Raw genomic sequence first — 144179 nt, forward strand, 5'->3', positions numbered from 1 at the left:
TTTTTTCAGCTCTTGGCTCACTTCAGTCCAGATCTCAACCTTGAGTGAAGACATTATGTGAATCATCCATCTGCTGCACATTGGAACCAACAATATTGCACCAAAAAAGCAATTCTCAAACTTTCACTTTACTTTAAATGACCTCATGGCCCTTACACAGATATGAGTTTTTATTTTGATTGACAGCAATTTGACCAATCAGAGAACACAGAGTAGATATAAAACACAGATTTGGATGAGATGAAAGGATCACGCTGCAGCCATGAAGTCTCTGGTGTTTATTCTGCTCATTGGAGCTGCTTGTGAGTTCATCGGCTTTGCGCACATTTACCAGGTACTTGCAGGTTTATTCAATATTTCTGGTAAACTTGTTTTCAGTTGCTACAGAGGATGATAAGATCGTCGGTGGGTATGAGTGCACTCCCCACTCTCAGCCCCATCAGGTGTCTCTGAACGCTGGGTACCACTTCTGCGGTGGCTCCCTGGTCAGTGAGAACTGGGTTGTGTCTGCTGCTCACTGCTACATGTCGTAAGCAAATAATACATGCAGTACTTTTATGACCACATCAATTCATCTGTGTGCAAAGACTTTTTTCTGACTGATTTGACTCTTTCAGCTACATTGAAGTGCGCTTGGGCGAACACAACATTGGAATCTCAGAGGGCAGTGAGCAATTTATTAGTGCTTCTCGGATCCTGCAGCACCCTAACTATGATAGCTACACCCTCCAGAATGACATCATGCTGCTCAAGCTGAGCAGACCCGCCACCCTGAACCAGTATGTGCAGCCCCTGGCTCTGCCCACCAGCTGTGCCCCCGCTGGCACCATGTGCCTGGTCTCTGGATGGGGCAACACCATGAGCTCCAGTGAGAAACATCTAATTAAAAACACTTATTTACAACAAAACCCAAATGACTGTGCTCCTTGACCTGTCACTGAACATCTCAATCTGTTTTCTTGTTGCAGCCGCCGACAGCAACAAGCTGCAGTGTGTGGAAGTCCCCATCCTGTCTGATGAGGACTGTGATAACTCCTACCCTGGTATGGTGGATGACACCATGTTCTGTGCTGGATACTTAGAGGGAGGCAAGGACTCCTGCCAGGTATCTACAACAAAACTGATGTACCATGTGTGTATTTAGCCCATAAAGACTCAACCAGCCACTGGTGACCAACACCATCTACTGATGTAAATGGTTTAATACCTGATGATCCATTAATCCTATCAATACATGTAAATAACTGGTGTAAAATACAGTTTTGTTATCTTTTCACGGTCATCAGATATGACCCATTTGGACGTTCAGAGGCTCTGTGGTTACTGTAGAAACACCGTCGTCTTCTACACTAATTCACCAGTAAAACCCACAGAGTTTGATCAGTGACAGTGGATGGATACACTTGGATTATTTTCAATTAATGATCGATTTGACTGAAAAAGTTTTTTTTTTTTCCAGTTCTCTCTGTTTTGATATAACTTTTGAATATACTGTGAATTTTCATGAATATCTAAATTAAATATAGGAAATGAAATATATGGAAATTCATGATTTACAGTTAAATATGCAAAATACAGAGAAAAATATAATAATAAATGGTGATAAATCACTTAAGAAAGGTTAAATAGAGAGAAAAATTCATTTGGGAACTGCCACAAAAGTAGCACTGGGTCTTTAGGGGTTAATAGAGAAGGCTCAGTCTCTATCTGCTGCATTTGTCCTAATCCGCTCAAGTTTATTAATCCATGTCTGTTTCAGGGTGATTCTGGTGGTCCTGTTTTGTGTAACGGAGAGCTGCATGGCGTCGTGTCCTGGGGCTATGGATGTGCAGAGAAGGACCACCCTGGTGTCTACTCTAAGGTAACATCTGAGTGCTATGACTACAAACAAAGCCATCACACACACACCTGTACTGACCTGTTCTGTATCATGTCCTTTTCAGGTCTGTGTGCAGACGGACTGGCTGCACAGCACCATGGCCACATATTAACTTCACTCATCATCAGTCCTCAGACAAACACAGCTTCAACCAATACTTCCCTTTGTTCAGGAGGTGAAGATGTGAAATAAATAAAATGTTTGAAGTTAACAAACTGCTGTGATTTTTTTTTTCCTTAATAAATGTTCCAGTATTAAAACAGTTTGTCCATTAGAGTGGAAATAAAATGATAAATAATAATAAACAGCTGGTCATGGATCAGAAAATAATTCCTCTATAAAATCACTCACCATTTGAACCATATCTTCACCCAGAGATGTCATTTATTTATACTTCAGTTTAAGTCAGCAAGAGTTTTACATAAATAAAATATCAGCTTGGGTGGACTTTCTATACCAAATATGGAAGGAAAGAAAAAAAGTTATTTAAAACTACATTTGTGAAATGACTTTCTATGGAACTTAGAGTAACAAGAATCTGTGTAATCTTTGAAGTTCTTTTTCTTTCTTTTTATAATATTTGCTTCTACATATTTAATAAAGGAAAGATATAGGTGTTTACTCATCTTATTTCCTGTGCTTTGCTTCTCATCGTTCAGTTGGTATATGTTCTATAATTATTCTACATTTTAGCCGATTAGCTTTACAGAACAAGCTTCATATTGTTGGTTACAAAGTTCTTTCCACATATTTTTTAAAGGAAATAAAAAATTATATATTTTTTTTCTCAAAGTAGTCTTGGTTGTCATATGTGAAGATGCTGAGAACCAGACAGATGGTCCACTTCACAGATATCTAAATATAGAGGCACTTGTGTAATTTAACCAAAAACAAGCAAACAAACAAACAAACATCAAACAAAAAACATTTAGCTACTTATTGATCTAAACTATTTTCAAAAGGAAAGTGCCAAAATTAAGTCGTAGTAGGAATAATAGTTGCATCCAGCTATTAATGTTTTAAAAACACTTGAATGGGACTGCACCCTGATCTTCAAGGGCTTCTTTACTATTATTGTCATTTATAACCTCAAATAAGGAGCAAATGCTTTTTTTGGAATTGTAAATAAAAAAAAAAACTGATAACACTGATAATAAGATTTCTGCGTATTTTATTGTGGACTGTACAAACACAATGTTGTTCAACTTAATTTCATTTGTCTCACATTCAAGAAGAAGTCTTAAAAGGAGCAATTTAGGACACATAATTCAATAAGATAGTGAAGTAAATAGGGATGATTTAGTGATATATATATATATATATATATATATATATATATATATATATATATATATATATATATATATATATATATATATATATATATTTATTTATTTATTTATTTATTTTTTACTAAATCATCACTATTTACTGTTGCAAAGTGGCAAAGATAGGCTGAAAATGATTTAATTTTTAAAGAACTAAACAGTAAAGACAGGAAGGTATTTGGGTATTTCACACTCTACCATGCACAGCAGGAATGTGAATGTATCTGAATATGTAAAGAGCGATGGCACAAGCTTCACTGTGGCTGTGGTTGTGTGAGTGGGTTGCTTATACTTCAGTAGCAGAATTCAAGAACCACATTCTGCTCACATTACCAAGGTCTGGTTGAGGAAGAGGATGGTGTAAGTGTTGGCCTGCCCTCCCTCTTGTCCTGACTCGGACCCAATACAGAATCTGTGGTGTATCTTCAAACACAAAACATGACATTGAACACACCGTACTGCTGCACACTTAAAGACCCGTTTGCAGAAAGTTTTGAATAAAATTCACCTGAAACAATTAATCACTTGGTGTCTGGAATACCTGAATACAGAGTCATGAAAAGTGAACAGTGAATAGAAATGGCAGAATTTCAAAGCAATGTTTTAATTTCTTGAGACCTGAAGGTTACTTACAAATGGAATGAAGCCGACCAGACAAAACATGACATATGTTGTGTTCACTGTCCATTGACATACAAGTCAAATAAAATTTGAATATTTCTGCGTCCTTTTTCCATTTCCATTTGTACCAGCAGTTTGCCTGGTGGATTGTATGTTGACTTAAATCTAATATCTTACATAGATTAAATCTTTCATCTAACTGATTTTTCATTAAGTACAAATACTTCAGTTTTGCCTGTGTTTAAAACTGTACCAGGGATGTTTCCATTTAAAGTGCAGAGCGATATGTTCGGTTATCAAAGTTTTTAGATATAATTTTGCAATTTATATGAATATGAACTACTTTAACTGATATCACATCTGTGCAATGAATGACCCACAGAATGTCCATATCATCTTTAAAGTCAGCGTTCTAAACACATTTTGTCATTATGGTTTTCTATAGTATTTTTTTTTTTTAAATTTTAATATGTTTGGTCATTTATTTCCACTGGTGTTTATCATTTATTTTAATTTTGTTTTGCCCCAGTGGCATGGTAGTCTGTGCATTTAACTTCTCATGACACACACACACACACACACCTACACACACACACACCTACACACACACACACACACACACACACACACACACACACACACACACACACACACACACACACACACACACACACACACACATCCTAAAAAATAATGAAGCATTGAAAATAGGAATTAAACTACAAAAATTCTTTGCACTTTAAAATCTGTTCAGGTTTCAATGTATTTATTGAAAGAACACCTTAACTTGTTTCTCAGGCACCTTCATCTACCAAATATGAAGTTATTTTTCAGGTGCTGAGAACACGACAGGTGTGTGTGTTCACACAAATCTAAATATAGAAGGAAGTTTGTGTACCGGTGCAACATGACCAGAGACATGAGCTAAATTTTAACAAATGTGTTAGAAGGCAAAGTAACAGAACTGATTATTCTATGAAAAGACTTGAGTTCAGTTGAATCTGTGGTGGAAATAGACTTTGTGAACAATGTTGGCTTATGTTCAGTTATTTATTTCCATATAAGAAAGTCCAGATGTTTGTGTAATGCATCATGTTTTAGATCTTTGTGTCTACTTTGCATCTGAGCTATAATGTATTTTTTCAGATTAAATAAATAACACATGCACATTCCATATTAATTTATAATCTCTCTAAGTTGCAGGCAAGAATGTTTACTTCTCCTTGAATCTTGGTGAATTATACAATTCTGGAAATGAACTACCTGACTCAACGGTCTGCCTCCCCTGATTGGCTCCTCTCTGACCAATGAGCGTGAGCGTAGAGCAGGGCAGCTCACCTCACTGGACATATAAACCAGGTCCAGGTCTAGTCCCCTCATCACAGGATCACTCAGCAACCATGAGGTCTCTGGTCTTCGTTCTGCTCATTGGAGCTGCTTGTGAGTGTGAACTTCAATTCAAGCAACTTGTCTGTATCTGTACAATGAAACTGATCTGATACTTTTAAGGATACTGTCTGATGTTTAATAACCATCAAACTAAAGTAAACATAACTGGATTCATGATTCTATGACAGGAAGTCAGAAAAAAAACATCAAAAGAAACAACCATCTTTCATTAAAATGTATTCAGTTGCAACAATGAAGGAATGAAGGACTAACCCATCTCCTAAATGTGTGATTTTCAGTTGCCACAGAGGACGACAAGATCGTCGGAGGGTATGAGTGCAAGCCCTACTCCCAGCCCCATCAGGTGTCTCTGAACTCTGGGTACCACTTCTGCGGTGGCTCCCTGGTCAACGAGAACTGGGTTGTGTCTGCTGCTCACTGCTACAAGTCGTATGTATTCACTGATATTCCACAGACCACTAGCTTTTAAATGCAGGAGTCAGCTTGTGTTTTCATGGGACACTGAAGCTGAGCTGCTGTTGACCCTGTTGCTCTGTTCCAGCCGTGTTGAGGTGCGTCTCGGAGAGCACAACATCAGGGTCACCGAGGGAAAGGAGCAGTTCATCTCTTCCTCCCGCGTCATCCGTCACCCCAACTACACCTCCTACAACATCAACAATGACATCATGCTGATCAAGCTGAGCAAGCCCGCCACCCTGAACCAGTATGTGCAGCCTGTGGCTCTGCCCACCAGCTGTGCCCCCGCTGGCACCATGTGCCTGGTCTCTGGATGGGGCAACACCATGAGCTCCAGTGAGTACCATCTGCATCTGTTCACCACATGTTCCCACCCAGGGCTGAGATTTCAATGGTTTGATTTCTGTTCAAGGAAATATCACAGTCTGCACTTTGACACCATTATTAGCATTAGTATCAGTTATTATGAACCTGAAGGAATGAAAACAGAGGGTTTCTAGAGTGAACACTTCATGTGTTCTAATGGAAATATGTGCATCAAATAAGTAAATAAGAAATGCCTTTTGAGCAAAAGACATTAGGAATAAAAAAGGAGCAGGACCCATAGAAACAGTCATCTGTCCTTGAAAATAAACTGTGCTTCCTTTTTGACCACATATACGAAAAAGAAAAATGTGAGCATACTGGTGTGTTATTTTAATCTCTTTCCACCCATATTTTATTTGCAGCTGCTGACAGGAACAAGCTGCAGTGCCTGAACATCCCCATCCTGTCTTTTGAGGACTGTGATAACTCCTACCCTGGAATGATCACCAACGCCATGTTCTGCGCTGGATACCTGGAGGGAGGCAAGGACTCCTGCCAGGTGGGTGGACCAGAAGGAATCTACAGGGATCTGTGTCATGAACCAGTGCAATTATGAAGCATTTCTCCTTGTTTGTGTTGAGTTGAAATAAGCTGTTGTTTGTTCTCTCAGGGTGACTCTGGCGGCCCCGTCGTGTGCAACGGTGAGCTGCAGGGTGTTGTGTCCTGGGGCTACGGATGTGCTGAGAAGGACCACCCCGGTGTCTACGCCAAGGTAACCTTTTAAGAACCAGCCCATCTAATGAAGACACCGTGTCCAGTTGAACCTCCTCTAACTGTGTCATCTTCATTTTTAGGTCTGCATCTTCAACGACTGGCTGGAGCGCACCATGGCCAGCTATTAAGTGATCCCACCAAACATCTAGTTCAGTCAAGCAACTCGGCAACGTCTGCTATTGTTCCATCTTTTGCACTGGACAATGTGATAAATAAACTTCTTAAACGCAATTTGAGTCCACTGTTATGTGAAGTGTCTTAAGGATGCAGGATATAAAGCTGTTTGTATAATGTCATACACACAGGAAGTCCCCATCAGGATTTAACTATATAATTACTATTAAAATGCAGTTCAAATTTTTGATAAATGGGTTAATAACATTACTTCCGGTTATCAAAAAATTTAAATTCATCTACAAAGTATGCCAACTTCACCCAAACTTCACACAAACACATGTAAATATTATGTGATGGGTTACATAATGAATCTTCCATATAAAAAAACACACACTTTGATTCATTATAGTTGCTTCTAAGGTTATTAGATTTGCAGTTTGGCTTTAGGATAATTGCTCTTTAAGAGGTAGTGCACATTTTGCATTATTAATAGTAATAATAATGAATTGGATTTTATATAGCACTTTTCTAGACACCCAAAGCGCTTTACATTATTGTATAAACAGCAACATATTAATCATTATTCATTGATAAAATCACTTAGAGTCAGTGTCAAATATTTTTCATACATGCATCTTGATAAATGAGTAAAATAAAACTAAGGTGTTGTGACTTCATCCAAAATATTACGCCACATTTAATGGATTTTAAGGTGTTACAGGTTTTGCACATTTTGCTCTTATACTAGACAGAAAAAGTGAAAATCCTTTAGGGGCTCAAATGTGATATTTATTCTGCATCCAACAAGAACATCAGGGTCTCCAAAAGCCAAAATAACAAACCAAATCCCCTACTTACAGAAAATAAAACCCCTCAAACTACTGACTGAAATAAAAATACAATTACTGACCTCCCTGACTGGCTACAAAACAGAAGAAAGGGTTACAAAATAAATGGTTCTGTTTCTTCCCTTAAAACACTTTGTACCAACACAGAAAGACTTTAAACAGCAGTGACAAGCAGTGGCAATGATAAGGAGCTAACTAAAGCTGTACGGACACAGAAATGTAGTTTTCTCTGAAAAGCAAACACAGTGTAACAGCAGCACCAGGTCAAAAGGCAGCTCTGTGGTTAAAAAGGCCGGACAGGCTGGCTGTGAGAGGTTTCTATAGTCTCACACAGCCAGGACTATCTACACTTTGCTAGAACTGAGCCAGTGCTGGAGATATGTTTGGCACACTCCACTATCGCTGTGGAGTGTGGGTACATCTTCTCCGGGCTGTCTGGCTGTTCCTTAAATAGATCACACACAAACATGACAAAGTGTGCCGCAGTATTAAAATGACTAAATCCCTACAAAAGAAAAGGCCACATAAAAAGATGAGTGTCATTTTCAGTGTGTAGTCGCAGCTCGGAGTTTGTCGTAACAAGAAGGTCATTAAAACTGGTAACACAGATAGCAGAAAGGAGAAGAATTGTTTCCCTTTTTCCAGTGGGGTGTGTAAATGAGCCAGACTTGGGTTTGTAAGTGGTGTCTCTTCCTTGGTGTTCACTTCAGATAAGAGTCTTTCCTTCAGTACGCAAATGAACAGTCGAACAAGAGCAGAAAAGGTCCTCATAGGAGTGGTTCAGTACCGCTTTGATATGATGACTGTTAGTATTTAGTAGGAAACTAATTAATACCATAACAAGAGCAGGAGGAAGCCATGTGGTGTAACAATGGATTTCTATGATACTGTGTGACTTATTGTTACGAACACAGCCTGACCCCCCCGCCCCCCCCCCCCCCAAAAAAAAAGTCTCCATCTGGATTTGACTGAGCAAATAGTTCATTTGGATAATTACTGCACTGATTAATATATTGTTTTTTACCTCTGCCAGGAGGTATTGTGATCACTTTGCTTTGTGTGTTTGTTTGTTTGCGTGTTTGTTTGTTAGCAACTATTCCAACTATCTTTACCAAATTTTACCCACAGATAGGCCTAGGCACCGGGACGAACCCAAGTACCAAGTACTTTGGGCCAAGTAGGCCAAAGTTCAAGGTCACAGCAAGGTCACAAAATCTCAGATTTTCCTATCTCTCATCATTGAGCAATTTTCGAAAATTCATTAAAAAATTCAGAACAACTCCGATTAGCCTCCAATTTGATGCACCCATAGCTTATAACAATATCTTGTATCTGGCACAAAATTGTCCACATCCACAGTGGAATGTGGACTCTGTGGACATTTCACTCACCATTGAAAATCCCATTTACGACACATTTTTCATTATAACTCAACAAATACTGATTGGAGTTTAATATAATTTGACATACACATGACTGGTACCAAGTTTCAACTTTTTCTGCTGTATGGAACAACCTGGAAACTGTTTAATTTAAAAAGAAATAGTTGATCCACACATGCACACTGTTCAGGGGGCTTGACAGAGGTTTGCGTTCTCTGAACACTTTTTTTTTTTTTTTAATTGAACAATGAACAATTGAACAACATACATACATAACAATATTACTCCAAAGTAGGATAAAAAAAAATAGTCACACTTCACAAAATATTTTACTTTTCCAATATATAGATACAAATGTAGGTAAAATAAAAAATAAATCAAAATAAAACTAGAAAAGCACCTGGAGAGCGCAGACACCACCCTCCCAACACCACCAAAATTTAATCATTTGTTCCTCGTGTCATTATCAACATTTCCTGAAAATTTCATCAAAATCCGTCCATAACTTTTTGAGTTATCTTGCTAACAGACAGACAAACAAACAGACAGATAAACCCAGATGAAAACATAACCTCCGCCATTACACTTGGTGGAGGTAATAAAAGAGCTCAAGGTATAAAAATAGAAACTATATAAATTAAATAAGGTTATATACTTGACATGGTCTCCTTTTTTTTTCTCGCTTTAGAACTTATAATGCTCTTCACATTACCTAAATAATTGGAAAAAAATGCTTTAAAAACAATAATGTTTGGACGCTGGTGTGCAAATTTAGTGCAATGAATGTGAAATTTGGCAGCATTGATTAATATGTTCAACAAGTTGTTTGAGCGTAACTGATGCAGTGAGTATCTTCTCGTATTTTCTATAACCACGTCAGAAGTTTCAGAAGGGTTGTAATATTAGCCTGCATCAAGCACAGGAAACGATGGTGAAACTACTAAAATTTGTTAAAAACTACCCAATGTTAATGAAAATAAGACTGTTTCTGCACACAGCATGATGAAAAACCTCAAAAGATAAGGACTAAACCACCCATCAGCGAGGTTAATCAGACTGGACTACAATAGAAAAAGGTCATGTGGTCTGATGAGTCCAGACTGACCCTGTTCAAGACTGATGGGCGTGTCAGGGTAAGAAAAGAGTTGGATGAAGTGATTACCCATCATGCCTGGTGCCTATAGTCCACGCCTTTGGGGGCAGTGTTACGATCTGGGGTTGTTTATGTTGGTCACATCTTTCTTTAGTGATGTTGTGTTAACCCCACAAACATAATAAACCACAAATGTAATAAAAATTTGCAGCTTTTAACGTAATAATCCCACAAATGTGATAACAGTTGCCTACCAGAAACGTAATGATTATTACTTTAGTGGAGATTTATTACGTTTGTGGGACGGTAAAAATCTTCAGTTTCCAAAATTGTAATAACTTCCCATAAATGTAATAAATTAGTACATCACATACATTTAAGTCATGCATGCATGAATATTCATTAATCTTTCTTTTTCTTCCCATGTATCCTTGTCCTTTGGATACTTGCCATTTTAGAATGATCAAATGTTGCAGTTACACCATACGCTACTAATTCCATATTAATAGGTGTTTAATTACAAATACAAGTGGAGGAAAAAAACAGAATGGGAAAATGTCGTCAACGTTTTATTATAAAAGCTTCAGTATGAACTGGATATTATTTATTCTCATTAAGTATAATAGAAGCCTATGTTTGAACCATGTAAATAAAATGTCTGGATATGATTATGATAATAATGGAGAGGGTTGGAGCACACTGTGGGAAAATTAAGAATTACGTTTGTGGAAGGCGGCTGTTATTATATTTGAATCAGAATCAGCTTTATTGGCCAAGTATGTGAACACATACAAGGAATTTGGGTGCGGTTTTTCTTTGCTCACGACATACAATTTCACATGACCCAAACACAACATGAATGCAATCACACTTAAACATAGACCTAATATAAACAAACATTCAACTAGAGACAAGGACAACAATTTGTTGAGCTTTACAGTGGATTTATATTGTAATATGTACATATATGTAATGTGTATTGTGGGAAAATTATTACATTTGTGGAATTATTACGTTAAAAGCAGCAAATTTTTTTTAAAATCACATTTGTGGTTCATTACATTTGTGGGCGTTATTACGTTTTTGGGGTTAACATACGGAATGACTAGGTTTGAGCAGCAGTAGATATTTTCTTCACTGATGACACAGTCATATTCCAAGATGATAACAGCAGGATTCATTGGACTCAGATTGTGAAGAAGTGGTTCAGGGAACATGACACATCATTGTGGTTGCTGACTCTCCTATCATCAACTAAGATGTTGGCCAAAAATGAACACAACTATGGATACAATGGTGTATGTGTGCTGGTAAGGTGCCACATGGCCAGGCTGTGTGTGTGTGTGTGTGTGTGTGTGTGTGTGTTTGTGTGTGTGTACATGCATAAATAGTTTTTTTTACGTACACATGCATGTTGCACTCGTGTTGCAACAGACCCTCTATTCTTTTTTGTTAGGGTTTTGTTTGTGGTTGTGCAGCTTGTTTCTGTTTTGCAGCATTAATTAAAAGACTTGCCCAGAGGATTTTGGGAGCTTAAACAGTGGAAAGGATAATTGAGGGGCTACAGAAGCATCTTTGACAATGCTCTAAAGGCAGGAGCAGACCAGGGGTATTCAGCTAAAAATGTACAAATCAGGCCTTGTCTTGAGTAAAAATCCACACAGTTACATACATGTGCACGAATGCAGGTGTGTACTTTATACCAGATTAAGACATCAAGAACATTACTGGAGAGAACATAAATCAGTTCTCAGTTTTATAGGAACATGTTTTGGTTTGACATAACAAAACCTTAAGAAAAGATCTGGAATACTCCTGTCTTGTCCTGCAGGTTGTTTTGGAAAATACATCATTCATAAAATCAATATGAAAAAAGAAAGTAGAATTTGACACCTTCTATTCATATTTTCAGTCAGTTTATATTACATTAATGGGTAACACACTGATGTTTTCAGAAGTACACAAGTGTACATGGGTAACATTATAACGGGGTACTATCATGTCTGATGCCCCTGTGAGAAGCTGCTCCATGGGCAGTGACAGGTGTGAAGTCTGGTGGGAGTTACCTGTCAAACTGTAAAACAGGTTCCCAGAGACAAGCTGAAGGAGAATGCAAACAAAATTACACATAATGATACCAGGGCATACGTGGAGATGAGTTAACACTTAATTGTCTGTGAACTGTGGCTTTGGGACTGCAGTATGGATGTAGAAGTATATGAGTGGGCAGCAACATGCACTATATGTGTTAGGACCCACATAGATTTACTGAGTTGGCCTCAGTGTGCCTGTTAAAAAGTCTGTAGTGACAAATAGTTTTTCCCAAATCTCATATGTATGCATGTATGTATATGTGTGTGTGTGTGTGTATGTGTGTATGTGTGTATACCTATTGTAGGTAATTAATTTATCTGACAAGGGTAGTTGTTTGTTTACCTGCTTTACTAGTTTCAGCTACTTCCTGTAGCCTTCAGATGTGTCACATGATGTGACATGTGACAATTTAGAAGACTGTACGAACCTTTACCAGACTATGTGTGCGTATGTATGTATGTGTGTATGTTTGTATGTATGTATGTATGTATGTATGTATGTATGTATGTATACTTACTTACTTATTTACTGTACTTACTTATTCACCCAAAGCAGTTTGACAAACCTGTGAAAAAAACTGTTTTTGGAAGCAGGTTGGACTCAGTGTAGAGTGTGATGGATACATGGACACTGAGTAGAGTGGAGACAGTCCAGATCATCCTCTTCATCAAAGTCTGACAAATCAGAGAAGCAGCTGCAGCACAGCAGGAGATGCAGGACTGAGAGGGTTCTTTCTTTCTTTCTTTCTTTCTTTCTTTCTTTCTTTCTTTCTGATGAAAAAAGTACATTTCCCCTTGGGGATCAATACAGTTCATCCGTATCCATTTCTGTATATCTGTATCTGTATGTGTCTGTGTCTGTATCTGTATCTGTGTCTGTATCGTCCTCCAGTGAAACATCCTTTCTTAACGCTGACACAGAGACTCCACTGAAAACTGGAGGCACTCAAAGGAGGGGATGGGAGACCTGAAACACACAGACAGACAGACAGACAGACAGACAGACAGACAGTGTGTTCTTCCATGTCCAGGTGATAAGGGTCAACAGTCTGTCACATAATGAGTTCTGCTTGGACATAAATGCACAGACAGTGATGACTGAATACATGATCTTCTGTGGATCCTAGATGGAATGTAACCATATTTCCATGATAAACCTGCTCTGTGCTGACATCCAAGGCCAAAACTACCACCAGCAACATTTCCACTGCACTGTTGACACCTCTCTCATAGCAGAATTTCAGCTCTTATTTTGTGAAGTTTTCCTCATTTATTTCTTCTTTTTGTCAGAATCTGACGAGGCTTGTCATGCAGCCTGGAGGATCTGTAGAGGTAGGATGCTGTGCAGGTACATGTATGAAAAAATTATCCACAGCTCATTAGAGCAGGTATGTCTTCTGCAGTTGATAAGAATCAATAATTCATTTTCAGCCCCTTGATTTAGAAATCTGTGTTTTGCAAAGATTATTTTTAAAAGGAGGTTTCAGTGTTACTTTTTTGCATTCACTCACTGATGTGGCTTCCTGTCGAATCCCATCTCATCACGTATCTGCTTTCATCCTGATGATGATGAAGAGGGCGTCTCCACATTCAAAACAGAGCAGCTGATATAAACTACACAACCACTGCTGCCTTATCTATCTGTGAAGAACAGATTTCAAAGCATCACACCCCTGACACTGATTAATCTCAAATAGTTAGTTGACAACTTGCTGCAAAAGCCACACAAAAACAACAAAAACTCAGCTTTCTCTGCTTCACAAAAATCCTTTTTTCAGTTTATTCCTTGGGTTTCTCTGCCTCCATATTAAGAACACCTCATAATTAAGCTCTTACTGAGAAAAGTTCAGCTTTAGTCCGACTTCTGTCAAAATCTGTGTGTTTTACTGCAATTATTAAAGTGTATTCTGTGACATCTGTTCTTTTTCTTTCCAAGTATCTTAATTATACATCCAAGAAACACATTAGAGAAATGCCAGTATTTATTTGTGCCAATAGACTGACAAAACATCATTAACACTACTCTGGCAGAGTTTGGCTTCGGATGCAACAAACAACACACTTTGATGAAAACTGTCAAAGATAAACCTGTGCGTATTCACATGTAATACACTGAATTTACTCATAAGCTAACATAATTGGAGTGTAATTTGCAGTCCTTATCAGTGTTGTATAGTAACTAAGTAATAGTACTTCACTACTGTACTCAAGTATGTTTTGGGAGAATTTGGATATTTTTGATTCTGTTTAAGTTCACTTTTACTTCACTACATTTCCTAAATCAGCTGCATACTTCTACTCTAATACATTTTTAATGCACAGTATTGTTACTTGTTAAAAAAATAAATCAAAGGAAATTTGATGTTTTCACTGCTGAGATTACTGGTGATTGCAACAAAGTCAGGAAGATGATTTGTCATTGGGCCTAATACCTAAAAAAGTTGTTAAATTAATCCTTTTGTTCTTTTGTCTTAGAGTTACTGAGCATGGTGGGGGTCCTTCCTGGTATGGGGAAAAAAGTATGCCCAAGGGTGGAGCAATGCTAAATACTCCTGCTAGCTCATCAAGACTGCACCACAAGCTGTGACATTGGGAGGGGGGTGGGGTTTAGTATAGCTATTCACCTGTATTTGGGTGTCCATTTTGTTTTCCCCTTTTGTGTTATATGGATTGACCAAGCCTGTATATATTTGTTCCCCTTTAGTCTCATCGTATTAGGTTAGGTTGTTCTGTTTACATTTCCTGTTTCAGTTATTGTTTTATATGAGTTCAGTTCAGTTATGCTGACCTCTTTTATAGGCCTAATCTTTGGAAATTTGATTTGTAATATTGTTGGACTTTTGTTGGGTGAATAAAAACCCCATTTTTGAAGCCTTTAATCCTGTCTCCTGGCTGCATTACTGCTTGGTCCCTAACACACATAAATTTCACAGTCCCCCCCCCCCAAAAAAAAAAAAAAAAAAAAAAAAATTCTGGTATTTCTAATGCCATGTTTAGGTTTTTGAACCCTTGTTTTTGAAGTGTGTGATGTCGGCATCATTTTCAGTATTTTGACTGCTTGTCTTTTACTTTGCCATGTTTTAAAATCCTGGATAAACTTTATAATATTCCAAATTCTGACCATCTTTGGTTGTTATTAACATTTACTTGTACTTTTGCTTTCCTTGGTTGAGTACATTTTTATTATAGACTACTTGATACTTAAGTACAGTAAATACTAGACACTTAAAGACTTTAACTTGAGTAGCTTTTTGGGTGACTTGAACTTCTACCAAAGTAATTTTTTGGTAGAGTACCTATACTTCTACTCAAGTGTAACTTTCCAGTACTTTATACAACAGTAATCCTTATATTGCACTAAAACTAAGTACACTTATGTGTATGTATCTTACTATTAATTTGACTTGACAGTATGAACACTATTAAAAACACACTGATGCATCACAACGTTGTAGATTTTATTGATTTCACACCTTCTTCTCTCTCTTTCCAACTTGTCTCTTTCTCTTAGCTGCTGTGATGCTGCTTGTCTTTGTGATGCCACACATTTCCACTGCTGTCTCCTTTCTCTGTCTTCTTCATCTTCTTCAGTTTCTTCCCCGTTCGCCCTCTCTCTAGTTGTTCAGTGATCGGAGATTGCAGCTTAGCTGTACCTGGCGAGGATGTCGTTGATCCAGGGTAACAGAGCGCAGACTTTGGTGTAAACACCTGGATAGTTAGGCTGAGCGCAGCCATAACCCCAAGAGACAATACCCTGCAGCACACCATTACACACCAGAGGACCACCGGAGTCACCCTGAACAGGACACAGGAAAAGGATGAGAGAGTAAGTGTTTAATGCAATCACAAGAATCCTTCACAGTGATCTGTTACTAATCTGCATGTGTTGTACAGTGGTATTGAAACAACCTGACAAGCATCTTTGCCTCCCTCCGGATATCCGGCGCACAGCATACGCTCAGTGATCTGGCCAGGGTAGGAGACGTCACAGTCCTTATGAGACACAATGGGGACTTCCACACACCGGAGTTGAAATGGGTTGAACACTGTAGATAAGAGCGGAAAAGAGACATAAAGTAAATCAGAAAAATTGGATTTGGACTTTTAATGTAAGTGTGATGTGACCATTCTGGGTCTGTCATGGGTTTTAAAGGAAAGTCTTTGTTCGGTTCAGGTTAGTTTATTTTGAATATGCAACAAAACAGACAAAATACTTTAGTGCAGAGTTCAAGGAAATATTAGTAATTTATACATACACTTAAAATTAGCATATTTTAGAAGGAGTGGGAGGAGGTGTAATTTATTTAATCCCACCCCTTCTCCTTTTGTAAAGTATGTTTGACCCTTTAAAGCACAGGTGTCAAACATGCGGCCCGGGGGCCAAATCTGGCCCGCCAAAGGGTCCAATCCGGCCCATGGGATGAATTTGTGAAATGCAAAAATTACACTGAAGAAATTAACAATCAGTGGTGTCAAAATCATTTTATTTCAGGTTCTACATACAGATGTGTACGGACCAATTAGTTCTCAAGTGGATCAGAGCAGTAAAATATTATCATAATATCCTATAGATTATGACATTTTTTTAAATTGCACTTATTTTTCTTAAGACATTTCAAGTTGTTCCTATTACTCAGATTTTTAAGGAAACTTTATCATAATTTAATTTAACTTTTTTCACTGTTATTATTTTACTGGTTCGGCCCACTTCAGATCATATTGGACTGAATGCGGCCCCTGAACTAACATGAGTTTGACACCCCTGCTTTAAAGTCTCTGGAGGTATTATTCAGAGGCATCCAGGCTTTTGCATTACCTTTACGTCACAGTTACCCCAGAAGAGAAGTTACAGATTACAACCAATGTTTGTTTTTTGTTAAGGGTATATGAACTAAGGTCCATACTCAAAGACGACAATAACTCACACCTACAATTCTCACTAAATCAGAAAAAGAATAAGAGGAATTGCACTGATATGATGCAATTAAATCATCTTAAATCTTAAACACATAAAAAATCTTGTGTTCTATTTTTTTTTTTTTTACTCTTGTTTGCTCTTGTGCTCTATTTTTACTGTCATGCTGCTGCTGCACTTTATCAATAGAGTACATTTATTGATTTATATCTATTGTTATGTTATGTGTTATATTATGATTTATTTTTTTTTGCATCTCACCTGAATCAGTATAGATGTTTCCCCATCCAGTCACCTTGCACATGTCTCCAGGGTTGGGGCAGGCTTTGGGCAGAGCAATAGGCTTGACATATTCGTTCACTGTGACAGGGTGAGCCAGCTTCATCAGCATGATGTCATAGTCCAGGGTCTTGTAGTCGTACAGTTCGTGCCAGTAGATGGCGTCCACTGACATGTACTGCTCTGTGCCTTCGTGTACCCAGATGTGGTGGTCACCCAAAACAGCAATCTGTGAATAGGGGCTGAAAGAGAGAAAATGATTATTATTGCCCCAATTACACTGATAATATAAAGCTGCTGAAATGCAATAATGCGACACAAACTTTTGCCAGCAGTGAGCTGCAGAGACGATCCACTGGTCGTTGATGAGGGAGCCGCCGCAGTAGTGGTAGCCGATATTAATGGATACCTGCCATTGGTTGGTGTAAGGGGTGCACTCGTAGCCACCTACGATTTTGTCATCCAGAGGGGCTGCAGCTACGGTGTAGAGGTTATACAAAAAGACTTTACATTTATCACATGTACATTTGTTTGAATCCTAGAGCCTTGGTAGACTCTGCAGACGTGCTTTACCTGCAGCTCCCAGGACTGTGAGCACAATCAGGCCAATCATCTTATGGCTGACTCAAGCCTTCCTACGACCAGACTGGATGGGAAACATCTTTCGTTCACTGCATTTATACCTCAACTCTGTGTCCTTTCATGCTACCCCACCCGCCCCAACCCCTCCGTGCCCACACCCAGGTTTACCCACCCACCTGTGATCTGTCCTCCCACTCCAATCCCTGAAAAACAACCTTATCTCCTTGTGTGCCACATTCCTCTGCTCCGTAAATAGCTGATACGTATCTGACATATTTTTTAGCATTGCAGATTGTTATGTTCACACAGCTTTTCAGGAGAGAATTTTAGATTTTTGGTTATTTTCTCCACCTGTCACTGAGATAAACATACAGTTCATACACATCAGCTAAATGCATTCAGACTGAGTTTTCCCCAGTCATGAACATTTGAGTCTGTATTTCATTTTGAGTTGACTGCATTTAGCACTAGTGTGTATTAACATTAGAGCACACATTTATCACTATCTTTTCCTGTTGTTGATACTGATACCATTTTTAGCAAACTTGAGAACATCAGTGGTGTGATTGTACAGATTGATCTGTCTGCACTTTTCATAGACGAAGGCTGTTGTTCGTTGCGTCCTGACAAAAAAGTACAGCGTAAAGGCAGCAGATGATTTTTTTCACAACTTTCTTGCCATTTATTCAAGGACAGTGATGCGTGGAGTGTTACAATGCAGTGCAGCTCCTTGTATTTCTCTTCAGTTAAAGCTACTATTGATATAGTTGAAGTTATGAATAAGCACCTCTGGTTAAATAAAGATAATTTTTACTCTTTATCTGTGAATTTTTCTCTCTCAAATGGAAAAAAAAGGCTGCTTGTATATTGTAGGTTGCCAACAATAAGTGACTAATGCAAGAAACTGAGACAGGTGTTAAATGTGTGGAGACCTTGATCTGTATTTTTGACACAGGTATACAGATGATATAACCACAGGGGCGGTGTCATCGGTAAACATGAAGATAGATAGATTTGGGCTGACACTCGGAGCGTAAGGACACAGATGGTGTCAGCAGAGTCAGAGGGGAGGGGGGAAGAGGTGAACTGCTTGGATATAAATATAAGCCGGGGCGTGTCAAGGTGTCTTCTGATCATTCACCAGACACCATGAGACTGCTGGCTCTGCTGCTGATGGTCGGAGCTGCTGGTAAAGATAATAAAACACACATGAAGATACAAAGATGCCTTCAGAACAGACACAGAGGAGACAAAAAGACAGTACTGTGAAACACCAGTCTTCCTCATTCTTTTTGTTTGTTTCGTTTGTTCTTCCTTTCTTAACAGCGGCAGTTCCCCGTGAGGATGGCAGGATCATTGGTGGGCAGGAGTGTGAGCCTCACTCTCGTCCCTACATGGCCTCCCTCAACTACGGCTATCACTTCTGTGGTGGGGTGCTCATCAACAGGCAGTGGGTGCTGTCTGTCGCCCACTGCTGGTACAAGTAAGCAAAAAAATTTATTAAAAAAATCTGATGCATCTATGGAGAGTGTTTAAAAATAAAGTTAGCACATTCATTCTTTGTACCATATCCATCTTGTCGCATATTTTCCCTCTTCTTTCAGTCCCTATGCCATGCAGATCATGCTGGGAGAACATGATCTGAGAGTGTTTGAGGGCACCGAGCAGCTCATGAAGACCGATAACATCATCTGGCACCCCAGGTGAATGATACAAATCTAAAAAGAATTAAAAATAACAAATTATAACAATATCCAGTTCCGATCCAATTCAACTTTATTTGTAAAGCACATCAACCCTTTCATGCAAACTGGTCACTACAGTGGACAGTTATTCTACAGCTGTTCTCTTGTATATTCAGGGATTTTGTTGTTTTAGTTTCATATCAGCCAACACATTGGACGCTTTTGCATCATCCCATACACTGCAATTGATAACATTACTGTAACTTTGCTGTTTTTGATAAACCTGATCTACCATGTTTGAGTGTAAATCAGTTCCTTGTTATTGTTATTAGACTGTAATTAACAACAAAAGTTTTTTTTTCCTTTTTGCATATTGCACTGGGTTACAAAAAAATGTTTTTTGCAAGTTGTCTAGGTTTTTTTTAAACTGAATTAGGACCATTTTGCACCGCTAAATCCAAAAATGACATCTGTTTTTCTCAATCAGGTCAGGTTTTTTGCTAATTTGATTTTGAAAAATTTGATCTTCTCACAAAATATAATAAATAATACCAAAATAAGATTGGTAAGCACACTTTATGAAACTTGTGACTTGATTCCTGTTAGGTACAATGGTGTATTCACCGCAGATGTAGCAGAATACGTCAGGCTTATTTTTGCAAGATCTTCTAGTCGAAGCCATTTCATTCATCTGTAATATTAAAAAAAACACATTAATCATAAATTGGCAAAAGTAAAATCTTCAGAACTCGTTTATTACAAGAAATATGAAAGAATTTTGTATCATATGATGTGAAAATGCCCATAAATGTAAGCAAAAATGTTAAAAAGCCAATATGTAGCATAGTTCAGAAAGTTGACCTGATTGAGCAAAATTAATATGATTTTTGGATTCAGCACACCAAAATTATCCTAAATCAGCTCAAAAAACTTAAACAATAAATTTGTTGTTGACCAGTGTTATCTCCATGAAGTGAGTAATGACTACTATTAGAGTATGTTAAAATGAGAGAAAACATCAAATTAGCAGTATTAAAATGTTTTTATTTCATAGTTTTCACACAGTATATCAGTAAATACATGTTTCTGTGCTTCAAAAATTCAACACATGGTGTCCAGCTGAGTGGACATTTTTACAACTCCATGAAAAATAGCTTCATAAAAAAAAACAAATAATTCATCACATAGTTTTTTTTTAATGCCTCAAGAGGAATAAAATCACTCAAGAAAAAAATCTCATATAAGGTTGTCATAATTCATGCATGAAAGGGTTAAAACAGCCACAGTGGACCAAAGTGCTGTACAGAAAAATAAATAAAAAACAAAATAACAGAGTAAAACACAAGAATAGATTAAAAAACATAGAACAACTGTAAAAAATAAAAATAAATTAATAAATGAATAAATAAATAAATAAAAATACGGAAGAATAGATAAAACCTAAATAAAAGAATAAAATACAAGAATAGATTAAAAACACAAAAAGCTGTACAATTAAAAACAACAAAAAATAAGAACAATAAACTAATACCAAATAAAACAATTGAATAAAAAAATAATACATTCAATCATCTCACATGGTTTCATTTGATCCATGTTAAGATTTCTTCGTGCTTCTTTGCAAACAGTTATGACTACCAGACTCTGGATTTCGACATCATGCTGATCAAGCTCTACCGCCCAGTGGAGGTGACCGACGCAGTTGCACCCATCCCGTTGCCTACTGGGTGTCCTTATGGGGGGCTCGTCTGCTCTGTGTCTGGATGGGGTAACACCGCCATTGAAGGAGATGGTGAGTTACTAATAGTGACTGAAATGACAAAAGAGGTAGTTTTAAAGTTTGCACAGAGGCAGACATGAAAACACTGCTGTGTATGAAATATGTTTTTGGAAGATTTTGCTAAACGTTCTTTAAGAGCCTGCATTTCTGTCTTCATTACTGTTAAATCCAGAGGTAGTTCTATAAGACTCTCGGAGCCCAAATTGGCACACATTCACAAGGGCCCCTTCTGGTTATAAACAATCTGAAACCAACCTGAAATGTTGAAAATTTTGAAGTGGGGAAGAATTTACACTAATATTAGCTAAAGTTGTGTCTGTTGGCCCCTGTCTCCCCTTTTAGTTAAGGCTAAATAACAGCATTCAGTTATTTTTACCTCCGCCAAGAAGGTTATGTTTTTGCCAGGGTTTGTTTGTTTGTTTGTTTGTCTGTCCGTTAGTGTGCAACATAACTCAAAAAGTTATGGACAGATTTGGATGAAATTTTCAGGGTTTGTTGGAAATGGGATAAGGAAGAAATGATTAAATTATGGTGGTGATCGGGGGTGGGGGGGCCCATGGGGGGGCCCACTGATCAGCCTTGGCGGAGGTCTGCGCTCTCCGAGTGCTTCTAGTATGAGAATGTTACAGAAATCAATAGGAATGACATGGGGCTGCTCCAAGGTTTTTTGTTTTTTTTTTGTCGCTACCATTTTTTGAGACACAGCTATGGAATGTAATTTGTCAGCCTTTGGAGTCCTCAAACAGGCAAACTCAGAATAAACTGGAGGCTTCAGAGTCCAACCTGTTTTTAATTCTACAAACAGCAGCTTTAAAATACACTGCCCCACCAAAAAAAAAAAAAAAAAAAAATGAACACACCAATATCTCTTTGAACCACTTTTAGCTGTGATTAAATTCACAGTGACATCTTTTCGATACACTTCTGCAGTATTACAACATTTATTACCATCCAGAGCTGGATTAATTTTTCTGCAAGATCTGGTATTAATGATAGGAGAGTTAGACCGCAGTGCAAATTCTTCTCCATCACATTTCAAAGATTCTCACTGAGGTTCAGGTCTGGACTCTGTGGTGGCCAATCCATGTGTGCAAATGCCCACTCATGCTCCCTGAACTACTCTTTCACAATTCGAACCTTATGAATCTTGGCATTGTCATCTGGGAATATGCCCGTGTCATCAGCTGACCTCATTCTTTGGCTACATAACTTTACTAAACCTACACCTGACCAACTGAAACAACCCCAGATCAAACCCCAGAACACTGCCCCCCCACAGGCATGTGATGAAGGCAAGAGGAATGATGGGTAATCACTTTACTGACCTCTCTTCTTACCTTGATGCCCCCATGAGTCTGGAACAGGGTCAGTCTGGACTCATCAGACCACATGATCTTCTTCCATTAAAACTCAGTCCAATCTTTTTGCTTACAAACAATTTGAAGCCTTTTTTTTATCCAATTAGCCTCACTGCAGTGGTGTTCTGAAGGCTACACAGCTGTTTAGTCCCAGTCCCTTGAGCTCCCTTCACACCGAGTGTAGAAATGGTCTTAATTTCAGCTTTGAAAAAAAATCTTTTTATTGAGGAAAAAAAACAAACATTGTACACAAGCAACTTAAATTCATAATTGTTCCCCATGTTTTTATTTTTTTTGTTGTTTTTACTTTCATTATTACACATAGCTGTTAGTTCTACTGTTGTTACCCAGCCCCCCAAAGGGAAGGCAAAGGGCATTGTTTTTGGTTCGGCTTGTTTGTTTGTTTTTCTTTGTTTCTTTGTTTGTTAACACTCCAGCAGCAAAACTATTGGTTGAATTCATACCAAATTGGGTTTATAGATTGCCAGTGACCCAGAATAGATCTCATTGCATTTTTGGAACAGTAACTCAAAGTTCAAATTTTTTTAAATAATTTTTTAAATATTTTTTTCCCCATTTACTTATAATGGGCAAAATTTCATGTCTGTAGCAGCAAAACTGTTGGTTGAATTCATACCAAACTGGGTTTATAGATTTCCAGTGACCCAGGATAGATATGGTTACATTTTGGGAAAAGTAGGTCAATGTTCCAATTTTTTATGAAGTTTTTCAATCTTTTTTCTTCTCCCATTTACTTATAATGGGCAACATTTCTATAAAGACATCAATTTTGTTTTAATTTACTTCAGACTTGGCACATATACAGAGCAATTGATATGCTGACATCCATCACTACACGCATAAACATGATGACATCAGCTGGATCGATGCCTAATAAGCTACAATATGTACAGGGGGCGGGGTTTGCTGTACCTGGTAGCACTTGTTTGTTTTATGATTTGATTTCACCAAATGTTTATATGATCTTGATCGCTCAAGGTCATCAGAATCATTCAAGATATTTTCCTGTCCACATCTATTCCTCGAAGATGTTGGTTCCCACTATCCTTCCAGTTTTTTAATAATGCATCGGTTCGTTCTCAGTTTTAGTAGTTTTCAACAATTTCCTTAGATGTATTATTTGCTTGATGCATGCCAATAATTTGACCCTTCTGAAACAGATTAACAACTTTTCCACGACCACAGGATGTGTCTTCTGACATGGTTGTTTGAGAAATCAGAAACTACTCACTGCATCACTTAGGGTTCAATAACATGCGGTAATTATCCAATGGGAGGCATTTACCTATTTGCTTTGTTAACCCTTTCATGCATACTGGTCACTACAGTGGACAGTTCTTCTACAGCTGTTCTCTGGTATATTCATGGGTTTTGTTGTTTTAGTTCCATATCAGCCAACACAGTGGACACTTACGCACCATCCCATACACTGACACACATACTATTAACTTTATGCTCTTGTAAACCTGATCTGCAGTAACATGACTGAGTGTAAATCAATTGCTAGTTGTTATTAGACCGAAATTAACAGTTTTCTTAAACAAAAACTTTTTTTTTTTAATATTATCTCCATGAAGTGAGTAAGAACTAGTATTAGAGTATGATAAAAGATGAGAAAACATCAGATAAGCTACATTAAAAATGCTTTTGTTTCATAGTTTTCACACAGTATATCACTTTGATATTGTGTTTTAAATACATGTTTCTTTGCTTCAAAAATTAACCCTTTCATGCATTAATTGTGAGAACCTTAGCCAAGGTTTTTTTCTTCGGTGTTTTTATTCCTTCTTAGGCATGAAAAAAACAATGCGATCGAGTTTTTTTTTCTAAGGAGTTCCAAAACTATCCATGCATTTAATTTTTGAAGTAAAGAAACATGTGTTTAAAACCCAATATCAGAAAGTGATTTGAAAACAATGAAATAAAAACATTTTTAAGGCTGCTAATCTGATGTCTTCTGACATTTTAACATATTCTAATGCTAGTAATTACTCACTTCATGGAGATAATATGCAAAAAAAAACAAAAACCTTCTTGTCTAACAAATAACAATTGATTTCCCCTAAAAAATGTTACTGCAGATCAGGCTTACAAGAACAGCAAAGTTACAGTAATGGTCTGAATGCCAAGGTATGAGATGGTGCATAAGTGTCCACTGTGTTGGCTGATATGGAACTAAAACAACAAAACCCATTAACATACAAGAGAACAGCTGGAGAATAACTGTCCACTGTAGTGACCTATGCATGAAAAGGTTAAACACATGGTGTCCAATTGAGTGGACATTTTTGTAACTCTGTGAAAAATAGGTTAATTAAGAAAAAAAAAATCATTCTCATTGTTTTTTTTCAGGCCTAAAGAGGAATAAAAAGAGTCAGGGAAATAATCTTGACTAAGGTTTTCATAATTCACGCATCACAGGGTTAAATCCAGGTGGTGACTTGTTTTGTGTAAATGTGTGTAATGAAGTAACAGCAGATATGTGTATGTTTTCCTGTGAACAGCGGTCATGCCCACACGTCTGCAGTGTTTGGATGTGCCCGTAATAAACGACGAGGACTGTGAGAACGCCTATCCTGGCATGATCACACGCAGGATGTTGTGTGCTGGATACATGGAAGGAGGCCGTGATGCTTGCAATGTGAGTTTAAAATGTGAACCAAACTCCAAAACCATTCCCAGCTCAGTATGAGAATAAAGGTTAACCGATGTGCAACTGTTGGTCTGCTTGCTCAGGGTGACTCCGGCAGCCCTATGGTGTGCTTCGGTGAAGTCCATGGGCTGGTATCATGGGGCCAGGGATGCGCTCTTCCTAATTATCCAGGAGTCTACGTCAAAGTGTGTGAATTCCTTCCCTGGATCGAAGACACAATCTCAGCCAACTCCTAAAGAAATCACCTGTTTTTCATCCAACGTTTCACCCCTTTTTCATGGGTCCTGAGTTACATCTCCTCCTTTACAGCTTGTCTCCTTCACATTTTAGAAACATCACACAGTCTTTGCGCCTCGCACATCCAGGCTCAACACAAATAAGATGGGATATAAACACCTAAATAAAATGAAATGGTACACTCACATCTCATGTCTTTTCATACTTTCGTGGCTGTAATGATCGTCGTCTCACAAAATGACTGATGTGTTAGTTACAAGTTTATTTGTTTTAGTATCACAAAAGCAGTTGATGAATCTTATAAAAACAGTATTCTACAATACTGATGTAAGGCAAATGTTAGTAATTAAGCATATTTTTCTTGTAAAGGTATCTGATTTATCCTTCTATTTGCCCACAATGAAGCCACTCACATAAATATCCATGTAAACATTAATAGAAATAACAGAAGCTGCAGTGATGGGTTCAGTAAATACCGTAATTATGAAGATGACTGTGCAACACTGTATTTAGGAACTGAGGAGATGATGGCAGTGCGATTATTCGACAGTAGGAGGCCTCAGTCAGCACTTCTTCTGTCCTTCCCACTCATTCAACTCAAGTTTAGAGAAAATTTCAGCTGAATGTGTCACTTTTGTCATTTACTCTAATGTAACTTTTTGATTAATGATATTCCATTACCCATTATGTTTCACTTAATTTAATCTTTAAGGTCCAGAAGTTTTTTTTTTTTTTTTTTTCAGTCAGGATGACATTGTTCTTGTCATTTCTCCAAGGCCACATTTGTCTTTTTTGTGTCCCACTCTTTTCTGCTCCCTCTCCATATGTTTTCTTCTCTGTTTGACTGGACTGGAGGGTCCGATCCACGCCACTGCACCTACAAAAAAAAAAAAAAAAAAATACACACACAATATTTGCTATATTTAATGTGTACAATTCATTCATGAGATCTAAAGCACATAAGTGTATTTGTGACATAATCGCAGTTCAGAAATGCACAAACACATGATCCCGGATGAGAAATAATCATAGGATTTTAAAAAACCCTCTCAAAATTAAACTATGTATATTTAACAAATTATATGTAGTTATACAGGGTGGGGAAGCAAAATTTACAATATTTTGAGGCAGGGATTGAAAGACAGTGTATGACCAATTAGTTTATAGAAAGTCATGAGAATTTATTTGCCACAAGAAAATGTACATAATAGAAAATATTTTTATTCTATGTGTCCTCCTTCTTTCTCAATAACTGCCTTCACACGCTTCCTGAAACTTGCGCAAGTGTTCCTCAAATATTCGGGTGACAACTTCTCCCATTCTTCTTTAATAGTATCTTCCAGACTTTCTCGTAATAGTTTTGCTCATAGTCATTCTCTTCTTTACATTAGTAACAGTCTTTATGGACACTCCAATTATTTTTGAAATCTCCTTTGGTGTGATGAGTGCATTCAGCAAATCACACATTCTTTGACGTTTGCTTTCCTGATTACTCATATGGGCAAAAGTTTCTGAAAAGGTATGGATAATAGTGTTAGGTATGATTATGACATCAATATATGTTTGGTTTCAAAACAATTGATGTAGTGCCTGCTGAGAAAAAACAACTAAATGTTCATTGTAAATTTTGCTTCCCCACCCCGTATGTATCCCAATATCTCAACAGCAGGGAGAAGACACATGCCAGATCACATTTATGACAACCAAAACCACAAAGGAATCAACAATATGCATCTGCACTCACTGAATAAAGTAAAAAGCTCATTTACACACGTTATTATAATGGTATTATTGGGTTTTCTTCTTCAAACTAAAACTCATAACTGCTTATTTTGACAATTGATCAAAATAACACTGTCTTACAATCTTCATGTGCTGCATCAGCCAATATTTTACATTATAGCCTTGTTAATTTAGCTCTGTTTTTAGACAAAACCACAAATTACCTCTGTTTTCTATACAGTTTGCCTTATCAATAGCTACACTAAAGATCTGTGTGGAAGTGTCCAAACAAGGTCAGAACTGTTAGAGTTTAATCTGAACCATGGATCAACAAACAGTGAACTTAGTAAAGATAATAATAACATTGGATTTTGACTTTATACCATGATACACTTCATAAACAAACTCACTCGTGTAGAAGAAACACTGCGATTTAAGCATCAAACTCCATTGTTTTCATTTACAACTGTGTCCAGTGATAAAAACAATGACAGTGCTTGTAGATTTGACCACTTTGTTGCTTTGTGTGACTCTAAAAGATGTTTCTTAGTGGTTCTCATCTCATCATTTTCTGATGTTTTGGTCAAAGGCCCTGTGGTGTTAGTTTTCCTTATTATGGGAGACCAGCAGAGTGACTCACTACTCCCTCTAGTGGTCACATAAATCTGCTACCACATACATACATATAGCCTCTTCAACTTACTGGGAAGATTCTGAAAGATTGAACTCTGCAGGACATTAATGGTTGTTTATAGGCTCAAGTTCTAAATAAAAGTGCATTGCATAATTTAACCCTTTCATGCATGAATTACGAGAACCTTAATTGATTTTTTTTTTCCTGAGCTTTTATTCCTCTTTAGGCATGAAAAAAATAATGAAATTTAAATTGTGTTTTTATGAACCTATTTTTCATGGAGTTGCAAAAGGGTCTACTCAGCTGGACACCATGTGTTTAATTTTTTAAGCAAAGAAACATGTATTTACTGATACACCATGTGAAAACTATGAAATATTTTTAAAAATGTTAATCTGATGTTTTGTCACATTTTAACAAACTCTAATACTAGTTATTCACTTTATGGAGATTATATGCAAAAAAAACAACAACAACAAAAACATAAAAACTTAATGTCAATGACAGTCTAACAACAATAAGAAGCACCTGATTTACACTCAAACGTGTTAGTGCAGATCAGGTTTATCAAGAACAGCAAAGTTACAGTAATGGTATGAATTGCAGTGTATGGGATGATGCATAAATGTCCACTGTGTTGGTTGATATGGAACTAAAACAATAAAACCCTTGAAAATACGATAAGAGAACAGCTGTAGAATAACTGTCCACTGTAGTGACCACTTTGCATGAAAGGGTTAATGATACATACAGTTGCAGAAAAAATTATTAGACCACCCTTGTTTTCTTTAATTTCTTGTTCATTTTAATGCCTGGTGCAACTAAAGGTACATTTGTTTGAAAAAATATAATGATAACAACAAAAATAGCTCATAAGAGTTTAATTTCAGAGCTGATATCTATCCATTTTCCGTGTTTTCTTGATAATAACCAAAATCACTTCAGTTCTTACATCAATAGCTATGGCATCGTACTGACAAAAACAGTGCTTGTAGGCATTCCATGTTTTCTTTTCTGTCTGTTTTAGTCACATGATACGCACAGGAGTTAGTACTTGACTGTATAACCATTGTTTTTGATGATTTTTGATGGTCTAATAATTTTTTCCGCGACTGTATTGCAATGTAACACAGAATACAGGGATAACATAATATGAATAGCGTGCCATAACTTACATTCATCCGTCTGAGATGAGGAAGGAAAGCTGGCTTCTGTCAGGAATTCAGCACTGTTTGAAAAAAAAAAATACACACATGGAAATAATGCTGGATTAGTGAGTTATTTACTATTTGTCATGGTGCACTTCTGCGCTGCCACAGACCCCTCCCTCAGACTCATGATCAGTTTCACCTGCAGGCACCGCACCTGGAGCAGAACTCAGTTAGGAGCCTTTATCTGCTCAGGAGCGGTGCCAGATCATTGCTGACTTAATAGGAAAACATGAGGCAAGAAAATGGGACCGCTGTAATGTTTCTGAGACAGTAGAACATGTTCTTGTGAATTGCGTAAAATACAAAAGGGAAAGAAGCAATATGAAGAGGAAAAAAGAGGACATGGGCGAATCATTCAGCATAAAAGATATTCTAAGCAAATCTTCAGAACATAGAGCAATTAACTATCTTTTGGAGTATTTAAAAGCTACTAAGATTAGTAACAGAATATAAGGAAATATTTCCACATATAAAACAATATAATTACCTCCGCCACATTGTGTGTTTGTTTGTTTGTTTGTTAGCAACTTTACGGGAAAACTATTCCAACCATCTTTACCAAATTTTACCCATTAAATTTTGGGCCAAGTAGGCCCAAAGTTCAAGGTCACAGCAAGGTCACAAAATCTCAAATTTTCCTATCTCTCATCATTGAGCAATTTTCGAAAATTCATAAAAATTAAAAATGACTCTGATTAGCCTCCAATTTAATACACCCGTAGCTTCAAACAATATCTTGTATCTGGCACAAAATTGTCCACATCCACTGTGGAATGTGGACTCTGTGGACATTTCAATTTAACATTGAAAATCCCATTTACAACACATTTTTCATTATAACTCAACAAATATTGAATTGGAATTTAATATAATTTGACATACACATGACTGGTACCAAGCTTCAACTTTGTACGAAGTATTGTTCCGCTCCATTTCTCTTCTTTTACACTCTGTTGACTTTTGTTATTTTTTATTACCATGTTTGACCGTAATTTTTCTGCTGTATGGAACAACCTTGAAACTGTTTAATTTAAAAGAAATAGTCGATCCACACATGCACACCGTTCGGGGTGCTTGGCGGAGGTTTGCGTTCTCTGAACACTTGTTTGTATTGTTATAGCCTGTAAGCCATAGAAGAGGAGAAGAAGAAGAAGAAGAAGAAGGAGAAGAAGAAGGAGAAGAAGAAGAAGAAGAAGAAGAAGAAGAAGAAGAAGGAGAAGAAGGAGAAGAAGAAGAAGAAGAAGAAGAGGAAGAAGAAGAGGAAGAACAAGAAGAAGAAGAAAAAGAAAGAAGAAGAAGAAGAAGAAGAAGAACAACAACAACAACAACAACAACAACAACAACAACAACACTACTGCTGCTACAACTTCTCCATAGCCTCACTTGGACTCTGACATATTTCACCTCACAGCCAGAACCTGGACTCTCACCATCCTGGTCCTGTCTACCTGTGGACTGTTTTGTTCTCATGGATTGTTTTATGATAATAAACCAGTTTTCTCCCTTCAGCACCATGCGTACGAGTTCAGACTTTTACACCGTCTTGACACACACATGCACAAGGTGTAGGTAAACACTGAAGGGAACACCTGTCAGTCACCTGTTGGAGAGTGGGCGGGGCAGAGACAGTCTAGACCGGTTCGAGTTTTCCTCCTTACTGCTGTTTAATTGCTCCACCTGACACCTAAATGGAAAAAAAAAAATCCACCAAAGACAAACAATTAAGTATGAAATGAGCTAAGAGACCAAGAGCAGTCTCCTACAACAGCAAGAAATAGGATGCAGTAAAGAATAATATGGGGCATATGGGGCAAGTAGATATTCATATTAAAGTCGTTCCACTTATAATAAGATCCAATTATTTTACACATCAATAATAATCTGGAGTCAGCACTGTAGTACACAGTTAAAATATAATTATAGCACTCAACCCACTGACACAGCTCATAAAATAATGCATTTCAGCAAGAGCATTCGGCATTGTTAGATATTAATGTATGTATTCTTATAGCAACAACAACAATTTGCAGAGCACCGTTTGATGTCGGTCTGTTTGCCAGCTCTGCCTGCTTCATTACTACTGCGAGCCTGCAAAAGAGAAAAAAAGAATGTCACAAAAAATGTCTCAAGAATTATTCCATCATCAGCTACTACACATAGTGGATTCACACTACAGATGGAGAGTCACTGCAGTACTGTGCATCAATTAACTCCTCAGATATGAGTGACTATGAAGAAACATCACATCATTTACTGACTGATATCGCAATATGTCAGTAGCTCCAGTGTGTGTTAGAACTTACTTGATGGGAGTGGGAGAGTTTTGCTGGAGCAGGACCACTTGGTGCTGTGGTGCTTTTAGGGGGCAGAGGTGGACCAGTGAGGTCGGATCTGGGGAGCTGGTACTCCAGACCTGACAACTGTTGGTGTGATGAAGAGAAAATGTGGGAGTTACTTTTTATTTGAGTAAATTTCTCCTCTGAAGGTGCTGATTACTATTAAGAGGGACTAAATGACTGAGTAAAAGGTTAACTGATGGTAATTACTTCGAAAAACACTGCACTATAAGCACACACTGCATAATGAAAGTGAAACCAGTGGCTGCTGGTGAAATTATTTTTTGGTAGGGCACAGTGGGCAAGTCACTTTTTGGATGCACTATAACCACATATCACCACTAGGATACACCAAAGCACATGCACCACCATTTTAAAATATTAATTTAAATGAAAATACACAGTAACTGTTTTCAGTCATGTATTTTAACCCCGCCCCCCCATAAGGGGAGGCAAGGAGTATTGTTTTGGGTTCGATTTGTTTGTTAACACTTTAGCAGCAAAAGTTTTGGTTGAATTCATACAATATTGGGTTTATAGATCGCCAGTGACCAAGAATAGATGTCACTACATTTTGGTAAAGGTCAAATTTTGTATGATTTTTAAAAATCCTCCTACTTACTTATAATAGCTGAAATACGTGCGAGGGGTGGGGTTTTGTTGTGCCTGGCACCATTTGTTTATATGTAAATTTCACCAATCTATCCTTCAAATATGTGACTATTGTTAAAGTCAGGCATGTCCCTAACAAGTGTCTTTTCCACTGATAATATGGCCAATGCATTTAGACCAGGGGTGAAGGTAGTGCAGGTGGATCACATGGCACTGAAAAAATAGAAGTGAGTTTATGGGTTAAATGCCAGTGTTGTTACTGCTCCTGCCAGAATTCAAACTCCGGTCTCCTACATTGAAGTCAGTAGTGATACCTGCTGAGCTATCCAGCCGGAGGTGCACTTACTCACTTACTACAGTAGTATTACCTGCTTAACTAATGGCTGATACGGCTATATAAATATATAGTGGACTTGCATCATTTTTTCCTGGTAAATTTTTTTTTTAAAATTAAAAGTAGCTCACAAGCCGAAAAAGTGTTGTTCACCCTTGGTTTAGATGATCTTATGTGACATTGCATTTCTGAGGGAGGACTTGATTCTTTTTGGGCTGTGACGTTTACTCCTGTGGTGGTGCTTGGGTGTAAATTTCTGCACCCCCGTGTTCTCCTGTCTCTTGTATTAGAGGGGGTCTAGTGCACATGCAATATTTATAATGAGAGGAAAACACATCACTTAACTGCTCACTAAATGACCGAAAACATTTTAAAACTAAACTTGAAAGCAGATTATACATGGTACTCACGGGCTGTATCATGTATCTTGTGTTTATTTAAATATTCATGTTTATGTAAAATTATTTTACGTGATTCCTATTGTCTTCTTCTTCATGTGAGATAAGTTCGGCCGTGCCTTAGTGCCCTCTATTGACGAGCCACTATTGTGTTAAACTAAAAACCAAAAGAAACATGAACAAAACAGACAGTGTTATATATCTATTTCCTACCCTTATTTTCTCTTTTTGTTGTTATTTTCTTTTTTTCCCTTTAATTGAGGGAGTTTAGAGAGTCGGTCCAAATCTGAAGTGGACCTTAACTGATAAAAGCCAGAGAACCTCTGATTAATGGGAATCTTTATTCACCTTCCTCAAAGCAGCCATTTCTTTTACCATCAGTTCAATGTCTTCGTGGTCAGGCTCGTCTTGGTCCTCGTCCTCGTCCAGATGACTGTGTGGAAGGTACGGCTCCACCAGGACGGACTCGGTTCCCCTGATGTCACAGCGACAGTATGGGCAAGTGTGGCCGGCCGACTTCTGCTAGAGAGTTATAAATAAGAGGTCATGGGCAGAGTCGTGGATGTATAAATGTTCCCTTTTAAGGTGCAGGTTCATCTTTTGCCTCGAGTGCAGCATTGTGTTGTTTGATGTTGTGGAATGTGTCAGGCTTGTCTTCAAACAAGACAGCCACTAGTTTTTTGAAAGATGAAGGAGGTGGAAAACACCACGCCTACATTGTGGCTTTTCACAACCTAGATGTAGGTGAGCGTAAACTGTTATTTCATTGTCCAACTTGGCTTTAAGTTTCTCAGACAAGTTTATGGAAGTTTTGCGTATTCAAGATCCTACTGACGGCTCATCTGTTGTTTCAATTCTGCTTTCAGTGTCTTTGCCAAAGTTCACCAGATTATTTATCTAGTCACGCTACTGCCTCATTTTCTACTTCTCTGACTGATATACTGTACCCACAAGATTGACTGATATTATTTCACACTCCTGTCACTGATTAGAAAATATTTTGTGAAATAAGTGGATTCCTTTTGGTAAATATATGAACATGCCTTTGGATTTATAACGTCACATGTTGCATATTTGTTCTTTACATTCTTGCAAGTCATTGTGGTGCAAACATCTGTTTAGGGAAGTTTACATAACCACATTTTAGACTCATTTACAACTTTTCCATTGTGGTTTGACATCCATGAAGCATATCAAACATTGTACTCATGCCTCTTACTGTCACTATTTTTTCTGTTTGTATTTCAAAGTAAAGAATGTGACCAGTAAAGTTTGAGCAGCATGTGAACCTGAGCTCACACAGGAAGTCCTGGCTTAAATGTCAGGGCTCTGCACCTTTGTCAACATTAAAAACCTTCTGAATAAATGGATGGCTGTCTGATATCCTGATTGGATGTCAGTTGTGTCACTCTGATAACAAAAGAGGAAGTAGGAACTTGGGGAAATCCCAGTGCAAAATGGGCACAAACTCCACAGAATACACACACACTAAGAGAATTTGTGTGATACTGTAGTGTCTTTTTAAATCTTCAAATGTAAGCGGTTTATTTAAGATACCATTTGCAGAATGTACCTGATAATTTGGATGTCTCTTTTCACATAAGTTAATTTACATTAAAACACAGATTAGATCATAGAAATGGATTTTCAATGTTATTTTTGACCCAGTGAATGAGGATGCAAGCTTGCTTTCTCAATAATCAAACTATCTACTCTTGTCAAGAATTAAAGAATTAAAGAGTCAAAGTGATCGCAAAGTACTGCAAAGTTTATGTGCTTTTGACAAAAACTGAAAAAACAGGTTAAAAGGAAGTGAAATGAAGCTGTCCTTTTTACAATCTAAATGTGATTTGCATTCTCTGTCATGTAGTTTTTTGAAGGTTACTTCACATCGCATGCAGCCAAATATATCAGTCACATGACACATGGTAAAACACAATGTTATTTTGGCCATTAAAACTAAACCACAGTCAAATAACACTTATAGTAACAATCTGGTGGGTTTTCACTACACAGCCAAACCATAGCAGCCCTGGCCTAAAAACGAAAAGTGGGTTTTGTCATATCAACCGGTGCTGCTCGACTGAGCTCAGATATCCTGTTACAGTAATACTGTGTTGTGGTTTAAAATACCAGTGATCAGCAGGATATGACCATAGGTTAAACTGAAATGAGTTACTGTGTGAAAGTCTTTGAAGGTGTCTGGGTCATTTTGTTTATTCTCAGTTTTAGACAAAGACAACTGGGGATATCATTTCAAGAATAGTGAAGACCACAGTGCATTTTGTTGGGACAAAACATGTGTTGATAGATTGTTAGTCCTAGGTTTAAGTCGGTTTAACTCAGAAAGACCCAGTGGTACTTCTTCGGCAGCTCCTAAATGAATTTCCCTCTCTAGCCTTTCTTAAGTGATTTTTTCACCATTTATTACAATATTATCCACTGTACGACAAAAAAAGAAAACAATTTAACAGGGAGCTACTGGTATTCAGCAAACCAAAGGTGTTCATGGAGAGGGCATGAACAATTGGAAAAAGACAAAAATCCTGGCACTTTAGAAAATTTAAAAAGCCTTTATTTCATGAGGGCCTGTAGATCAGTTCATTGGGACTGGAGTAAAAAACACACCAACGCATGTTCTTCAGGTTCTTCAGGGTGTCTTCTGTAATTTTGCATTTTTTTCAGGGAAAATCAGATATTTTCCTATATTTAATTCACTGATCATGTAGATGTTCATTAGAGCTCAGAGTAAATTCAAAGGTTGTTTTATCATAACAGAGAAAAATGGAGAAAAAGTGCCTTTTTCAGCAAAGATATCAATAACTGAACATAAACCAAGTGTCTTCATCCACTGTCATTGATCCAACTCCATGGGTTTTACTGGTGAATCAATGTTGTAGAAGATGACGGTGTTTCCATGTTCACTACGGAGCCTCTGAACGTCTAAATGGGTCATATCTGATGACCATGAAAAGATGACAAACTGCATTTTATGTGAAATATTTCAACATATTATTAGGTTTAGTGGTTCAGAAGTTATTAAACATTTTAGATTAGTAGATGATTTCAGTCACGGGTAGCTGTTTGGGTCTTTATGGATTAAGTTAAGTTGTCTATGATGGGAAAGACACTACACAAGGATCCATGTAGCTCCATGAATCATGTCTTGGTCTAAATATGCTCATCTTAGTGATGACCTAGTCCCTTCAGGTGGTCGTGACTATGAATATACTATTTATAATACTATAAATGAAAGGAGGGTCATACCTGCCAGCCTGTGAGGCAGGGTTGACACAGGAGGTGTCCACAGGGCCGAATCCGGGTGTCCTTATCCCTCTCTGCACAGATCTTACAGAGTTGAAAGGTGCTGCCAATCTCACAGTAAAGCTCATACTGCTCCTGTTGCAAGCATCAACAGAAAATGACACAGGAACATTTTAGAGTCTGAAGTGTGTTTTTTGTTGTGGTAGAACCTCAGAATGCTGCTGGCAGTCTAGTGTAAAATTGATAAAGAGGTATAAAGTGCATCCGCTTACTTCTGTAACTGTGACTTTGCCTCTCTGGGCTGGTTCGCACAAACCAGTCAGGTCCGGGTTTATGTCTCGGCCATCAGGGTACAAATAGCTGCAGGTACAGACACACTCAGCACTTAGAGAAAACATACAAACAAAAGTAATAATAAATGAGAGGCTGCTGTGTGTGTGTGTGTGTGTGTGTGTGTGTGTGTGTGTGTGTGTGTTTGTCCTGACCAGCCCTCCTTGAAGCCCTGAATCAGTGCCTGGTACAGAGGGGTGTTCTGGGGGATGGTCTGGACAACGTCACCCTCTGGGGTCACATGACCGATGGCCCACTGCCCCATTCTTGTGCAGCTCAGTCGGAAGATGTAGCTAAGAACGAAACAGATTGTTGTAAAATAAATGTTCATGAATGTTCTACGATTACTGTTGCTTTGGCCTCATGATTGAGCAAGATGTTCCTTTATGGCTGGTCCTGATTTTTAGGACATTATAGAAAAACTCCCATGCAGAGTGTTTTAAATCAACTATGGAATCAAATATAAATAAATATTTTTCAACAAATTTTACTGTCAGTTTCAGAAGCCTATTTCTTATAACTATTCAGATATTGCTGTGGATGGGACATAATCAAGACCATAGTGAAAAGTGGCTACATCCATGCCTAAATCCACTAATTTCATTGGAAACCAGGTAAAAATACCTATGATGGTAAATGTAAAAATGTGAACATTGATCTGATCATATCTGTATACTTTTGTCTTTAGTTTCAGGATAATCAGATAATGTCTTAACATCTGTATCAGCAAATATCGACCTTGTTGACTGACATCATCTACTGATAAATAAGATCAGATTTAACCATTGGCTAATTTTTTATTAAGTTATTTTCTGCTTATCTAAAATTAAAGCTTATTTTGAAACTCTCATAGAATAGATTACCCATTCAAAGAAATTGCGATGAAGGTCTGAAAGACATTTAACCCTGTAAAGCCTGAACCATTAAATCATTGACAGAAAATTCCAGTTCTTTGAAACTGGAGCCTTTATTGGTCTTTCTGAAGAACCAAAAAATGTTTTTTTTAAATATTAATTTCCATGTATGAGTTTCAAGTTTGTATCATATTTGATACATTGGGTCTCAATGCTCAAATATTATTATTTTTGAAAAAAATAAAAAATAAAAAAATAATACAAACATGTCGAACAAACTGGTAATTCCTTTTCAAATTTGGCAAAGTTCTGCCTCCTTCCTCATTAATTTAATCTTGAAATGTCACTGGAAAGGCCTCTGGTGAACAAATCCCTCCCCTCTGGTGGATTATCTGTGTATTGCATGTATCTGATTGTACACATCAGGTTTTATAAGAAAAAAAAATTTCACACAGATCATGCAGAGGGCTTCAAAACTCATGTATCACATATGATACATTTGGCGTTATAGGGTTACACATTATTCTTTATAGGTTGTGTTTATAATGATGATTTATTTGTTTCCTTGTCATAAAAGTGGTAATAATCAGCCATTGGCTAAATTATTATTAACACTGCCAGCAGAATTTCACAGTCAACACATCTTCAGAGCTGTAATATTTAGTGAAAATGTGAGAAAATTCCACGAATGCCTCAAGAGGAAGAAAGCAATGCAAGGTACTTCAAAATAAATTAAAAAGCACTAAATGAAGACTCTTCACTTTGACAATTTTACAACCCTCTTGTAATGGATGGAGCTGAATTTGGTGGAATGCAATGGATCTTTACCACTTAACAGATCTCATTTTCTATAGCTGAGATCAAATGCCAGCTCTGATGTATCTCAGGCACTTTGTAACCTCCAGAGAGTACTTGTGGAGAGTTTAGAGAGGTTTATGTCAGTGTGATTTATGAAAATATGTCTTGTTTTTTCCTCACCTCCCAGGTCTGTGTAGGTAGTGCTCCAGACGAGCTACAACCTGGTCGTAGGTAAGGAAAGCCATGTACCCAGGATGAGTTACCGCCAACTGGTTCCAGTTCCTTGTAAGTGACCTCCAGGGCTAAAAATAGGATGGGACAGGAGAGGATGTGAAACGTTCTTCACCGTATGATGTTAATGGATCAGTTCATTGGTTTTACTGTGAAATGTACCTGAAACAGTCGAGTAAAGATGTCGAACTCAAACACGGAGATGTGATCATTGCAGGTGAGGTCTATGGTTGATTTCAGAGCCATGGCCTCCATCCCTTCTTCAAACATGTGCACTCTCTGCAGCCGTTCTTTAAAACTATTCCACTGCACTATACACCTGTCAGAAGACATCATTAACGTATGGTGAATGTGGGAAACGCATAAACAAACTAATAAAATGAAATGTCTATGACTACTTTGATTCCACACACTCACTTGTTACCAAATGAATGCCTCCAAAAGTCCTCTGCCTCTGTCTTAGTCACCCTATAGGTGTCACCCTGAAAACACCCTCCAGGAAACATGGCCTTCAACTCCCACAGCATGTGACTGAACAGCAGCGACAGTTTGGTCAGGTTCCTCCTGAAATGGAACGACACACCAGACTGTCAGTTGTGTCTGCAGAAACAGACGTACTCTTGCAGTAAATGTACAAACTGTTGTATTGTACACAAATATGATGCAAAATCACATTGTGAGCCAAGATAAAAAGAAGGGCTCGGCCTGAAATTGTGAGTGGGTGATACAGTCAAAAAAACTATTGTGACAAAAATATCTATAGCATTCGATATCAGTAATTATCATAATAAATGTGATTATATCTTTTAAATCTAAAGGCTCATTTAGATCCTGATTGATAGGAGGTCTTCAAATACTTATAAAAGACAAACTTGCATGTAAATGATACGTAAGATTCAACAAAAGGAAAATGACGCAGCAAGTTGACCCTGTAAAAAGATGCAAAGACATGCAATAGTGTAGAAACACATAAAATATGGCTAATGTCTTTTTAGTCAGAACATACAAATCATTTCAGAAATCAAGAGGTAAAACAGTCAAAACGAAACAAACAAAGAAAAAACTAAAAAAGTTCAGGATCTAAATATGCATGAATGAAATTAAACGAAACAGTAAAACTTCAACAGTTTTACATGTTTTAGCTGACGATGCCAAAAAGAAAATGCTACAGATAAACCAACATCACATTACATTACATGTATGATATTTATTGCAATATATAATTATTTGGTCTGTTTGATCGCCCAGTCCTACCTTAAACTGATATGATTATATAATATCTGTCTTTGCTCTTGCATAGTACCACTGCAACTCCTGCACACATCTACCGAATATGAAGACTTGCATGTATTATTGGTGTATGGAATGATGGGCCTGGACGCTGAACATCTTCAACATTACAAACCACCTATTTCTACCCAACTTAACACCATCAAACATTTCCTACTGTTGCTGCAGTGCAACAGGCATAGCTGAGACTTTCCACAGAAACACACACACACAGCAGTCCAGCTGCAAACAGGATGCCGCGTACTTGTCTGTAAATACCACAAAATGTTCCAGTGGCCAGTGTGTCACCTCAGGTCAGTGTGTACTAGTCCTGTACTATTTCAGTACTCATTCTAACTTCTTCAAGTTGATGTTTTCTGAACTGATTTTTAATGGACTTGTGTTTTGCCATTACGGTTTTAACCCCAGAGTCAAAGTTGATGAGATTCTTTGGTCAAATGCAGTTTTGAGAAACAAATAACACCATTTTTACATTATATCAAGTGAAAAGGAAAGGCAAAAAATAAGTTTTTACTTCTAGCCTATTCCTATTTTGTTTTTTATGTTTATTATAATTATTGTATCAAGTGCAATGATTAATGTACAAAGCAAAAATAAACAATTCATTCTTTCAAATTTATTCATTACATCTAAAAATACCCACAAATAGCTGTGGATAATTTGTGGTTTTGTGTCACTATCATGTTTATTTCAGAAAAAATTGTACTTGTTTTCACTCAGGCAAAGTAGTATAAAAGTACAAATATTAATTATGCGGTTAGCTTGTTTTCCTGTGCATTTAACAATAAATGCTTTAAAAGTCTGAGGCATTTCTTTAAATTTATACAACATTTATTAGAATAACTATTAACAGTGTGAAGTGGTCATAGATTTTCACCTCAGTGAGGAAAAGAAAACCTCTATGGTGTCGAACAGATGAGAGTGAGGACAGAGGAAATGTGTAAGCCGCATTTCTATATCTAACTGCGCCTATGTACTTAAAAATATCACTTTAAAATGTGGTGATGTTTACAGTAAGCACAAATGTTATCTAAGAGTTCTTTGTAGTTACTTACAGCTTTAGTAGAAACGTTGCATTAATCAGTCTTGTTAATGTTGTTAAATCATATGTTTACATTACTGCACCTTAGTCACTTTCACACCTGCATGTATAAGCTATATTTACCTCCATTTTCCTGTTTGTACATGTGCAGATCATGTATTTTTTTCTGCTGTATTAGTGTATTCTATTTATATTATTTATTGCTTTTATTTCTTCATACTTACTTTGCTTTTTTGCTAGTGGTTTTTTAAGAGTGTTTTTATATGCAACTGAACTAATGTGACCAAGTAATTTCCCCCGAGGATCAATAAAGTTCGTCTAAGTGTAGGTCTAATGTGATGGGACTATGTGACTGTTAGAGATGCTAGTGCATGTGAGCGCATCCAAAAACTCTTGTCCTGATGAGAGAGTTTGAACTTGTAAAGATCAGTTAGATGTTTTTCATTCTACAAACGCTAAAGGAAAACGTGTTCTTGCATAAGATACGGAGACAGTTTACAATAGTCGTTTAAACCAACACGGCATCAACTTCATGAAGTCAACTGAACTGAATTCCCTCAATAGTCAAATTCCTCTTTTATCTCACATTTAACATGACGGTAATGTCTCTAATCCAGCCCAGGATGATCCCAAATTCAGCTGAGACACTGATGAAATACAATCACACTGTTTGCTTTAATTGAAATGCATGTTTAATGTAATAGAAACTGCATCAGCAGGTAGATGTAGGTGTAATTCTAGCTTTATTTCAGACAATTAATTGATATTTTGTCTAATTTGTTCTAGTGGTGCATATGTGCCTCCAGTGAAAGAGGGTCATAGTCAATAATTTTCCAACCGCAGACCTGTCTATATGTGTTACATCCACCATCTGTTAAATGTCAGGTTTTAGCTTCACTTTACAGCCAGATACTCCTTCACAAGGACAATTATTTACTGTCTTACTGAATTCACTGTTTGAATAAGCTATTTTTGTGGTGACTTCCACTTTTTTTTCTCTGTATTTGAAGTTTCTTAAGTGATTTATCACCATTTATTAAAATATTATACTCTGCATTTTGCATTTTCAGGTATTTTCTTATATTTAAGTGACAAACCATACAGATGTTCATAAAAATGCTGTGTAAATTCAGTGGTTCTTATATCAAAACAGAGAAAACTAAAGAAAAAATTTGACTTTTTCTGCAAAATATATCAAATGAACATAAAAACAAGTGTCTACAATCCCTGTCATTTGTCAAACAACATGGATTTTGTTAGCAAATCAATGGTGCAGAGGATGACGGTGTTTCCACGTTCCCTACGGAGCCTTTGAAGGTCCAAATGAGTCATACCTGATGACTATGAACAGATGACAAACTATATTTTCCTTAATTATTGATGGAATTAGTGGCTCATAAGACATTAAACATTATTTTAGATCAGTGGATTGTTTTTAACACCGGTGGCTGTTTAGACCTTTGAATTTATATTACCAATAAGTGGCTTTGATAAAGAACAAAACGACAAGATCAAAAAGAGGATGTAACCACTAATATTAACAATTTACTTTGACATCTAAGCCTTGTTAAACATAACACTACACGCTTCTCTTTCATGACTGCTCATGCAGACCCGACTGTGGTAAAAAGGCCATCTGCTCGTGATTCTTGAACATGATGTAAGAAGTCTTCAAATATAACTCATCTTATTTGCATATTTGTCAAAAAAAACAAGAGCTTGGCAGATTTACATACAATGTGTGTTCTTTACTGTAAAAGTAGGACACTTTTAAACGCATTGACCATTAACAACAATGAGATGCAGAAATATCACTTAGAGCAGAATGAGAATATTTGCATGAAGATACAGTAATACAACATATGACTGCACTTAAGAACGTCCAAATAGCAGAAATAGTTCTTTTAACCCATAAAGACCCAAACATCCACCATTGACAAAAACCATCTACTGAATGTTTAATACCTGTTGATCCATTAATCCTATCAGTACATGTCAATAATCGGTGTAAAATACAGTTTGTCATATTTTCATGGCCATCAGATATGACTCATTTGGACGTTCAGAGGCTCCGTCGTGAACGTGGAAACACCGTCATCTTCTACAACATTGATTCACCAGTAAAACCCATGTTGTTTGATAAAGGACAGTGGATGGAGACTTTTGATTTTATGTTTAGTTAATGATATTTTTGCTGAAAAAGTCACTTTTTCCTCATTTTTCCCTTATTTGGTCTAATAACCTTTGAATTTACTCTGAACTTTAATGAACATGTACATGATCAGCAGGGATGTGTATTGGCAAGAATCTGGCGATACGATACAAATCATAATTCTAGGATCACAATACGATAGATCATGATATATCATGATACTGTTAAAAATGCAATTTTTTGTTTGTTTCTTTTTTAAAATGACTATTTCCTGGAAAATGTAATTACACCAGATATATGCACAAATACTAAACACATTTTTATTTGATCACAACAGGATCTAACGCAATATCACAAAATGTTCCTGTGTTAAAAGTTAAATTATATTTCACAGACATTACAGATTAAGATCCTGCTCAAATGTTCATATTCTGTTAGTTCATAACTGACATCATAACATTATTTTTGTGCAATCCCAACAAAGGAACTAATATCTGCCTCTCTCAGACAGTAAAAAGTGCTTTTAGGATGCTTCAAATAACCATTATTTAATAAAACAGTGATAGTAATAAATACGATATAAACAATAAAGAAAAAAAAGAACCTCTGCCATATCTGCATTTGAATAAATACCTATAAATATTGATACAGTACTTTTTAATATTGATACGGTGTTGTGAAATGAAATATCGCGATATTTTGCATAATCAGTATTTTCTAACACCCCTAATGATCAGTGAATCAAACATAGGAAAACACATAATGTACACTGAGAAACCTTAAAGTAAAGAGTAAAGAGGACAAAATTTCAATAAATAGTGATAAATCACTTAAACAAAGGTTAAATATAGAAGAAGAATTCATTTGGGAACTGCCACAAAAGTACCATTGGGTCTTTATGGGTTAAAGTCAACATAAAACATCTTTGAAGTAAGTCATTTAAGTAATAGAATTGATATTATGCTAACTGTTAACATAGTAATATGACCACAATGCTCAAAGATAAAAAAAAGCAGAGTATGTCCATAGAAAACTGTTGAGCAAAGGGAGTTTGACTTGCGAAGGCTTGTGGATGCCATTGTATGAATGATTTGTTTACTCCCACATTCTCTCCCGACCTGCTCACAAACTGAGGCTGCTGTAGCTTTTGCCGAGTTTTCCCAACATTAACATCACAAAGAGGCTTTTTTGGCTATTTTTCCAACCGCCGTCATTAGTAGTCCTAACAGGAAAAGAGGACTGAGCTGAAAATCCAAATAGAAAAGTCACTCTCTTTAACTTATCCCAGAATTCACACTTTAGCTGAACAGTAATCATTTCGAAGCAGAAAATCTGTTCTCCGGCAGTAGAGGAAGAAAATATACAGAACTTGTGAAAAGCAGGAACCTTATTTTTTTTTCTAAAATTCAGCCTCCATAAATAGGAGTAATAGTTATTTTAGTTTTATTTAATTCAGCACTCTTAAAAGGTCAAAAGCTCTAACATAACTATTAACTATTTCTGTTTCAGTCATGCAAATATTTGGTTTCTTCCTCTTCTTGTTTCTCTTCAGAATCTTTGTCCCAGGGTTCTGAATATAGGATGTGCAGCCTCTGTCAGACCCTGGATTATTTATTTTATGAGAGGTCAAGCAACACAGAGACACAGAGGAATTCATCTGGAAGAAGATCATGTTTTGGTTTCACTGCATGAGTTACTTAAATAACTGTTGGAAAAAGAATACAATTTTAGAGCCACTTGAACCCACTCGGAAAACAGACTTTCAGAGTTCCTTTGGTGCTACATGACTGTTTTAAAGATTTTGTCAAATACAATATTACGATGAGTTTACAGCATTTTTTTTTTTTTTGTACATATATTGTGTTTAGTTGTCAAACGTAATAGATTACATGTTAACCTGTAAGTGCAGTATATAGACAAATATATTAGGACATGTCATGCGTACAGGTTTTAGGGCTTCCAATTCCTGCTGATTTAGTTTGTTTATTGCGATAAAAAGTCTGATGTCAGTTGTTGTCAGTAATTATCATGATAAATACAAAATCAATATTTGTTCTAAATGAAAGGCTAGTTTTTCTTCCTTAGTGAGAGTTGAAGATAACAGATGTCACTTATGGTTTACAATGGTTATCTGTGGTCAGAACTTGACAACTATTTCAGAAATTTAGAAGTAGGACATTTAAATGTTATAATAATAACAAGCTCATGTTGAGTAAAATTAAAAGTCAAACTCTATAAATAAAATTCACCCTTCAGATGAAATTAAAATGTTAACTTCAATGATAAGCAACTCGCAATGAAACGCCTGAATTCACTGAATTCCCAATACTTTTGTCCATATAATGTGACAAATAATATAAGTAAAACATTTAATTACTTAAATCACATAATAATAAAGTCACATACTATTTATTATTATTATCAAATTATTATCATTTATACTAGGAAGCAAATGAAAAGTAATAAAACCAGTAGAAACATTCATATACTATAATGTTCAGCACTGATAACTGTTAAACTTATACCCAATGTACTGTAATTTTCATGTTCTTTTACAATATCAGAAGGAAAACTCTGCTTTTCTTGTCTGACAACATGATATATTATATACTCTTATACTCTTTGTAATGACAAATATTTTATTAGTGACTGTATTTTAGTTAAAACATTATCTGAAATCTTCATACAATAATGGCATTCAGAGTAAACTGTTACTCCCCAACATTTGTTTGACTTAATTGTGTTTCAACTGTGATATATATTTGCTATCCTCTCTTATCTTACTGAAAAGACTTTCGCACATGTCCATAAAAATTCTCTCCATATTCCGAATAATCCGCAGACCTCACTGTTTTTATCGCACTTTTTATCTGAACTAAAAGATTTAAAGTTATATCAAAGACATAACATGTATAAATATGTATTAAAGTGTCAGCAGCAGGATCTGTTTCTAGACTGAGATGTTTTTTTTTGTATTAAAATGTGACATGTTTTGATTCCTTAATCTGCACAGATAAAAGTCTATTTCAAACAATTCGTTGTGGCAGGGGTGATAGCAGGAATATCAGAGGCAGGTACCTCAAAGTCTAAGTAGATAAAAGGACAAAACACATACCCTATCAGACTGAAAGGGAAACACTGGAGTGGAACAGTCCAAGAAAAGCATGTCAAGATGGACATGATTATCCGGAGTAAGATTAAAACCAGCATTTCCTGTGAACACGTGCCCGTTGAGTGTCTGTGGATGTACATATCATCTCAGGCCTTCTTACCTGCAACTGGAGGTGTCATCGAATATCTTGTCCCGGCCTTCTTTAAACAGCAGCACAGCCTTGTCGGTCTTATCCAGCAGGTTTCTGATGTGGACCCTCAGGTACTTGGCCTCGTCTCCCCTGGGAGTCTGTCCGCCTGCTGCTTTGGAGTCTCTGTAAGGCTCCCAGACCTGTATGAGAAGTGCTGTGGTCTCAGTTACCAGGTCCGGCAGGTACGGTGGACTGTTCCTTAGGCCGAGCCGGGGGTCGGTGCATAGCTCATGAAGTTTCTCCAGCTTTCTGAGAGCCTTTTCCACCAGTCGTCGCTCTGCTCCAGTTGGGGGCTGGGAGCTGGAGTTTAGGTTCTTGGTGGTTCCTGAACTTGCTGCCGCCATCATTTTTGCTGTTGTGTGTTGGACAGGTCCTTAAATGTCAGTCAGTCGTTTAATTTGAATACGAGGGGGAGGGAAGATAAACAGCCGAGGTCCAACTATATTTACTGATGAAGTCTGAAGTGTGAATATGTTGTTGTTGGCTCAGGTTATGCAGTATCTCAGCTGAGACTTAATGTTTTTCCAACAGTTTGTGCCAGTTCCCAGCATCATCAGGAGACTACTCATCTCAGCCTCCAGAAACAGTACCCATTTATCATCAATACAGTCATAATTAAACAGCACAATCTAGCAAGAGCCAACATTATATGAAGTGGAGCATCTTCATTTAGTCAAATCTGAGAACCTCCACTCAAAATGTACTGTATTTGTAGCTTTAGTTCATACGATCCACAGAAAATCAAAAGAGCAGCACAACAAAAAAAAGGCCAAAAAGTGAAGTGAAAACAGAGAAAATTATTCAGTCCAGTCCTCTGCTTACCAAAATTCAAATGTATGTATCAGCAGCGTAGCAGTCCCTCATTTTCAGGGTCAACAGAGCTGAGACATCTACTCACAGCACAGCGGAAACATGCTCTCTGTCATTCTCGTTGCTGTTTCTTCTTTGTCTCCATTTCTTGATGTCAGCCTCTGTTTCTCTCACCTCAGCCTTTGATTGGTTTCCTGGTTGCTGCCAGACAAACAGGTTTGTTTTCTTTGCTTTGCAGGGCCACGGAGTAAGTAAGAAAGAGAGAGAGAGAGTGTGTGTGAGAGCAAGAAAGGGAAATGGGAGGGAGGAAGGCTGAGAGGTGTGGACTAAACTAAAGTAGACATTGACTAAGAGTGAAAGCAAGACAAAAGACCTGAGTAACGAATCCAGACTATTATAGCCCTGCACATAGACAGGATGTGTCTTGTGATGTGTAAGATCAGAGTATTGTATGAGAAACATCAGTAACTCCTGAATATCATGGTGAAGAATGTTAGCTATGTAATTAAATAAATACAGTTAACATGTCACAAAAGACAGACTTTGACATTAACTAGTTGTTGCAATGCTCAAGACCCACTTGTTTACTCTGTGTTATATGTCTTGATTTGTTTTTACTGTGTTAATGTTTTTAGTTTTTATGTTCTATTATGATTGATTTTATATCTGTACAGCACTTTGATTGAAAGCGCTTTACAAATAAATTATTATTGTTATTATTATTATTATTATTATTATTATTATTATTATTATTATTATTATTATTATTATTATTATTATTATTATATTAGGAGAAACAAGTACGGTGGTAGTACAAATGTAGAATCTGAAATATCATATCATATATCGTACAATCTATCCACTAATCATTTTACAAAAGAAAGCAGTAAGGATCATTCACAAGGCAAGTTACACAGATCACACAAATGCATTATTTTTACAGTCAAAATTACTAAAACTCAAAACATCATAGAAACCTACAGAAATTATTCACTGAAAGGAAAGGAGTTATAATTTAAGGGGTAGATTTAATTTCAAAATTCAGAGGGCGCGCACTACTAGGAAACGTTTTAGCATATCTGTGTGTGGTGTTAAAGTATGGAATAGATTGAGGGAGGAGCACAAGGAATGTTCAAACATAAGACAGTTCAAAAACACTTATAAGAACATGTTTTTCACAAGATATAGAGATGAGGGTTATTAATTGTCAACATATGTTCACTGTTGTTTATGTATATATTTCCTTCCTTGAGTTAATTATTATTTGTTTATTTATTCGCCAGCACAACTAGGAAAGGCATTGGTAAAAGATTATATGTGTATTTGTATGTTGTGTATATGTATAAACATATATATGTGTATATGGATGAATGAATGTGTGTGTGTGTGTATGTGTTTGTGTGTGTGTGAATAGATATATAAATATAGAAGAGTAATGTAAATGGAAGAGGGACATATATTATTAATAATATTGTAAGGAGAGGGGGTGGGATTAAATATGTTGCACTTCTTCCCACCCCTTTTTGGGCATGTAAATGGAATTATTGTGCTTTTCTTCTGTCTAAGATTGTTAGGATTCTTGATATTTGTATTATTATGTATGTTTTGCTAGTGCATATATGTTAAATTTCATTGCATGTTCGGAATAAATCACTAAATCACAAATCATATCATATCATATCATATCATATCATATCATATCATATCATATTATATCATATCATATATGATGTCATAACATATTATACCAGTTTATCAATCATCATGTGCAATTATGTTGTAAATGTGTAAATAATATGTTTGCATGTACAGAACTAGAAAAGAACTTGGAGAGCGCAGACCCCTGCTAAGGCAGATTACCCCCCACCACCACCAAATCACCACCAAAATGTTATCATTTGTTCCTTGTACCAGTATCAACATTTCCTGAAAATTTCATCAAAATCCATCCAAAACCTTTTGAGTTATCTTGCAAACAAACAAACAAACAAACAAACAAACAAACAGATAGACAGACAGACCCCAATGAAAACATAACTTCCGCCGTTCCTTGGCGGAGGTAAAAAGTAAGAGAACAGAAATAGCAGCTACTTTTTTTTATATTTCCTGTTTTACTCTTAAATGTTTCTGTCTGCCTTCTGCACTTTGTTTCTGTATTTTTGCTGCTGTAAACACTGCAGTTTCCCCACAGTGAGATCAATAAAGTCATATCTTATCTTGAAAAGGTTAATTTTTAAGCTAGTACATTTTTATTCTACAAACGGCACCAATGAATATTAATGATGCAAGACTATTGCCTGTTGTAACCCACACTAATTTAAGCTGTAGAAAACAGTTAGATAAAACGAGCAAAATAAGCTCCTACAGCTGTTGTAAAATCTCTTGATTATCACGATGACAGTAAGCTAACCTTTTAAATAAGTACAGTTAGCATTTGACCAAAAACAGATTTAGACTGGTTATTGCAGTATATTAGAGAGAAACTAGGCATGATGGCGGCACATTTTTCAAATGTAAAAAGGTTAATTATTGAGCTGCAACTCTTAAACTTGTTGATAAAGTACATGAATTTCTACTCTACAAATGACAGAAATTAATAATAATAAAGCAAGAATATCACCTGTCGTAACCCACACTGAATTAAGTTGTAACCAACAGATTACAGTCAGATAAAATAAGCAAAATAAGTTGCTACAGCTGTTGTAAAATCTCTTGAATAGTATGTTAAATGTTAGACATATTATTAAATAAGTAGCATCTCATCAAAAACACTTTTAAATAAACGGGTCATTACATTATATTAGGAGACACCAGGTATGGTGGTAGCACTTTCTGCAAATATAAACCTTGTACAAAAGTATCCAACTTTTTGTTCTATAAACAGTCCCAATGAATAAAAATAATAATGCAAGAACATCACTTGTTTTAACTCTTACTGGGGATAAGTTTTAAGTTTTGATTCGGAAGATGTGTGTTTATGTGAAGTTTTCATTGAAACTTGTGTTAGCTAACTGCATTTCTAAGCTAACGGTTGGTAGAGTGGCATGATGTTGCTGCTGTAGAGGAGCAGAGAGGCACTGAAGCATGTAAGAGTGAGCTTAAGGGTTTGACCTGACACAGAAATATCAGAAATATACCTGTATAAACTATTATTGTGTATAGGCAACTACAGCATTTGTTTGCTTTGAAATGGAGTTAGCTAACGTCAACAGACTCTGAAACAGTGTCCAAAATTTCACACTAACATACTATTTAATACACTATAGCAGTATGCAAGAGTCTTTAACATGTATGAAACAAAAACTATGTGAACTGTATACGACTTCCAGACAGATTTTACCATATGCAAGCTCTGGACACTTTGCAGCATAAATATCCCATAATGCAATGCAGTTCCAATGATAACAGACATTGGTAGAAGGTGAACAGATCAGTAGCCAATAATATACACAGATGTGTGTAAAGGTGTGTTTTGCTGGGTAACTTTTGACCAATATTATGATTGTCATACCTGATTTCAACACTAAGGAGTAGAATAAATGTCAGAGGGGCAAAACATCCAGCGAGCATGGCTTTTATATGCTTTTATTTATTAATATTATGTTAACAGATAACCTTTTGTTAAATGTGTTATATGTTGTATAAACTGTTGTAATTACCACGCCCCCTGAGGGGGAGGAAAGGGGTATTGTTTTTAATTTGGTTTGGTTTGTTTCTTTGTTTGTTAACACTCTAGCAGCAAAACTATTGGTTGAATTCATGCCAATGTGGGTTCATACAGGGTGTATAAAAAAAAAACCCAACTGTACATTTTGAAAAATTACCCCCAGTTCCGCATTTGATAATTTTTGGAATTTTCTTATATGGATGTCTGTAGGTAGGGGATTGGTGGATATTTATCCAAATTTACAGACCCAGGTTTTCATGCATGGGTGAGCAGGGGCAAACTGCGCATACCAATGTACGCACAATTTCAAAATACCAGTGAGCTGAAAAATAAAGATGTGTACCATACTGTACGTTTTACATAACTACCATCTTGTTAAAATGTATTTAATTAAATTTGCATTGAAAAAGTGATGTCAGTGGATCACTGTTAAAGTAAACTGTTGGTACCAGAACTTGCATCATTTTTAAAAAACCCAGATCTAGTCCAAAAAAAAAAAAAAAAAAAAAAAAAGATCAGTGGAATTGGTGGTTTTACAACTCTCCATATGTTTCAGTTAAATTACAGTAAAAAGTAATGACATTTTGCTCTGTTAATCATGAACATATATACATTTTGACACGTTAATAGTTCTGTGGATGTGTTGAAGATTGTTTTTAAATTTTCTATAAACACAAGAGAAGCAGATACATTTCCACAAATCTATATTCAATAAAATAACTTGACTGAATGATTAATTGACTGTAGAAATGCATATCTCAGATGAATTAAAAGCTCACTGTGTGATATTTAATGACCTCCAGTGGTGAAGGGGCAGATTAAAAACTATCCTGCAGTGCTTTGACTGCCATCTGGTGCCCACTGTCACAGTCTGTGTTATGGAAAACACAGTGATTCAATGATTCAATGAAATGAATAAAAACATAATTATGAATATACCATTCCATTTCTTCATTTAAGCCCTGTGATGAACTGGTGACATGTCTAGAGTGTACCCCACCTTTACCCGTGGCTTGTTGGGACAGGATGAGCACGCCTGCGACCCTTGCAGGAAAAAAATAATGAATTCCTGCAGTTAGATCCTCCTGAATGTTCCCTGTTACTTGTTAATCTAATTGATTACAGTTTTATTCATATAGTACCTGTCATAAAATGTGATTATCTCAAGGCACAAATTCAGGTCAAGGTTTAAAATGACTCTGCAGAGAATAAACCCAACAGAACCTCCAAGAGAAAGATAGTAAAGATCTGCATAAACATGAGAAGTAAGACTGGATTATGTGTTCTTATTCAATTGAATGCAATTTTCTGCAACACTATGTAAATAATAAAAGTCTGGAATGGTTTGACTTGTGCTTCATTGTAGATAGTTTGAACTCAACATCTTTCATGTTTTTTCTGGCCAACTTCATTTGTAAATGCACTTCAATTGCTTACATTCAGGCTAGGACACATTCAACATAAAGTTATGGATTAGTATTAAATAACAATATAAGTTGAAATGTGAACCAGTGATTATGATCATGATGTGGTGCAAAGGCAGCATCGAAGAAAGATCTAGTTCTGTAGCAGAAAACCTGGGCTGAGGAGCCCAGTTTGTCAGCAAATACATGAGAGACTGGTTAAATCTTGACACCTCTAGAATCTACCTTTCTGCCTGTCATTGATTATGGTGATCTACTGTACAGACATGTGGCTATCTCCATTTTAAGGAACCTCGATTCAGTATATCATGCTTCTTTATGTGTTATTTCTAATGGAAAATCTCTCACACACCACTGCATTCTCTATGACTTAGTGGACAGGACATCATTAACCCTCTGTAGACAAAAACACTGGTTTATGTTCATCTATAAAGCTCTGCTGGGGAAACTCCCAAAATACCTGAGTAATCTTCTTTATGTTAGCTCTAGTAGTTTCCATTTACGTTCCTCCAAGTGGTTGCTTTCGACTGTTCCTCAAGTTCTGACAGACTTTGGAAAAACAGCATTTTCCTACCATGCACCGTGGTTGTGGAATAATCTTCAAAAAACTGTAATCATCAGGGTTTGTCTGTCTGTTCATCTGTTAGCAAGATAACTCAAAAACTTATGGAAGGATTTTCATGAAGTTTTCAGGAAATGTTGATACTGGCACAAGGAACAAATGATTAAATTTTGGTGGTGATCGGGCTAGGGGACTGATCTGTCTTGGCGGAGGTCTGTGCTCTCTGAATGCTTTTCTAGTTTCTATTAATGATTTTAAAAGTATTATGGAGAATGCAGTGAAGGAGGAATGTCACTGTTTTTCTTGACGCCATTATGGTTGAATAGTTAGGGACTGAGCCGAAAGGTAAGGCCCTCTCACACAGTGAGAGGCCTTGCCTGCAAGCAAGGCCCTATTGTTATTCATTCGTTTTTATATTATTATTATTCACACACCACTTTGACCTGGATTTTGACCCCCTGAACATGCACGAAAACTCACCAAATTTGGCACACATGTCAGGCCTGGCGAAAAATTTGATAAAATGAAAAAATTAACCCCATAGGTGCCAAAATGGCCTCTCTAGCGCCACCTATGTGAAAAAAATGGCAACTGCCCTAGTGGCCAGTAGGAATGTTGTACAGACATGAAACCAGTGCCAAAATTTTTGTTGGATAAAGCGCTACAAATCATGCACTGACACTTATGACCTAACTCCAACAGGAAGTTCGCAATATGCCTTTCAAAATAAAATTTCTAAAACTAACTCCGATGACAACATTTGTCGTATTGACTTCTAAATAGCCCCAAAAGATAGAGTGAACCCTCATCAAAAAATTGATCTCACACTTTTTCCAGACCTGTCTTAGTTTTTCTTTTACAGGGCCACAAAGTTGCGATGTTTGAAACTCATTTTTCACTTTGGAGTTTTTCCCCACATGTGACATATCTACGCATTCACGGTACTCACCACAATACTCACATGCAAAAATTTTTAAGATAGCATGTACGGTTATTGATTTATAACAATTTTTTTTTCTTTTCATTCTTTTTCCGCTTTAGACTGCCATTTGACCCCCTTAACATGCTCCAAAACTCACCAAATTTGCCATGTATGTCATGGCTGCTGAACACTTTCATACCATATCAAAATTAACCCCTTGGGTGCCAAAATGGACTCTGTAGTGCCACCTATGTACTAAAAAACACAAAATCTTCCCTAGCGGCCAGTAGGAATGTCACAGAAACATGAAACAAATGCCAAAATGTTGGTCTGATTGAGCCGACAAATCATACACTGACACTTATGAGCTAACTCCAACAGGAAGTTGGCAATCTGCCTTTGAAAGTTACTCTATGTTTCTGCAATTACTGCTTATTCATTTTAGACTTTTGACACAAAAGTTTTATCTCATTAAATTCCCACAAGTCTGCAGAATCCAAAAGTGAAAGAATTTTTCTGATACGACCTCCGGTTATGGAATAATGGCGATTTTTGGAAGAGTATGTGTAGTTTCACTTTTCACAATGACAATATCCCCATATAAAGGACACTGCTGCCATCTGGTGGGTGTCTGATAATAGATCAGTGGTTAGAGCAGTGTTCTGTTATGCAGGAGTCCTGGGTTCAAACCCCAAGAAGGGAAATAGCTTTTTTTTTTTTTTTTCTTCCCTCCATCACATTTTAAAACATGTTTTGCTGTATTTTGTTGTGGATATTGGACATTTTGCACACATTACAAAGTAAACACAGTACATTTTTTTCCAAAATAAAACCCTTATTAAAAATAATACATACTGTCTTTTACATAACTTCTTTTCATTTTTATGACCAAACGCTCAACTGTTTGTACAATGTTTCTTCATTCAAAAGTACTCTTTCTCACAGACACACATGCTCACACAATAGGGTTTTTCCAAAATAAAAGCCTTAACTGTGAGAAATCATCACTTTTATACTCACTTATTCATACAACTTCAATTCATTTTTCTAACTGATTCTTTCCCTCACATACTAAACAAATGCACATACACACAGTAGGGTTTCCAAAATAAAAGTCTCATTTAAAGGTGATGGTGGTTTCAGCAGAGGGTCGCTGGTGTTCTGTACAGATGTAAGGAGGACAGACAGTTTAGGGTGGGAACTGGTATGGGGACGGAGAGGTGTGAGTGGAGCTGAGGTGTCGACGGTCACGGGAGGCGGATCACGGGGGAGGCGGAACGCCCGGTGCGAGGTCCCGCCCAATGCTGCTTGCAGCTTTAATATTATTATTATTAGGGACCGAGCCGAAAGGTAAGGCCCTCTCACACAGTGAGAGGCCTTGCCTGCAAGCAAGGCCCTATTGTTATTCATTCGTTTTTATATTATTATTATTCACACACCACTTTGACCTGGATTTTGACCCCCTGAACATGCACGAAAACTCACCAAATTTGGCACACATGTCAGGCCTGGCGAAAAATTTCATAAAATGAAAAAATTAACCCCATAGGTGCCAAAATGGCTTCTCTAGCGCCACCTATGTGAAAAAAACGGAAACAGCCCTAGTGGCCAGTAGGAATGTCATACAGACATGAAACTAGTGCCAAAATTCTTGTTGGATAAAGCACTACAAATCATGCACTGACACTTATGACCTAACTCCAACAGGAAGTTCGCAATATGCCTTTCAAAATAAAATGTTGAAAACTAACTCCAATGATACCGTTTGTCGTATTGACTTCTAAATAGCGCCAAAAGATAGAGTGAAACCTCCTCAAAAAACTGATCTCTCACTTTTTCCGGAACTGTCTTAGTTGTTTTTTTACAAGCCCGCAAAATTGCTATGTTTGGAACTCATTTTTCACTTTGGAGTTTTTCCCCACATATGACATATCTACGCGTTCACGGGACTCAGCACAACACTTACATGCAAAAAATTTTGCGATAGGATGTACAGTTATTGATTTATAACAATTTGTTTATTTTCATACTTTTTCCATTTTAGACTGCCATTTGACCCCCTTAACATGCTCCAACACTCACCAAATTTGCCATGTATATCATGGCTGGTGAACACTTTGATTCAATATCAAAATTAACCCCTTGGGTGCCAAAATGGACTCTCTAGCACCACCTGTGTACTAAAAAACACACAAAATCTGCCCTAGCGGCCAGTAGGAATGTCACAGAAACATGAAACAAATTCCAAAATGTTGGTCTGATTGAGCCCGACAAATCATACACTGACACTCATGAGCTAACTCCAAAAGGAAGTTGGCAATCTGCCTTTGAAAGTTACTCTACGTTTCTGCAATTACTGCTTATTCATTTCAGACTTTTGACAAAAAAGTTATACCTCATTAAATTCCCACAAGTCTGCAGAATCCAAAACTGAAAGAATTTTTCAGATACAACCAACGGTTATGGAATTATGGTTATTTTTTTAAGACTATGTTTAGTTTCACTTTTCACAATGGCAAAGTCCCTATAAAACTCTTCCTTGTGCACTCCTGTATGTGTCTGTCCTTAGTGCAGTGGTTCATGTAGCTTCCTATGGAACAAGAGGACCTGGGTTCAAATCCCAGGCAGATCAAATTCTTTTTTTTTTTTTTTTTTTTTTTAAATTTTAAAACAGGTTTTACTGCATTGTATTGTGGATATTGGAAATTCTGCACATATTAAAAAGTACACAGAGTACATTTTTTCAAAATAAACCCCAGTTAGGAATAATACAAAATGTCTGTTACATAACTTCTTTTCATTTTTATGACCAAACGCTCAACTGTTTGTACAATGTTTCTTCATTCAAAAGTACTCTTTCTCACAGACACACATGCTCACACAATAGGGTTTTTCCAAAATAAAAGCCTTAAATGTGGTAAATCATCACTTTAATGCTCAATTATTCATACAATTTCAATTCATTTTTCAAACTGATTCTTTCTCTCACATCCGAAACAAATGCACATACACACAGTAGGGTTTCCAAAATAAAAGTCTCATTTAAAGGTGATGGTGGTTTCAGCAGAGGGTCGCTGGTGTTCTGTACAGATGTAAGGAGGACAGACAGTTTAGGGTGGGAACTGGTATCGGGACGGAGAGGTGTGAGTGGAGCTGAGGTTTCGACGGTCACGGGAGGCGGATCGTGGGGGAGGTGGATCACGCGGGGGGCGCATCGCGGGGGAGGCGGATCGCCCGGTGCGAGGTCCCGCCCAATGCTGCTTGCAGCTTTAATTGTTATTGTGTTTTATTGTTAATGTGTGTCATGTATGTGTTTTATGTTGTTTGGACTTTGTATGGCTGCTGCCTTGGCCAGGTCTCCCTTGCAAAAGAGATTCGTAACCTCAATGGGACTTCCTGGTTAAATAAAGATAAACTAAACTAAACTAAACTAAAATAAAATAAAATAAAATAAAATAATGTTACAAGGGTCATAGTGGCAAACCTTTGTCAAGCTCAACAATATGGAGTTAGAGACACAAATATGACCTCAAACTTCACTGTACTGGAAGATGTTGAGAGTCTGGGTGTGAAGGCATAGATCTGCAGTGGACCATCACTCAGGAGTAATGTGAACTGGATTGTGCTCAGACCAATCAGTATTCCAGGTCTTTTTGGACATGAAATGACTGCCATATCATTCACACTAAAGATGAACACATCCACATTACTAACAACAAGTCCAAAGGCAGAGTCAGTCGTAGTTTGGGATTGTGTCAGTGCATTTACCAAAGTCCACTTCTGTGATGCTCCATTAATGGTGAAATATAGGTTTGAGCAAGTCGTGGTGCGTTCAAAGTGACAACAAGACAATGCAGAGCCACATTCTGCACACATTAAGGCCTGGCTGAGGAAGAGGAGGGTGTAAGTGTTGGACTGTCCACACTGCAGTCCAACTTGGACCCAACAGAGAATGTGTGGAGCATTGTGAAAAACACAAAATGTGACAGAAAAGATCCTGTGTCTTCACTCCCTGAATGTGTTTTAAGACTTGTGAAGACAAATGACAAGTACAAAATGGTTAACATTTTATTTTGCCTATTGAATGTGAGGGATGGATTTATATTCATAATGAAATAAAGTTGTCCAGAAAAACAGGATACGTGTTATGTTCATACTATCTGAGATGAAATACAAATCAAAAATATTTTTAAATTCCTGTTTTCTTTTGCAGTTTGCATTTTCCATATTCCCCAAACCTCCCCAGATAGCAAAGATTTTGGCAGTATTATGGCATACATTTGGCATTTTTTGGCTTTCTTTTGGCATTCTGAAAACTTTTAGGCTTAACTATGGTATGATTAAGGTTATCCATAATAGAAATGGAGGCACCAGCAGTATATGGCTGAGTTATGGCATATGTCTGGTGAACCAAAAGACTGGGCAAAGAGCGGGACTAACTATAGGGATGGTATGGCATGTTTATGGCAAGTCAGAAGATTGACAAAAGAGCAGCAAATCTTATTCCATATATGGATGTGTTTTGGCATATTTCTGTAAAGCCAAAACACTGCACAAAGAGCGGGAATTTCTACCCAGAAGAAAACCCCACTTCATTTTAAAAGCATGATCAACACAAATTTTAGGTGAATTTTGGCCTCCTTTTGGCCTCTCTTTGGGTCAGTTTTGGCTACTTTTGGCTGGATTATGGGGATTTGGGGCTTTTCTGGGACAATTATGGCTGTATTTTTGAAGTCTGTAATTAGTTATGGGTGAATTTTGGCTTCCTTCTGGTTTGATTTTGGCTTGCCTATTTTGGAACATTTAGGGCCCATCCACCCGCCCAGAACTTTGCCAAAATGGCGTACCAGTTTTGGGCCAGATTTAAGCCATAATGATTTTGCTATCTGGGTCGTCTTAGTAGTAGGGTTGCATAGAATGTGAAAACAAGTTCTTCAACACCCACAAGAGGGAGACACAGAGTGGGACACCACTAATCCACTTCTAGTTCCTATTTCCAGTGATGAAAAGCATAGATTGATTTATTGATTGAATGTTTGATTGATTGTATGTGGTAGAGGAGCATTTCTTTACCTACCTGATATTACAGCTCAGCTGAGAACACAAACCTCCAGTATCTTAAACTGTACAGTTAGCTGTAGCTGAAATCCTGGAGGATCTATGACAAGCAGTCAGGACAGCAGCTTTAATCATGCTTTAAGATGTACCTTGGTTCTTCTGCCACAAGGGGGCCTCATTTTGCTGTTATATGTCACAGCCCTAGGCTCTGTGCTGCACAGTCCCATAAGAAGATAGATATTAAAGGGGTGGATTTACTGATCTATTTGCTTTCTTTAAGATGATTTAAGCTCAGTCAGTGTTTATTTGTCAGTGGTAGCTGCTGTTAGAGGACACCACAATGGTTGAGTGACCCGGCAGCTGCACAGCATGTGTGTGTAGTCAGGGTGTTTTAGGGACTTTAGACGCACAGGCTGGCTTTCCGTTGGCTGCTCCACACTTCAGTGGAAAAAGGAAAGTCCCAAATTGACCCTGGCAATCAGAACCTGGTCTGAGGGTGGAGCAGGATTAAAAGCAATGAGATGAGGTGTGATTTTTGTGTGCAGACTACGTGCACACTGCGGCTGTGCAGCAGTAACTGTCATCAACTAATCGGCAGATTGGAGAAGACAACTTGTCCTCACTGAAATCTGGCTGATCTTTATCAACCTCTCATAAATGTTCATGTACAATGGAAGTGAGTCACTGACATTAAAAAGGGACAGAAAACTCCAAACGGATATTTATTATAAAAAAAAAAAAAAAAATAAAAAAAAAAAATATATATATATATATCTTGTCATTGATTCTGACACAATTTCGGTCATATTGCAAACGCAATTTCATTATAAAAGTACAATTTTACACCTGTTTTAAAACTATTTTCATATATAATGTGAGTCCGATTGGCTTTTAATATAAGACGAATGGATCATTTTACCTCCATAAAGCACTCTTATTACTATAGACAGTACTGATATTTTAATTTGTATTGAAATTTAAAACTACTGTCTTAAACTCTTTACACCTCCTTACAGGCTGTAGTGAACTACATACATTTGAATCCTGTATATTCTCTGATTAAAATACTACACCACCACTACTACTACTACTACTACTATTACTACTACTACTATTTCTACTATTACTACTACTCCATTTTATATCTGTAATGAGAATACAGATTTAAAAATGTGCAATTTACAAGCCCATTTTGAACTTATATCATCAGTGAAATGTGCAGAATCAGCCCTTTTTTCATTTGACCTACTGTCCTATTTTGCATCCCCATGCGTCCAAACGCACTGAGCCCAGAGCATCAAGCCTCCTTTATCTCTTGGATCGATTTCTTGAGAAGTTTGGTAGATGTTTTCAACTTGCATGAAAAACAGACAGATGTCACAGAAGCCGTAGAGCCTCAGATTATCAAGAATTCACCCGTTTGTTTTCTCTTTTTCTTCCCTCACTGTGTATCATTTGCCATAAGTAGCAGAGCTTTCGGTTTAAAGGGAAAGCACCAGAGTTAGTGGCTGATCAGAGGAGCTGTGCGCAGCTGCTGTGTACCTGCAGTGGATGGCAAAGGTGAGCAGGGATACACATGATCTAACTGAACCTGGACTGACTGGGCTTCGAAAATGTATTTGCATTCCGTGTTTGTGGATCGGACCGGTTATCTAAAACCCACCACAGGCACAGAGGGGAACGGACTGATGTTGTGATCACTGCCCACTGAAGTTTGACTGAAATGGGATCAGTGCACTGGTAGATGGACTGACTACACACACACACACACACACACACACACACACACACACACACACACACACACACACACACACACACACACACACACACACACACACACACACACACATTAGGTAGTCGTGTACCCACGCTCACACCTGACAGTTCAACAGCCTCTCTCCCAGTTGATGCCGAGGATCATGACCATGAACGGTGACCACCAGTCGGTCGCCACTGCGCCGCTGGATTTGCGCACATCCAACCGAGAGCGTGGGAGCGCCGGGTCGAGGACTCCAGGTCCCACTAGGGACACCTGCGCCAACAGCGGCTCCCCTGCACCACCTGCGTGCACGGAAACGGACAGTTTGGAAAGACATTCACCCACGGTCAGGACCGCGCAGGGCTCGGATAGCGGTGCCGCGCGTAGACGTCCCGCGGACAAATGCGTCCACAGTTCTCTTCCTTTTAGGAAACGCAAGATCACCGTGGAACCGGAGCCCCAGACCCGGTCACCACCTCCGCCACAGAACCCAGACCGCTTCTCCAGCGGAGACACGGACTTGACCTCCCGGCACAGGCTGGTCAGTCACCCGCGACGGTCCCCGAGCCAAAGTGGGTTCGGTGTGGCACTGGTGACCCCCAGGCAGGGGGAGGAGGTCCGGCACCAGAGTCCAGGTGGATACGGACACACCATACGGTTCCTGCCCTCGGTTTACGGTAAGCTTTACTGGACTGACATGAACCATTGTTTGTAGTTCAATCATTCTGAACATGTGGTGCACAAAGTACAGACTTAGTGTGTTTAGAAAGGATTTTCCAAACACAGAATACACACTTTGGATGAGCTGAACATTCAAGAAGTCCCACTGATAACATCACATAGAACACAGAGGAGAGCGCATGACATCCACCGAGAAGAAACTCATTTATGCATGGATATTAGTGTGAATAAAGTCAACTGTGATCTTATTTAGACCATGGAAGTGAAGGCACACACCCTGTTGTATTTGGTCTCTGGTGTGTGTTCCATTTTTAAAACACAGCAGTCATAGTTGAAGTAGCATCTGCTGAATCAATGAGAAAATGCACATGTCAGCGAATCTGCAGACCTTCCTCTTCAGTCATTCCTCTGCACTGATAAAAGTGGCTTACTAGGTCAACTCACAGCTGAATCCTGCACATTCACACACACACACACATAGATCCATCATATTATAGGACTGAAATGTATGTTTTCTTATATATGTGTCTATTATGGCTCCTTTTTCCCACCCACATCTTCCCTCTTTTGATGGACCCTGTCACTATCACTTTGTTTCATTCTTGCTCAGGTCACTATCCGGTGTTCTTGCCCTCAGTCCCAGTCTCAGTCCCAGTCCCAGTTCCAGTCCCAGTCCCAGAGCCAACCCACCCTGTGGTACACCAAACTGACAACCTTATGAGCAGTATTGCTCTGGCTACACATCAAGATGAAGATGGAGACACGTATGTCAATGTTAAAGTTTTTTTCCCTTGTTGTTTATGCTGGAAGTAAAATAATTTTGTCCTTGGTATAGTATTAAGTAGGTACAGTGTAAATGATGAGTCTGATGGTAGGATTATTGAATTAATTTCATAGGTTTGGGTGGTCAGTTACAGACTGACCAGATTTATGTTTGCACCATGAGGAAGATATAAAATGAAAGATATACAGTGTTATGTAATAACCCTGGGGTGGTAAAATTCATTGGAATTATTTTGTTTTCAGACGTATTCCTCTTTTTATACACATCAGTAATGACCTTCGACCTGGTGCAATGATTACACACTGAGTCCCAGTTACACTTTTACACTTTTCAAGAAAAAAAATCACTATTATTTCATGAGAAGAGGTAAAATGTTTTATTCCAATTTTATGGGTAATGGTGTATCCTAAGATCATAAGATTCTAAGACATTAATACACCCCCCCCCCCAAAATAAATAAATAAAATAAATGCAGACTTTACTACTTTACTTTGGTGAAAACAGGTATAAAAACACACTTTACCTTCAGTAATTCACAAAACATATTAACAATACATATAACAATATGTAGTCATAACCCGCCCTTTAGAAAAATAATAACATTTATGGATAATCTCCATCAGAAAACAATGTCATGATGAGTGAAACTAAAGCGGTCACATGAATGACGGATGAATAAATTACTGACTAGGCTGGATCCAAACACTACTCTTAGCAAGCGAGAGCCTGACCTCATAAACAAAACTTCTTCGTGACACAACCTGGATGTGGTTTGTGAAGTAGAGCATCACTGACTGTAATATCCTCTGGTTTTATTTGTCCTTTGTCTGCATGACTCACCTGGCTCTGTACAGTCAGTAGGTACACTCAGTACCCCTGTGTATCAAACCCATTCTTTGCGGTTGCGTCACTTCCTATACAAACACTGGATTTGTGTGGATCAGAAATGTTTCTTTAATGGAGTTGTAACACAACGATCTAAACAGTGTGTGTTTTAGTCTGAGTCTCTATGCCAGCAGCATACGCTCCTGTGCCAAACAACTTTTTTTTTTCTGTCTTCTTTTCTCTAGTGGCATAGGGTGGGGGGTTGAGAATGAGAGTACTGTATTTAAGACACTGGGTTCTTGAGACCACATGAATGCAAATATTAAACTTTAACGCATGGTTACTTGACTTTGTCTAAATGTTCAACACCCACGCACACTCTTAACTGAAATGACAAAGTGAACACACACACACACACACACACACCTATACATGGACATATGTGTGCGTGAAAAAAAGTATCAGCACCCCTTGCATTTATTCAAAACAAACTCGTGATGACTATAATTTAGCAAAACCATAAATCCCATGACATGTTATTGCAGTTTGCAGAGTGAAAATCCATGTGACTTGTCATGTGTAATATGGTCAGACAATAAAATAAAAAATATGCAGTATTTCATGAATCACTAAAAAGCAGTTACACTTCAATTCTATCTTTTTTTTTTTTTTTACATAGACTCCAAAATAATGTGAGTTTTCCATTTCTATCCTTTGATCTCTGTGTAAAAAAAGTTAGCAAAAATGAAAATCTTAGCTCTTGTGTCTTTGAAATCAGTTTAACTTCAAATCTACTCCTTTTTGCAAAGAACCGTTGACACCTTGTGTCGTGTATCTCGTTTTTTTTTTTTTGTGGTTCTGTTAAACTTTGCGTGAATTCTGCAGAAACATTCATAGCCCCTTATCCTTTCACACTGTTTGTATGAACATGAGTGTGTGTGTGAACGCAGAAAGTGCACGATGACGAGCGTGCGCCTGCTCTTACGTCAATGGGGTGTTCGTCCTCGGTTCTCAGCGCTTCAGAGCCCCTCTAGTTTCGGGAAAATCATTGAGAGCTCAGTTTTAAATACGACTGTGGTTTTCTCTCAGGTGTCTTTGTGTCTCTCTTTTTTTTTCTCTGTGTTTTTAAATGAATGAGCTCAAAAAACCCAAACATCCGCTTCCTCATTTACCGCTTTCTATCAGCTTCATCTCTCTCACTTTCTCACTCTCTTGCTCTCTCTCCTTTTCTAGCTCTCTGTCAGTCTTTTCTGTAATTTACTTATTACATAAAGCAGAAATTAGACCACTTCCTTATTTCTGCCAATGCATGAAGCATTGTTGATGAATTGTGTGTTTTTACTTACACCTAAATCATTTTACAAATTTCAAAACATACTACTGTGTTCATTAGAAATACAGATCTGTTTTTGGACTATACTTATTATATTGCATTGTGTGACTGGGTGAGCTGTGTCTCTGTCATTTTTACTATTATGTAGCGTGACTGAGGAATAAAAGAGTTAAAACAAATTATAGGGAAAATTAATTTGATTTTGTGGAACATGTACATTAAGCAACATTTGCGGATCAAGATTTCTGTCACAAGGAAACTCAAAGAAGATTAATACTCAATAATACTTTATAGTTTTGTCTCTGTTTTCTTTAACTGTTGTGATGAAGACATACTGTGGAAACCCCATGGTAAAGCATTGAAGTGCTGGTTGTGCTTGTATCAATGCTTACTCAGACACATTCCATTCCAAATTAACTTCCACACATTTGGATGTAGTATTATTTGTGACTAGTAGAGCAGAGTATACAACTGGTTATTAGCTTCCATTTCTGCGTAACTGGACAGTGATCCATTACTGCTCCTCTTTTGTTTACATCATCTTACTGCTCAGCTGGTCCACAGACCACAGGATATGCTCCTCTTCTATCTCATTCAGTTTAACTGTGCCATTGCCCTCCATACCAAACAGGATACCACATTTGTGTTGTCTCCATGTCTGCTCTTTGTCTTGCAGTCTGTCTTATTTTCTCTCGCACACACAAACACTTAGACTGACTGCGTTAATGTGGGTAGTTTGGGACACATGTCTACATCAGCGTTGCAGTGCCTGAGGTTATCACAGGGCTGTGGTCTGCCGCACTTCCAGGAACCAGAAACAGTACAGTTTCATCTTTAGAGAAAGAGAGAGATGGATTGAGGAGAACAAAATAAGACCAATGAATAACGTTCAATGCTATATGAATATAACTACTGATAGCTATGCTCAAAAATTTGATTCCAAACGTGAAACTGCAGCACATATTTGGAGCTCATGAGCATCAGATTAACCTCAGACAAACACTAGCATGAGGCACTTTTGGGCTCACTGTTGGTATAATACATTCATTCTTGGACATATACAGCATAAACATTATCAGCAGCCTTTTAAAAAGACAACTGTTCTGAGTTCAGGAGCAGAGACTGGCAAATGAAAGAACAGGTCATACTCCAATTCCAGTATAGAGTTCTGCTTTTCACTCAGATGTCAGGATTGTTCATTGCAATTGCACATCCAATCTGCTCTTGCACACTAACCTTTATTTTTCACTCACTCTGGAGAGTTTATATCCATTATTGTGCATGCAGATGCAAAAAATAGGCATCTACCATGTGTACACAGTTTATAGAAGATACACATTTTTTGTTGGGGGGGCAATGTTCATTTTATTTCATTGCATACTATGCATAACAGTGTATGAATATTTTTTTTACAGAAGGTTAGCTAAACAGATTGCACATGCTTCAACAGAATGTCAAAGAATTGGAATGTTTGCATTAAAAGATAGATAGATAGATAGATAGATAGATAGATAGATAGATAGATAGATAGATAGATAGATAGATAGATAGATAGATAGATAGATAGATAGATAGATAGATAGATAGATAGATAGATAGATAGATAGATAGATAGATAGATAGATAGATAGGAAGTGTTGCAAGTGCTTGTGTCTCATTTGCTGATCTCATATTCTGTGTTAGGTACTTTTTAACTGTTCTCAAGAACCGTCCCTGTTTCCTGTTGTACAGTTTTACTGTATGCACTGTGTGCATTATGACTTATCCGCTGGATGAAGTGAGTGAACATGCAGAAAGCCCTTGTCTGAAGCATTTTAATGGCTGGATGTCACAGCACAGAGAAGAAGAGAGAGGAGAAAGAATGCTGCCATTGTTACTGACAACAGGAAGTGACATAAAACCAGTCTGACTTTTACTGGAAGATGTTCATCTGACAGTGAGAAAAAGAAAGATGTTAAAAAAAAGAAGTCTGCTATACCGTTCTCTATTATATGCCCCCCCAGTTTCCTGCTCTTCCCTTTAAGCTTTGACTTGTGTTTGCTCTTTCATTTACGTATAGAATACAGATAGCGGTTTCCACTTAAGTCTTGATAAGGGTGTGATAAGAGTTGTATGAGTCATGGTCGTACATCTTTGGAGCTTGTTAGTCTGTCAGCAGGATAATGAATTTCAAGTAAACAAGTTCCAACTTCTGATCACTATCCTTCAGGTGTGCCAGGTTGAAGAGGTCGAGAGGTGTTTGAATTATTTTCATTCTAACACGACAATTTTTTTTTGCCATTTTTTACAGACTTTAATTTTTACTTTCACATTCCTGTGAACTGATCTGAAGAAACGTTCTCTTTCACCTGATAGTTTAAAAGAAATGCCATTTTCCTGTGGAGGGTTAAAAAAACTGCATTCGTAACAATGTACAATGCCTGTCAGTAAAGTACACACAACACACCAGCCAGTTTTTGTGGGGCCAAGAAGTTATTTCCTGGATGTGGAGTATCAGTGGTTAACAATGTCAGGAAAAACCTGTGTCTTCTGAAGCATGTCTTTTGGTTGCATCTTATAAAATCCTCCATGTGCTTTTTTTTCTATGTGTTATAGAGCTCTACATATAGCTGTGGTGCAGGGGGAGTTGGCAGTCGTCCGCAAACTGATTGACCTCCTGCTGTGGGCCCAAAGAGGGCTTGATATCTACAACAACCTTCGCCAGGTGAAGCAAATGCATCCTTCAAACCCAAACATGCTACAGTCACCTCCATTAACCCATGATCACAGTCCTCACAAAGTGTTGCAAATTCTGCAAAAAACAGAGAAAGAAATATTTTCAGTGTTTGTGATCCAAAAATATGCGCCATATCTGCATTTCTACATAAAAATATCTTTCAGAAACTACATTCATATGTAAGTATTTAATGATGTTATGGTTAGGCTTGGATAGAATGTTTAATATGCAAATATAAGGATAAGGGTTTTTCATATGTAAATATTCAATGACTTTAATTGTTAGCTTTAAGCAGAAATTAATTCATAAGTAAATATCTGGAATAAGGAGTGTTCATCTGTATATATTTAATATTTTAATGGTGAGGTTAAGGCTGAAATGGCATTCAGATGTAAGTATGTATTGACTGTTTAGACTCAGGCTGGAGTTAGTTAAGTAGTAACATACAGTGACATCATGTCATGTCTGGTGACTGGGCTGAAATCATGCAAACACACAACTGCAGTCATTATTCTTAGACTTCATTGCTCTCATTTCACTGTGGAAGCTCTCCCATTCACAATGATTTTTTCATGATTCTGGTCTATTTTTGTTTCATCACAAATATCAAAGAGGTCACCGGTGTAATATGATGAAAGAAAGACCAAGTGTGATGGGGGACTTGTGCCCCGACAACAGCAGAATAAAATGCACTCTTGTGCTCCACCCTTCTGATAACAGCAACATGGAAAAGAATGAAAGAGGAAGTGCCTTGGTTTCCTCCTTGCCTCGCAAAGTGTTATCGCATGCTCTTACAGTCAGAGATGGTTAACGCAGTGGAATTCACCCTTCCCGATTTCTCCACCTGTATTGGCCACGAGCCAAACCTATACACATGCTGGGAAGGACCTTGTGTGTTTTCCAGTGTTCTCTCTTATTTTGTTTATGGTTTTCTAATGCTCAGTTTCCCTATAGGCTGGGAGTTTTGAGGGTGTGTATGAAAGGATTTACCATGTTGTGAAACTCTGAAAAATAGTCATGATGATTAAGTGAAGCAGTGGGTGACTCCGATGAGCTCCTGGAGTCAAGTCATGAGTCAGGTGACTGTCCCTTTCATCTACTAAAGTACTAACCTCAAAATATGGCATCAACCACAGCGCTGACTGGAATGTGTATAAGGAATTTAGTTTGAGAAGTGTTTCCCAATCTAGGTCTTTCCCTTTTATCTTTTCTTCCCCTCTACTCTAAACATTTCTCACCCTTCTGCCAGCTTTGTGTTTTTTTTCAGCCTTCTGACAGAGAAACACCTGAGGTGTGCAGAGGTTTAGTTCTCAAGGCTGGGGTTTCACACCACACAGGGCACCACAGGCTTGCTTACCAGAAATAATGCTGCCGCTATCCGTTGATGCCTTTCCTCATTGCTGAGGCTACATTGCATAGGTTTTGTTATATCCTGTGTCTGCCCGCTGTATAAAAAGGCACGCACACGACACATATCCACATACGTACACGCACACTTTTTCAAACAGAAGCGCATATTATTTATCATATTCAGTTAAAACCAAAAAGGGAGATTTTCAGGCACAGGTCCCGTCACAGTCATTTGCCTACCAGATTATGTGGTTTTGACTAAAAACCTTAAAGAACAGGCATATTAAAACGAGGCCAGGGAACTTTTTTTTTTTTTTTTACACTTTTCAACCTCTAAAATTTACTGGATGGTGATGAGTGCATTTTCTGGCAAGGGTTAACATCTCAAAGACAAAGAAAAATAAGATAGAGCTTTTCCAATATTGATGACAAATCCTGAGTTTCTGTGGTTTTGCTCATGGGACTATTTGACAGAGTGTTACTATCAGTACTGTATCTGAACAATAGTACAAGTGTCAGTGCTTGATTTGCCTTCCACTCACTGCACTACTATGACATAGAGACAGCTGTTTGATACTCCCACACTGGTCATGCCATAACTGCGTCTACACAAACACACACTGCAGTAGTCTACTTTTGGCTTCTTGCACTACAGCTGAGTGTGTAGCACTAGTGGGATTTGTCAACTGAATCCCATGGGATGAGCCGCATTAATAGTCATGTGTTTTCAGATCAAAGACTATCTAACTCACAGTGTGAAGCCTTTGCTTTAAATGCGAAGCTTTTTAGATTAATTGAACACATCTAAGATTTTTCCAGTTTGTTTACATGCATACTCGTGGCGTGACATTTTAGTTTTTGTGTGTGCATGTGTGTACACGAGTGATGCATGTGTGTGTGTTTGTGTGTGCATTAGTATCCTTCTTCCGAGAAGTCACATGACGCCACCCCCCCTCGCTTTGGGCTGTTTCTCAACATACCTTGCTCAGTTCAGAGGGTAGTTCAGAGGGACTTTCCCTATTGCGTCTCTCTCTCTCTCTCTCGTATTGTCTCTCTATCTCTCTTGCAAATGTCTTTTCTAATACTGTTTCTCAGTGCATAGAACAGTAGAATTTAAGGTTTTTAACCATAACTGATGCTATCACTGCAACTGTCAGCAAACCTTGGGATGTTTATTTGTGCAAAAGTGCTTACTTTACCCTGCAGTGTCTGCCACAACAGCCAAGTCACTATTGCCTTCCACCTTTCTTTGTGTTTTGGCCCAGCCTACAGCCTGGAGCTGTTTTTCATGCCCAGAAAACTCCTCTCATTTATTCATCCTCTTCATGTTGATCCACTTATTTTGCAGGAATGTAATGGTGCGAGGACAGACCCAAGGGAAAGAGAAGGGATTTTCCCTTGTTATCCTGTCTTTCCCCTGGACTCCCCGCTGTGCTTCCGCTTCTTCCTCATTCCTCTATTTCTTCACCCTGTGCCCTACACCTCCCTCCCCCAACCCATTTCCAGTCTTTCCCTTATCTCTTTTCTCTGAGGTTTTGTTTTAGTCACTTTAAAATCATGTAGAGGAAACCAGAATGAAACTTAGGTCTATTTGAATGACCTTAAAGGTCTGGACATATATGGGAAGTATTACCATTAATGCTGTGTTAGGTCCAAATATTAACATGCTGCTCAGCAGTGAATGTTGGAAGTTCAAAGAACATACAGTTTATAGAGGTATATAAATGTGTGTGTGTGCTTGTTTGTGTGTGTGCTTGTGCGTATGTGTTGTTATGTTTTTATAACTGCAAGTGTGTGTGTGAGTCACAGAATTCAGGGAAACAGGCGGGAGGAACACTGGCATTGACACACTGGAGGAATTCCACAAAGACGCTCTCCCACTGCTAGTCAACTTCTATTATCGTCTTTACTGGAACAAGCCCTCACACACACATACAGTAGAAATACAGTAAAAGTGAAACTTGGCACAACAATTTCACCCTGACTGCATCATTTATTGTGTAACTCTAGCAGCAGCTAAAAAGTCCATCTTAACAGACTTCCTTTTATGATCCAACTGTCTCGTTACTTAACTTAAACAGTAACAGTAGAGTGCTTGTGTCCTACTTGACCGGAGTTGACATAATTATCAACAGGATGACACATGCTGACTTCACCCAAAAGAACATCCTAGATTGCCCAAGTGATTCTGTTCAGCACCCAGTAGATTCATTCAGGCAATTGTATTTTTGCTTTTTTGTCTCTCCTGCCTTTGCAGAGTGTTTGCCAGAACAGGTTTCTCCTCATTTTAAATTATCCACTCATTCTCATGCAAGGGCTGCTGATGGTGATGATGTTTGTTCTGCGATTGGCAGTGCAATAGTCCCGTCTTAGACTATTAGTCATGTTTTTGGACTTCTGATAAGGCACGTAATGTGTGTTTGCATCTCATGATCTTCTGATGTATAATGATGATAATGAGATGCTTTCTTGTTTATATATGTTCCTCCATACTTTTAGGGCATTGTTTCATTGTGGTTCTGACCTTTAACCTGTAAAACAGGTTAGATATGAAAAGATGCATTTACTAGAAATAATATCAGCCTTCCTGCTACCTCATTTACTAGAATGTGGTTTTGTTACCTGTTTTCCTGTTTTGTATTGCTGATGTTTATTGGCTTGAACCTTTTAGTCTATGATTTGTGCTGTAATAGGATGCATAAGGTATTTGATATTTGAAGTTTGAACACAAATTACAACTTGTTTTACTCTCCATTTACCTCATATTTTAACAATGAGTAATGCCTTTTAGGATAGCTAATCTAAAGCATCATGCAACATCTGTGAGGGACTTCAGTTTTTAATACATTGCCTTTTGTGGTTATGGGCCTTAATATGCTGGTTTGCCTAATTTGTCCCACTTTTTTTTCTTTTTGGCTTCCCCCTCAGACACCTCTTCATCTGGCTGTGATAACCCAGCAGGTGAATATGGTGGAGGATTTGCTGAGAGCGGGAGCCGATCCGGCGGCTTTGGACCGTAATGGCCAGACCGCTCTCCACCTTTGCTGTGAATACAACCAGCAGGACTGTTTGTCCTTGGTCCTGTCTCAATCATCAGCCTCCACCTGCTTGGAGACAAGAAACTATGAGGGTAAGCTCTGATGTACTTGAAAAGTAGGGTTCACTGAGGCCTCATTCTCTCATTCACAGGCATTTAGACAATTTGATGATGCATTGTAGCTGTAACCATTTTCTTCACAGTGATGGTCCATGGGGAATACTTTAGTATCTAATAAATTTAGACCCCGACTATTGACTATGTCCCCATAGTACAGACTTTAAACTGAAAAGCTATAGTTCATTTGACTTGTAAATTTGAGAATATATGTATGAACTATTGCTTGTGCCTTTCCTTTATAGTTACTGACTCTGAATCCAAGTTTCCAATAATCAGTACAATAACTAAACCATTCACTATTTGCTACAGTGACAAAAACATAATGACATAGAAACAATGCCATAGACTGACTTTCTTTTTTTGCTTACGTGTTTGTTATGGGATAGGAGAAGTATGGAACCTTGTTTAGGTAACATATCAAGCAAATTTTTTGGGCTATGTGGGCGAGAGGACATTTCCTTCCTCTGTGGTTTGGTGTAAGTGTCCTTTCACATTGATGAATATATAGATTCACATCACTGCACAGAAACAGATACATTATGAACACGTAGATATACAAAGATACAATAGCCACTTTTACACAGAGATCCCGGAAAAAAGGCGAGATGGTGATCCCACCTTTTTTCCACCACTGACCGATTTCCACAGCCAAGCCAAAGGAGGAACAGAGGTGAGACAGGCTGGACTTTTACACAGCAGACTTGTGTTCCAGAATCAAAGAGATGAGATGGAGGTGGTTTTCACTCTGTGGTGGGACTAGACTGGGACAGTCTGGGGACAGTGGCTGTGAGAAGGGTAAAGGACAAAATCTGTGCAATCCTGGACGATCCTTCTCACCCTCTGCACGACGAGCAGTGGCTGAAGGGCAGCTCATTCAGACAGTGGATTATCCCACCCATGTGCAGGACTGGACGATACAGACGCTCCTTTGTGGAAACCGCCATCAGACTGCATAACAGAAGCTTGGCTTAAACTATATTTCTCACTACAGTTACTATATTATTATTTATGTCATTTTTTGTCACTTAAGCAATTTTTTTCTTTTTTTTAAAAATTGTATTTGATGAAACGTGTCTTGGGCTGCTGTGATATTTGAATTTCCCCTTTGGGGGATGAATAAAGTATATGTTATCTAATCTAATCTTATTTTATCTTAATTTTTGTGTCCTAGTGACAGTGACCACGTGTAATAACATGAAAGCTGTGAAAGTGTCATAGTGGCATACATTAAAACTTTGACCAGTATTTTAATTAGGCCTCTTCAAAAATACTAATAATCTCCTCAACTCTTCAACTTTACAGTGACAAACAAACTCTTTAAGGTCTCTTTGCACAAGCTCACAGTGACTCTCATTACTCAACAAAGACATTTTATCATATGATCAATTTGTTCCTATTTCTAACAAAATGTGAAATAGCAGCATTTAATTATGGAATTTTCCTCATACGGCTGAAAGAAAAATGCTTTCTCTGTAATATATAATGTGTGTGTGTGTGTGTATATATATATATATATATATATATATATATATATATATATATATATATATATATATATATATATACTTTGACTTAGTTTTGTGTAGAAAACCATGCAGTGGGTCTTTCAACCATGCATGGAGGCAGTGTAAACAAGTTCAGGTGTGTGTAGTGATATGTGTTTACACATTAGCATTTAGCCAGTGTGTATATGTCTGAATATCTTGTTTTTTTCTTCAGGTTTGAGCCCTCTCCATCTGGCTGTACTGCGTGGCCATAAGGATTTGGCAAGAATGCTGTTAAATGCAGGAGCTGACATCAATGCTATGGTCAGTTCTGATGCAGTACTGACTCAGCTCTGTTTCACAACAAGCAACATTTCAGATTTACCGTCACTGACTTTTCCCTTGGTGTTTTTTTTTTTTTTTTTTAATCAGGACATCAAAAGTGGCCAGAGTCCTCTCATGCACGCGGTGGAGAGCAATAACGTAGACATGGTCCACTTCCTCATTGAGGTAATATGTGTGTGTGGGCAGGGAGGAGGAACAGAACTGTGACTCAGCTCTATTTGATTAGTCCGTTACTCTGTCCAACTCGTATGTTGTATTAACTTTAAGTAATGCTTTGTCTCACTTCTTCCCCGTGTTTCCCATAGTTTTCTAATTTAAGAAAAATGTTAAGTCTCACTTACTTCATTGACATTTTTACTTCTTTTTTTGTTATCAGACTGGATGTGACGTCAATTGCCAGTCATACAGTGGGAATACAGCCCTGCACAGTGCCTGTGGACGGGGACAGGTGGACACTGTGCGTCTGCTGCTTAAAAGTGGAGCTGACAGCAGCCTTAAGAACTATCACAACGACACCCCTGTGATGGTCGCCAAAAACAAGAAAGTGAGTGAGGAAATGGCAGAAAATAAAAAGGTGTAGGGAATTATATTTAGATAGTTCTAGGGAATACATGAAGTCATTATCTACTTTTTACTCTTCAAACTCACTGTAAATTTATGCTAGAAAATCACACCATTTTTACTCTAGTAGTGTCACTGCCAAATCCACTTGACACAGTTCTGAGTAAGATTGGAAACATCTCACAGGGAAGTAAATCCTTCCACCTAGAGGCCAAACCCCCATGGTGCAGTGTCTTCCACATCGACAGTGTATTAGCCTTTTCCCAATTCCTTATTTTTTGCCTCTTCAACTCTTTGATGCTCAATGGTGACTCGGAAATTGATCTTGGTGCTGAGGATCAAGCACTAAGGAGGGTTACTGGAGGAGTTTCTAAGCTTTGTGGAGGTCTGTTTTAGCGATTGGACCCCTGATGCACTCATCTGTATTATACAAACCACAGCAGGAGCAGGACTTTAAAAATGAGAGTGCATGATGCATGATCAAATGTGTGCATGGCATCCTTAATGAAAAAAATAAAAATAAAAAAATAATAATAAAATACTACTACTAATAATAATAATAATAGATTGGATTTCTATAGTGCTTTTCAAGGCACCCAAAGTGCTTTACATTATTGATCCATTATTCATTCACTCTCACATTTACACACTTAAATCACCTACTAAACTATTTATCCATGTTGCGAATTGAATTAGAAGTTAATCATTATTTTGCATTAACACTCAGTTGACAGAGATCACAAAATAAAGTGGAGCATTACATCAAATAATGGACAGACATTCCACTTGTTATATTTAACTTTTCTTAAAGGAGTGATATTTAGCTTTTTTAAATTGAATTATACATTTTAAAACATTTCCCTGTGGTCTACATAGACTGTACAGGGTGGGGAAGCAAAATTTACAATATTTTGAGGCAGGGATTGAAAGACAGTGTATGACCAATTAGTTTATTGAAAGTCATGAGAATTTATTTGCCACAAGAAAATTTACATAATAGAAAATGTTTTTATTCTATGTGTCCTCCTTCTTTCTCAATAACTGCCTTCACATGCTTCCTGAAACTTGCGCAAGTGTTCCTCAAATATTCGGGTGACAACTTCTCCCATTCTTCTTTAATAGTATCTTCCAGACTTTCTCGTAATAGTTTTGCTCATAGTCATTCTCTTCTTTCCATTATAAACAGTCTTTATGGACACTCCAACTATTTTTGAAATCTCCTTTGGTGTGACGAGTGCATTCAGCAAATCACACACTCTTTGACGTTTGCTTTCCTGATTACTCATATGGGCAAAAGTTTCTGAAAAGGTATGGATAATAGTGTTAGGTATGATTATGACATCAATATATGTTTGGTTTCGAAACAATTGACGTAGTGCCTGCTGAGAAAAAACAACTAAATGTTCATTGTAAATTTTGCTTCCCCACCCTGTAAATGGTATGCTTGGGTCTGAATTCTTCATTAATTCAACTGCACAGGTCCATCTTCAACCCTATTTCTGAGTAATGACACCAGAAAGGTCATTTTGAACGCTTGGCCTTTAAATGCACATGAGCTACTTCACGCCCCACCCCCTCCAGGTTGTTGGCTATGCTGTTCTGTCCCATTCAACCAATAGCTGAACAATTTTGGTAATCGGCTCGAAGTTTGGACATATTTTCAGTATGGACTACAGCCGCTGCTGCTGACAAACAATTATGGTGTACTTGGAGAAATGCTCATTGGAAGTCTTGACCTTATATGTGCAAATGTTGTGACATAACTAGTTACAGACGTAACAAATTAAGCAGGAATTAAAACAGGTAGTAGAAACCCACTCGATTTTTGCCAATATAAAGATAGCTTTGCAGCACCTGGAGGGTTTAAATTCAAAGTATTTGAACTATTAGGGTCTCCAGATACACAAATAAATGAACCAAAAACTAATAAAAGTGGGTTTAGCAAAATATGACCCCTTTAAAATGACACTTCCAAGATGAGGATGTGTCATGTATCATGATAGAGGGGATTGTTTTTTTTGCTTGGGTGAGGATTCTCTTAAGTAGATCACAGTGACACTCATGCAAGGTCACACATTATGCAATGTTTTTATATTAGACTGTGAATCTCTTCCAGATAGCAGATGTGTTACGTGGAAGAAGTTCCAAACAGATAAGGGCTCAAGATCAGCACAGTGTGTCGGTGTCGCCCCATGGAAGCAGCTTAACAGAAAACAGTAAGAGCGAGCATACGAGTTCATACATTGGTAAATACAGCAAAGACATAGAATTAACTCCATACTCTCTGTCTCCGATTTAGGTTCCCCTTCTCCTTGCCACAGTCGAGGATGTTCACCTTCATCCCTTCCACACACTCCTCACCACAGCAGCACCTCCCAGTCACCAAAGACTCCATCTATGCTTGTATTTCCATATTACTAGTTGCAATCCAGTTCAATTTGCAACTACCTTTGCACAGCCAACCAACAATGAGACAAATAGATCTTTGAGGAAACCAGGAAAAGCTGTACCTAAAGGAACGATGGACTGCAGCAATATTGGTGTCCACTTTTAGGTTTTAATGCCTTGACAGATTCCCTGCAGCCTTTTTGCTTTATGGGCCCTCTTGTAAAGACCTTAGAATCATTACACCTACCTACACCTTTAGGGGGACTTACCAGCTGCTGTCTCAATCCGCCGGCTTTCCTTATCTGCATCTAGCAGTAACAGAAATGAGCCACTGCACGCAGGCTGAACATCATGGACTGGAAACTGTGAAACTGCCTGGGGATGTCTGTGAACTGTGAACAGTGTGAACCATAGGGTATGAACACAGACTACCTTGACAGTGGAGAAAGACTGAGGCAACACAGAGGATGAAGGTTTTACAGGTTTTGATGCCAGATTTAAAATGGGGATGTTGCAATCACATGTTCAGTGCCTTAACCACTAGGCCTTCATGACACCTCAAGTCTTAAGAAAAGTGAATATTGTCAGTGTAAGACCTGACATGCTATTTAGTGCACGGTCAAATCCAATATTTCCTGCCATTTTAATACTGGGTATGCAATGTACATTTCATATTTGCTTTTGTGTGCATATGTACCTATATGATAATGTATTGCTGTATCATTTTCAAAGGTGTCACATATTTTTTAATATAAAATCTATACAACATAGTGACTTCTTGTGTGTTACTTCACCTCACTGCATAGTAACGTTTGTGAATTTGAAATCTGAGCTGTGATTGGTCGGTGGGAGCTGTTCGTCGACGCAAACAACCAGCCCAAAAACGAGCGCGCTGCCATGTTGAATTGTCAATTTTCTAAAAGAAGAGACAAAAGACTTACAACTCAGTGGACTTATTTAAATAGCGAGTATTTACGTTACTTTATTAACCTGCCGAAATAAGGCTAAGCGTCGTCAAAAAGGAAAACTGTGAGTGGATGTGTGGTGGAAGTGAAGGTGGCATTTGTCTCCGACTTAGGTAAAGTTATTCCCAGAGCGAACTGGTTAACTATCACAACTGAACACCTATCATATCGGCTAAGCTAACGATAGCATGCTAAATAAGTTGTTTGGTTAGCTTTAAAGATTAATAAAGTACAAACTCAAAACTCAACAGGTGGAATCCGGTTAACTCTGGCAATATAGTTTTGTGTTTATTGTTGTTCCACATGATCTAAGACAAAGACGCTCAAACACCAATAACACAACATGTAGCTAAAAGCTAACGCTAGCTCGTTAGCTTAATAGTCAAAGCCACGTTGCTATGCAATAACTTTTAACGCTGCTGTGCTTGTTAGTTCTGTCAAGTTAACCTTGCTTATGATAGTGACAACAAAGAGTTCATGAATGTGGAGATCCGCTCGACACCAACCTGAATGTGGACTCGGTGTCTTATTGGTCCCGATTGAATAGGTTTTGCGAATAGTAAGGGGTTAGTTGTAACTGGCAGTGAGCGAAGTTTTGGTTTTGAGTTTTATTGTTAGCTCCTGTTAGCATTAGCCGATAGCCATGGCACAACAACACTGCAACTTAATTGACTTCACATTGTTTAACCTGTTGGTTTTCTGCGTGTTACTTTGCTGAAGTCAGTACGATCTTAACGATAAAGTCTATAAGACAATTTGCAATTGAAGTGGTGTTGAAATGTTTTTTTTTAATTGAAGTCGGTTGTTGTTGCAGGCATTTTTAAACGTACGTTTATTTATAGCGTACAATTTAAATCGCTAAAACTACGATGGATGACTATTTTCAGTCACTTGCCAATATGTTAACAATAACTATGGTTATTTATTTCCTCGCAGATAACCTGGATTTTGTTATTCAACGTTCTCCAAGCACTGTGCATTTTTTTCTTCTCAAGTTTTTGCTGCAGAAGTAAAGGAAACCCCTTCAGAGATTTACGTTGGACTGTTCAATATCAGCTGAAGTGACTTTTTGAGCCAGTATTAAACTCCACTCTACAGTATTAGTACAACAAAAACATCCTGATACTACTGTTCTGAATTTATACATGGTCAGACTTTGAAAACCAAGATTTCAGTGTCTTGGGCCGTACAAGGAAAACTAAGAATTGTTATTTCAGAAAGAATAAACTACTTAGAGAGGCAACTGAAGTTTCTTTAGTGACATATTTGCTTTATTTATTCATGTGAATGTTTATTTCTCCCTTTTTTGGAGAGTGTCTTGTAAATAGACAGGATTCATATGCAGACTTCTTCTTTTCAAGAGGTCTGAACATTGAATTGTGTACTTAATACATTCTTTACAACAAGAAGTATAGGAAAAATACATTTCTATTTTTACAGTGTATAAAGGTATTTTTCACTCAGAGGCATCAAGTAAAACAGAAAGAAGAAAGAGATACAAACATTGCGAACTGTGAGGAACGTTTGTCCTGAATTTTTGAGAAGCAACTGAACCCATGGCTACTGCAAGGACAGCAAGTCCAGCAACTATGATTGGAGTCAACAAACCAACAAATGGGCATTTCAAAGGACAGACCAAGCCAACTGGCCAGCAGTCAGGACTCCATGGAACTAGCCAACTGCCCAGTGCACCCATTATAAGGAGCAGCATCCCTCAGAGTAGTGGTGGCATCAAGTAAGACTCTATTTTTATGCATTTCCTCACTGGGGAAAAATAAAATTCTCCAGAAACTTACCTATCAGTTCTAGATATAGAAATCTACCAGTTTTGGCAGAAATGTAACAGCTAGATTGAAACATGGTTAAGACTTGTTCAAGACTAAAACTATGAACCCTCTTGTACTGTTATTTATTTATTTATTTTTTTGTAAATTTAAGGTTTGCACTTGATCAGAAATGTCTTAGTCATAAATTTTTCTTCCTCAAACATGTACATAGTCTGCTCTTTGTACGGACACTAGGATATTGCAGTCTTCTGAATTTAGGTGCAATTAATGCATAAACCTTTGTTTAAAAAAAAAAAAAAAAAATCCCTGCCATTTAAATGGGAGAAGTTCTGAATTTTGACAGACCTTTGGATATTTTGTCATTATTTTAGATTTTAAGTGCAAATCTGTCCAATCAGGTTTGGTGATGATTGGAAGAAGTGCCTGGAACTTCCACAGAAGGACAACAGAGTGAAAACTTCGGTAATCTGTCTTTAAACAGTAATTGTATTAATGACACACATTTCAATCTTTTCTGTAGCATTGTTAAGAAATAGTGTTTGTTTGACCCACTGTTAATGTTTCAGTGTATTAATTCATCCGTAAAAGCATAAAATGACAACAGTAACTTGTATTTTGTATCTTCAGGATGTCACATCAACTAAAGGGAATGAATTTGAAGACTACTGCCTTAAGCGGGAACTTTTAATGGGAATCTTTGAAATGGGGTGGGAAAAACCCTCCCCTATACAGGCAAGTAAAGCACTGTAAAATGATCTTAATTTGGATTTATGTTACAACACCACAGGGTTGCCTTTGAATTTCCAGCAGAACTTTCTCTCAAGTCTTTCATCAAGAAATTCCTCCAGATTCCATTGGATTACAAGTTATGTGAATTAAATCTAATTTTATCCTTATTAAAAACATTTGGAGTTGCATTAATAATTCAAGCACATTTCTTCTTGATTCACCTCCCAAGACACCATTGTCCTCTCTGACATTAGACAGTACTATTCCCTTACTTCACAGTCTTGAATGTGTGCAACAGTGGACTTTAATTCTGTCCTTGCAGCTAACCTCATGATTAGTGGATGTTGGAGCTAACCGAACCACTTGATGTAGTCTTCCTCTTCTAAGATAACATGAATTACACATCGTGCTCTTTTTTCATTGTGGTGCTGTTTAAGTAATATATGCTAGTAGTCAACAAGCATATTGTAGCTGTGGTTAATTACTGCATTTCTGTTTGGAAAGGTCAGTAATAGGATTACGGTAGTCTTGGTTGTTTGTTCTGATTGTTTACTGAAAATGGTGGTTTTTACTTCTTCAAATCTGAAAGTCTGTTCTGGCCTACAGAACCTAATACATTATACTAAATTGACTTGTCTGTCTGCTGAAAGGAGGAAAGCATTCCAATTGCACTGTCGGGCAGAGATATTTTGGCTCGGGCCAAAAATGGCACGGGAAAAAGTGGAGCCTACCTCATTCCTCTCCTGGAGAGGATAGACCTGAAAAAGGATCACATCCAGGGTGAGATTCTACTACTTCATGTCCCGAGAGATACAAAGTCATAAAGTGAAAACTGCTTTTATTGAACATGTATGTTTGTATCAATTGGATGTTTATTACCACCAAATCCTTTATTTATCAGCTGTGCGCAAGATGAACTCTGTTTTACAACAGTAATGTGGTTTATTTACCTGAACCTGTGGGGAGGTGTAAGTGCAGACAGTTATAGGAAACCTTTTTGGCACTGGTCACACTACACATAATGTGGTTACAATTGTAAGAAACACCTGATACGTCTTGACACAAAATAACACATGGATTGGCTACTATATTTCAAAGAATCTGAAGAGGTCACAGCATTGGCTAGATGACACTGGTTTCCAGTTTTTTGGAAATTGTCTGCTTCAGATTAAATGTGCCAAATCTTCCATGCTCTGAAGGTGACTTGGATAACAAATGACTGAAGTGCTGGTTGGCTAATGTTTTCAAGATAAATGATGGTCTTATTGCATACGTGTATAATAGATGTGTATATATCACACACTGAAGGAATCTGAAAAGGTGAATGTATTCTAATGTGCAGATAGTGTTTTCAAGCAGCACATGCACCAACACCTTGAGGTATAAAGAGACCTAAAATGGAGTGATCACTAAAAGCTAATGATTTAAACAGCATTTTTGTGCCAATGATTATGTCTTGGGTATTTTCATCTATATACAGCTGCTCACTATAGTGGTTGTACGATACATCTAATGGGATATTATATTCTAAGAACAGCGAAGTCGTAGTGTAAATAATTAAAATATGAATAACAAACACTCAAGAGTTTTTAACTGGCAAAACATTCTAGCCAGCTCCACAAGTCTATTTCCAGCTCTCTTGATATCTCAGCTTGATTGGCTAATGTGAATGTTGTGTGTATTTTTTTTTTTCTCCTTTTTCCTCTCCCTCTTCCCTTCTGACTTGTATCTATTCCCATGCATTACATGAGCTTGTCCCATTTCTGTCTCAATGCAGCTATAGTAATGGTCCCAACAAGAGAGTTGGCGTTACAGGTGAGCCAAATCAGCATTCAGATCAGCAAACACCTAGGAGGGGTGAAGGTCATGGCGACCACAGGTGGAACCAACTTGAGGGATGACATCATGCGTCTTGATGAGATAGGTACTTGTCATAATATTGACTCTGAAGTCTTTGTCTGAGAGAGAAATATAAAATATGGACAGTGCTACTTAAAATGCTGTTGAATGAGAAACACACCTGCTGACTTTAGTAAAGTACTATACAAACTTTGTTGGATGTGATCATTGTGCGCAAGATGGTTTTGCTGAAAAACTTACCATGTCTTTGTGCTTGTCTTCTTAAAGTACATGTAGTGATTGCTACACCAGGGAGGATACTAGACTTGATCAAGAAGGGTGTGGCCAAAGTGAATAAAGCCCAGATAATGGTGATGGATGAGGTGAGTTGGACTCAGTTTTGCTGAATTTACTTTTCAGCGTGAAGTTGATCGGCAGCCAGCCGTCTATAATACTCTATAAATATCCCTTTATTCAGGCAGATAAGCTGCTGTCTCAGGACTTTGTCATATTGATTGAAGATATTATCAGCTTTTTGCCAAAGGACCGCCAAATCCTGCTTTACTCTGCTACTTTCCCCATCAGTGTGCAGAAATTTATGGTGAGAACTCATACAGCAGTTAAAAGTAACATAGAAGTGATTGATCCACAAGGTACACTTAAAAGACATGTGATTTTTTTTTTTTTGTTTTCTTTTCCCCTCAGAATAAGCACCTGAAGAAGCCCTATGAGATCAACCTGATGGAGGAACTGACCTTGAAGGGAATCACACAGTACTATGCTTACGTGACCGAAAAACAGAAGGTCCACTGTCTCAACACACTCTTTTCTAGGGTGAGTATTTAGCCTCTAAAGCAGGCGTGGCTAATATTCATAAAAAGTTGCATCAATGTACAGACTAACTACCAGGATGGAAGACACTATCCACCTCCCATTGCTGCATATAAAGTGTAAAATAATATTTTGTCATTAGCCTTATTTATTGGTTTTATGGGGGGGTTAATTAACTGGCTGTACATATTTACTAAAATCAGAAAATGATGATATTTTAAAATGTGGATCTGAAAGGGGATCAATGCAAACCATGAGAGGAGAAAATCCACCCTTGTCTTTTCATGTCCTTGCATTAATTCTCACGTTATGCATCAAACTAATCACTTGTAGATATTCACTAAAGTCTGTAGATTATAGTAGTACAATACATTGTTACGTCTGTCGCACACAGACATAAGAGAAAACAGTACCCTGCTTCACCATTCAGCATGTGGGGTGGTAGTATTTAGCACCATTTAACAAGCTTTTGTTTCATGACTAGCTGCTCAGTATGTTTTTGTAGATTTCTTCAAATAAAGGTAGGTTCTTATTTACCTTAATCACCAGAAGTACTAAATCTTTATATTTCTATTACAGCTTCAGATCAATCAGTCCATCATCTTCTGTAACTCCACCCAAAGGGTAGAGCTTCTGGCCAAGAAGATCACCCAGCTAGGCTATTCATGCTTCTACATTCATGCAAAGATGATGCAGGAGTACAGGAATCGTGTGTTCCATGACTTCAGGAATGGTTTGTGTAGAAACCTGGTCTGTACAGGTTGGTAAACTTAGTAATGGGTTTACAATTTTCACTTTTTAAAAAAAATTAGTAGTGGTCAGTATATTTACTCATGCATATAATTTCTTGTAGACTTGTTTACTCGGGGAATTGATATCCAAGCAGTAAACGTGGTCATCAACTTTGACTTCCCTAAGAGTGCAGAGACCTACCTACACCGCATTGGCAGATCAGGTAATGAACCTTAAAATACAAATTCATATTCTGTTACTGAATATTTAGCCTTGGCCCCTCACAACTGTGTCTTTTCTCAGGGCGCTTCGGTCACCTTGGGCTGGCCATTAATCTGATAACTTCAGATGACCGCTACAACCTGAAGAGTATTGAGGATCAGCTGGTCACGGACATTAAACCCATCCCTGGGAGCATCGATAAGAGTCTGTATGTGGCAGAGTATCACTCTGTTGACCCAGATGATGATGATGGCAGCGATGGGGGACTCAAAAACAAGGAACAAGGAGCAGCCTGAAGGCACGGTTAGTTCTGTAAATATTGTTGATCGTGAATATTTACAGTAAATCACTGAGCCTGTTTACATGCACACCAATGCTCTGATCATTATCCGATTTCTGTACTTATCGGAATATTCAAGGTATCATGTAAACGGTATAATCTGATATGCTTTATCAGATAACAACAGTAATCTGATTATTATAAATCAGATTAACATACCTGGATTTCTGCCCAATACTCCGATGTCTTTCTGCATGTATACAGGTTAATCGGATTTATTTCGTTCTTTTACATCAGTGCATGTGTAAAAACAATTAAAATCATTGAAAACTGAAGTTACGCAATCAAACGTGAGCAGAAGACAATAACAGGAAGTCTGAGTCTACAGTCACCGTACGTGTGAAATCTGATAATGGACTGGAGTGTCTACACTGGGGTTTTCAATTATCACATTTGAGTGCATGTAAACACGTCAGATCTGATAATTACAATTCTCTGACGAATCCCAGTTATGGGATTTTTATTGTCGTGTAAACAGGCTCATTGAGTTTTGTAGATTATATTTCAGTTGTGATTTAACTTGAAATGGCAAAGAAATACTAAACAAGTTAATGTGTGGCTAGTTTTAATTCAGTGGAAATAAACTGTGTCATCTGTATCCAGTAAGAAACAAACTAGAGATGTAAAGATATGAAAATTCCATATCATGGTTATTGTGATCAAAATTATGAATGTTATTATAGCGGTATTGTTGAAATTTGCTCAAAATGTTCAGAAAGTACTTATATACACACACTGAAATAATTTAACCAAGTTTTATCTTGGAAAAAAAAAGAAACAAAAAACACACAGTGTACTTTCTGTTGGCAGAAACATTAAAATATTAACATGTAAACATTAAACATACAAATGTGAATTGAAGATGGCACGTTATGGCCATAAGAGGTAACTGCACTTTGTGCAAATTGTTGATAAGAACCAAGAATACTTTTCTTTACATTCAGTGCTCAAGAGTAGATCTAGTCTTACAGATTTAAGAAGTGGTACAGAAAGAACACTCTCACTGTTTCATGTACCTTATCTAGAAATCATATAAAAGCAACACTACCATTTTAAACAAAATAGTGTGGCAGAAACACTGAATAAATAAAAATAAATGTGCACTGAAGACGGCACCTTATGGCCATAAGAGATAAGATAAGACATGCCTTTATTAGTCCCACAAGGGGAAATTCCAGATTTACAGCAGCAAAGCACACAAGCAAAAGATGTTCAAGAGCAAAAATAGACAAATCAAAAAAACTGTATATACTATTTACAGCTGTGCACATGCTGGTCATGCCACAGGTTACTGCACTGGAGGGAACTGCACTTTGTGCAAATTGTAGATAAAACACTTTTAACATTCAGTGCTAATGTATGAGATCTAGTCTTACAGATTTCAGAACTGGTACAGAAAGGACACTTTCACTCTTTGGTGTACCTTAAGTAGAAATCAAATGTGCATACACTAACATATTAAACAAAGCACTGTCTGTGTGGGTGCCTTCTGCCATGTTTTCAGAGGCCAAATATTGAAACCTGTACATGTGCACCTGGAGTGCGGCTCCTTCTCCAGGAAATGAGCAGTATCACTGAGTTTTTCAAAGTGCAGTAATTAAACATGGTTTTAATGATAATTACAATTTAAAAAGGTAATACTAACCATCGGGGAATTCTACTGTGGTTTATCATTATACCAGTAATCGTTACATCCCTAAAACAAACTAATTTGAACTCTCCACTGCTGTCAATGTTGCAGACAAAGACAGGTGGCATTAAAGTAATTAACCTACATTTTAGCATTAAGAAGCAAAGACTGTTAAATGGGGATGACCTGATGAAGCGGCACTCTGGTTTTAAATATTGTGTCAAATCTAGTTTAAACTTTCTTGAAATGCAGAAGCACACAGTGTAAAAACAGTGCCTTTAAGGATAATGCATGCCAACTGTGTTAATGGATAGATTAAGAGTAGCAGAAGTTTTACTGGATAGAGGTGACGTGTTAATGAATATCCTCCACAGCCCACACAACAGCAGTCACTACACATTTTAACAGATCTGATCAGCATAAAACCACCAGCTGTCTGCGCTCCACGGTGTTTGAGCAGTGACTTATTCACGTGATTATAACATTTGTTTCTCTTTTTTGCAGGAAACGATGGCGCCTGGCATTCATCAGCATTTGGTGACACACAAAATTCTAAGTGAAGACACCTGTTACATAATTTAAATGGTCTGTATTGGATTCATTTTTACTTCCCTTTTTGCATTTGAAGCGATCTCCCAGTTTCATATGTGCTTTGCACTTGCTAGCCCCAGTTTGTGCCTGTTTACCATTCCCTCACACTGGAGTTGCAATGTTAAGTCAACGAGACATGAAAACATTAACACTCACTGATCAACAAACATCCAGCAGGGTTATGGATTAAAACATCAATTCTGAAAGCATTTTAGGAATCCTCAGTCTCTTTCAGCTACGTGTGTGTGTATATTAAAAATTCTATATTGAACAAGAATATGGAAAAAAAAGTCAACCCTTTTCTCAGTATCACTGTTATCTTTCCTTTTGTAGGCTACACAAAATCCTGATTGAAGGCTCTTTTTTTGTTCTCCAGTGGAAAGTTCTCTTTTTTTCTGTTAGTCTTTTTGGATCCCTAAAACATTGTTTTGTGTGTGTGTGTGTGTCCCAGTTGACTTGCCACAATGTGAGAGAGAAGCAAACTGGGGCTATGTAAATGCCATCTTACTGGTATCTCACTGAAAACTATCATTCTGCCACGTGATCTACATTATGATTGTGTTGCAACTCTGTCATTGAATTTACTTTTGACAACTGATGGAAACTTTTTTGCGCTGTGATGTAAACATGAATGTGAATCTAATGTTGGACTTACATGATAGGGCCCAACTCACATACCTGCTGTGTAAATAAACAACACTGGCGATGTTCACATCCTGCTGGCAACCTTTATGAGCAGATGGTTCAAAAGTCCAGAATGTAAGATTAAGTAGCATCTAGCACGGATGTCAAATCTCATGAACCTATAATTTATATAGAATTCAAACACAGAAAAAGCAAATATTTAAATTGAGGAAATATACCATTAAAAAAAAAAAACAACTTTTGGATTTGGTGGCAACATCATGTCTCCAAAAAGTGAGGGCAAGACCATGTATCCCACTAGCATCCCCTCTTCTTTTAACAGTAGTCTGGAAATGTCTGAGAGCTGAAAAGACCAGCTGCTGGAGTTTGGGAGAATGACATCTCATTTGTATCCGATACAGGATTCAAGCAGCTCAGTCTTCCTGGGTCTTTGTTGTGTTTTTTGTTTCATGCTGCTACATTTTCAATTGGGGAAAGGTTTGAGCTGTAGCCATTCCAGTTCAGTTATGGATATGCGTGTTGCTTCCATCAAACTGAAAAATGGTTTGTTTTTTTTCTTAAAATGGTATATTTTCTCATTTCATGTTTTTTTTTTGTGTGCATAAAATATAGGTTTGAGATTTACAAATCCTTACATTCTGTTTTTATTTACAGTGTTGTAACTCTTCGAACTGGCGTTGTCATTTAAAAGAGTATAAATGCAGTTGTTTTTTTTTAAGGAAAAAAAAAACTTTTTTTAACTAAAGGCTTTGGATTGGATCCTGAACATAAGGCTCCATGAAGAAAAGCTCAGCATCACAGTAATTGGACAAGGCATCTGCAGCTAAATATTTGCTCCTATACACTGATGATTGTGATGAAACATGAAATGGTGGTTATAATTTTTAATATTCTGCATTTTAGTGTTATTCAAACAGAAACATAAAAATCATATCAGTGACAGTTTTTTTCTCTCCTAAATAACAGTGAGGAGACTTTTGACACTTTGTTGTAACTTCTTTATCCCATATAGTTTGGCTGCATTTTCTCAGGTCTAGATACTAGATGTCTGTCATGTATACCAGACCCACTCAGGAACTTTTTTGCAACATACTTAGTCCAGCCAATCTATTATACAAGTAATCTTCATGTAGTTTCTGTATTCATCCTACTTCCTTAAGTGCCTTAGTCTAATTCCACACATCTACTTACAAGGACCTTCTCCTGACTTTTCAAAGCACATGTCCCCAGTAAAAAGCACAGCTGCACTGACATCTGCAATGGTGGTTGAAGGCTGGATTTGTTTTTTGAAAGTTCCTCTTTTGTGAATACATTTCAGTTTTGGACTCGTGGACTTAAGGATGTTTTCAGAATGGGTGCAAAACTTGAGACCATGTTTCTTCTGCTTCATGATTTGTGACCAGATGTTCTGTAAAAATTGAGGGAGAAATTATTTTCTGTTGAATGTGTCAATGCCAGCGCCTCAAATGCATTAAAAGTCGGATTGACTGACTATTCCTTTTGTTTGTTGAATTTGTCCATTTTACTTTTTACACACGTGCCTGGTAAATCCTTAGCTCGTCTTTTAAAGTATAAATATTGCCAAGTTGTCCGTAGGTGTGCTGCACATGTAGGTTACGCACCTTAATGCACGGTGTACCCTTGGAATGTCATTCAGTCAGAGGTAGAACGAACCCAATACTGGCCAATGAATGTCGTCGTACGTCACCAGAGACAAGCGAACCCAAGTGACACAACTGTCATTTCACCCAATGGGGACTGAGAGAAAATGTGCATCAACCAATCAGTGGACGAATTTCAGAAAATGGGCGGGAATTTGTCAACTACCGTCACGAACGTTTGTCGTGAACTTTGCCGGTGTTTAACTGCTGTGCCGTACCGTAAACGTGAGTAGCGAAACCTTAAAATTAGCGTAATTTTTAGAGCGGCATGACTGGTGATCCCACGAGGGTCCATTCGTTCCAGGGGTTATTTTAATGGCTGCCTTTTCTGTATGTAGACGCACAGATCTCGTGGTCTACTCCACATGGTTACCTTGCTAGTCAACCAACCAAGCGACCCTGCTAGCCTGTGTTAGCATTAACAGGTTAAATACTGCTAGCGGATAGTTTCGCCGGCTGTTGGCTTATCTCCAATTGTGACCTTGGTGGGAAACCATGGGCCACATATCAGTATTATTTGACTTACAATATTTTAAAGCCGTTATGACATAATTTATGTATCAATAGTGTGACTAAGCTGGGCCTTAGCTGTAGCCAACTCGCTGTACTGTCAAGATAGTGGGGAAGATCACTGCAGCTAGCTAAGTTAATAGTAGCAAAATGATTAAGTTAGCTAGCTGTTATGAAGACAACTGTGTCTAAGTGCACTCAGTGTATACCACACTGGTATAGGATGTGTTTAAAGAATACTAATATGTGTTCTATATTTAGTCTAGCTGTCACTGGGCATTAAATTAAACTTGTCTAGCTTTGACACAAACCGTTCCAGGGATTACCACTTGTTAGCCTGTAGCAGAGTGGTTGAACTAAAATCATGGAAATAATTCATTCTATAAAACCTTTGTCCACTGTATCTTTCCTCTAGTCTGCTATAGTCTCAGAGTATGGGCAGTGTGTTGGCTGCCGCCTCCCCCAGCCCGGCCCCAGCTGCAGCTGGCGGTGGTCAAGGGGTCCCAGGGCTGGTGTCCGTCCCTCCAGGCTTTACTATGCCCTCCGTCTCTTCTGTCCCTCCAACAACTGAATCCGGTCAGCAGACAGAGGGTGGAGAGTCTCCACTCCCAAACCCAGGCACATATGAGGAGTGCCACCGCAAATGCAAAGGTTAGAAAACACTAACTACTGTGGGTGATTTTAGTTTAGTCCTTGTGTTTGGTCAACTTACATGTTGTTATATGAATTGGTATATAGTAGTTCCTCTTTCATTCTGGGTTTATGTAAATGATTGTGCTGTGATATCTGTTTGCATTTCTTTCTGTTGTAGAGGTGTTCCCGCTGCAGATGGAAGGGGTGCGGTTAGTGGTCAACAAAGGCTTGAGTAACCACTTCCAGGTCAGCCATACTATTACCCTCAGTACCATGGGGGATTCTGGTTATCGCTTTGGTGCTACCTACGTAGGGAGTAAACAGACTGGTCCAGCAGAGGTAATGATTACTTTAAATAACTTGTATTTGGGTCAATAATGTAAAGCGCTTTGGGTGTCTAGAAAGGCGCTATATAAATCCAATCCATTATTATTATTATTATTTGGCAGATTTTGTTATTTATAAAGTGTTTGTTCATTGGTATAAGCATTAAAACCCTCATAAGTTCTGTGATATATTTCAAGGTTTTGTTGCATTGCCTTCATATTTTTCTCTCATATTGAACATCCAAACTAAAAATCAAAGCATATTTACACTGAAACTGTTTAAAACAGTTGTGCATTTTGTTTGCTTTAGTCATTCCCAGTCATGGTTGGAGATATGGACAATACTGGCAGCCTGAATGCTCAGATCATCCACCAGCTCACAAATGCTGTGCGCTCCAAAATAGCAATCCAGGTATAGAGATGTGTGGAGAAAACAGACTCTGAGATGTAGTCTGTTATAGTTTATTTTGTGGGTCATAGCATTTTACCAGTCTCAAGTCATTGGTTTTTTTTTGTGTGTGTTTTGCAGACTCAGCAGCATAAGTTTGTGAATTGGCAGTGTGACATGGAGTACCGAGGTGAAGACTTCACCTCTGCTGTGACACTCGGAAATCCAGATGTAATTGCTGGATCTGGTATGATTGTTTTTACAAAGGTGTGGTAAAGAAAATAACTACTGTGTAGGGCTATGTGAATAAATACTGCACGCTTTTTGTCACAGTTACTGTTATTATGTGATACATTTACATAAGATTATAATTTCAGGGTCCAAGTTCTTGAGAAAATAATTTGGAAGTTATACATGGTGGCAGCTGTGATTTAAAAAGTGGACTTCCTCAGTCTAAGGGAGAAGACATCATGCAGTAACCTGTGCCTGTAATCTTTTTACCATTTTCTCTAGGCATTTTAGTGGCCCACTATCTTCAGTCAATCACACCTTCACTGGCTCTGGGTGGTGAACTAGTGTACCACAGGAGACCAGGGGAGGAAGGAACCGTCACATCTCTCCTGGGGAGATACACAGGTCTGTTGAACTGTGCACACCAGAGCTATTTGTTTCATTAGATTCACATTTTACAGTTGATGTATGTCTAATATAATCTTCATATTTTGTAAACTTGCTCATAATATCATGTACTTTTCCGTTGCATGACCGGGATTTAGATAAATGTATACCCCCTCACAGTAAATCAGCCAAAGTTTTACATTTTTGTTTGGAGATTTTAAAAAATCACTGATTTCACAATTTTCTTTGAATTAAAAAGTGATAAACCACATTTTTTTATCTGAAGATTGAAGCCTATAAACAAAGTAACAGAATATTAGAATAGAATTAATGATAATGATAAATCGACACAAAGGAGATATATCTAACTGAGGGTGTATAATGGCATATTTTTAAACTGTACACATATTCTCTTTTGAATTAAAGATTTCCATAAAGAATGGGAAAATGCAGCTTGTGTAAATGCAGCCTCGCTAACTGATCAATAAGAGAGCTTTCAATACTGAAAAACTATTTGAGTCTGAAAATAGAGATGCCACAAAGAAGAGTAATATAAATAATGTTACCGCTTGAAATTGACTAAAAACGGGTACATATGGGTAAATTCACCTGCTGGTTCCCCTGACACCTTCAATGGCAGCTCAGTGCTAATTGTGTGTGTGTGCGCGTGCTAATGCTATGTACCGTGTGTGTATCGGGATGGGTAAAATGCAGAGTCTGGATTTCCCTGCAGGGGTAACTAAATCGAGTTAACTGTTAATCTAAGCATGCAGTACTGTAGTAACAGATAAAACATTAAGTATATTTAAATGCAATTAAGACATAAATCATGCATGTAAATTTTAAATAATTCCTTACATAAAGTGATGAAGTCCAGCAACTGACCAGGTACAATCAGATGTGAAGTATTAAATAGTAAGAATAAAATAACCCAAAATAAAATCATTAGACCCAATAGTTGAACAATCAAACATAGTAATAGAGCAGGTAGGTGCATCACACAGTTGTTTTTATACATGATTCATTTTTTTTTTTTTTTTTTTTTTTTGTTCCTTTTCTTGCCAGGTGATAACTATGTTGCTACTTTGACTCTCGGAGGTGCAGGAGCTCATGCTACATACTATCACAAAGCAAATGATCAGGTAAAAAAAAGTTACTTTGCCCTCTACATTGGCCCAAATGTGGCATTTTGGTGCAGATTCTGGATCTTACATATGAGATTAACTTCTGTCTGATTTTGCAGTTGCAGATAGGAGTCGAATTTGAAGCCAGCACAAGGATGCAAGACACAACAACATCATTTGGTTACCAGCTGGACCTTCCTAAAGCTAATTTGCTATTTAAAGGTAAATACATATGAATGCATGTGTAGCTCCTTCAGGGTGGTGTCCTTCAATTTTACCTAGAGGTAGACTGATATATCAGGCCCATATATTGATTTTTTTCAATATTGGCCATCGACCTCAATTTGTTTTTCAAAGCCGATATTTGATTAGTTGTAAAAATATTATATGAAACCTGTTATATGGCAACAGGGTGGTGCAGCGGATAGCACTTGTGCCTCACAGCAAGAAGGTCCTGGGTTTGATTCCAACACCAGTTGATGGGGGTGGGACCTTTCTGTGTGGAGTTTGCATGTTCTCCCCATGTCTGTGTGGGTTTTCTCTGGATACTCTGGCTCCTCCCACCATCCAAAGACATGCACTGATAGGTTAATTGGTTAATCTAAATTGCCATTAGGTGTGAATGTGAGAGTGATTGTTTGTCACTATATATCGGCCCTGCGACGAACTGGTGACATGTCCAGGGTGTACCCCGCCTTCGCCCATAAGTAGCTGGGATAGGCTCCAGCGACCCCCGTGACCCTAGTGAGGATAAAGCGGGTTTAGAAAATGAATGAATGAATATACATGTTTTAAGATTTTTGATCCGAAAGAGTACTATGTGTATTTGTATTAAAAATTAAATTTATATTGCTGCATAGTTGCTGAGTGTTTCAACTGTATTTTGCAGTCAATGAGTCAATGTGCCTTTAAAAAAAAAAAAAAAAAAAAAAAATATATATATATATATATATATATATATATATATATATATATATATATATATATATATATATATATATATATATATATAATCGGCCTTAAAAGTCGGCTGTAGATATTGGCCATCAGATGACCAAATCTTGAAAAATTGGCATCAGCCTTAGAAAAACCCATATCGGTCAACCTCTAATTTTCCCAATGCAAATATTAATAAATACCAAACTATTCTTTTTTTCCTCCTTTGTACTTCTCAGGCACAGTTGATAGTAATTGGGTGGTTGGAGCAACCCTTGAAAAGAAACTGCTGCCACTGCCTCTCTCACTGGCCTTAGGGGCTTTCCTCAACCATCGCAAGAATAAGTTCCAGTGTGGCTTTGGTGTCACTATTGGCTAGAGGAGCAGGGGCCACACAGAGCCAGCTCACAGGCCACAGCTTGGACCGGCACTGAGACACACAGGAACCTGGACTGAGTATAAGAAATTGGATTCAAAGACTCTCTTACAACTGTGAAATCTGGGACAGATAGAGAGACTCATAACTACCAAGGAGCCAGGACTGGCCAAGCCATGCCTACATTCTGTAGCACAAATGTCTTTCCTTTATGGTGTATTGGATATACCCAGAGGCTATACAGATGTATATCAGAGGGCATCAGATGATGCATGAGAACATGTGACGCTAAAATCATTGTAAGTGGGTAGACATAATATATGGTGACCATGTCTGATGGATTGAAATAAATGTGATTACTTTTTGTACAAGTGGATGTTGTGTGATTTTAAAAAGGGAAATGCCAGGGTGCAGACTGCAGACAATGCATTCTATCTTTGGTAATAATGGCTACAGTACATAATATTCAGAATCTGGTGAGTTAAACGGCTAAAAGAGAATAGTCAGTGGGAACTCAGAACGAGTGTCGTAATTTCTACTGGGGACGTGGTGATAATGATACTGATCTGAACAGCTGGATCAGATAAGGTGGAGTACAGTTTTATTTATAGTTTATCTGCTAAATCTTTCCTTTCCAAAAATGACTTGGAAAACAAATGACAAGAGTGCTGGTTAGCCAGTGTTTATAAAGATGCACTATGGTGTTGAATATATAAATAGCTTCAAGTACATTGAGATTAATGGAAATATACATCTTACATGAGAAGGAATGTGAAAAGTGAATATATTCTAATATGCAGACTTAAATCGTGGAACAACTGAATAAAACTCATTCTCAGTTTTATAGAATTTCCCGTTTTTGTTTTGAAACTATGGCCAACCAGTACACATGACTTGCTTTTCTTTATTCATGATCCACATTTGGTGAAGTGTCACTGCTTTTATTCTGGAGGCATTTTGCTTGTAGATATCGGCGGTGATATCGGTGACATGGGCTCCTACCCAAAGACTGTCTAGTTTAATTCTATTATTCACCATGTATTTATACCATTTCCCTCTGTTTTTCTAAATAATGACCAAAAAGTATGTTAGTGTTCTACAAAATAAGACCTTACAAAATAAATGTCATCTACTGACAACAAAGGTCAGGACTTTGGAGGTATTTCACACAACTGACAGAAATTATTTTTTCCAAGTTGCTGGTGCAAGAGCATTCATATAAAGATAATTAAGTGTGTATTTATTCCCTATACTTTGTTTTACCAAGAAACAACAGTGGTGTTTAAAGTCAAGTCTGGTGTTTCTTACCCCATCCCAGTCTATTCCAAACAGTGAGACGTTTTGCTTATTAATTAATCTGTGAACAGTGGTATCTGATTAGTATCGGCCCATACTCAAAGCCTGGGAATTGTTGACTGTTTGACATGTAAAAGTCAGATCAGTGCGTCCTTAAGCTCTATGAAGTTTTTGAATCAATAGGAAACTACTAAACGGTGTGTTTAATGATCTGTAGGAGTTAATCTGCTGCCCCCTAGTGTCCAAAAACAGTTACTGTCACATAAGTGTAACTGTACCCACGACTGCCCTATCCTGTTCTCTTTAGGTGTACAAATACACAGTTTCTCTTTATAGGTACAAGACTTTATTGATCCCACTGTGGGGAAATTCCAGTGTCTACAGCAGAAAAGTACTAGTAAATAAGTGAAAAACAAAGTGTAGAGAAACAGGCAGAAACAGGAGAATCTGTTACTTATATTACTTGTTCTGTACATGCATGAATAAAATAATCCCAGTTTTAAAGTATCATATTTTGATTTGGTATACCTAAACTTTAATACAATGTATGTGGTTTTGATCACTGGAGCTAATAGAAACCTGTTATCACACACTAGCAAACTAATGGAGTAAATCTCATATATGAGAATATAAACATCAGACAGACATGTTCAAATAGGTCACACTAGAGGCTTATTTTGTTTTTAAAAGCTGTTTTGTCCAGAAACCTTTGATTTTAATGATCCATATATTTCTAGTATATCCTAGTTATATCTTGTATGAAAATGAGAATTGTATACATTTCTAAATTAATTTAATTTAATTTAGTTTAATTTTACTTAGCAGCAAGAAAACAATTTGTGCAAAAAAGGACTGTATAAAAGTATCACACAAAGTACTGAAAAATGTAAACAGTGTACTAAAGCTACAAGATGAAAATGAAATATACATATACAACTAAAGTACTACAACACTACTAATATATACAAAAAGCTAATGCTATGCTACAGATGAGCGATATGTAAAATAAATAATAATACATACAGGTAATATAGGATATATACAAGGTAAATAAGGTCTTTGCTTTGAACATCTGCAGCTGGATGTTGGTGTTGTCATCTACTGTTTGAAAGGTCACCTGTCTGTCATATTTACCATACAGCAGTTGTACAAACACTCCAGCAAAGGTCTTGTAGAGTATTACCCCTTCTGTAGAGACCTGTAAACATGGCCCCCTCTGGAGTACTGCCGTGGGCGATGTGTTGTGATTCCAGATGGACCAGAGTCGGAAACCTTTTTCAGTGTCATTTATCTGCAAGATTACATATGGACACTTGACCTCTGATGCCATTAACTGTCGATGTTCCTGTTCCTTATGAACTTCAGTGCCACCTGGAAAGACTTGGGGACATTCAAACATGATGGTGAGAGGTTTGTGGACCTGGAGGTTCGGTTTTGTTGCAAAGAACAGGATGTCCACAAAGTCTCTTTACAATCACAAAAATGTATTACAAAAGTAACTGATGAGATATGTTAATCAGATTTGTTCTATGAACTCAATTTTTTATCAGTTTTTAATCACATTATGGGATTGTGTGCAATCAAATCATTGGTCCATTTTTCTTCAATGAGAGATCAATTACTCCAAATATTTACCTTTGACCTTTTGACTGAATATGTAGCACCACAGCTGGACGACCTTCAACCAACCATTATTTTCCAGGTAGATGGTGCACCACCATACTGGGGACTGCATGTTGGTGGGTTCCAAAATCAAACATTTCTAGATTGGTGGATTGGAAGAGATGACCAGATTCCCTGGACACCTCATTCACCAGATGTCACTGCCCTGGATTTCTTTGTATAAGATAAGATAAGATAAGATAAGGTAAGGTAAGGTAAGGTAAGGTAAGGTAAGGTAAGGTAAGGTAAGGTGAGGTGAGGTGAGGTGAGGTGAGGTGAGGTGAGGTGAGGTGAGGTGAGGCGAGGCGAGGTGAGACGAGACAAGACTTTATTAGTCCCACAAGGGGAAATTCCAGGTTTACAGCAGCAAAGTACAAAAGCACACAAGAGCAAAAGAAGTGCAAAATCAAAAATAAAGACAAATCAAAAAAGCTGTATACAATTCACAGCTGTGCACATGCTGATCATGCCACAGGTTGGATAGGGATACCGTTTATTGCAAAGAATTATTTGGAGCCGCTTCTGTTGTGGAGCCTGACAGCTGCAGGAAGGAAAGGCCTGCAGTACCTCTCCTTCACACACTTGAGGTGTCTCATCCTGTCACTAATGGAGCTCCTTACTGCAGTGAGTGTGTGTTGGAGGGGGTGGGAGTCTTTGTCCATCATGGAGGACAGCTTGGCTGTCAGCCTCCTCTTCCCCACCTCCTCCACAGGTTCCAGAGGACATTCCAGGACAGAGCTGGCCTTTTAAATCAGTTTGTCCAGCCTCTTCCTATCAGCTGCTGTGATGCTGCTCCCCCAACAGACCACACTGTAGAAGATGGCAAAGGCCACAACAGAATCATAAAAGGTCTTCAGGAGAGCCCCCTGCACCCCAAAGGACCTCATCCTCCTGAGCAGATAAACTCTGCACTGACCTTTTATGTGAAGTGCAGTGGTGTTATCAGTCCAGTCCAGTTTATGGTTCAGATGAACACCCAGGTACTTATGAGATGTCACCATCTCAATGTCCCTTCCCTGGATGTTCATTGGTGATGGGAGGTGCGGGGGCGCCAATGAAAGTTCACAACCAGCTCCTTGGTCTTACTGGCATTGATCAGGAGGTGGTTTCACTGGCACCGGTCCACAAAGTCCTGGATAAGTCCCCCGTATGACTAGTCGTCCCCATCTGTGATGAGGCCAACGATTGCAGATTCATCAAAGAACTTCTGCATGTGGCAGGTGGGTGGCAGGTGGGTGACAGGTGGGAAAGTCAGCAGTGTAGAGAGTGAAGAGGAACGGTGCCAGTACCATTCCCTGGGGGGCCCCAACACTGCAGAGAACAGTCTCAGATACACAGTCCCGGGTCCTCACATACTGTGGGCGGTTGGTAAGGTAGTCCAAAATCTAGTATGTGAGGTGATAGTCCACCCCTGAAGGCTCCAGCTTGTCCCTCAGGATGTCCGTTTCTATGGGGTTATGTTAAAGATATCGTGTATTGAACAAAGCTACAGGACATCAGTGACCTGAAGTAAAAGATCACTGATGCCATTGACACCATTGATGACACTATGATACAGCCAACATGGAAACAAATCCAGTACCATCAGGATGTGCTTCATGTAACTAATGGTTCCCACATAGAGGTGAATTAAATGAGGGAAGAAAACTCCAATATATACTGATTCATTTGCTTTTGTAGTAAATGTATTAAATTGATAACAGACTTCTGTAACTGAGGATCGGACAGCCAAGGCCCCTGCCTTGGTCTGCTGTTCAATCCAAAAAGCACCGGATGCTTCTGCTTCTCCCAGCAGGTAGTGGGCCCACAGGGTGACAATCCCACATCACTGGTTCGGGCTGGGCCTGGCTGGACCCCATGGGCAAAGGCCTGGCCATCATTCACTTGCCCATGGGCCCCAATCCCAGGCCTGACTCCAGGGCGGAGCCCTGGTAACTCTCCAGGCTGGGTACACACACTCTGATTTCAAGTATCTTGGGATCTTGTTCATGAGTGAGGGTAGGATGGATGTACGGATGGACGGATATTGACAGGCGGATCGGAGGTGGAACATCTGGATTGATGCGGATGCTAAACTGGTCCATTGTGGTGAAGAGGGAGCTAAGCTGAAAGGCGAAGCTCTTGATTTACAGGTCGATCTACGGTCCGACCCTCACCTATGGTCATGAGCTCTGGGGAATGACCGAAAGAATGAGGTCACGAGTACAAGTGGCTGAAATGAGTTTCCTTCACTGGGTGGCTGAGCTCAGCCTTAGGGTGAGGAGCTCGGACATCCCGGAGGGACTCGGAGTAGAGCTGCTGCTCCTCCACGTCCAGAGGAGCCAGTTGAGGTGGTTCAGGCATCTAGTGAGGATGCCTCCCGGACACCTACCAGGGGAGGTGTTTCGGGCATGTCCATTCGGGAGGAGACCATGGGGCCGACCCAGGACATGCTGGAGGGATTATATATCTCAGTTGGCCTGGGAATGCTTCAGGGTTCCCCAGAAAGAGCTGGTGGAAGTGGCTGGGGAGAGGGCTGTCTGGGCTTCTTTGATGAGGCTGCTGTCCCCACGACCCGGAGCAGGATAAGCGGATGAAGATGCACAGTTTGGTATGGTACAGTACGGTATGTAAAGAGACTTTATGGACACCCTGTACATCAGATTAGAACCCAAATGACTATCTACCTCTGTTTAGGTAGTTGCGGTCCAGTATTATTACTGTTGATCCATCTCATGAGTTGAAGGTCTACTGTACAGTCACACACACCTGATCCAGATGCTGCGATGTTGTGACTGTGGAAATAGCAGAACTGCAGACACTTGATATGACACTCCCTATTGAGGCTCATCCTCTTGGTCACTCAGACTCTCTTCTATCCAGACGCTTTACTAACAGACATGAAACAACCTCAAATTTTGTTTCCAACATTCATATTTTAATGTGCACATATAAACACATTTAGTTGATAAGATCTGGAGGATGGGATTCTTTTAGTGCTGTACTTTAATATATAAAAACATTGATTTCCATCAGACCACACAACATTTTCATTACATAATCATATTTTAAATGACACTAGGGATTTCCATAGACACAAAAAAAAAAAAAAAAAAAAAAAAAAAAAAAAAAATTCCATAGACACTCCGTGTTATTAATGGCACGTCTATGTTTGACTGGTGGCTGGGTTTGGTTTTCCAAAAAGGTCAGATGACAACAACTGGGACGAACAGAATCCACACCTACATACTGTTCTTTACATTTAAATTATTTAACATCTGAACAGACGTCCAGAATATCAAGCGCTACATCTATAAATAAAAGCAAAAACTGTATTTTTCACACACTGCATTCATAAAAACTCTTCAAGAATATACCTGTTCTAATGCCACCTTTGTTTCAGTAATGCTCTTGATTTCTTCAATTTCTAACATAAAAAAAACTGTTTCATGCAAGTAATGAAAACATGTATTGTATGTGAGGCATTGATACATTAAGTCAAAACAATAACAACATAATAATGAACACCGATTAAATCAGAGGAAGTAATGTACTGGAAGATTTTTGTCAGCAGGTCAGATCAGATCAGCATGTTTTTCCTGTTTCAACCAATGGAAAGTTAAAACTGGTCTCTCACAAGTATTTTACTTCAAATTCCAGTTTGAGAGTGAGAGTTGGGGCAACGAGGGGGGAAACCACCTAATTCATCAACCGAAAAACAAGGACATTCATCCTCAGGGTGTGTTTTGAACTGAAGAAATGATGAGAAATAAGACATTAGATTGGCCTCGATAGAGGCACGCTACCACCAAAAAAACAAAAAAAAAAAGCCGCAACAAATTAGGTTGTTATTTAACTGGGCATAAAGTATTTCTTTTTAATTGAGAGTCTTTACCTCCTGTCTACCCCTTTGATGAATTTACGTCTTTCTTGACTAAACTTGAAAAGTCTTGAAGGAAAAGGCATCCATAATATGAATGGTGCTTTTCTCATGACATATTTTACCTCATACATCCAACAGGAATCATATATTGTTTCACAAGGATCATAGCGTTCTTATAAAACAAGTTTAAACAATATATGTCCCTCTGTGCACAAACTGGTTAAATATATGTTCACCTTTGGACATCAGTCACTAGTGACTGTGTTAATGAATTCATTAAGGTTTGATTTATATGTCATATTCTGGCTCAACAAAAGAGGACAGAACACAAAGAGAACGATTAACCCTATAAACCCTAGGCTTAAAATGGTCCATCTGGGCTTTTTTTTTCTTATTTTGATTAGAAAAAGGTTAAAAAATATATTGTGAGTTCTTTTACCCATTTTTCTAGAGCACTTAGAACTTTGAAAATCTAGAAGTCATTTACATTTTACTGCATGCTATAATGCTGCTAAAACGGATTCATCTCAAGCTTCTAGTGCAGGTGTGAGTGAAATACTGTAATGACCCAATAAAACCTATAAAGCACAACGTCTCAGGTTTCAGAAGCTGTTGAAATTTTTCCAATTGCAAAAACAGTGACAGAGTTAAAGCCATCGAAACTGCATATGCAAAGGGTGTATCAGGGATGACACATCAGGTTTTAAAGGATGTGCCCCGGAAAAAAAAAACGAGATGTTGGTCTAACTTTTTATTTTACTTAAAAGTACCTCTAAAGAATCCCAAAAGCATCAATTAGTCACATGTGAGGTATTTCAGACTGTTTGAAACCATTTTTGAAGAGGGTAATTTTCGATGTTACGATTTCGAGTGTCGAAAATGACACTCTTCAAAAATGGTTTCAGAAAGATACCTCACATGCGACTAATTGATGCCTTTGGGCTTGTTTAGAAGTATTTTTAAGCAAAAAAAAAGTTGAACCAAAATCGCGTTTTTTTTCCAGACCACATACCCCCCCTTACGATTTATCGTACTGGTGGTGGAAAATGACCCTCTTCAAAAATGGTTTCAAACAGTCTGAAATACCTCACATGTGACTAATTGATGCCTTTGGGATTGTTTAGAAGTATTTTTAAGCAAAAAAAAAAGTTGGACCAAAATCGCTTTTTTTTTTTCTGGACCACATACCCCCCCCTTACGATTTTCCATACCGGTAGTCGAAAATGACCCTCTTCAAAAATGGTTTCAAATAGTCTGAAGTACCTCACATGTGACTAATTGATGCCTTTGGGCTTGTTTAGAAGTATTTTTGAGCAAAAAAACAGTTGGACCAAAATCACGTTTTTTTTCTGGACCACATACCCCCCCTTACGATTTTCCGTACCGGTGGTGGAAAATGACCCTCTTCAAAAATGGTTTCAAACAGTCTGAAATACCTCACATGTGACTAATTGATGCCTTTGGGATGGTTTAGAAGTATTTTTTAGCAAAAAAAAAAGTTGGACCAAAATCGCGTTTTTTTTTCCGGACCACATACACCACCCTTACAATTTTCCGTACCGGTGGTCGAAAATGACCCTTTTCAAAAATGTTTTAAAACCATCTGAAATACCTCACATGTGACTACTTGATGCCTTTGGGATTATTTAGAAGTATTTTTAAGCAAAAAAAAAAAGTTGGACCAAAATCTCGTTTTTTTTTTTTTCAGATGACATACCGCGCCCTTACAGTTTTTCATACCATTGGTTTTAAAATGACCCTGTTGAAAAATGGTTTCAAACAGTGTGAAATACCTCACATGTGATTTACTGAGGCCTCTGGGATTGTTTAGAAGTATTTTTAAGCAAAAAAAAAAGTTGGGGGGGGTATGTGGTCCGGAAAAAAAAACAAGATTTTGGTCCAACTTTTTTTTTTTTTCTTAAAATACTTCTAAAAAATCCCAAAGGCATCAATCAGTCAAATGTGAGGTATTTCAGACTCTTTGAAACCATTTTTGAAGAGGGTCATTTTCGACCACTGGTAAGAAAAATCGTAAGGGGTCGAAATTCTTATTTTATATGACCAAAATCAGAAACAATATAAGAAATCAACAAAAGGTGCGGATGATCCATCTTTATTACATGTGTGAATGCAAGGTGTTGCATGATTGGAGCTGTATGTGTGGAATGTGTGTGAAAGGAAGAGATCCAAAGCCAACCACCATACCTGATCAGATGAGAAACAAAGAGACAGAACAAAGGACAAATAGGTCTGGGTTGTGTGGCATCACAGCCCAAATGAAGAGGGAGAGAGACACTGAAAACACTCCCAGGCTTTAAAGACACATCCCAGGTAACTACCGGAGGCTAAGTTCTATGCCTGCAGAAGCTAGAGCTAGAGCAACCAGAGAAACAACATGAAAATTCCTCCTCACAAAGAAACTATGTGTACGTCCACATGCTCAAAGCCCTTGTCACAGTGTACTTACATTAGTACATACTTGTCACTCACAATATACATTACATTATTCCATTCATGTGAAGAAACAGATACTGACTGGAGCGCTTATGATTACAAGTTTCTGAAAATACATGATTGTTTCCATTTTATGCCATGTTTATTCTGGATGCACATATGCTTTAATGTTTTTATATTTTTCTTTTTTATGTAGTCGAGAACTACCTCTAAGAAAAATTTTGTTATGTGCACACAATAACAATGAACATTCTTGAATCTTGAATCTTTATTTCAACTATAAACATAAACGACCTGATGCCGTTTGATTCAAAAAGCACTGTTTGGCAAAGTGAAGCTCCAAGCTTCCAAGCTTTTTTATATTGACCCAGGGAATAGAGGAGTAGAGTTGGATCTGAAAGAATCTTCACAGCGATCTGTATTTACAGTTGTCAATCATATTAACCCCTGTACAAGACTGAAAACACATAATCATCCAAAACCTCTAGTCACTGTGTAGGTTTTCTGCAGCCTTTAAAGACAGAGTTTCTTGTTGGGCCACTTGAATTTCAACATGCTGAAAGGTAAGCGTCATATTTTTGCCCAATGTCGCCTAAAACCTCACGTGTCTGAAAGGTTATAGACGTCTTTAAAACAGGTTTGAACTGCATTCTTGTGTAGACCACACCATCAAAGGCTGACATGTAAGTTTTGTAATGCCTCATTTACTAGCATGTTTAATCAGATATGCTTGAAGGCAGAGGTGGGGGAGTCACTTGAATGTGGACACAGCATTGACTTGAACTTGAAATTGTTAAGGGACTTGACTTCAATTTAGTATTTATCTTAATTAAAAGTGACTTTGACTTGTCAAGGCATCCAGCGCAGAAACCTATTAAGAGGACAGTATTTAGTGAAACTAAAACCACTGAAGGAGTTGAAGTATATTGATCTAATACACTGTTGTCCTTATTGTTGGAATAAAATAATTCTACCTCTTCTCATGAAATGATTGTGACTATTGGATTTATTCTTGATAGATAAAGTGTAACTAGGCCTCAGTTTGTAATCACTGCATCTGGTCAAAGGTTAAAGGTGATTGCTGATGTGTCTAAATAGGAAAAAAAAAGAGGAATGTGTATGAAAACAACATTATTCAAACAGCAGCAGTGTAGTAAAAACAGTTGGGAAATAAGTATTAGATCGTTTATTTCGGTGAAAACTACAAATACATACTATAAGTAAAAGTAGTTCATTTCAAAATTCATTTCATTAAAAGTTGGCATTATGTAAGTATAATAAATCAGATGGAGTTGAAGTGTTTCTTCTGCCATAAAATGTTAAAAATATTTTTCGTTCCATCACTGTCTGGAATGTAAATTTTTGAGGATACTGATCATTTTACTTTAATTTTTGTGAAAAACCACACAGAAACTCTGACTTCTGTTTTTACTTTTGTTGTTACTTTTATGTTTTGTTAAACCCTTAACCCATAAAGACCCAAATATCCACTGGTGACCAAACACATCTACTGATCTAAAATGTTTAATAACTTTAAACCCAGTGATCCTAGCAATACATTGAAATTATTCAGGTAAAATATAGTTTGTCATCTTTTCATGGTCATCAGATATGACCAATTTGGACGTTCAGAGGCTCCGTAGTGAAGTGAAAACACTGTCATCTTCTACAACGTTGATTCACCAATAAAACCCATAGAGTTTCATCAGTGGCAGTGAATGGAGATGCTTGTTTTTACATTCAGTTAATGATATAGTTTACTGAATGTAATGTATATATGTAAGAATCTTATATGTTTGTATGTATGAAATTGTATCAGCCATTGTAAGCTTGTAAATATTGTAAATATTTGCCCCCTCAGTGGTCATATGGCCACATAATATAGTAGAAAAAAAAAAAAAAAAAAAAATCAAGAATTTCACACATCAGCCTACAATGGGAAAATGTTCGAAACTAGTAAAATACACTAAAAATGTCAAATATCACTAGTTTTCTTCTAAATAAGAGAAAGTACAGTTATAAAGTGTGATGGCAATTAAAAAACATGGTGGAAGTCAATGGGGCATTACAGAAAAAATACTCATGCAATCAAATTAATTTTGTTGATAATGTTTGACATATCCAAGGCTCTAATCACAACCAATGTTTCATCCACTTATTTATTTTATGGAAAATATTCTATTTCATGCGTTGTTGTTTTTTTTAAAATAAATGATTCACAATTCAAATGATTAAACTAACATTTAAGGGTTAAAATCCTGAAAACTGTTTAATGTTTGGTAGTTTTGAGGAGGCGGATGTTGTTCAAGAGATTTTATTTAAAAAAAAAAAAAAAGCAAGAAAAAAATGTTGACGTTTGATGATTTTTTTTTTTTTTTTTACGGAAGCTGAGAGCAGCCTTGGATTAACATATAATTTTATGATTGTTATCTTGTGATAATGACTTAATTAATCCGTTATCACAAGATAAAAAAGTTTGTTTTCTTGAGATAACGAATTAATTAAGTCGTTATCTCGAGGTAACAAAGTTTGTTATCTCGTGATAACGAATTAATTTATTTAGTTATTTCATAGTACAAGATGCTAACAGGTACCACTTCCTCCACATTGTGGCCGTCAACAGCTGTTGCTGACATGTGCTGTACAGAGCAGAACACACATTCAACAAGTTACCATTAAGTTACAGTAACTACAAGTTCCGTTAGTTTGGTTACTGCGTGTTTAAGGTTCAAGGGGTAATATGTTAGTTGTTATGTTAGCTAACCCTACCAGATGAGAGTTTGACCAACTAACATCTATCCGGTTCCTCCAGCTAACATAGTGTTAGCTACTTGCTATTGCTCAAGTAATGCTCATGGACACTTACTGTCAGAATCACAACCTAACTTCAGGTTAATGTTATCGAGCTGACAGACACCAGTCGGGCTTTTCTACCCTTATGACCAAATGTGTTAATGTGTTGTAGTTACAAGATGAGACCAGTAGGAAGAGCTCTATGCTAGTGTTTAGGCCAAGAGTCACGTCTCTTCTCAGTCAAAAAGAAATGTGAGAAGAAGAAAGACATGTCCTTGCATCTATTCATTATTATTCTCCTATTTCAGGTATGGTAACGTTATAAAAATGAGAGACAACCTCAAGTAAAACATATAGAAGTTTAGGCAATTGCAAACTAATTCTTACAAATTGTGAAGTGTTGTTTGGTCAATGTGCTTTATTACAGAAACAGCTTGTTAGCTAGTTAGCATCCTACTGCTATGTTTATTACACTGAATTTGCTTCGCTAGCAAAGTTAGCATCCTAGTGCTAATGTGTTGAATAGGAGTTGTATGGTCGTATGTGGCATACACATAAATGTGTATGCCATTTGTGTTAGGTTCTCAGGACGCCCCTTTCCCTCAAGCCTGACAGAAACTGGTCCATGGTGATTTGTAAAATAAAAAAAAAAAAAAAAAAAAATGTCATACTTGTTTGCAGCTGCAAAAAAGTTGTTCATCTTTTGACTGCTGGCCCTTCATTAACTGTAAATACAAAAGGCTTGTCATAGTTCCAGTGTTTTTAATAACCACATTGGCTTTTGAGTTGTGACGCACTGTACTGCACCACTAAGCATAACATACATATGACACATAGGACACAAAGCACTATTAAGGGAATAAAAAAACATTTGATTAAATGTTACACAACACATCCTGCTAAATTAACATTAGCCTACATAAGCCAGTGTAGAAAAGCCTGACTGGTGTCTGTTGGCTCGATAACATTAACATGAAGTTAGGTTGTGATTCTGACAGTAAAGTGTCCATGAGCATTACTGGAGCAATAGCAAGTAGCTAACATTATGTTAGCTGAAGCAACCGGATAGATGTTAGTTGGTAACTTGGTCAAACTCTTATCTGTTCAGACTAACATATTACCCCTTGAACCTTAAACACGCAGTAAACAAACAAACAGAACTTGTAGTTACTCTAACTTACCGGTAACTGTGTGTTCTGCTTTGTACAGCACATGTCAGCAACAGCTGTTGAAGGTAGCGATGAGGAGGAAGTGGGACCTGTTAGCATCTTCTACTTTGAAATAACGAAATAAATTAATTTGTTATCATGAGATAACGAACTTTGTTATCTTGTGATAATGACTTAATTAATTTGTGATCTCGAGAAAACAAACTTTTTTATCTTGTGATAATGAATTAATTAAGTCGTTATCATGAGATAACGAGCATAAAATTATGTGTTAAGCCATGGCCATTCTCGGCTTCCATATTTTTTAGTATTTTTTTTGTGTGCGTGTACATTTTTGCCACAAAGGTAACCGGAATATAGTAAATATGAGGAGGGCATAAGGGTTGAGGAAGAGTGAAAAATTAATTTGGGAACTGCCACATAAGTATCACAGGGTCTTTATGGGTTAAACAGAGCCTTTTGACATTTATCAGAAGTAAAGGGGGTAAAAATGTAGCTCAGTATTTTGATGGACACCCAGCATCCATTCTCCCTGACTGTTAAAGTCTGTTAAATTCCTATTTGAGGACTATGAGAATACTCTCACGAATAGACAGAAGCTGCAGGTTTACAGTGTGTTTTAATATAATAAATACATACAGTTAAAATGCTTAATATTATTTACACACTTCTTGATGTCTTGGGGGTGGGTCACAGGATATTTTGTTTGGATTGCCAAATCAACTTGCATTTAAAAGAAGCAGGACTATGTAAGTCTGTCAAATGCATCTACTGTCATGCTGCTAAGAGCAAATAAACTGATGACAAAGTCTTTTACCTCCACCTTAATGCTTTTATTTGGTTAAAGTATTTAAGATGTATATGTTTTTGAGAACACATGCATTATAGAAATTACATTCTTTTCCACCTACTCAAATTAACATTAAAATGTGATGCATAAATGACAGTAAAAATGTTTAGGAACATTATTTTATGTAAAAATACAAAAAAACAAATATGTCAGTTTTTAAAGATGTCCATTGGCAAACTATTCTGAAGTTATACTGTGTAATACAATTTATTTTCTTTTCTTTTGTTTTCTTTTTAATATTATGTTTCAGTACAATATGGGGAAAATGCATAAATAATGCCCATAATTTCAAGAATGGTATCACAAGCTTTAACCCACTAACAATATTTGGTCCCACCACCAAACACCAACTATTTAACATGTGGCTGAACAACTATCATGCAGAGACATGGCAAAATACATAAAATGTCTACCAACTTTGCATTAACCATTGCACCCTTCTCTTTTTATTTGATTTTATATCATAAAGCAATCTAGACAAATGATTTCAACTAAATGTATAAGTGCTGAATTACTCATGTTACCAGTCCTGATCTTCATGCATGTCTGGATGCAGATGCGAGCAGATGTACATCAGGGTATTAAAAGTAACAGGGCTGACAGGAGGATGAGGATGTGGATGAAAGAGGCCACTTTGCCAGGAGCATTCCCAAAAATACTACAGCAGGAAAAGTAAACAAAATTTTAAAAGATTGTAAATATGATGCACAACTAATTTTGATGTGAAGCCAACAGTGTACATTACAACCTGCTTTAAAGCAGTTTGTTTATCACAAATTTCTAGAAAAAAATACATTTGGAGATTCTAAATGTCAATAGTAAACAAAACTTCAAGAGCTAATGAAATAATATTTGAAACGTATGATGAAATCTGAATACCTCGGATCTGTAGTTCTGGGAGGGTCATATGTTGGATAAGGATCTTCTGTTGAATGTGGGTGATGTGTTGTATGATGTGGACTGGAGGTGGTTTGGAGTCTGTCAAAGTACATCCATAAAGGTTATCCATCTGCAGAGTAGTTTATTGCTACAAATCTGACATATTATATAATAGATTAAGGGGCACCATGTGGTATCTCACCGTGGTGAACATGGGCCTTGATCCCGATCTGTAGGGGGATGTGTAATCTTTGCTGCTTTTGCCACTGGACATGGCAGTTCACTTCCATTAACTAGAGGAGTGAGATCTAACAAAAAGAGATAGTATTGGTAAAGTTATGAACAAAGCCTCCACATAGTGATATCACAGTAAATGTGCCCATATTTAGTGTAAAATTACCATGGAAGCTGAAGGTAAACACAGCGCTATTTCCCTTGAGGTAGCTTCTGTATGTCATCTCAGGAAAATGCACGAAATAGCTTCTTCCAATCAAGGGGCCGACAAAGACTGTCTCATTGTTTTCACCCACAAATGAATCTCCACTATTGCGAGGATTGTCCCAGAGTAGGCCTCCTATTTACAGAGAGCATACAGAACACTGTTAAATATAGAATGTGGCAACAAAATAGTTTTTCACTGGATGTTTTGTGTATTTTGTAAGGTGATTTCTTCATGTTTTCTTCCCAAACTCACCAGAATAGCTAGTTGTTCTGTCAGCAGTGATACTTCTTTGCTTGGACATCTGCTCCTGGATGTTAGGGTCTTGATCTACATTCATGAGGGTCACCTGTCTATTATGGACTGGCCACTCCAGGTGGTCATCATTTTTACCAGACATCATTTGCACGAACACTCCGGCATAAGTTTGGTACAAGATTACCCCCACTCTGTAAGCATAACCTGTAGTGGAGTACTGCCGTGGGCTATATATTACGGATCCATAGCTACTGGAGTTCAGAACATTTTTAAAATCATCAATCTGCATGGTTACGTGTGGACACTCGATTTCTGACAGATTTATGTCATCAATAGAAATGCCGCCGCTTGAGCTTCCTGTTCCTTTACGAACCTCAAACTCCACCTGGAAAAATGTAGAGGCATTCAGGGAAACATGATGGATCTGCCAATGGGATGTCGGAGGACCTGGAAAGAGCATTTTGCAGTGCATTATTCATATGTCAAATCAGAGTTCAAATACTACGCAGGGTTCCTACGGGTTTCTACAAGTTAAATTTAAGACTTTTTAAGACCTTTTTAAGAATACTTAGAACAGAAATTAATGTCTATTTTACAGCCATACTGGCAAAAAAATTGTGACTCCTAGAATTTAGAAAATGTATTTATTTACTCCTTGATTCCCACTGTTCTGAGTCATTTCTCACTGGGGCCTGCAAAGTTAGTGATGATTGGTTCCTAATTTGAATATACGGGTGGAACTGAGTCGACTAAAATTAGTTTCTTTACAGCTTGGACATTTAACAGACACATTTAAAGACAACACAGTCAACAAGTTTATGGCAACACAATAACTTAAGACCTACCATATCAAATATATTTTAGTCTTTAATACCTTTTAAAGACTTTTTTAAGGTATTAAATGCAGATTTGTAAATCGAAGACTTTTAAGACTTTTTAAGACCCCAGGGGAACCCTGACTACTGCTTACTGCTATTACTTTCAAAGAGGTTTATTGTGACGGGTGACGACTGCATTGCATAAAATTCAGGGTCTTGTCCATAAACAATCTCTACATGCATCTTGAGTAATCACTGGTGATCAGACCTCACTTCCCTGTCCTATGACGATCACTCAGCTCACCTGTGGCTTGAAACAGGCTGACTATGACATTCACGGTCCCACACGAAGGCTACAAATAACTCTTCAGGTGGCACATTTCCTTACCAGTTCCTTTCTGCTGTGACGCTGTGAATCACTCAATACCTTTCATATCAGTATGGCTCCTTTGACCACTCCACTTTTACTGGTTGTCTTGCATGATATTAGTGATGACTGAATCTAAGGAATCTAAAGATGTTTCTGAATTCATTTCTCATTTTCTACTTTCTTTTGTTCAATTTCCCTATGAAGAAAGAAGTGCACTACGTGTATGAAGCCCTCATATTTCTGGGAGTGTTCATGTTGTTGCTACGAAAAGGTGGACATGTGTATGTCCTATCTACGAATGATTTGTAAAAGTGACCAAAGGACCCATCACCCATTGGTTTCTGAACTACTGTTTGACAGAAGTTTTTGATTTGGCCATCGTTATGTTGGTTTCTTGGAGTCTGACACAACCATGTTGGAAAGAAGGGGCAGAACTACAGGCACCCAAAGGGTCAGAGGAGGGCTAATGCTAAACGCTAGCTTAATGACCCAGGGAAATGGTTTCATCAAGCAAAAAGTTTATCAAGCTTGACAAAACAAAATTGCTTTACAGTCTTGGTTAGCCACAACTACAGCGGAGCTGTGTATTAGGAAAGGTATGTTTTATTAAATAAATTGAAATGTCTCAAGTAAAAACACAGTCACACAGACCTGTCAATCAAAGTCTGACACCCGCCCCCTTTACTCACCTTGAGATCTTATTAAACAATTTAAAGATGGACTATCAGATTACTTATTAGATGTTGCAAATAAAAAAGGTGAGACTATGACTCCTGAAAAAAAATAAATAAATAAAAAAAAAAAAATCTGTTTTTAGAGAGAAAGTCACACTAAGTCTATGGTAGTCAGGGATTTCTGGAGCTTATCCTAGAGGCCATCAGCAGTGTCATAACTTCAAGATATGTTGGCATTGGCTTCATTTTGGAACTGACGTCCTTGGTTCACACCTTGCATTGAAGTTCATTTGTGGTTAGATCACCCAGGATGCATGTCAAAGCATAATGACATGAATCTGAACAGCTCATCAGGGTGATCACTAATTAAAGGTTCATTATTGATGCTTTTCCATCAAAAGAATATTTTTTCCCTCATGTTTAAGTTTTTTTTTTTTTTTAATATACCTAAGGTGTCAAGTCTGTCACATTAAAAATCCAAAATGCCATCAATATTGATCAATATTGTGCCTTTTTAAAAAGACAAGACAGCCTCCACTATCTGATTTTCTTCGATACATAGCTCACTCTCCTTAATATAGTAGACTTAACATGGAATCTGACATTACCAGTGATCTGTCCCACAAGACGGCGGTGTCCTGTCACATCCGTCTCATCATGAAACTCCCTGAGCCAGACGTTGAGCACATCTGATGGGTTTCCACTGTGGAAATAGTAAAACTGCAGACACTGGATATGGCACTGCCTATTGACTTTCATCCTTTTGGTCTCGAGCCTGGCTGAGTCTCCCTCCTGACCAGACGCTGTGCTGACATGCATGAAGTATCCTGGGTGTTCTCCTGGAATGTGATTTTGTCAGCATGAGTGTGTTATAACTGATTCTGGGAAATGAGAGATGGTGGAATGGCATGCAACAAATGTCCAAAATCTTACCAGTTACGTGATTGCCTGTGGGAAGGCTGGTGTGGTCAGAGTTAGGACCCCCAGTAGCAGCTTTTACACGTCTCCAGTGATTGTTTGTCCTTGAACAGGGGGTCATTTGACACATGGCTGCATCAGAGAAACTGCAGTGCATCTTAAATGCAATGGTCGAGTCTGTAGCGTTAATGACAAAACAAGGAATTGAGGTTATTTTTAGTGTATAAACGTCTACAGCAAGTGTAGGGGTGTTGTAACTTTACTTTAAGCATACATGTGTCACACATTCTTTAACTTTTCGTTTTCTTTTGATGTATAATTACGTTAACTTACAAAGGAAATGAAACTAGTTGCAATGCAAAACCGTCTTTTTTAAGAGGAGGAAACTATGCTTAAGAGTATCTCAGAGGAATGGAAGTCCTGCTTGTTTAGGATCAATGTCATCAGGTGGCATTTCTTTCAAATACAAATGGATTTTTCTAGATCAGTTTCCCAACAGATGTATCCTTGAATTGATCAGTTTACTTCCTATTTCATCCACTTTGTAGCTGCATGCAATTAAATTGTAAAAAGTAACGCAACTTGCAAAATCCCTTCTTGCTGGAGTGACTGCAGCACATAACCATGCAGCTGTTACATGCTTACATTACCATTGTTGTACAATAAAGGATACTTCTGACCACACCCTATTTGCTATTTTTGAAAGCATTTATATTAAGACCTGGATTATTTTTTTTTCCATTTAAATACTCGGTCCTTAAATACTTAGAGCTATCTCACTGGCAGCACATAATTCATGCTAACTTGATTGATTACGTTTGTAAAACTGTGTGTTAGTAAACACCATGTACATGTACTTACTGCATTCGTAGAGAAGGTTCAGCTCCAGAACGTCACTGGGACTCATTTCCAGTCTTTGGCCAATAATAGACTGAAATCTTGAGTTGTTTTTGGTGGTTTCAATTGTTGTCCCATTGCCATTGCTGAATGCATATGCACCGTAGTGCATCACTGACCAGTAGTCGTACATGACTCCATTGGTGGTAGTATATTCTTCACTAGCTTTGTCAAAGTTTCCCTCACGACCTATGTGACACATATAAAAGCCAACCATTAATTACATCTTAATGTCATAAAAAAAAAAACTTAATGCAAAGATCAGAATGACAGTAATGAAACTCTCCAAGTAACCTTCCAGGATGTTCTCAAATCTGATGATCACATAATTATCTCTGTCGTATCTGGACTGTTCATGGAAGAAACCGAGAGCGTGCAGAATCTCGTGTTCAACTGTGGAAATTTCATCACAGTACTGCCCAATGGAGAGAATCTGTCCGTTCTGTATTACTCGGCCAATGTATGAATAACATCTGTCACAAAAAAGCATTGAATTACAAAAAACAAAAAACAAATATATCTAGTGAACACATCTGGAAAGTGTATTAATCATTAAACCAGACAATCAGAGAAAATTATATCAGTCCTCTAACTTTTAGTCATCGGCTGTATTTATGAATAGTACCTTTCAAATTTAGAATTATTATTTTCAATCCAGAAAGAATCTCATCTTGTCCTTTTTTGTGCAACTGTGTGCATAGGTAAAGTGTTCACAGATTAAATAACCAAATAGAAACAATACCTACCCGTTCGACTTTTGGATAGAAAGGTAATAGTTCTCAGATGTCCTCGGTGTAAAGTCGATGCATGACTTCAGCCTGAACTGATCGAATGCTCTCAGGATGACACCCTTCGCATTCATCTCTGCCATTGTTCATGGGTTCAATACAGATGTGAGTTATAGATAAGTTTTGATAGACAACGAAATATCAGGCAAGTGGAAATGTTTATAAAGTATATCTGCTTCAATGAAGTAGTCTGAATATGATACTCAACAGAACAGGTACTTTTAAGTAGAAGTATGCACTCTGACATAGGCAAAATTATTATTTACCAAGGTTTTCTTCCAAAACATATGGGACTGGAGAGGTCCAGTGTCGTTCCTTGTAAAAAATAGCACTCCTTTGGACCTCCAGCTACAATTGAGAGAAATCCAAAGGTATTATGTCTCAGGATTTGGCATTTAAATACACTACCTACAAAATGAATGTACCTATGCTACGTTGAACTGACCTTCAGAATATCATCCTGTAATGACCCTGAGGTAAAACATAAATAAAAAGAAAAATCACTCTCAAATATGAAGTTTTCTTAAGATCCATCATAGTGTTGTGAAACTATATGAAGTTATGTTTTTACCATTATTTATGACCGTGATGTCCTTGTCTTCACCAATTTCTAGAAAATTAGATAAGAGGCTGGTTTGTAAAGTATACTGTAGTAATTATGATGCCCCCAAATGACATATTTTAACAGTGTCAACAGGAATAATGACCAATGCCAGAAGACTTACCCTCGAACCGTGGACCATTCTGTAAAAGACAACATTTGAATTCAACATCAGTATATAATAATAACAGATTTCGACATAAAATATGTGGAAAATATGTTTCATTCTCATAATCAGGGGGAGGACTTTATTAGTACATCTAATTTATGGTGTAATTTACCCCCCCCAAAAAAAGCTCAAATTTTAATTTAAAATCACATAATCGCAGAATTCCACAGTGTCTAAAATCTGACTTAGTTTAGAGTAAATGTTTTTGATATATTAATGTCCAATTAATGATAGTTTAGTCAGACTCAGCATCCATCAGATATAATAATAATAATAATAATAATAATAATAATAATAATAATAATAATAATAATAATAATAATAATAATAAGTCAAACAATTGACACATGGTTTTCTTCTCATTTTCTTGAAGCCTCACTACAATACATTAATACTCACATTATTTACGGAAAATACCGATGTAAGTGCCAAGTTCACCACAAGAAAAATGTAGGTCTTCATCTATATAGCATTGAGAAACAAAAATCAATAAAACATATGCATATCCATTATTTCATCATGTCATTTAAGTTGTTTGTCTATAAGTAGGATTTAAAATGCAGCTCTTTCTTTATTTTTTGCTTTACCTTTCATCAGTCTGTTGGGTCCTCATCTGAGCATAATCGCAAACTACTGTACAACAGAGTCACAAGAAAGTTTTATGCTACCTGGAACACACTAAACAGGTTTGAGAGATTTAAGTCATGCATGCAAATCCATTGTTTATGGATTGTCTTTTAAAGTCATGCGCTGATGATGATGCTCACAATGTCTTAGTTGTCATCACATCCTTTGTATGTTGGCTAACACTTTACTATGAATTCCTACAGCATGCACACAATGTAAGGTGTCTATAGAAATTCCTTTCTGTCACAAAACTGGTTAAGTATTACTTACTGTAACTCAAAATTACACTTGGTCTGCATGTGTACTTGAAATGACTTACTGTGTGTCCTCAGGTATTGAACTGTTGATGTAGAATTAGTCGTCATCGTCATCATCCTCACCATCATCATCTCTTTTTTCTTAATTCCTGGTTAATGTAACTTTTTGCTTGTTACACCTTGTAATGTAATTAACTTTTATCATATTTTTGGTAAAATTTTGTGATATAACTAAGGAAAATAAAAATCCAAAACAATATTTTGCACTTTTTACACAACTTTATAACTTTGTGTTGTACACAATTCAAAGCTCCATCATTTCTGTCAACAACAGAAATTTGACGTGCTTTTACAGTAACAAAACAATACAAACACACACACACCAATGATCTGAAACGCTGCTTCTTGGAATATTTCCCTTTTGTGATTTTATATAATTTCTTGATATTATTTTTACTGGAGTTCAGTGCACTTTCATTGTCCCCATGTTGAAATTCAACACCTGCATTTAACCCATTCCTGTTCAGACTCAGCCAAAGTTTCCACTGAAGCTGCCCCAGGACTAACTCCAGATCTAGGACAGTATCTTGGACAAGGACACTGACAGGAGAAATAACATAGCATACGTTTTTTGATAATGATAGAAAACTGGAAGACCTGGAGGAAACATGGATGGAACATGCAAATTCTACACTGAAAGACCCTGGTCCAACCTGAATTCACACTTTGGTCCTTCTTGCTGATTGTTGCCTTGTGGCATCATGGTAGAAAAGCCTATTTTAGTGAGAATAATTAGGCCTGAGCCGAGTAATGCTGGTGCAGGGCCTATTGAGTCTGCAGTGGGCACACGGGGACGAAATCGCCAGTGACGCGATCGCCTTTCGCCACTGTCGCCACTCTCACACATATTCACATTCACTGCAGTGAGACCTTTCCAAACAAAATGCTGAGTCAGCGTTTTCGCTGACATCGTATTTTAACTATCTCCTCCTTGGGTGTTTGGCCAAATGAGCTCAAAATCGGTGTACACTATCTAGAGAAGTGGGGCATCAAAGGTTAGCCAAATTTTTGGGAAAAGTGTCACCGTTTTTGTGCGACAAGGTTGCAAAGTTTATGAAGTTTTTATGAAAATTTACCTTTACAAAAATTGCTTCAGCTCAGACATACGAACACATATTTGGCTCAAATTTGACTCAGACGTCTATCTCCCAGGCCTACACCCATTTATCAGAAGAAATTGAAATTTTTCACTATAACGCCCCCTACAAATTTACCATTACAAAAATTGCTTCAGCTCAGACATACGAACACCGATTTGGTTCAACTTTGAGTCAGACGTCTATCTCCCAGGCCTACACCCATTCATCAGAAAAATTTTAAATTTGACACTACAACGCCCCCTACAACTTTACAAAATTGCTTCAGTTCGGACATACGAACACTGATTTGGTTCAAATCTGAATCAGTTGTCAATCTCTCAGGCCTACACCCATTCATCAGAAGAAATAGAAATTTGGCTCTATAGCACCCCCTACATTTTTACCTTTAACAAAATAGTCTCAGTTCTGACATTTAATTGCCGATTTGCCTCTAATTTGCATCAGTTGTCAATCTCCCAGGCCTACATCCATTCAATGGGAGAGACTGACATTTGCTCTCATAGACTTCCCCGGAGTCTCTGTGCTTTATCGCCTCACAGGTTCTCCCAGGATCATCTCTGGACCTGCTGCTGTGGTCCTGCCTCTCTCCTGCCTTCATCGTCATCACTCACTTATCCATATAGTTGTAATAGTGTTTATAATATAGTTCCATAGATGGTAGAGGTTTCTATTTGTACTAACTGTTGTAATAGTAGTATATCCATTGTTAATACTTGTATTTGTAGTAGTAGTATTAACAGTCATGGACCTTTGTTCTGGTTTCTAGTAATTATACTAACACCAGCTGATAGTTCTAGTTCAGTTATCTGTGCATCAACTGCATCCATGTGTCTCCCCCAGTCTCTCTATATCTCTATCTCTTTTTCTCCTCCTTTACCCTCTGTCTTTAACCCCAACTGTTCAATGCCAGGTGGCAGACATCCATCCTCCAGGAGTCTGGGTCTGCTCCAGGTCTCTGCTGTTAAAAGGACGTTTTTCTTCACAAGTGTTCAGTCACAAGTGTTTGCTCCTGGAGGATTCTGTTGGGTCTCTGTAAATTGGCTTAGAGTCTGGTTTCAACTAACTCAATATCTAAAGAGTCATGAGATAACTTTTGTTATGATTTGGCGCTATATAAATAAAATCTGATTGATTGAGCCACCTGCAGAATGACGGACATATTTGTAATGGGCACGTTCAGGGTGAGGGCCTTTCAATGCCACTTTCGGCTTTAATTTGTTTTCTTTTCAGAATGTAGATGTCTGCACAGAGGTCCTCAAACAGGTAAATCTGGCTTTTATGTAAGTAGTCTCACGCAATGACTAGCTTTATACCTTCAGGCTCCATTTGATCTGGGTGTTTGTTGTTAATGACAAAAGAGGCTTAAAAATAGTTTTTTGTTTTTTTATTTTTGTAAAATTTGTTTCTTAAATGAATATCAACACAGATTAAATTACAATTAAATGTTAATAAATTCCTTATCCTCTTGGTAAATCTAAAGAGGATGTGCATATTTGTAGTGCCAAGCTTTGAACAGTCATAATGGAATAATATCTCTGACAAACATCTGTTTCAAACATGTCACTATCATAGATGTAGGTCAATGATTATTTCAGAACATCAGGAGGAACTTTCCAGCCACTACAGTCACTGAAAATGCTGGAATGGAAAACGTGGATCCTGAGGAAACACTGGAGAAAAGAAGGGAAGAGAAGAGAAGGACAATATTTAATAGTGATATGATAGTGAATTGAATATGCAAACTGATGAAAACGTTTGAACTACACCACTACTGTTACATCTGTGATACAGTATGTCATGTCCATATTTAGAAAAAACATTCTTAAAGGGCAAGGAGAAATATTTGTACACAAAAGAGAGAGAATAACTGTTCTGTCAAAGTGCTGATTTCTTCTGACAACAGGATGCGTTTACAGTATGATGAATTACCAGGTGATCACATGCTGTTACATCACATCAGATCCTCACAATGATGACAGAGTAACAAAGAAAACCAAAGGTACCTGAGTGCCAGTGATGCTTGGAATGGTGTTGTGTGAGTTGTGCTGTCTTTAATCCTGTCAGAGTTGACGCAAATGTCACTGGTTTTGTAACTTCTGTTCAAGCTTTCTCACACTTTTCCATAATACCTTTTATGCAATCTTTCACCCCTCTATTCATGTCTAAAGTATCTTAAGCTGCGTCTCTTACCATTGGTCTACGCAGGGTCCTCTATCCTCTATCTGCGTCAGATTCACGTGGCCCAGGTCAGACCACATCTGAGGCTTTGGAAGGTCTATGTGGTTCAGACGCAGATGGGACAAATCTGTAGATCAAAATACAAAAGCTATGTCTTTTTAAGCTTTAGTCACATATTTGCATTGACTCATTTCAGACAGTTTGCGTCATGAAAATTAGCCATAAAATGCTGTTGTGGTTAAACCTCCAATTAAAGTCAGTCATTACAAGAACAATCTATTACTGAATAATATAAGCAAACTAAAATAACTGTCAATAATGGTAGTTTGGCTTTATTCTAAATTGATCATGTGGTAAATTTTAGGGGTTTTTTTTCTTCTTCTTAGAACAGTGTGAATGGCACAAATCATGTGGAATGCAATTTTTTTTTTTTAAATCTAAAACTATTTTAGTTAGTTTTAATAGGTTTACATTAAACTTTTGGACTAATAAATTCAGCAATTTCAACGAGTAAAACATGTCTCTCTCTTTCATTTCCGTCCTTATTATCACATGCATATCAATTTGATCGCTTCTGTATGATAACGTGCTGTATGTAACATCCTTGTCTTTGTTCTTTTATAGATGTAGATCAATTCAGGCTGCCCGCAACATCTAGAAAATAGGAGAAAGCCTTTTTTTCACATGTGAAGGAAGTGGCTTAGGTCAAAATAGACATAAAGTTAATCTGTATTGATGGTCAAATGAACATCTTCACATAACTGGTAACTGTTTCTTTAGTTTCAGTGTCTAGAGTAGATCATACCAAAATATGTCACAGCAAAGAAAAATCTTCCAGTGTGATCTTTGTCTCTCTTTTTCTCATTGTCTGTTGGTTAAATGAAAGTCATGTGACCGTTTAACTCATCGCCTCTCTTAGAAACTAAATCCATGATGAAAGGAAAATACATTGTTAGCATTATTAGCGGGGTAGCTCAGTGTCCAAATATGTCTGTAAGTAGCAGTTCTGCAGCAGTTACACACTGGTGGTGTGAACCATAGTCTCTTACCAGATATGGATTTGCTACATCGTCCCTCCTTTTGTACAAAAATTTGCTCTGTCAAAATTAACGCAGATTAATCCATCACCACGATTAATCTGATTAAAAACTTTAAAACAATTAACCCATCTGCAGCACACAATGACTCTGAATGTCTCTGACAACGCATTTGGGGCAGTTTGTCTGAGTAGAGTTAGCGTCACGCATTTGCAAATGGACAGCTGATCCAGTAGTGACAGGCAGCAGAACCAACCCATAAAGATGGAAGACACTAAACAGCACGTTGGCCCTTTGGATGGAAATATGAGGACAAAAAAACACAAGATGGAACAGTCGACCGACAAAGTATTATACACACTCTGCAGGAAGGAGTTTTCTTTTCACCAAAGCACTTCCAGTTTAAAATACCACATTAACACAAAACATGCGTTAGTCGGGGATTCTGCTAGCACGTTTTCAGCTAGCGCGTCACCCACCTTGTGACAAACATGTTAAGTGCATATACTGTATATTCCCCTCTTTCTTGAGTCTGTTTGCTCATGCAAAATGAAACGTGATCAATCTAGATTAAAAATTAATGTTATTTAATCTTGATTAATCAAAATTAATCCACAGCAACCCTGTGATTAATCGGATTAAAAATGTTAATCGTTTGACAGCACTAGTAAAAATTAAACAAAGGTCTGGCAATTACACAGCAGAGCCACAGGACCACCACATGCACCTGTCTGCAGCTTTACTGACTGCTTTACAATCCATCAGACACAAGGCTATGTCTGGTCCTTACAGCTGTCAGTCGACCATTTTATCATATCAGATAACTTAATTTATTAACAAATGGATCTGAACAATGATGATTTGAACATATCTGATGATGTAAAATTCATATCCTATCATATATCATTCAAGAAATCTACCCAAAAAGACTGTCAAAAAAATATTAAATCTCAGTTTTTTGGGATTTGTGACTTAAACTGTTGATGCTCAAAAACTTAATCAGTCACCAGTGACCAACAGAATCTACTGATCAAAATGTTTAGTAGCCTTTGAACTACCAAATCTATCAATATGTATGTAACCCATAAAGACCCGGTGCTAGTTTTGTTGCAGTTTCCAAATGATTTAATCTTTCTCAAGTGATTTATCACCATTTCTTATAATATTATCCTCTGTATTTAACATTTTTCATTAAAAATCATGTATTATCCTATATTTAATCCACTGATCATGTAGGGGTTCATTAAAGCTCAGAGTTAATTCAAAGGTTATTATATCAGAACATAGAATTGTATTGTATTGTATTTTATTTTAATGTGTTTTAATGGTATTTTAATTGTATTTTATTTGTACTGTTTATTTGTACTTCACACTGTAAAGCACTTTGTGACTGTCTATAAAAAGTGCTCTATAAATAAAATTTTCTTACATACTTACTTGCTTACTTAGAAAAATGAAGAAAAAGTGACTTCCAGCAAAATATATCATTAACTGAACATAAATCAAGTGTGTCCATCCACTGTCATTGATCCAACTCCATGGGTTTTACTGGTGAATCAATGTTGTAGAAGATGACTGTGTTTCTATGTTCACTACGGAGCCCCTGAACGTCCAAATGGGTCATATCTGATGACCATGAAAATATGACAATCTGCCTTTTACACCAATTATTTCCATGTATTGATAGAATTAATAGATCAACAGGTATTAAACAGTTTAGATCAGTAGATGGTTTTGATCACTGGTGGATGTTTGGGTGTTTATGGGTTAAATGATTCAGATAAAATGCAGTTTCTCAGCTTCTCAGTGGCATCAGATTTGGTTTTTTTGGACATTCAGATACTCCATAGTGAATGAGGCAACACATTCTGCAAACACTGATTAACCAATAAAACCCACGTATTTGACAAATGACAGGGGTTGTAGATAGTGATGTGCAGATCGATACTGAAATATCAATGTCTCAGACTCCAGACCTTTACACTCTAGAACTGATTCACAAATCAAAGTATTGATACTTTTTATACTTTGGTCATTTGTGGTAATGTATATCAGGAACACAGTGGAAAGAAGCTAAACTATTGGGATCTGGTCCAAATGATACGTGTTTGGTGGGAACTACTTCTTCCTCCGTCTGGGTTAGTGTGTGCTGCGTCATGCTTATCAGTCAACTCTGACCCAGTCTGTAGAAAAAAATGGCAGAACAGAAAAGGAGTCATGAGTGGAGCTATTTTAGCTCCACAAAAAGCCAAGAAGATGATTAATATGCAAGTTTTCATTTTTATAGGAGTTCTTAATAATGAAACAATAATTACTCTCATGTCTTGTATTCTTTATGAAGTTATGATTTGAAATACACTTTTTTTTTTAGATTTTCCAATCATTACGTGTATTTGTTCAACGTATCGGTATTTGGATCAGTATCGCTGATACCAGCCTGAATTTTACTCGGAATCGGATGGGAAAGGAAATCTGTGGTCTCAAACATCGCTAGTTGTAGACACTTGTTTTTCTGTTCAGTTTATGAGGTTTTAGAATTTAAACTGAGATTTATGTGAACATCTACATGTAAATTAGCAAATTAAACATAAGAAAACCTTTCACAACAAAATGCAGAGGATAATATGATAGTAAATGGTGATAAATCTCAGGAAAGGTTAAATGTAGAGAACAGTTCATTTGGAAGTGGCTGCAAAAATATTCCTTGGTGTTAAAGGCTTGTATCACTTTAAAAACAAAATATTTCACTTAATTCTAATGGTGTATCATTAGCATGGCCTAGCGTCAATGAATGATCAAAAGGATCCATTTCGAGACACTTAGTTAATTTGAGATAAAAGGATAAAAACAAACAATGTGGTAACAATGAAGCTGCTCAAATTGAAATTTAAGAGAAAATCCAAAGTAGAGTTTTCTTTCCTGCTATAACTCATACCATCAAAGTGCAGGAGGAAGAAGACAGTCCCTTCTTTTATGAAGTTCCCCGACCATACTTCATCAAAGGACAGGAATTTCTTATTGCCCCAACCTGGGCCGGCGTAGTACTGCCCTCCATCTGTGTCATTGATGAGACGCCCCACTTTCCTGGGATTATCCCAGTACTGAAAGGTTTCTCCATTATCTGAATGTAAGAATGACAAAGAAGCACATGGTTTACGTTCTCTTCAAGATGGAGTGAGTGAGTGAGTTAGAGGTAGAGATAGAGTGACAAACAGCTGTTTGTCACTGTTGAGTATGAATACAGGCACCTTTTTCACTTAAGCATTTTAACTTGCACATGTAGTTTTACAGCACAGTACTTTAAACAAACATATTTGCACAAACAGAATAATTGCACATGATTGGTTTTTAAAGTAGTTTATTGATTTTATTGTCTTTCCTTTTCAGTTTTTACATCCAGTGGTACTTGTATTTTAATTGATGATTGCTTGGCCCTGGAGAAAAGGGAGACACAAATTAGATCACAAAAAGATGGAGTGCAATGTAAATGTGCAATATTTAAGTTTAGCTTTGTTTAGTGTCTGTGTGAGTGGATTTTAAAGTGTTTAGTGTATGGTGTTAGTGTGTTTGTACTTACCCTGTCTTTGTGTCCAGGTCCGTCAACAAAAAGAGTCCCTGCAGGAACAACAGCCATAAGAAGGTTCCAGCCTGGACCAAGGCAGGGAAATGTGTGGGGGAACCAGGAGGTGTATTTTATTGGTTTATGGGTTTTTATTTATCTTTGGTGTTTAGGGTTAGAGTTTTCAGGTGTATAGCTTGGGTTTTAGATAGGTTATGGTTGTGGGTTTTAGTTATGGAGGTTTTAGATTAATTTTAACAATTTATGTAGATTTGTAACTTCCCTATGGAGTTGTAGTGGTTTTATCCAGTTAGCAAAACAGTATAAAAGGCGCCCATTTTTCGTCAGTAGTGGTTCTACTGCTGGAGAAGACACTGCTACTCCAACATCTGTATGCACTCATACTTTTTTTGGCCTTTGCACTTTTTCAGCACTTGCATTTTGTTGGAAATAGGTATTATTGAAAATATTTTAAACATTGTGGACCATGCCATCTCCTGCCTCTGTCTCATCTCCTTCCTGGTTTCAATGACCTCCAACCTCTAAACGGCCAGCCTACATCATAGATAGATGGATAGATAGATAGATGTACCACAGCAAACATGAGTAACAAAGAAATACAACACAAGAGTAAGCACTATACATAATAAATTCAAAGTATAAAAAGATCTGGGTAGAACCTGGATAATAACTGTAATGTGCTAAAATAGAACTGTAAGGTTCAAAACCAGCTGTAATATTCAGGATAAGAAGGTGCAAATGACATTTAACCCATAAAGACCCAGTGCTACTTTTCTGTCAGTTCCCAGATGAATTCTTTTTAACCTTTCCTAGGTGATTTATTACCATTTATTATATTATCCTCTGTATTTTGCATTTTACTAGTGAAAATCAGGTATTTTTGTACATTTAATTCACTGATCATGTAGATGTTCATAAAAGCTTAGATTAAAGTTGAGAGTTATTATATCAGAAACATAAAAAACAAAAGAAAAAGGGACTTTATCAATAAAATATTTCAGTAACTGAACATAAACCCAGTGTGTCCATCCACTGTCATTGATCCAACTCCATGGGTTTTACTAGTGAATCAATGTTGTAGAAGATGATGGTGTTTCCACGTTCACTACAGAGCCTCTGAACATCCAAATGGGTCATATCTGATGACCATAAAAAGATGACAAACTGCATTTTATTTACATGTATTGATAGGATTAGTGGATCAACAGGCATTAAACAGTTTAGATCAGTAGATGCTTTTGGTTGCTGGTGGCTGTTTGGGTCTTTATGGGTTATGTGCAAATAGATGTATGACCAGAGACACCAGACAGAAGTGAGTAGATGTAGAGCATGTTTAAAATGTTTAATACTAGTGTTAATGTTCTATGTTGCCTAATATCTTTGGATGCTCTAATACTGTTGGAAATAACATTATGGGTTGCCCAATGTCCTTGGATGTTAAGAACCACTACTGTAGTCCAGCACTGATTAACGACTTCCAGATGTTCCTGTTTATATTCATGTTTTGACCAATGTTGTGGAATTCAAGCAAGAGGTTTTGTGAGGATAACATGACCAACAGTTCAGCTCCATTTTTGGTTATGACTTCCATTTATTATGTGCAGTAAAAGGCTGGAATTATCAGGGACTTTTCCTCAGACTGCAAAACTCCTGTGTCTTTGTCTTTTTTACTCACCCCCAGTGAATATTTTCTCTAAATCGGTTGTGATGCTGATCTGGCTCGACATCCGCTCCTGGATCTGGTGACTCTGGTCCAGCAGTGAGATAGTCACCTGTTTCCATGCACATGGCCACTGGAGCTGCTCATCGTTGTCTGTGGACACCAGTCGAAAAAACACTCCAAAGTGGTTGGAGTAGAGGTACACCAAAAGCTGGAATCCATAACTCTCTCTGGTTATGAACCGTGGGCTCAGCAAACTAGAGCCAACGCTGCTGTTTGTCAGGAAGTGGTCAAAGCCGGGGACACGCCAGACATGATGTGGACAATTGGTTTCAAACAGGTTGATATCATCGAGAGAAAAGCCCCCAGAGGAGTTTCCTGCTCCTTTATGAACTTCAAACTCCACCTGGAATGGTTTGGTAGCATTCAGAGGAACATGATGGAGCTGCCAATGAAATGTTGGTGGACCTAGCAAAAAAAACCCAAACAAAAACACAAAAAAAACAAAAAAAACAAAGAAAGAATTAACCCATAAAGACCCAGTGCTACTTTTGTTGCAGTTACCAAATGAATTTTCGGTAACACTTTACTTGAAGGTCTAGTTTATAATGCATTAAGCGCACATTTATAAGACATTATAATGCATTTATAATGCATTATAAAAGTCATTACAACAGTTTATGATCATGTAAAACAACTTATACCAAGGTTAATAAAGTATTATAAGTGTAGGCATAATGTATTATAAATTCTGCTTTTATAATGTTTTATACATCCATACCAAAGCAGTGTGAAGGAATTTATTTTTTTAGGTGGGGAACTTTTGTTAGGTATTGTCACTGGTTCCTATACCCATCTATTTTAGGGATTTCATATTTATAGAAAAAAAAAGTATGTGTTTGAATTAAAGATTTAGAGCTGCCACATTATTTTTTATTTATGTATAAAGCAACATGTAACACTTCTATTTACTGTCTCTGTTCTTTTAATATTTTGTTTTTGCAAAATAAAGAGTTATTCAGAACATTTTGATGTATAATTTTTGAGTTACACTTTACTTAGAGCCAGCAGATACTGCTCATACGTCATCATATTTGTGTTATAATATCATACAATTGATAATGTGTTCTGTAACCCAGGACTTGAGATTCTTCCTACAAACACTGTTGTCACTTTGGTATGGATATATAAAACATTATGAAAGCTGAATTTATAATACATTATGCCTACACTTATAATACTTTATTAATCTTGGTATAAGTTGTTTTACATGATCATAAACTGTTGTAATGACTTTTATAATGCACTGTAAATGCCTTATAATGTCTTATGAATGTGCGCGTAATGCATTATAAACTAGACCTTCAAGTAAAGTGTTACCGAATTTTCCTCTTCATTTAACCTTTCTTAAGTGATTTATCACCATTTACTATAATAGTATCCTCTGTATTTAAATTTTTTTTCAGTGAAAATCATGTATTTTTCTATATTTCATTTACTGATCATGTAGATGTTCATAAAAGGTCATTCATAAAGTTGAGGGTTATTATATCAGAAACAGTGAAAACTGAAGAAAAAGTGATTTTTTCAGTTAAATCTATCATTAACTGAATATAATCTAAGTGTCTCCATCCACTGTCATTGATCCAACTCCATGGGTTTTACTGGGGAATCAATGTTGTAGAAGATGACAGTGTTTCCACGTTCACTACAGAGTCTTGAGAAGTCATGAAAAGATGACAAACTGTATTTTACACCAATTATTTACATGTAACGCTCGAAAACTTAAACATTCACCGGTGACCAGAAGAATCTACTGATCAAAATGTTTAATAACCTTTGAACTACCAAATCTCTCAATATATTTAAGTTAAATTTTATGTACAAATATTATATTACACTAGTTACTATACATTAGGATCAGATAAAGATAATTTCTGCTCCTGGAAACACATATTGGGTTAAATGATTGAAATAAAATGTAGTTTCTTGGCTTCTCAGTGGCATCAGATTTGTTTTGTCAGATTTGTTGATTACCGATGGATGTTTGGGTCTTTATCAGTTAATACCCAGCAACCGCACATATTTGTAGAGTTTTATTAATTTATTTATTTTATTGGCATTGCCTTGCCGAAACTGAAGCTCTGTCATTGGATTGGACTGCGCGATTGTTTCTACTTTAAATACATCTATGAACCCTCAAAGGCCCAGAGCAGCGTTTTAGACTTCTGCCTCTCCTGTTGTATCAGTCAGGTGAGGTCAACCAGAAATTTGATCTGATCCAGTTTTGGAATATCTGTATCTAATCCTACTAAATTAAGGCCCTTTATTCTAATGTTATTTTGGGTGTTTTCCAGAGTATTTATTTGCATTCACTGACTGACTGTGTACACGTGTCCAAAGACAATTATGTTATCAACCGGACAAATGCAAACAGTCTAACAAACCTGTGTTCTAAAACTGCATATATTCAGTCTCTGAACAACTAAATGAGACAAAAAGGAGATGGAATTCCACTTTAGCTGACTTTGTAAAACACATAGATACAATTAGAGGTTCTGCAGTTATTTAGTTTTGGTCTATAGATGTAAACCTCACCTGTGATTTGGCCCAGTAGATATGCCTTTACTTTCTCATCATTCTCTCTGATCCAGATATTTAGTTGGTCTTTATCTCCTCCACTGTGGAAATAGAAAAACTGAAGACACTGAAACTGTTTCTTTGGCTTCATCTGTCCACTCTGCATTTTTGCACCATCCCCCTCTTTTCCAGAACGGGTGCTGCAGTGCATAAAGAAGCCGGCATCTACGTGATATAAAACAAATACTGATGAGAAACTACTCCACAGAAAACTCTATAATACATCATATCTTTTGATAGAAGAAACAACACCTTGGTCTTCTCTAGTGCCATTTCTGAAAGTAGATTCTGTCTGGTTTTCTGTGAACGCACAATAAAAAGTCAACAGTATTACTATGATTATTGATTATATTATATGATTATTATGAGTTCCTCTGTGATCCAGACAGTTCATTTTCAGATCCTTTATAAACTGCATAAGTCGTAGATATCTGTGATTTTAGTGACATCTCGTAGTGGTGTTGCAGATTTCAGTGTTCTGTCCTAATCCTGATTCTGGCAAATGAATATAAGTCCCTTGCGATTGGTCCTTCGTATGGTTTTGTCAGTTCAGGATATTAACTCTGGTGCACAACCAAAAATATTAGGTGATGGTAAACTGGATGCCACCGGTTGTAAAACATTTACATGTGATAATATCTTCCTTCATGCCTGTAAATATTACAAACCCCTGACCTTTAAGTAATGAGTTACTAAAAGTCCAACACTGGTAGCTAGCATTAGTGAGGGTATTAGTGTGTGTATCAGCCAGACTGAAGTAAATCAACAACAAGTAGCTTAGAAATTTTGTACAGACTTGCACATTTTCCAGACAGTTAATCCTTTAGTACCATCTTATTGTTAATATTTGACTGTAATCAGGTGAAAACTGCAATTAGATGACTGCTGCTGCAAAAGAGACCACATGTCCCAGGTCTAGGTTTTAAACATGAGGCCTGGACCAGTCCTACCTCTCTGTGAACTCAAATTCGTGTGGTCAGACACAGGACCAGTTTTCGTGCTGTTAACTCTCTCCCAGCGTATGTTTCCAAAGGCACATAGAGTCATACCACACACCGTGTCATCCTCAAAGCTACAGGACTCCACAAAGGCTGCTGCAGACGCTTAGAAAGACACATGCAAGGACAGGATTTATTATATCTCAACCAGTGTGGTATGAAGTACTGGAAAGTCACGCTTTATTAGAAGTACAGGTACCCTACCAAAAAACTAGTCTGGCAGAAGTTCAAGTCACCTACTGAAATTCTACTCAAGTTAAAGTTTTTAAGTATCTAGTATTTACTGTACTTAAAGATATCAGGTAATCTATAATTAAATGTACTCAAGTAATGAAAGTAACATTATAAGTAAATGTTAAGAACCACCAAAGGCGGTCAGAGTTTGAAATATTACGCTGCTGCTAACATCAACAATATTGCTGACAGGTTGAGTGTGGACCGTCATTTGCATTTGTTCATTATGTGATTAGGCCCAATGACAAATCAGTTTCCTGACTTTGCTGCAGTCATTGATAATCTCAGCGGTGAAAAAATCAAATTCCTTTAATTTATTTTTTATAACAAGTAACCATACTGTGCATTAAAAATGTATCAGAGTAGAAGTATGCAACTGATTTAGGAAATGTAGTGAAGTAAAAGTGACAGTAAACAAAACAAGTGGCGCAATGTATAACAAACCCCGCCCCCTCGCAGGTATTTTGCCCATTATAAGTAATTGGGAAGATGTTAAAAATTCATAAAAAATTGGAACTTTGACCTACTGTTCCCAAAATGTAATGAGATCCATTTGGGGTAACTGGCAATCTATTTGGTATGAATTCAACCAATAGTTTTGCTGCTACAGACATGTGAAATTTCCCCCATTGTAAGTAAATGGGAGAAAAAAAACGGTTACAAAAATTCTTAAAAATTAAAAATTTTAACCTAATTTTCCCAAAATGTAATGACATCTATTCTGTGTCACTGGCAATCTATAAACCAAATTTGGTAGGAATTCACACACGAGTTTTGCTGCTACAGACATTTGAAATTTTGCCCATTAAAAGTAAATGGGGAAAAAAAAAGATTTTAAAAATTCAGAAATTTGTTTTACTTTGACCTACTTTTCTCAAAATGTAATCAGATCTATTCTGGGTCACTGGAAATCTATAAACCAAATTTGGTATTAATTCAATCAATAGTTTTGCTGCTGGAGTGTTAAAAATCAAACAAACAAACAAACAAACAAACAAACAAACAAACAAACAAACAAACCAAACCAAACCAAACCAAACCAAACCAAACCAAAAACAATACCCCTTGCGTCCCCTTTGGGTGGCGGGGTAATAAAAAATACTCAGTAAAGTACAAATTCTCCCAAAACTCACTAGTGTACAGTAGTGAAGTATTATTACTTTATTACTATACGACACTGATCTCACTGTGGCTGTTCTTTGATGCATGTACTTACTGCAGTTGTACAGCTTTCGTAGCTTCACAACGTCATTAAAACTCATTTCCAGTGTTTGACCAATTTTGTCCTGGTACTCGGGCAGATTTGTGATAATTGTGGATCCATTGCCATTAGAGAAGGCATCTTTACCATAGTGCATCACAGACGTATAATCATACTTTGTCCCAAGTGTGGTAGTCGTGTCTGAACTGTGCTTTAAGAAATTGTGCTCCTTTCCTAAAAAAGGTGAATAGCAATGTTCAGAAATATGACAGATTGAGGCAAGACAAATCTTTTCATCTGTAATTTAATAAAAACCTTCTTTAATGTTTTCCCAGATAATGGTCAGGTAGTCATCTCTGTCATATCTAGAGTGTTCATGCCAAAAGCCCAGAGCATGAAGAATCTCATGCACCACAATGCCATGGTGATCACACCACTGTCCAATGGAGAGACTTTGGTTTCCTGTGTTTTGATTTCCAACTTATGACCAACATCTATTGTAGAGAAAAAAATGAGAGTGAGTGTAATCAGTTTTCCATTGACCCTCAAAAATGTACCTAATGGAAAAACAACAATTTTGCCCAAACTCTTGTTTTTCCAATGAAATGTTTTAATGCTGGCAAGAGGTGTTTTTTGGGCAGAGCGCAATTGGTATATCACACAAAACTGCAATAGAGTCACATGAATAAAAAAAAAAAAAAACAAAAAAAAAAAACAGATGTTGACATTACAATAAGTGAAGAAGAGTTTTAAAAGAAACATGGTGCGGTATGTGTGGACACACCAGGAAACGGAATCATTTTTGAATTTAGTACAGGATAGAGGGGTAATAATAATAATAATAATAATAATAATGATAATAATAATAATAATAATAATAATAATAATAATAATAATAATAATAATAATAATAATAATGAATATATCTGTAAATCAACACAATATTTATGTTTGTCGCCATGTTTTTGAAATGACTTTTCCTGATAATGTATAAACAAATCATCACAGTTGTGATTTAATGGAAAAACCGACATTACACACTTTTGTTTTTTTGACATTTAGTAAATCTTGGTAAAGTTTTCACAGATGTCCAATGGAAAAGCCACTAGAGAGGAGGTTCACAGCGCTGATGACACAGTAAGTATGGTGAGTGTGTTGCTCTAGAAGAAATTGTAAAAGAGGCAAATGTAAGCTCACATCAGGCTAAAACATAACACACAGTAAAGAACAGAACGGACTGATATTCACCCTTCTGCTTTGATGACCTTGATGTAGTTTGGTTCATCTTCCCAGGGTTTGAAGTCTACGCAAGTCTTCAGTCGTATATGGTCAAAAGGCCGAAGAACAACCCCTTTAGCATTGAGGTCTGCATTTAAAGGACAGTCAAAAAGGCCAAATTAAAAGAAAAAAGAAAACATTTACACTCAACCACATAACTTAATCTACAGCTGCAAAAAGAGAAACATTACCAAGGCTGTCGTCCAACACATACGGAACAGGAATGTCCCATTTGAACTCATCTGCCAATTGGATGTTCCTATCACGGCCCTTTGAAACCATACAAGAATATTAACTTATACCCACTGCAGGTGAAGTATCGTTTAAGTTTTTTAATAAGTGGCAGCAAGGATTCACAGTCGCTATGTCTCCCTCGTGTAAGTTCAGATCTAAAAAAGGGGGGGGAGTACAGTTATTTTCTTCTAAGGATCCAAACTGTGAAAAGAAGTTAAAATCATGAGGTTCTTTAAACATACCTTTGTTTATCGCTGCTATATTTCGATCTCTGTCTTCAACTCCATCGCCTTCTGTTAAAACACTGGAAAGAATCAAGAAAAGACTCCACACTGACTTTGCTAAATAGGAGTGAAAAGTTCTTTCTGTGCTTTGATTCCACTTATTCTACAGTTAATCACAGCGAACTGGTAAAATGAATAATTTATCACCTCATTATCAAATCAAATCAGAGAGACTGCTGGTGGATTTCTTGTATTAAGTATCGGGCAATTTATTACAATAAGGGTATCTTAGTCTACTTTATGTCACCTTGTACTGAGGAAGTCGGCTGTGGGCACAAGTGGATAAATCTGAGTTATTTTACACAGAATCTGTTCACTGTAGTCATGTTAATGAGCAAAACTGACAACGTGAATATGAAGTAAATAAATAGAATATGCTTACCGAGGCAGATGCCTGCTGTAAAGTAAAAGTCACCAGTAGAATTGTACAAAAGTACATTTCCTGTTCAAGAACATATTCACATTTTTGTACGTTTAGAACTGATAAACATATCTATGAAGCTACATTTATCAGTTATTAAAAACAAACCTTATTGTGTTATTTTTACTTGTATTTTTTATATACTAAGATTAATACGAGAAAGAAATGAGATCAAGTATGTGTACACTATGTACCGGCATGCAGATCTTAACAGATATACACCCACACAAAGAACTTAAGATCTGGAAGGTACAATGCTTTACGGTGCCAAAATGACAACAAAACAAAAAACAAGACTGAACAGCACACAATCTGACTGTACAAACAAAACCACGTCAAAGATCTGAAACATGCATTGAGACCTGTTGAAACTCACAGTGCCTTTGCTCCTGAGGGAAACAGCAAATAACTGGTAAATGCTGCTGATATGCACATAATATAAAACCAGCACTGGTCCCTGGACAGTGGACCCTCTACTTAATCATTATCTTGCTGATGATTGCTGACTGACAGAATGGAAAATGTTATAATTTAACCCTTACCATACCAACTTGTCCCTATTGCCTGTATAACATTTTGTAGCGCTTTCTAAAATCTATTCATACTTTGCAGATACCAGCCATCATCCATATCTGCATATGCAGTTTTAAAAGATGGAAAGATTTATTCACTTCATATCAACAACCTGAGTATGACATGAAAAGAATGAAAGAAAACTTGTTCAGTCAGTATCACCATGGGTTCCAAAGCAAAACCAACATACAATAGAATAAACACCTAACTAAGAAATCATGATTGTCTCATGAGATCACTGATGTTGACTCAGAGCAGGAGTTGCAAACATATGACCCGTGGACCAAAAGCGGCCCACCAAAGGTTCCAATCTGGACCATGGGATGAATTTACAAAGTGGAAAAATTACCCTGAAGGTATTATCAGTCAAGGGTATCAAACTCATTTTAGCCAAATTTGAGCTCACGTAGATCAGACCATTTAAAATAATAGCATAATAACCTAGAAATAATGAAAAGTCCAAATTCCAAAGTCTAAACTAAACAATTTTAACAATATTATATCTATTGCTAAATGTACTGTGCCTGTGTAGGTCCACTGCAATCTGTAATGCACCTGTGTAAATGATAAGTTGAGGTACAATGTTGTAAAAATTGCACTTATTGCACTTTTTGTCCAACCTCAGAGCCAGGTTGTCACAAGCTTTTTAGACCCAATAATAAAAGAGAAATGTAGACATATTCCCCCCCAGGATGTACCTAATGATGACCTCAGATAAATGCAAAAAAGTTATCCTCTTGCTCTGAGCCATTCCAGAATTAATGAATCTTTAATCAAATATTGGGATCAAAAATAGGACCAAAATTGGGACAGGAAAAGCTGCCTAGGTGTCAGTGCATTTTATCTGGAAATCATCTCTTGAAATAGTCTTATATACCACTGTACTGTAAATAAAGACATTGTGTTAAATTTGTCAAACCTACTGGTTTTTCTCATCCAGACATACAAGTTTTTCATGAATCTCAGTCTCATTCCTAGTTTTGCGCGTTATCCATCGTGTCCACTTGCGTTACATGCAGAACTTGCCCATTTAAAAACAAATAAATTGCAAGTGATTTTGCAACAGCGGCCATTTTTGTGAAACACTCTTCCTTGCATAATTAGCTCGATTCCCAGAATGTACCTGTGAGAGAATAAAAAGATATTAAAAAAAATAGTAGTGCGTAATTTTTCCTTTTTACCGTGTTCCATGCAGATTTTTGTATAAAAATAATATAAAAATATGTTTTATCTGAAAAATAGTTTCTCTTTTATATCTAAATATTTATTTTTAAAATAGACCCAAAGTGCTTCCAAACTTGTTTCATAACATTAGTCTACATCTGGTTTGATTTTTTGCTCCTCTGTCCTGTTTTTAGGGACCAGTTTTATAGAGGCACCCAGATGCAAATCTTTTCATAATTTAATTTTACTTTTTTGCACCTAAAACAAAGAGAAAAATTTGAAGTTCTCATTACTCATAGGCTATTACTTTATTATTCTACTGGTTTGGCTCACTTGAGATTAAATTGGGCTGTACAGTATGTGGCACCTGAACTAGAATGAGTGTGACACCCCTGATGCAGAGGGATTCAACATTACACACTTTGACATGGACACTATGCAAACACAGAAGTGAGCTGGAGGTGGGCTGTGACCCACTAGTGGACCACCTACTTCACTATTAAAGAAACAGAATGAAGCCGACATCACAAAGTCATGGCTGTGTCATTCAGACCATTTTACTTAACTACCTTGTAAGATCACACAGATCAGAATCATTCTCTTTGCATGTGCAATGGAGCGTAATATCACAACAGAGCTGTCAATCACAGCAGTGAACAGCCTGTGCTCCTGCTGGGGGACTTCAGTCGCTGTAATCTCAGCATGCTACTACCTAACCTGGAACAGTACATCACCTCTCCCACTAGACTGAGCAAGACAGTGGATTTGTGGTTTGGTAATATTTTTATTTATTTTATTTTATTTTACCTTTATTTAACCAGAAAAACCTAATTGAGATTAAAAATCTCTTTTTCAAGGGTGTCCTGGCCAAGACGGGCAGCAGTACATTAAATAGTTACAGACACAGACTTTCATACATAAAACAAATACATAAAAAACACATTGTCAAGTCAAACCTTCCAAAGTCAACTTTGCAAAAAGTGCCCATGAGATGAAAACACAGTGCATCAGGCAAAACATCTGCAGCCAGATGTCTCCCTCTCTAAGTCATACAACATCCTCTTAAAAGTGTCCAACGAAACCAGATCCTTAAGTTTCAGGTCTTTTTGTAGTTCGTTCCAGGTGAATGGGGCCGCAAACCTGAAGGCCTATTTCCCCAGTTCAGTTCTAACTTCAGGAACAGACTAAAAGATAAGATCCTGAGAATGAAGATTATAAGCGTCAGTGGTTCTCCAACTGATGTAGGTCAGAAGGTAAGATGGAAGCAGACCTAGAATAGCCTTATAAATTAAAATACGCCAGTGACTCAGTCTGCGAGCCGACAAAGAAGACCATCCTACACGAGCATAAAGCAAACAATGATGGGTGAGAGATTTAAACCTGGTGATGAATCTCAGGGCTCCGTGATACACAGTGTCCAATGACCATAAGGTATGACTACTGATTATGTGTCTAAGCCCCGCCCACCACTCAGCCACTCAGACCACAACGTCTTGTTTTTTCTCCCAGTGACAGAAATAGAAAACAGATATATACACAATATATTACTTATATACTTATATTTAGTATATTTCATTTACGTATTTTGACACTGTAAAAAAATTTATTTTAAGTAATCTCATCTTAATAGTTCTTATTCTTAAGATCCTATGGGGTGGACACTTCACCCACATTGCCTCCAGTGTCACTCACACTGGTGTATGAATGCGTTTGAATGTTCAGCAGCGATCGGAGGGGCTGTTTTGCACAAATTGGCAGCCACGCTTCCGTCAGTCTGCCCCAGGTCAGATGTGGATACAAACGTAGTTCACCACCACCAGAATGTGAATGTGAGAGCAAATGAATAATGGATCAATAACAAAGCTTTGGGTGCCTTGAAAAGCACTATAGAATTCTAATCCATTATTATTACCTCCACCAAATGTAAGGTTATGTTTTCATCGGGGTTTGTCTGTCTGTCTGTCGGTCTGTTTGTGGGGTGATCGGGGGTGGGGGGCTGATCTGCCTTGGTGGAGGTCTGCGCTCTCCGATTGTTTTTCTAGTTATTATTAAAACCAGCATTTATGCCTATTTTAAGCCTTCTAAGGACATCTGTAGACATGCTTATTTCTAGGTTTAACAATCTTAATTCAAGAAATCTTGTCAAGTAAAATTATCTTGCTGTATGGACAGATAATTTCACTTGTTTTGAGTACCCTTTTCCTCAGAGTTAGTGTTTTTATCTTGTTTTCAGACACCCTTTTTTGCAGTGAACAATAAACCGTCCATCACCAAGGACTTCAAACATTTAGCATATCTTCAGAAACACACAGAATGTAGAAGAGCTAAAGACAGAGTTGAGAAAGAAAATCAGGTTAGCAAAAACCCAATGTAAAAACAAAATAAAATAAAGCAGAAATTTACAAGTAGGAATGCAAGGAAAATGCGGCAGGGACTGAACACTGTGACAGGTAGAGCTCAGAAATCTGCCCAAACCTCTTGCTTCGATTCTATCACCTTTACCGAGGAGCTGAACACCTATTTCTGCAGGTTCAACACCCTTCGCCCCTAGACTGACTGGACACTCAGCACTTCCACATATCTGCCACCAATTACAGTGGATAAAGATAAGGTAACATCAATACTGAGACATGTGAACCTCAGAGTCTCAGAGGTTATATGTGCGGGAATGCTCAGCTCAGATGGGGGGGGTCATCCCTGGGCTCTTCCTTCTGCTTGTGGATTACACCTGGATTCCACAAGCCTGAACGGAATCCATTAAAAAAAGCCCATGGCCGTAGAGGTGAAGGACTTAAGCCCAGTGGTACTTACATCCATACTTTGTAGTGACCATCTCTGTACCATGGTAGGAGACAGACTGGACCTGCTCCAATTTACTTACGAGACCAAACAAGACCCTGCTGGACACTGTAACAGGCACCTGGACTCCCCACATCCCCCTTTTATTCATGGTTGTTTCCTCTGCCTTCAACACAGTCATCTTACTCATACTGTGCAGTCGCCTTCAGGACATTCACGTTCATCCAACAATAATCCAGTGTATTAAGAACTTCCTGCAGAACCGGCCCCGGCATGTGATGGTAAATGACTCCAACAGGGTTTTAAACACAGGGCAGGGACGTGTGTGATCACCCATTTTATTTTCAGTTTAAAAATGAGATAAAATGAACCACTAACTTCATCCTACTAAAAAAATCAAGGACACAAACTCTGGCAGTAAACTGAGGAGGTGGATAGACTCATATAACCGATATGGGAAAGCCCTTTGAAGCTTAATGCCTCCAAAACCCAAGTGGGTGTAGGGCAGGGGTGTCAAATATACAGCCCCTGAGCCAAAACTGAGTCCAATCCAAACCGTGGGATGAATCAGCAAAAATGACTCCAAGACATTAACAGTCATTGGTATCAAAATCATTTTAGTCCCGGAGCCACATTCAGACCAGTTCAATCTCAAACTGGTTAGACCAGTAAAATACTATCATAAATGAATAAACTCCAAATTTTTGTCTTAGTGCAAGTGCATGAAAATGTTACCTTTACACACTGTCCTTTCACAGTTAAAAGTGAATAACCTGAACAAAAATGAACAAATTAATAAACAATGAAATGCCTGAAGAAAAATAAGTGCGATTTAACAATATCATGCTTGTTACTAAATGTTTTGTGCATTAGCAGATTAACCATGATCTGTATGTTGTAATAATATACATAATAACATAAATGATAAGATGAGACAAAATATTTTTATACCTGTATTTTCTGTATTTAGTACTTCATGCATTAGTTAGTATAATGTAGATTTTATGCTAATTTATGTTTTATTCATGAATCAATCATCTATTGTTTTTTTTACTGTAATTCATCTGTGTACGTCTGCTGTGTGTTTTTTTTTTTTTTCTTTTTGTCTGATTGTGAATGTGCCACGTTGAAGATGATTTGTTTGTCATGAAAAATTAAATATTCTGATTCTGATGCTACAGATGTTAGCAGAAGGATTTTGTTATTATACAATATAGACCCAAACATTCACTGGTGGCTAAAAGCATCTACTAATGTGAAATATTTGATACCTGTTGATCAATTAATCCTATCAATACATGTAAATAATTGGTGTAAAATACAGTTTATCATCTTTTCATGGTCATCAGATATGACCCATTTGGACGTTCAGAGGCTCCGTAGTTACCATGGAAACACTGTCATCTTCTACAAAATTGATCCACCAGTAAAACCCATGGAGTTGGATCAATGCCAGTGGATGGAGACACTTGATTTATGTTCAATTAATAATATATTTTGCCGGAAAAGTCACTTTTTCTTAATTTTTCTATGTTCTGATATAATAACCTTTGAATTAACTCAGAGCTTTAATGAACATCTACATGATCAGTGGATTAAATATAGAATAGTACATGATTTTAAATGAAAAATGTTAAATACAGAGGGTAATATTATAAGAAATTGTGATAAATCACTTGAGAAAGGTTAAATCATTAAATCATTAATCATTAAATCATTAAATCATTAAATTATTAAATTAAATATTTTTATCAGTAGATTCTTTTGATCACCGGTTTGATCAGTGATAGTGGATGGAGACACTTGTTTTATGTTCAGTTAATGATAGATTTGCTGAAAAAGTCACATTTTCTCTGTTGTGGTATAATAACCTATGAATTTACTATGAGTTTTCATGAGCATCTCAATTAAATATAGGAAATTAAATATAGGAAAATATATGATTTAAAGTGAAAAATGCAAAATGCAAATGATAATACTATAATAAATGATGATAAATCATTTAAGAAAGGTTAAACAGAGAGAAAAAAATTATTTGGGAAGTGCCACAAAAGAATCACTGAGTCTTTCTTTAAGTAAACAACATTTAAATCCCTATTCGACTTGTTATTAGCAAACTCTACTGACCTTTCACATCTTGTTTTGTCTTGTTTCAAATGTGACTTATGTGACAGGAATGAAAGAAGGCGGAACCAGAGGGAGGTATGCAGTATTGTCTTACATGTTTTCTCCCTTCATGCTATCTGATCGTCTTCTCCCACCCTTGTCATATTTTCTTTGAGTGACGACAGATGTAAGTTCTTGTTAAATGATCGAATACATTGCCTGTTTATTCCTAATGACAAATAGGTTGAATAGTGTTATTTAAATCTATTAATTATGTAGTATGGTGCTAAATCGAGAAAAATAAAAATAAAAAAACACAGGCTGATATCATGCGTCTACCTTTTTTTTCTAATATTATCTTATTTGTGATTACATGCGCGCCTGAGTTTTATGGGAAAAGGCGACCACTACTCATCTTCCATTTTTTGTAAAGTGCTGGGGAATAGTGGGTTACATGTATTGACACAAAATATGAATAAATGCATTTAGTTGCAGTAACAACACAAATATATGGAACTCACATGACACTTATTTTCTTAAAATCAGACGATTACATGAAGAGATTAGCTTTTTTAAAGTTTGCATTATTCACTCTAAAATTCAAAAGATCTCATTTTTCTAAAGTTCCTGAAATAAGACTTCAGACTTACTTTATTGTCATTCAATAATGCACCATCAGTACCTTACTAAACGAAATTTCGGTTACTGAACAAAATTTTAAAAGTGAATCTGCACATGCTTGGGTGATCCATGCAGTATTTTCAATCCGTCCTACCACACATAATATTTGGATTAAAGAGTACATTTACATTATTGTTATTACTACGACATGTTTTCATTTATTTCTTGGTTTGAGAAACAATTATTTCCAGAAACTAAATGAAAATAAAATGTTCTACTCTAGAATTTATATGTCGAAGGAGTAACTCACACTCACAAATACATTTAAGGGTGTGTATTTTGGAATCTGTTGTAAGATAAGCGGTAACATTCCCAAAAGTGAAAACATCTTTTATTTAATACTATGCTGCTGTTTCACCACTAGGTGTCAGTGTGGCTTCTTTTATTGGCACATAGACCAATACACATCCCATTTGGTCTGCACAGAAACAGAGCTGCATTTAATATTAAAGTTCACGGATCTGGTTGACAAATTTGTCTCAAAGGACTCACAGCTCTTAAACCAGGATTTTAAAGATAAAGGTATTAACCCATAAAGACCCAAACAACCACCAGCGACCAAAAGTATCTATTAATGTAAAATGTTCAATAACTTCTGATGCAGTAATCCTATCAATACATGTAAATAACTGGTGTAAAATGCAGTTTGTCGTCTTTTTATGGTCATCAGATATGACCCATTTGGACGTTCAGAGGCTCCGTAGTGAACGTGGAAACACTGTCATCTTCTACAACACTGATTCACCAGTAAAACCCATCTTTTGGTCACCGAACCCTCCAGGGTATAAGCCAAATGGCATCAAATGGCAGAACACCATATGCCTGTTAGTTTGAGTAAACACATTCTGACTGAACTATGTAGATGAACATTGGACGGATTACAGACACTCCCATGGAATATTATAGACTTCTAAATATGTTGCTCATAAAAAAAAAAAAAAAAAAGGTAAACATATGTGTTGGTGTATATTCATATGTGTGAGTGTATATACAGATATTTTATTTTTGTCATGAACATGAGCAATTGCCTATTTTTCTGAGTGGGTATATGGGAAATATGTATATGGTTATTATGTATTGATGGGTATATTTGTATGTCTTGTAATACTTTGTAAAATCTCCTTCAATAAAATAAAAGTCTTAAAAGATTAAATAAATACATACATACATAAATAAAATACATGGAGTTGGATCAATGACAGTGGATGGAGACACTTGTTTTTACATTCAGTTATCGAAATCTTTGCTGAAAAAGTCGCGCTTTTTTTCCAGTTCTTTCTGTTTTTGATATAATGACCCACAACTTTAATCTGAGCTTTTTCTGAACATCTACATGATCAATAAATTAAATACAGGAAAATTCTTGATTCTCAGTAAAAAAGAAATCCAAAACACAGAGGGTAAAATTATAATAAATGGTGTTAAATCATTTAAGAAAGGTTAAATATAGAGAAAAATTAACTTGAGAACTACCACAAAAGTAGTACTGGGTCTTTATGGGTTAAATTAAATCCGTAGTATTCATATCTGCATAAAACTATTTTTTCAAGGTGTAATTTGCTGTAGAGTGTTCTGAAGTCTCATACAAAAGCTCATAATATACATAATAGCTTTGTGAAGTGTGTTGTATTATAGACATTATTATGTGCACTGACTCGGGGCTCTTTAAATGAGATTAAAGGTGAGTTTTTGAAGCAATTGCTGAAAAAGAAACACTTTTTCTCCGCAGTATAAACAGACTTGTCATAATAAAAGACACTGTTCTGTGATATTATGAGGTATAGTAGTGTATTTTGTTTTCTCCATGTTGCTTTTTTTCTTCAAATCATGCCTGTAGGAAGTCAGACCTCCCCACTGTGGACAACAGGGTGGAACAAACAACCTAGCCTGAGGGGATTTACAACGTCCCATCAACATGAGCCATCTATCACCTGATCGCCCCAGGCACTGATCTGCTTATCAAACCAGCGATGGTCCAGTAACAACCTCTAATCTGCATCAAAACAAGGCAGCGGCTCTGGATCTCCCCACAGTACACAAGAAAAGACATGTCTTGCACAAAGAAACTCCTGCGTCAAACCCCCCAACACCACCACCACACACACACACACACCCCTCAGTGATCTGTGCTGTAGACTTTGAATGGGCCAGATGTCAGTGTAGTCTCCGGTAAAAAAACAGAGCCGTTGGGATCAAGGCTTGACAATGCCTTTTGGCTTTTTTAACTGATAACGCAGTGTGAATTGTCCTCCCGGGTGATGAAACAAGTGCTAGTCTCGTTAAAAAAAAAAAAAACAGGCTGAGACTTGAGTATGTGTGATCTAAGTTGTCTTTGTAAAATCTTGCATTGCTCTACAGTGGTTTGACTTGTTTGAGCCACACTGAAAAAAAACAACAAGAATCATAAATAAAATGAATTCTTATGTTTGAATGAATTATTGATTTCCGCAAAATGTTTTTCAGTTTGGTCGGCTTAAGGTGTGCCACTGGAAGTAACCTCCTGTGCTCTGAATAAAATCAATAAGTCTAAAATCAAGCTGTCAGACACAGTTCAGCCACCAATACATAAAACATTTTGGACTTAAGTGTGTATTTACTGGATTCACTTGTGACATATCAGAATATGCCCTGCCCTAACCCCAACCCTTTTTTCCCCAAACTTTTTTTTTTTCTTTCTGGTTATTGTTTTGAAGCAACCAGAGTAAAAATATGTGTGTGTGTCTGCGCGCTTGTGTGTATTGCTATCAGTGGACTCTGAACCTCCACGTTGGATGTGGTGGCATTGTTTATAGGGGAAAGGTTTTGTGTTTTAAATTGACAACATGATTTTATGCAGTTGTAGCTGAATCCAATTGTAGTTTTCAATCATAGTCAAGTCAAAAGAGTCACTTTAAATAGTAGCAAATGAAAGTTTGGATGCATTTTGTATTATCTCTGGATGTATTTTGTTTGATTTGTCTGACTTTATATGGTATGACTTTATAGCTAGTTGTGTATCGCTAACCATTAAGGCTATTATTATTCAGAAGGGAGCAGGAAATGGAAGATTTTCTTCATCCTGCTCCTTTTCGAGAATTGGTGTGTAAATGTTTGTTCACCTGATGATTATTGAATGTCTGCTGATGAAATGCACATCCATGAATGAAATAAATGAAAAAAAAGTGTTTCTTTAATGGGGTTTTATTTTCTATTTAATGTTCTCGGATAAATGTGGCTTGTCTAGGCCACTCATCTATCATGTTGGTCATCCATGTTTCCTGAGTCAGCTTTCAGACCCAAGTAACGCTCAGTTTTATTGCAAGCACTGACAAGTAGAGAAATAAGAATAATTGTTTGCCTTTGGAGAAACTAGGAGACGAAACTGTCACAGGAGTCGAGACATGTTATGACATGAGAGATGAAGTTAAAGCTCTATGTGCCTCCAGGGGGAAAAAGCACATGTCCCTTAAATAATGGTGGCTTTTTTTTTTTTTTTTTACAATATCAGTCCTGCTTACAACAAATGTGTATTGTGCATTTTCAGAAAATATACTGAAAGGAAGTTTTTATTGTATATGACGGCCTAGAAAACAATGGTGAGGCATGATATAGTTGTTAGATTTCATTCAGAGGTTCCAAAGTCTATAAATCACTGAAGAAAAAAAAAGCTAAATTCCATTTTCCAGATTCACCCATTTATTTTTTGATAAGTTAAAGAAATTACAAAAAAGACATAGTTTTATACATCACAAACACAGTAAAAAGTATGTATATACATGTTTGGTAGGTGCAGACATTTGCTTTTCAGTTGCTGCACTTTGACTCAAAATAAATATTATGTCATGAGGAAATACCAAATTATTACATTTCATGCTTCAGACAGAGGTAGACCAGACAAGGCCAGAATCTTGGTAAACAATAGAGCGGTAGAGGAGGTTGACTTAGTGGTTGTCGACAAAAGACTGGTACAGGGATAAAAGCTGTGCCTGGAAGTCCTGGGTGTAGGGGTCCAGCTTTTCCCTCAGATCCTCAGCGTAGGGGGCTACTACCTGCTTCACCAGCTTGGCTCTCTGACTCAGCTCAATCTGGACCTTCTCCGTCATGGGCGCCACACTGTCTTGGAAATCCTGCAGATGCCGGTCCACCTTCTGCTTTAGGTCATCAGTGTAAGGCCCCAGCTGAGCCTGCAGATCCTTCACGCTCTGCTCCAGATTGGTCTTCAGCTCTTCACTTTTTTGCACCAGGATGGTTTTCAGGGTCTCGGAGTCTGCGTAAGGAGCCAGCTCCTGTTTGAGCTGCTCCACTCTCTGCTGGATCTGGGCCTTCATGTCTTCGGTGTAGGGCTCCAGCTTGTCTCTGACTGAGCTCAGTTCCTGTGTCACCACTTTTCTAAGCACATCAGCCTCTGTTCCGATCTTGGTCATCATGTCCTGGGCCGCTGGGGGAAGCTGCTCCTGCAGGGTGATGGCGTACATGCTGGCTATTTCTGCGCTCTGTGAAAGACGATCACTACGGGGGAGACAGTTAAGTCAGAAAAGGCCCAAACCAAGCACCACTTCAAATCATCATGTAACTCAATCACCACTGCTCCTGGGTGTCATTCAACGTACTTGATTTCCTGTCCAAACTGTGATTTCCTGACCATCTGGAGGGTGTCATCAGCGGTTTCAGTAGCCTTGGCAATGTAGTCCCAAAAAGCATCTGTCAGCACTTCCAGCTGTGGTTTGGGTGCATCAGCAGAGAAGAGGTTGGCATTACAGCCTGTTGAGTAAAAAAGCAGCATGAGCACAGAGCACTTATTACATTTTATAAGGATTAATCATAGTTCCTATAAAGCCGTGTTGCGTGGTTTCAGCTTTGACCCTTAAAGACCTATTTTGTGACGACTTCCAAATGAAGATTTTTTTCTACATATAACATTTTCTAAGCAATTTATTATAATGTTATCTGCATTTTACATTTTTTGGTTTAAATCTGATGGTTATTTAACCTGTTTAACCCTGACCATATTTTCAGGGGAAAAACGCCTAAAACGACATACCCACAGTAAATGAAGGATAACTTATAATACTTATAATAATAAGGTTCATATGGATGTTCTTGGTGTCTATGGACATTTAGAGACCTCACAGAATCTATTCCCATTGTCTAA

The 144179-nt window shown here is 37.4% G+C and overlaps 9 protein-coding genes and 1 pseudogene across 15 annotated transcripts in view; 5 read left to right on the top strand and 5 right to left on the bottom strand.

Moving 5' to 3' along the window:
- The first annotated feature begins 262 nt into the window (after nucleotides 1-262).
- LOC115435067 (trypsin-2-like) lies at nucleotides 263-1991 on the top strand. The gene is made up of 6 exons (XM_030157256.1): nucleotides 263-302; nucleotides 379-529; nucleotides 618-868; nucleotides 969-1105; nucleotides 1760-1861; nucleotides 1944-1991. The coding sequence occupies exons 1-6, from the start codon at nucleotides 263-265 to the stop codon at nucleotides 1989-1991; spliced, it is 729 nt and encodes a 242-aa protein (XP_030013116.1).
- Nucleotides 1992-5228: 3237 nt separating this feature from the next.
- LOC115435810 (transmembrane protease serine 9-like) lies at nucleotides 5229-25939 on the top strand. The gene is made up of 12 exons (XM_030158423.1): nucleotides 5229-5268; nucleotides 5517-5667; nucleotides 5780-6030; nucleotides 6423-6559; nucleotides 6671-6772; nucleotides 6855-6890; nucleotides 19206-19272; nucleotides 19410-19566; nucleotides 19688-19786; nucleotides 21397-21560; nucleotides 25432-25568; nucleotides 25664-25939. Exons 1-12 carry the CDS (start codon nucleotides 5229-5231, stop codon nucleotides 25814-25816), a joined length of 1494 nt encoding a protein of 497 aa, XP_030014283.1. The 3' UTR covers nucleotides 25817-25939.
- Nucleotides 15862-18114, bottom strand: LOC115435066 (trypsin-2-like). 2 transcript variants are annotated; one of them, XM_030157255.1, is made up of 5 exons: nucleotides 18075-18114; nucleotides 17821-17972; nucleotides 17479-17730; nucleotides 16217-16345; nucleotides 15862-16103 (listed from the first exon to the last, which is right to left on the bottom strand). In XM_030157255.1, exons 1-5 carry the CDS (start codon nucleotides 18112-18114, stop codon nucleotides 15951-15953), a joined length of 726 nt encoding a protein of 241 aa, XP_030013115.1. In that variant the 3' UTR covers nucleotides 15862-15950. The 2 variants fall into 2 exon arrangements, with proteins under 2 accessions (XP_030013115.1, XP_030013114.1); XM_030157254.1 differs by having other exon boundaries at nucleotides 17821-17978.
- Nucleotides 25940-26480: 541 nt separating the features above from the next.
- On the bottom strand, nucleotides 26481-47371 carry cblc (Cbl proto-oncogene C, E3 ubiquitin protein ligase). 2 transcript variants are annotated; one of them, XM_030157246.1, is made up of 13 exons: nucleotides 46298-47371; nucleotides 38959-39105; nucleotides 38704-38860; nucleotides 38491-38612; nucleotides 36814-36951; nucleotides 36601-36688; nucleotides 36332-36463; nucleotides 33413-33586; nucleotides 31688-31804; nucleotides 31420-31472; nucleotides 30985-31068; nucleotides 29349-29401; nucleotides 26481-26694 (listed from the first exon to the last, which is right to left on the bottom strand). In XM_030157246.1, exons 1-13 carry the CDS (start codon nucleotides 46672-46674, stop codon nucleotides 26561-26563), a joined length of 1776 nt encoding a protein of 591 aa, XP_030013106.1. In that variant the 5' UTR covers nucleotides 46675-47371; the 3' UTR covers nucleotides 26481-26560. The 2 variants fall into 2 exon arrangements, with proteins under 2 accessions (XP_030013106.1, XP_030013107.1); XM_030157247.1 differs by having other exon boundaries at nucleotides 33413-33583; nucleotides 46298-46674.
- A 12743-nt stretch (nucleotides 47372-60114) lies between these two features.
- On the top strand, nucleotides 60115-76920 carry bcl3 (BCL3 transcription coactivator). 2 transcript variants are annotated; one of them, XM_030157549.1, is made up of 9 exons: nucleotides 60115-61209; nucleotides 61851-61977; nucleotides 66751-66859; nucleotides 71150-71351; nucleotides 73098-73186; nucleotides 73295-73372; nucleotides 73584-73751; nucleotides 75885-75984; nucleotides 76068-76920. In XM_030157549.1, exons 1-9 carry the CDS (start codon nucleotides 60681-60683, stop codon nucleotides 76187-76189), a joined length of 1524 nt encoding a protein of 507 aa, XP_030013409.1. In that variant the 5' UTR covers nucleotides 60115-60680; the 3' UTR covers nucleotides 76190-76920. The 2 variants fall into 2 exon arrangements, with proteins under 2 accessions (XP_030013409.1, XP_030013408.1); XM_030157548.1 differs by having other exon boundaries at nucleotides 60116-61209; nucleotides 61824-61977.
- A 105-nt stretch (nucleotides 76921-77025) lies between these two features.
- ddx61 (DEAD (Asp-Glu-Ala-Asp) box helicase 61) lies at nucleotides 77026-87959 on the top strand. The gene is made up of 13 exons (XM_030157550.1): nucleotides 77026-77234; nucleotides 78058-78856; nucleotides 79307-79370; nucleotides 79536-79640; nucleotides 80288-80417; nucleotides 81415-81561; nucleotides 81765-81859; nucleotides 81955-82077; nucleotides 82182-82310; nucleotides 82887-83067; nucleotides 83161-83262; nucleotides 83343-83564; nucleotides 85736-87959. The coding sequence occupies exons 2-12, from the start codon at nucleotides 78678-78680 to the stop codon at nucleotides 83555-83557; spliced, it is 1470 nt and encodes a 489-aa protein (XP_030013410.1). The 5' UTR covers nucleotides 77026-77234; nucleotides 78058-78677; the 3' UTR covers nucleotides 83558-83564; nucleotides 85736-87959.
- A 302-nt stretch (nucleotides 87960-88261) lies between these two features.
- tomm40 (translocase of outer mitochondrial membrane 40 homolog (yeast)) lies at nucleotides 88262-93407 on the top strand. Of its 2 annotated transcripts, none has more exons than XM_030157551.1 (9): nucleotides 88262-88353; nucleotides 89054-89289; nucleotides 89450-89610; nucleotides 89908-90009; nucleotides 90127-90232; nucleotides 90499-90621; nucleotides 91669-91745; nucleotides 91847-91949; nucleotides 92903-93407. In XM_030157551.1, exons 2-9 carry the CDS (start codon nucleotides 89073-89075, stop codon nucleotides 93040-93042), a joined length of 1029 nt encoding a protein of 342 aa, XP_030013411.1. In that variant the 5' UTR covers nucleotides 88262-88353; nucleotides 89054-89072; the 3' UTR covers nucleotides 93043-93407. The 2 variants fall into 2 exon arrangements, with proteins under 2 accessions (XP_030013411.1, XP_030013412.1); XM_030157552.1 differs by lacking the exon at nucleotides 88262-88353 and adding an exon at nucleotides 88654-88749.
- A 13677-nt stretch (nucleotides 93408-107084) lies between these two features.
- Nucleotides 107085-114617, bottom strand: LOC115435262 (meprin A subunit beta-like). The gene is made up of 16 exons (XM_030157547.1): nucleotides 114524-114617; nucleotides 114336-114398; nucleotides 113892-113910; nucleotides 113738-113776; nucleotides 113612-113637; nucleotides 113433-113514; nucleotides 113125-113242; nucleotides 112673-112851; nucleotides 112343-112567; nucleotides 111497-111658; nucleotides 111172-111402; nucleotides 108699-109148; nucleotides 108405-108578; nucleotides 108207-108312; nucleotides 108005-108103; nucleotides 107085-107783 (listed from the first exon to the last, which is right to left on the bottom strand). The coding sequence occupies exons 2-16, from the start codon at nucleotides 114396-114398 to the stop codon at nucleotides 107699-107701; spliced, it is 2058 nt and encodes a 685-aa protein (XP_030013407.1). The 5' UTR covers nucleotides 114524-114617; the 3' UTR covers nucleotides 107085-107698.
- A 3549-nt stretch (nucleotides 114618-118166) lies between these two features.
- Nucleotides 118167-131522, bottom strand: LOC115435811 (meprin A subunit beta-like; annotated as a pseudogene).
- Nucleotides 131523-142776: 11254 nt separating this feature from the next.
- LOC115434925 (apolipoprotein A-IV-like) overlaps nucleotides 142777-144179 on the bottom strand; it is a 16782-nt gene continuing 15379 nt past the window's right edge. For all 3 annotated transcript variants that reach the window (XM_030157061.1, XM_030157062.1, XM_030157060.1), the window contains 2 exons: nucleotides 143638-143788; nucleotides 142777-143536 (listed from right to left, as the gene is read on the bottom strand). In XM_030157061.1, the coding sequence (XP_030012921.1) occupies nucleotides 142969-143536; nucleotides 143638-143788 (719 nt within the window). In that variant the 3' untranslated portion in view covers nucleotides 142777-142968. The remainder of the gene's footprint in view (nucleotides 143537-143637; nucleotides 143789-144179) is intronic.

The sequence above is a fragment of the Sphaeramia orbicularis genome, chromosome 16, assembly GCF_902148855.1.
Source record: "Sphaeramia orbicularis chromosome 16, fSphaOr1.1, whole genome shotgun sequence".
Classification (NCBI taxonomy): domain Eukaryota; kingdom Metazoa; phylum Chordata; class Actinopteri; order Kurtiformes; family Apogonidae; genus Sphaeramia; species Sphaeramia orbicularis.

Coding starts and splice junctions, on each gene's coding strand:
- bcl3 (XM_030157548.1), top strand. CDS start 60,681: ATGCCGAGGATCATGACCATGAACGGTGACCACCAGTCGGTCGCCACT. Junction 61,210..61,823: donor GTTCCTGCCCTCGGTTTACG/GTAAGCTTTACT, acceptor ATTCTTGCTCAG/GTCACTATCCGGTGTTCTTG. Junction 73,373..73,583: donor TGGTCCACTTCCTCATTGAG/GTAATATGTGTG, acceptor TTTTGTTATCAG/ACTGGATGTGACGTCAATTG.
- ddx61 (XM_030157550.1), top strand. CDS start 78,678: ATGGCTACTGCAAGGACAGCAAGTCCAGCAACTATGATTGGAGTCAAC. Junction 79,371..79,535: donor ACAACAGAGTGAAAACTTCG/GTAATCTGTCTT, acceptor TTGTATCTTCAG/GATGTCACATCAACTAAAGG. Junction 83,068..83,160: donor TAGAAACCTGGTCTGTACAG/GTTGGTAAACTT, acceptor AATTTCTTGTAG/ACTTGTTTACTCGGGGAATT.
- cblc (XM_030157246.1), bottom strand. CDS start 46,674: ATGATGGCGGCAGCAAGTTCAGGAACCACCAAGAACCTAAACTCCAGC. Junction 38,613..38,703: donor TCTTTACTCGACTGTTTCAG/GTACATTTCACA, acceptor TCCTATTTTTAG/CCCTGGAGGTCACTTACAAG. Junction 36,952..38,490: donor TACCTACACAGACCTGGGAG/GTGAGGAAAAAA, acceptor TTTCGTTCTTAG/CTACATCTTCCGACTGAGCT.
- tomm40 (XM_030157551.1), top strand. CDS start 89,073: ATGGGCAGTGTGTTGGCTGCCGCCTCCCCCAGCCCGGCCCCAGCTGCA. Junction 90,233..90,498: donor AGATGTAATTGCTGGATCTG/GTATGATTGTTT, acceptor CATTTTCTCTAG/GCATTTTAGTGGCCCACTAT. Junction 90,622..91,668: donor TCTCCTGGGGAGATACACAG/GTCTGTTGAACT, acceptor TTTTCTTGCCAG/GTGATAACTATGTTGCTACT.
- LOC115435262 (XM_030157547.1), bottom strand. CDS start 114,398: ATGAAGACCTACATTTTTCTTGTGGTGAACTTGGCACTTACATCGGTA. Junction 113,638..113,737: donor CATCACGGTCATAAATAATG/GTAAAAACATAA, acceptor GTTTTACCTCAG/GGTCATTACAGGATGATATT. Junction 112,568..112,672: donor ATTTGAGAACATCCTGGAAG/GTTACTTGGAGA, acceptor TGTGTCACATAG/GTCGTGAGGGAAACTTTGAC.
- LOC115435066 (XM_030157254.1), bottom strand. CDS start 18,114: ATGATTGGCCTGATTGTGCTCACAGTCCTGGGAGCTGCAG. Junction 17,979..18,074: donor CACAGTCCTGGGAGCTGCAG/GTAAAGCACGTC, acceptor TCTACACCGTAG/CTGCAGCCCCTCTGGATGAC. Junction 17,731..17,820: donor CTCACTGCTGGCAAAAGTTT/GTGTCGCATTAT, acceptor CCCTATTCACAG/ATTGCTGTTTTGGGTGACCA.
- LOC115435067 (XM_030157256.1), top strand. CDS start 263: ATGAAGTCTCTGGTGTTTATTCTGCTCATTGGAGCTGCTT. Junction 303..378: donor TCTGCTCATTGGAGCTGCTT/GTGAGTTCATCG, acceptor ACTTGTTTTCAG/TTGCTACAGAGGATGATAAG. Junction 1,106..1,759: donor GAGGCAAGGACTCCTGCCAG/GTATCTACAACA, acceptor TGTCTGTTTCAG/GGTGATTCTGGTGGTCCTGT.
- LOC115435810 (XM_030158423.1), top strand. CDS start 5,229: ATGAGGTCTCTGGTCTTCGTTCTGCTCATTGGAGCTGCTT. Junction 6,031..6,422: donor GGGCAACACCATGAGCTCCA/GTGAGTACCATC, acceptor TTTTATTTGCAG/CTGCTGACAGGAACAAGCTG. Junction 6,560..6,670: donor GAGGCAAGGACTCCTGCCAG/GTGGGTGGACCA, acceptor TTGTTCTCTCAG/GGTGACTCTGGCGGCCCCGT.